This window comes from Pseudoliparis swirei, chromosome 24 (assembly GCF_029220125.1).
Source record: "Pseudoliparis swirei isolate HS2019 ecotype Mariana Trench chromosome 24, NWPU_hadal_v1, whole genome shotgun sequence".
NCBI classification, from domain to species: domain Eukaryota; kingdom Metazoa; phylum Chordata; class Actinopteri; order Perciformes; family Liparidae; genus Pseudoliparis; species Pseudoliparis swirei.
The window spans coordinates 10,559,553-10,672,906 of record NC_079411.1 but is presented as its reverse complement, the minus strand read 5'-3'; the positions used below and the strand labels follow the sequence as shown (position 1 = coordinate 10,672,906).

At 41.5% G+C, this 113,354-nt stretch overlaps 6 protein-coding genes across 7 annotated transcripts; 4 read left to right on the top strand and 2 right to left on the bottom strand.

Annotated features, from left to right (window-relative positions):
• Positions 1 to 7,283: 7,283 nt before the first annotated feature.
• On the top strand, positions 7,284 to 31,773 carry mxd4 (MAX dimerization protein 4). Of its 2 annotated transcripts, none has more exons than XM_056408478.1 (6): positions 7,284 to 7,451; positions 8,060 to 8,159; positions 11,077 to 11,106; positions 24,868 to 24,982; positions 26,335 to 26,497; positions 27,244 to 31,773. In XM_056408478.1, the coding sequence occupies exons 1-6, from the start codon at positions 7,388 to 7,390 to the stop codon at positions 27,423 to 27,425; spliced, it is 654 nt and encodes a 217-aa protein (XP_056264453.1). In that variant the 5' UTR covers positions 7,284 to 7,387; the 3' UTR covers positions 27,426 to 31,773. The 2 variants fall into 2 exon arrangements, with proteins under 2 accessions (XP_056264453.1, XP_056264454.1); XM_056408479.1 differs by lacking the exon at positions 7,284 to 7,451 and adding an exon at positions 7,458 to 7,583.
• A 276-nt stretch (positions 31,774 to 32,049) lies between these two features.
• On the bottom strand, positions 32,050 to 47,770 carry LOC130189604 (PRELI domain-containing protein 1, mitochondrial-like). The gene is made up of 6 exons (XM_056408480.1): positions 47,595 to 47,770; positions 46,051 to 46,246; positions 43,391 to 43,616; positions 41,987 to 42,100; positions 41,222 to 41,300; positions 32,050 to 33,422 (listed from the first exon to the last, which is right to left on the bottom strand). Exons 2-6 carry the CDS (start codon positions 46,140 to 46,142, stop codon positions 33,301 to 33,303), a joined length of 633 nt encoding a protein of 210 aa, XP_056264455.1. The 5' UTR covers positions 46,143 to 46,246; positions 47,595 to 47,770; the 3' UTR covers positions 32,050 to 33,300.
• Positions 47,771 to 48,910: 1,140 nt separating this feature from the next.
• Positions 48,911 to 50,621, top strand: ndufb6 (NADH:ubiquinone oxidoreductase subunit B). The gene is made up of 4 exons (XM_056408484.1): positions 48,911 to 49,176; positions 49,784 to 49,876; positions 50,219 to 50,263; positions 50,486 to 50,621. Exons 1-4 carry the CDS (start codon positions 48,997 to 48,999, stop codon positions 50,549 to 50,551), a joined length of 384 nt encoding a protein of 127 aa, XP_056264459.1. The 5' UTR covers positions 48,911 to 48,996; the 3' UTR covers positions 50,552 to 50,621.
• A 956-nt stretch (positions 50,622 to 51,577) lies between these two features.
• On the top strand, positions 51,578 to 55,956 carry toporsa (topoisomerase I binding, arginine/serine-rich a). The gene is made up of 2 exons (XM_056408471.1): positions 51,578 to 51,707; positions 52,932 to 55,956. The coding sequence occupies exon 2, from the start codon at positions 52,935 to 52,937 to the stop codon at positions 55,227 to 55,229; it is 2,295 nt and encodes a 764-aa protein (XP_056264446.1). The 5' UTR covers positions 51,578 to 51,707; positions 52,932 to 52,934; the 3' UTR covers positions 55,230 to 55,956.
• A 3,068-nt stretch (positions 55,957 to 59,024) lies between these two features.
• mtap (methylthioadenosine phosphorylase) lies at positions 59,025 to 72,449 on the top strand. Its single transcript, XM_056408477.1, has 8 exons — positions 59,025 to 59,146; positions 60,300 to 60,386; positions 60,535 to 60,593; positions 62,598 to 62,765; positions 67,039 to 67,141; positions 67,785 to 68,024; positions 70,726 to 70,848; positions 71,664 to 72,449. The coding sequence occupies exons 1-8, from the start codon at positions 59,123 to 59,125 to the stop codon at positions 71,700 to 71,702; spliced, it is 843 nt and encodes a 280-aa protein (XP_056264452.1). The 5' UTR covers positions 59,025 to 59,122; the 3' UTR covers positions 71,703 to 72,449.
• A 115-nt stretch (positions 72,450 to 72,564) lies between these two features.
• cdkn2a/b (cyclin-dependent kinase inhibitor 2A/B (p15, inhibits CDK4)) lies at positions 72,565 to 75,560 on the bottom strand. Its single transcript, XM_056408485.1, has 2 exons — positions 75,234 to 75,560; positions 72,565 to 74,134 (listed from the first exon to the last, which is right to left on the bottom strand). The coding sequence occupies exons 1-2, from the start codon at positions 75,354 to 75,356 to the stop codon at positions 73,883 to 73,885; spliced, it is 375 nt and encodes a 124-aa protein (XP_056264460.1). The 5' UTR covers positions 75,357 to 75,560; the 3' UTR covers positions 72,565 to 73,882.
• Positions 75,561 to 113,354: the final 37,794 nt, after the last annotated feature.

The window sequence follows — 113,354 nt, the reverse complement described above, 5'->3', positions numbered from 1 at the left end:
GGCCCGTCGTCTCTGACATGTGTCGCCGCCACGCCCTTTGAGCGCTTGTGAGTTAGCTGACGAAAGCTTAAGCAAGACATTTCAGCAATGCAGGTGTCCCTCACACATGCAACTAATTATTAGTGGGGCACGTGTGCGTGTATGTTTTTCCAAAGCTTATAAAAGTAAGTGATACTTCAACAAATATTTCTGTAAAATGTGTGCTACGTATGAATGTTTCAATAAGTGTTTTTTTTCCCAGTGTGATGACTGTTTTGGAAAGTTTGATATCTTTAATGTAACGCTCATGCAGCATATTTAGCCTTGTTTTGGCATTTAGGCGAAAGATTGAGAGTTTAAAAGTGAAATATGCTGCATAAATGGTTCAAGATGTTTCTGTGGATTAATAGCTGATTTTTTGGGGGGGCACTCTCATGTGGGACTGCTTTCGATTTTCTCATCAAACTTCTGGCAAGAAAGTCAATTACTACTCTGAAAATGTCAAACAATTTATTCATGTTGTTTTAACTATTTTTTTCAGTTTAAACCCACTGCGACTGTTTTCTATGAAGAACTATAAACCTTTAATGCAACATTTCAAGCCTGCAGGAGGTGATAACTCAAAAGTCACATTTAGGGTGGAGTATCGCTGAATGCACGGAAATGCACCGTAAACAAGTCACAAAGGTGAGAGGCAGTGGCACACTGGGAATTTGTAAATCCAGACATCCTGACAAGGATTCTCAGTGGGATATCAGACTCAAGTCTGAAACAGAGGACAGCTCCTTCGGTTCATTTTCATTTCAAGGCCACGTCCATTTTCTGATATTCATCCATTATCAGAAGAAAATCACATCCATTGGTGGGTGGTCTGCATGTCACCACCATTCTCCGCTGCCCACCCACAAGTGAAGAACGGCCTGGTTTGCATATTTATATGGAGGATGTTTGTTGTTAGAGACCCGCTGTTTGAGTGTATGAATTAGCTTAAGTTCGCCAATTGCCATGGTCACGGATATGGTTGTTTTATTTGAGCCCATTCAACCTCCCATACAAACATCCTTGCCACCCCTCCACAAACCCTTTCCTTGAGTTTGGCTGTATGGGTTTTGTATTAGTGTTGGTGTCTGTGTTTCAGCTCGGTAGGACTCATTAATTATTCAGCACTATCATTAAAATAAAAAAACTGATTGAAACAAGGCATGCTATAAACAGTGTTTTTGTCACTGATTTTCTTTCACCAATCCTCAACCATATATATGAAGACAGCAGCCTTATGTGTTCTCATGCTTTGACATTACATGAGTTCCTGTCCCATGGAGGACATATGCCACAACAACATGGTGTTGTCATGTGGAATCTAGCACAAGAGAGGGAGGACCAAGCGACTGCCGTTCCACTGCAGTACCCATGCCAGCAAGGCAGAGGAACCCAAGAACCTGGAGAGGGTCCAGATGACCAGTGCCAGACCCAGAAAAGAGTCCAGGTGCTTATAGGCTGGTGCCACAAAATAGATTTGTGGCCACAAGACTGAAACTGCATAGTAGAGACGAAAAGTTCAATGTGTGAACAGACGTGAACTCTGTGGGCACACCACGCAAATAGAGAGGGGACACAGATGGGAGAATGCCTGTGTGGAATGGGATGAAAAAATACTTTTAGATGTAATGCAGACACATATACAGAACCAGAACCCATTACTGCCAGGGTGACAACTACTAACAGCGTGCTTAATATACTGTATGCCAAATCAGCTATATGCAAATTGGAGAGCAATTTATATGGTGAAACACTTTTTTTTATTGTATCCAAAATTATATCAAAAAGAAAGTTGCTTATGATAGGATGAGTATTCATCCTTTAAATTCTGTATTGAGCACCTTTAATAGATGAAGTAACTTCTGAGACGACGTTTTCACATTTATTAACATTCTTTTTGATATGTGTGACCTCAGAATACCTACATCACATGCGCATCACAATGCTGAAATAGGGATGACTCATACATACGTGACAAAGAAACTGGTCTGTAAAACCATAAATTAAAAAGGCAGATGGTTCTTTTGAAGCCACCGCAGGTCCTCCCCAAACATGGGGACACAATGTTGCTGCAAAACATAAACATAAAGATCGAGAATGATGATTGTGGAAGGAAAATGTCTAGACTGGATGCACAAACGTGTGTGTGTGTGTTTGTGTGTGTGTGTGTGTGTAGGAGGACTGCCCAATACGTCTAAGATATTCTGGTTGAGAGAAAGAAACAACAAAAGACCACGAACTGAGGTTTGAAGCCTGGCAACATCAAAGCAGGGTTGAGAGTCTTACAGAAGTTTCGTTATGTGACGCAAGCTGCCAGCTGTACCATGAGAGTGCCCTGCCTTAAATCATAATAACATGATGCAAGTTCTGCAAATTTAGAGTCCTCTCTTTGTGCTTGCAAGTGCCGAAACTTTGTTTCTCTCTTAAAGAAAATTCTAGGTGATGAATTTTCTCTGTATGCTTTGTCCAAAAGTTTAAATTTGGTATTTAATTAATTGAACACTGGAAGGTTGATAAGTAACCAACACTCAATTTGTATAGACTAAATCCCTGATGTGTACACACCCCACCTCGCCCTTCAGTAATATTTCCAGACAGTTAACTCTTTGGTATTTTTCTGGAGGTACGTCACTATCTATGACACACACAGGATGCTCCTGTGAAGTCACGCAAGCAGGAGCACCTCTTCATCATGGGACCATTAGTCCGGTGAACATGACATGCTGCTCGAAGCCAATCAGAGCGTTCTCACGCTAATGCATCGTGACCTTTGTTATGATCTGAGTCTTGTAATAGGCTTTAACACTATTAGCTCAGGGTTTTAGCATCTATTTGCGCCTAGAGGGACTGTATGGCTTGATTTGTATTTTTTTCAAAAGCTTTTACCCCTTTAACAACAATCTGGTCCTGGGCCTGTTGACAGAACATTCTAAATGTTTCCATGGACTTTGGTCCTGGTTTCACTGGACCAGAGTGGAGCTAACAGGCCTGATCCTGACCACATGTGGAACAAAAATGATGAAAAGCATCCGACAGTTACTGACCTTTGGCCTAAAAGACGGCGTGGAAGGTGCGTGCATATGGGAGGACGGTAGTCAGCAAACAGAAGTGTTGACAAACAAACAACTTCTCAACTCCCCCAATCTATCTTGCCTCATCTCTATTAGCTTTCTTGATAAACAACAGAGCGGTGGGCTTTCACATGCATGGACACAAACAATATCTTAGTTCAATAAAATGGGTTGAGTTAATCTCACAATATTCACATGAAAGAGATCGTCCCGGTTAAGGAGGAGTCAAACATAAACTGGCTTGTCTTGTCGGTCCTGGCTCCAGAGCGACGGACTATTGTCTTCTACGATTAAAAGGCTCCATAGTCTCGAGATTATTTACTGTATTGACTGACAAAAGAATCTTGTGTAAAAAGGAGCCACCCTCAAGTCACACATTAAAAGCATTTCGGTTATTTCCTAAGAACATCCCTTTGATTGGGGTATTGTTATTACTTTGAGACCGTCCGCTGTCGCTCAAGAAGAAGAAAACACATGTTGCTGATATTGTTTTCCTCAGTTTTGTCTAAATTCAGAAACCGAAGCAGGCGAATTAAACGTTACACTTTAATTTCCTTTAATGGAGGGTGCCTGTTATGGCTGAATTGCACATTGGAGAATATACTTGTCTTTCTCTTTTATTCTTAAAAAAACCCAACAGTTATTAACAGTCTCACCTTCTGCTAAGACGCAGCAGAGGCCTTAGTGTGATGTCTAGTACTGTAAATGACCAAAACAATAAGATATAAAAAGAGCACAATGAAGAAGCCTGAAGTTTCAGTTGACTAAATAATTAATCAGTGAAGCTCACAGTTTACATTTATTTATTTATTATTATGCTCACAATGAAGCAGATATTAATTAAGCTTAAGTAAGTGAATACTGTATCGTTGTGTAATGCGCAAACTACAAGACCTAACGAAACAAACAATCCAAACCCTCAATATTAAAAGCATGAGCAAAAGATCTTCTCAGTCTCTCTCACACACTCTCACTCACACACACACACACACACACACACACACACACACACACACACACACACACACACACACACACACACACACACACACACACACACACACACAAAGAGAGAGTTATAATGCCCTTCTTCACAACTAAAATGTGGTTAGCTGGTTACCGGTGGGATGAACAGGATGGAGATGTTTGACTAAGATGTAGCGATGGATAGAGAAAAACAAAGAAAGGGTGGGGAGAGTAGTCTTTTGGCTGACAGGCCCGAGGCATGGAGCAATGCAAGGCCTGAGCCACTATGATCAGAGAGCATGCAGATGATAAGTCTATAAATAGAAACATGCAGCAGCAGAGACAAAGGCTATTTCCTTTCATACGGTGCAAAATTATGGTTGGATTTCTGTACTGTAACAAGCTTTTTAGAGCACAACTTGTTGTCACTGCGCGTGCATTTTGGCACGATGACTATTTTGACCATATTTAAATGAAATATCACACGGTTAGATTGCTCAACACATGGTACCAGGAAGGTTTATGAGATTACAATAGTTAACACATATACTTTGTCAGTTGTAGACATGGATCAATACAAAACAATGATTCTTAAAAAAGATACCAGGCAACTGATATTAAGTTCAGGAAATGATTGTCAGGTTTCTTTTTAACATGAAAATGCAAATGTGATACAGGCTGAAATCCAAAATGTTCAAGTAGGTTAACATGAATTTTAAAAAAACTGATGTTATTTTGGAAGTTTTTGGACATTCTGAATGAACAGAAGGCTTGGGTTTTTCCTAAATGTTGTCTTTATCACACTAATCTTAATTTTGACTTAAATTATCTCTTTGTAACTCAGCTGATTGAAACAATGTCACAGAATAATTTAAGGTAGCAACAAAAAGCCACATCTTTGTAACAAAGCTTCAGAGGAAACAAGACTTAAACCTCAGAAATAATAACATGCACAAGATGATGAATGCTTGCTTACATAAAGGGGTCAAGGTCAAGTTCCTCTCGACCATTTGCTTGATTGCATTGACCTCAAGTGAGGTCAAACAAATGCTGGCACAACAAAACCTGAAGAGACAAACACCCCATGCCACTTCATAAACCTGTGGCCTCCTGCAATCTAACACAAGCTACAGATGTACAAAGTTCAGTGGCAGAGTGAACCGACGTCACTGCATATGTGGGCATATGATAAGAAGTGTGCAAGTTGCGTAACGTGTCTTTAATTACCACATAAAAAGGCATCAGGTTTCGGCCAAAAACTGCATCAAGCTTAACAAGAAATAATACAGCTTTGTTACACTATAAGTGACTGGGATATATTGTATGGCTGTACATTGGCTGCACTGTTTCAAAAAAGGATGTAGTGAGGTTTATTTGGTCTCTTGTTCACTCTGTCTTCATATCACCATGAGGAACGTACACACAGGCACGACAGCAAACAACACTCTCCTGTGCAAATGCATCAAACCTCCTCATAAATAAATCATAGTAAGATGTTTAGTGACACAAAACAAGCAAAGAAAATAGCCTCCCTATTATATGGGGAATTGAAATTGCAGGGGAGGAGAGATCATTAATAAAGAAACAGGAAATACCATCTCTTTATGTACATGTAGTTTCATTTGCAGCTGAATGTGGTGTCTGCATGGCTTCAGCTGGGTGGACCAAATATAATCAACATTTCTGTAAATGTCAAATTGTCCTCAATCACCTGCATCCTGAAAGTCTTGTATAAATGTTTGTCATTAACATTTAGTTGCCAGTTTATTTGGTACACTGAGCTAATATGAAAGCAGTATAATACAACAACCTTGCAATAAATCCTACCTTTATGACATTTATAATGCTCTAGTTTAGAGAGGTGAGATGTGTGAGGTGCCCCCGTATAGCTCACTATGTAAAGTGATATCAGTAAGACTGGGTTTGGGCCCTGACATGTCAACCTCTCTCTCTTCTTAGATTTTAATTTTTATATATATATTTTGTGTATATATATATATATATATATATAAATGAAAGACAACGTGCAAAACATTAAGCTCAGAAATTAGACCGGTTTCACAATTGTAATTTACTATAATTTTCATTGTCAATTAATCTCTGTTTGTTTGATGAACCGTCAGAGAAGAGTGAAACAATCATAATTTCTGGACTCATTCAAATAATTTTGTAGGACCACTTAACTATATTTTTAGGCTGGAACCAGAGACTGTTTGGCATTTTATTATTAAACTTCACATAAACAATTAATTAATTACAAACATGTTGTGAGACTAACTTTCTGTCAGTCAACCAATTGCTACAGCTCTAACTGTGTCACAAGAATAGCATACATTTTTTTACTTGTAAGAATCAGTCATTACTTTTGCAGATATACTATTCTGTTATATCTATATTCTATATATATGGTAAGACCTAAAATGGCCTTACATTTGGTGAAGTTTAGAACTCAAAAAACAGTTAAGGGCTTAAAAATGTCAAAACCAAAACCACATGCGTGTCCCGGCTCTGGCTGCTAATAAACCTATTTCCATGCTGCTACCTCTATTCAAAAATGCTTTTCTAAAAGAGGCTACAAATATTTATACTATTCAAGGAAAATGTGTAATTAACTTAGCATGTTCTCTAAAAAACAACACTGCAGCTCAGTCACTTTATTTCTTCAGGAGTCATAAACCAAATCAGTTTGTGAAGCCTCATACAGAAATGAATTGGACAGGAAATGAAGACAACACACAAACGCTTTGAGCAATTTTTCCATGTCACACACACTTATGGGATATAGCTGATGTGTACAACAAAGCCTTATTGACTAAATGCCCGTTTAATGTAGTGTACATCATCGTCCAAATCCAAACACATACTTTGGAGAAGTTATTAAACTTGGCCACCAAATTAATAGCGCAAGTTCAACTATGACAGACGCCCAGAATTCATCCCAGCCAATCAGAGCCCGCCTGTCTTCGTGTCAAACCAATCAGCTGTGGAGGGGGAGGGAAACCCAGGCTGTTGCTAGGGTATGTCCCTGATGACTTTTGCCCTCAAGCCAATAAAATCTTACCTCCCCGTTTGCAGCCTGCTCATAGGCTAAGACATACCTTGAGAACCTACCCACAGGCTTTTCTCATTGGACGAACGTACGATCACTCAACTCTCTGAGTTTTAGTTAGGTGCTGTTGATACTGTAGTTTGGAGTCACCAGGACTCAGAACTGAATATAGCAGCGCTCGCACATCGTCCTTAAACAGTTTTAAAATTTCAATTCCATCTAATCAACATTCTACATCTGTGTAAAAAGGTTATTTCTATTTGTATAACAAGACAACAACAAGATGGAACTTAATTCTCTTTTAATTCTGCTGGAGGCTGCAGAGTACTTGGAAAGAAGAGACAGAGGTATTTCAAGCTAAACTGACAAACTGACAGGATTTCGAGGCTCGTGATTAATTTGTGAATGGAGCATTAGGACGGCAGCTAGCTTAATCTTCTATCTGATGTAAAGTTTTAACGCGCCGTGCCACAGTGCAGGTATGATGTCACTCTACAGACAATGGGACGGTGGGTGAAAACTAGACCTCGTAGCCTGTATGCTCGAACAGAGTAGCTCTATTTTATTATTTAAAGTAGCTCATTTTGTATTAACTGTGTCTGCAATTTGTCTCCTGCAGCTCACGTGTTGTATCTGCTCAGAATGCGGTGTGTTTTCTCTCTTCGGAAATGAGTAAACAAGAGTGACATTGACCAATTGAACCAGTATCATAATGACAGATACACACAAATGACCACGTAACGTAGATTTATTTACACTATACATCTTGTTGAAGGCTGTGCAGTATTATATCGATCTATTGGAAGCTATTACATTGATGATCGATTACGTTTGGTTCCCCTACCAGCCTATGGTTTCTCCCGAATCATCCGACTCATTGACAGTTTTTTCAGATTATTTATTCTTGCAGACACCACAATAAATTAACATTCGATGTGTTTTGTTTGCTCAATAGAGGCAGAACACGGGTATGCGTCTGTTTTACCGTACAGGGACGACTTTTCCAGTAAGAAAATGAAAGCCTCGCCAATTTCCGGAAAAACTCCGAACAATCGGTAAATATGAGTCTTGCTTTTTGTATTAGTTTGCGTATAGAAACACACGCTTACACACACACTCGCACGCACGGACGCACACAAATAGTTTGGCTGTTTTCGTGCACACTGCCTTCTCTCTGCTGCTGCTGCTGCCTGGGCTGGGCTGGGCTCTCTGTTTTGGTCTCTCCAATAAACACTGCCACGCGTACACTGTCAGTTCTGCTGCTCCCACTCTTTCTCTTTCTCTTTTACGCACACACAAACGCACGCACGCGCACACCCTCCCTCCCCGTGCTGAGAGAAAACACAACCGACATGCACATAACCTTTACTTTCTGCACGGCTATTGTGCTTTTTCACCTGCGCCTTTTTTCTCTCTTCATGTGGTTGGTGTGTGTTTTGTATGTGTGTGTCTGGTGTTAAGGGAAAGTATTTTACTCCTGGTCCCCCCCCCCCCCCCCCATGCAATCCCATTCACAATATAGAGGCCATACAATCACAGAGAATAACATTACACAAGTGAATAGACTTAAGTTTCATTTTCGGTTCTTTCTTGCTATGTGGCTCTTTTTAGACCCGTCAAAAAGCTGGTTAAAGGTAATTTCAACCTCATCAAGTTCAAATGTATGTCTATGAAATTAAAAGGCCTGTTCAACAGGAAGGCTGCTAACAGGGCTGCTATTCCAGACTGTTTTCATTAATACAAAATATTTCTTGATTAAGTAGTAATAGTTTTGCCTATAAAGTATCAGGAAAGAGTGAAAAATGCAAAACTTAATCCCTGTTTTTTTCCAACATCAATCGAAAAGCCAAAGATTTTGAGTTAACTATCATATACGATTTAATTGATTATCATAATAGTTGATGCTTCATTTTTTTGACAATTGATTAATCCTTTTAGCTGTAGTCGCTGATAACATTTCTGTTGATTCATGGGCCTGAATTGGGGACCTTTATATCGAAGGCATAAATACAACATGTTGCATGTTTCCTTGGCCAAGTGTGCAACAGTGGAAAGGTTAGGGTCATTTGGGGTAAATATGTTTGTGGTAAATCTCTCCAGAAACCTTTACACAGCATGCCCTTTTGTAAATTCAAAAGTAATATTTATATATTTGTGACGAAAAATAATTCACTCATCTGCATTCCGTTGACGCCTTCTCAGACATAGTAACACACTTGTTTATGTGTGTGTTGGTGTGGGTGTGTATGTGGTTGTGACAGGTGGGTGTGGCTGAAACAGACACCTATACACTGTGACAAACGCCAGCCCACCAAGCTTCAAGTACCAGACCTGCTTTTCCCTCCATTTTCTTGTGACTGCAGTGTGAGCCAACTCCCCCAATTCCCTTTTGTAAGCATCAACAGGATGCAGGGGGGAGTGAAGTAAAAACATGTTTGAACTTATTTTCAGTGAAACAGTAGCTGGCTGTTTGTCAAAAAGCACAAAGCTTTGCTTTGTCGAACCAAAAACTGAAGCTATGTTTCATATCATGACCAAATTGAAAATATTCACATGTTGAGCAATGATGCAATATTTAGAGTATGTGGGGGGGGGGGGGGGGGGGGGAGTCTAAATTTGCAAACAGATAGAAAGAACCCTGGTGGAGTTTGCTATTTTACTGGTAGACTGATTTTAAAACAACATTGTTTGTAAAAGAAATACCGGGATTTTGGTCACTTTGTTTTCTGTCACACTCAATAATTGATAAACCAAATATAAAGCGTGACTCCACAAGGTGCCCCTAGGATGAGCTTTGGCAAGTTTTACATCCAATAAAGAAACATAGTATAAAGCTAATAAGTAGGCCTTTGATTATGACGGTCAAGTTTATACCATGGGAGCACAGAGTCCTTTGCATGCCACACCATCCCTTTACATAACATGTAAAGGTGTATGCGTGTGTGTGTGCGTGCATGCTGTAATTACAGGTATGTGTGCATTCCCTTCCTCTGAAAGCTGCGGTATTATTTCCTGGTCATGCCCTGTGCTTTGTCTGGGACATTTCCCCAATTTGTGCAGGTTTGAATAGCACGACTTCCTCCATGATGTCGGCCTTTTGGATGAGATTATTAGCAGCAGTGAAACATCCTGTCCTCCTTTTGGTAGGATTTCGGGCAGGCGCCACATTATCGCACTTGCACGGTCAACTGAAACCCCTTTTCTGTGCCGAGAGCAGCGTCGCTGCCTCGGCCTCCCACAGCTGTGGGAACCACTGCTCCACGAGCACAAGTGCTCTCAAACAGGGGGAAATCTGAAAAGGCTTGTTGTCAGTCTGGCCCTTTTGTTGTCGCTGTTTTTGTTTTGTTTTTATGGCCGTGGTATCCATGACGGCCTCATGAACAGAGAGGCCTGTTTCAGATAGATTGCAGTGCCCTCGCTGCACATCGCGACAGGGGCCCCCTCCTCAGAATAACCCACACGCTGAGGAATTCTGCAGCGTCTCGGCCTCCAGACGCCTGAGTGTGTTTTCATACCGCGTCCACGCTGCTTTTCAGCACGAGTGCAGCAACAACACCAGTGCGTGCATGCTGTTTGTATGCGTGTGAGAGTGGGGCAGGGTGGGGTGTGTCTCTCTCTCTCTTTCTCTCGCTCTCTCTCTCTGAGCATTTCTGCTCTCTGCTGCACACTTTGACAGACGTCACACAGACATGGAAAAATAATTTTAAAACTACATTTTTGCACACTTATCATGGATGTCTATTCCCAGAATATGTGATCAAGCCTTTGCATCGCTTGCTTGAGGCCTGTTTTGGAATATTATTCCTAAAATAAATATAAGACTTCTATGTCTTTGGTAAAAACCTCATTTTAAAGCAATCAACCACTCAAAACCCCTAACGCCACATGTAGGCAGGAAAGCAAAAGTGGAAAGTTATCAACAACATCATTTCTCAGATCTGCATTTCTTCAATTCAGCTTTTGTCTTCACAGATCGTCGCACAACGAGCTGGAGAAACACAGGTAAGATCACTTCTGAGACTCTTTAACCTTCTGCATCTGTCACGTTTGTATGATTTGCGTGTGCATGTCCTTGTGGAGAACCCTTGAGTTCCTCACGTACTAAGTGAAGGGATGCTAGCTGCAGGTAAACATCAATATTTACCCCTCAGTTGAAAACACCAGATAATCAATTAATTCCTCATGTATGAAAATGGATAATGAACTAATTTCAAAGAGCAACTTTATGTTGATTAGATCTGTCTCCGTTTCACGGATGAAACTTGTTACCTTGTATGGAAAGGGAATCCTGTCAGTAATGTGATAATCCTGCCGAGGCTGATACTGTGAATGGAGGCGGTCTGAATCTGATCTCGCCTTTCATATCTCCAAATTTAGAGGTGCACACACACACACACACACACACACACACACATCCCGCTCGACTACCCCCAGCATGCATCTCACTCCACCTTTTCTTTTCCTCCCTTCGGGGTATAGCGTTCAGCTCGCGGTGATGTGATATCTGCGCTCCTTAAAGGCACAGACGTCTGTTTTTGCTCTGTTTTGACTTCACAGATCCAAAGGGGTTTCTTGTCAGAAAGCAAAACACGCCTTTTGATAAATAAAAAAAAGCCTGGCTGTTTTAGAGAAGATGGCCGGTGGAAGAAGCACAACTTTTTCGACGTGCTTTTTTTGCATCCAGGTCATCTCGACCTGATTCTTACAACAAAAATAAACTGCCTGTCAGAGATGATTTACAAAACAGCTGATGTGACTATCAGCATGAAAACTGAAGCTGCATGTGCGTGACACACTGTCACCCATGCTGAGGGATTGGGGTTTGCCAGTCACATGTCTGGGAGGGAGTAATGGATGTGTCTAGTGCAGACGAGAGAAACAAGTTCAGACATATTCCTCTCTGACCTGAGAGACCGAGTGAACATTCGGCTGATCACAAAGCAGGTGTTGCGACACAACAGTTACGTCATCACCGACGACGGGTGTGGTTGCTTAGCAATGAAGTGACAAACTGACAAACGCCAGTGACGGTAAAGTGTTCCATAATCAGTTTACTCACTTCCCTTGTCGTCACTACGACTACCAGTTTCTAAAAAAGACGGTCATGTGTAATGTCCTGACTGGAATGGTAAAACATGTGAGTTCTGATGTAAGGGGCTTAAATAAATGATGTTTAAATACTCCCTAATGACAAAAGATGCATTATCTTATATTTAAAAGTACTTTGCTGCAGTTATCTTTTTGATAAGCTCCGTCCACTTATTTGTAATCACGTGGCCAGCAGTGACGAGGTATCATTGTGATCCTTTGCAACGTGACTCCTCTTCAAATTACGTGGTCATTACTCCCAACATACAGGTGTTAAAGGTTGAAGTTGTGGCGTCAAGCATAAGCACAGTCATCTACAGTGAATGTGTATGCAGTGCAATAAACCAGCTGTAGTGTGGAGATTATCAGCGGGAACAGATAAATTAATCGACAACAATTCTTGCACTCGTGGCAAAAACGATGTATCAGGCAAAAACAACTGCTCAAACGTGAGGGTTTTGAATATCTTTTGGTTTGGGGCTATCGGCCCAACTAAACAGCACTTTGAAGGCATCACCTTGTCCCCTCAGAATGTACAATGTGCTTTTTCTTTGGCGTTTTCTTACAACCAAGCGATCAGTCAAAAGGATCGAGAGTGTGACTGAAAGCCAAAGTGTCATCGGTTCCAACCCTACTGGTATGCTACTCAAAGGAATGATTCAACAGTTTAGTGTCGTGGATCTCTTTCTGTGTCGGTTTCTGATTCCTAAGAAGCCGTTGTCCTGTTCAACTAGTTTACTGTGTGTGGGACCAGTTGGAGTCTCCACTGAGAGCTGCAGACCTGTTTAATCTCCAGCAATCCCAGTATTGCTTCCAAAAGCTCGACCTCCCTCACGCCCTCAGATGCCACTCCTGTTGCTTGAGCCCTGACTCAGTGTCTTTGTTTGGTCATGTGTCGGTGTGTTCCCTTCATGCTGGTGCAGCACAGAGCCATCCTTGTACTGTCTGCTCTCGTGGTCAGCGTAGTGGCCGATAAACGTCTCGTTTTGACACCTGGAGGCATCGACTCGGTTTGTGAATAATGCAAGTAATGTGCGGCACCTCATATCGAGTTAATTCTAGGTTCAATACTCTGCCTACTTTTGAAGTCAACTGTGTACTTTATGCCTGTATTTGACTGCATTTGTGTTACATCTCCTGCGGACATCAGGCCCTCTGGCTCAGCGACCTTATGCACGCTAGGTGTCTCTAGCTAAACCGACTGTTGCCGTGGCAGCCGTTCAAGGGGCACCCTGCATATATCTGTGTCCTGCTATCGGAGTGAGACGTCTGGGTGCGTGCCAGCTGCGTCCGGCAGGGCCGCCTGTCCTGACACAACCTGCTTATCTGCTGCAGCCGGAGTGCAGCCGTGACAGCTCACATGTGGAGACCGTCTCGAGGGTGCCTCTGCTGCTTTTTTGGGCTTGACATTTCAGTGAAATACTACCATGTGGTTGGTCTCCGTTGGCATTGCTTCCTTCCCATTTCTGACTTCAGCTGCTCTCGATCACGCCTTTGATAACTCGTCCGTGCCACAAGTTTCCTTTTCTAGAAACACCAGCAAATTGTGAAACTACAGACGTTTTGTTTTCCCACATATCAACCTGTTTACAGGAAATGCAGCCACGTAATGCTGCGATACTGAGGTTATGTCTGGTATGTTTGTGCTGCTTCCACCAATTAAAAAAAAAGATTGACATCTCTATTTTTACCTTTCCAGACAAAGACACCGTCCGTGGCTGTCAGGTGCTTTCATTTCTGAGATCCCTCCGAGTGACATGTTTGCAGATTGATTTCAACAGTATTCTCTTTCAGTATATCACACTGAGATAATGTACAGCAACTGTGTGGCACCTATTAAACTCTAAATTAACATGCAGTTCATGGAGACAGGAGCAGCCCCTCAGTTTGTCATGGTCTAATCTTCTCTCTAATTAAATTTACTCTCCCAGTGTCTTCTCCTCCCAGCTGTGATGAATGACTTATTTGGCTTTGAGAAACTCTTTCCCCTCGAGTGAAGCTCCTGTCTGTGTGTGTGTGTGAGTGTGTGCGCACGTAGGCCTGGTCAGCACCACACTGAGTCGTTTGAGTTATGTCGATGGGAGGGTCCTACAGCCCTGTTCCTTCACCACCTTGCCTTCTCCTCTTTGTCTCCTTCTCCACATCTGGTTTTTCTGTTATGTTTTTTTTCTCCTCCTTCTGGCTCGCCTTTTTCACTTCTAAAAGTGTTTGAGTCAGCAGAAACCTGAGACAGCAAGGACGAGAAAGGCTGAGCTCCCTTCTCACACAGGGCCTTTATCAGTCTTTACTGGACCTCCTGACAAAACTCATCTGTGCCCGTTTCTCTTCTTTTGAGGTCTAAATCTTCTTTTGTGGCCATGAGTTTATGTGGAAGATGGCAGGTTAGGCCTGTTAATCTGCATTTTAATGTGGATGGCAGCAGACACAGCCGTTGTGAATACGGTTGAAGTTAAGGTCATGATATGTTACCATCCTGCCTTTAAAAAATATATATATATCCTTGAAATGTAAAATGCTGCTACATCAACCAAGTGGAACACTTCCTTATTGTATGTGTAATTCACACACTCGCATGATTGCTTCTGGCTTTTGGACTTAACTTCCTCAAATGTCACTGCCAGTTATATTCCCCACGTGAGTTCGGCAACCTGGAGACATTAGGTCTGCGTGAGCCGCTCATAACCCAGAGTAATGACTGACGTACTGTACGTAGTCTGATTATTAAGGCGCACATAGACCACGTAGTAATTTGTAGCAACACACATATTCAACATGACTGTTGAGCGGATGTGTACTCTAAGTGTGCCATTTCTCTATCAAGTTATATTTAATAATAAATCAACTCTGGCCAGATCCTCCTTCAAATTGAATCAATATCAAGAACCATAGCACCGCTTTTGTCGTTTAGTTAGTTAATCTAATACCTATTCTATTTCACTGTATATACTTCGCATTTCTTGCATTTTCTTTATTATTTAATTTTATTTAATTGACCATGTTCTGCTCTGCTATTTCATTGTATTATTATATTGAGCATTTTTCATACTTAATATTTGTATGTGTGCTCTGTAACCAAATTTCCCCCTGGGGATGAATAAAGTATCTATCTATGTAATTTTATATTAAAATGTCAATTTTATGAAGGACTGAAACCAACAATGATTGTCACTATTGATCTCGTCTGCTGATTATTGAATGATTATTTGATTTGCCTGTAAAGTGTGAGAAATTGTCTATCAAAATATCTCAGGGCAAGGGAACTACTGGCATTTTATTTGATTGACTATTTTATTATCAAAATAGTTAAAGATTTAAGATTTTAAAAATGTAAGATTTTGTGTCATTTCAGCTTTTAATACGTACATTTTGTGATATAGATATATTTTCGTAGATAAAATAACCAGATGGGAATGTCTGTGTCTCGCTAATCCATTATATAAAAAATAACAACAATGTTACAAAATGTTATCAGTTTGAATTCCATCACAATACAAAGTATTCCTACTATGGAGAAATACAACCAGATATACTTAAGGGATATCCATAAACTTCCCGCGATCCTAAAAAAGGATAAGCGGCTTGGATAATGGATGGATTGATCAATAAACTTTAAGGCAAATCTCCGCCGGTTGACACATTTCTTTCCTCTCAGATGCATTTTGTCATGTTGCCCAACCTTACGACAGACTGGGTTTGTCCAAATTGTTCTACATTTACTGAAGTAAGAGCTGTATGACAGTCTTGGTTGCTTCTGTTGTGTGGCTGGCCTTTGACAAAGAATCAGAAACAAGCTACAGTTGTAGGTCAGCAGCAGAGGTCACAAGTGGAACTTCTCCACCCTGAGGTCATCGGGCATTGAGGCGCTTTCTGCACATACTGTTTACGGTTGTGTGATGACCTGCACAGGCTTTTTGTACACTGGCACAGAAATGTGTGTCTGTGAACGTTGTAGACCGACATTAAGGTGAGAACGTCCCCGCTCCCTCTCGGGTGTCGTTTCTGCCGGCAGCGCATCGTTTCTGTGTCACTAAACCTGCTTCACTGCCGCAAAAGCAGCTGATGCTCATAAAAGCAACAGTGAAGGGTGCACTTTAACAAGGTGCGGGCACAGCTTTGGGGTTTCAAGGGCAAAAAGAACAAAAACAATTCAAGAAAGACATGAAAAAGGAGGAGAGAGAGTTGAACCATTCATGTTTTGGTCCCAGGCCCTTGTCAGCCTGAGAAAGAGCGGCGACGAAGACGTTCTTCAGCGTTGCCGGAGAGAGAGGAACGGGAGGCAGCGTAGGAAGTGGCTGCTTAGTGTGTCGAGCAGGCGGCCCGGGAATTCAGGTCAGCAGAGTGTGCACACATGTGCTGGAATGTAGTTAAGTAAGAGTCGATTTAGGCGGCGGGGGGGGGGTCACAAAACTTGCAGGCCGAGTATTACTAGAATGCTCTGCAGCCGCATTGGGTGCTGCTTGTTTTTTTGGCAAGCAGGGAGTCACCAGTGAATATTTGTTTGATTGATGGATTGCGAGAGTGGATTAGAGCTGCAGGCGGTCTGTTATTCATCAATCTGTTTTCTGCTCTCCATTATTCTCTCTAGTGTGGCTCTGCTATGTTCAACAACGACAGTGTGTCAGCCTTTTTGTGACTCCCATAATGACTCCTTGCAATGTGACCTCCTCTTGTTTTATTTGAAAGGTTCCACTATACCTTTAATTTAAAATGGAAAACAAGTTTTAAAGAAGCCATATTTTGTCGTCTTTTTGGTTTATTATCTCACTTGTCTCGTGGCCTTTTTGTCGGGCCCTGACCCTCAAACGGGACCCCGCCCCACTGTTCTACAACCTCCTTACAGAAGTAAACAGACAAACTTTTACAGTAAACACGGCCGCTGGAATCGTTCCTCGTGCCGAGATTTCGGTGCGTTGATCATTGACGAGGGTTCATTCTCAAACCAGAACTCACTCCTTGTCAGGGGAATGTGTTTATTGAGCTTGCTGAACTTGTCTCTGCGAGTCCGTCCAACACTTGGAGACACACCTTACAACGCACGCAGCGGAAGGCAATTAATGTCCAGGTCTGTCATCTGACGTGTTGATTATGATTCAGAAAAGCACAGAGAAGCCGTTCTGTAACTCGACCCCTCTCCCTGTTTGCTCACACGCTCTCCTCTTCAAACTCAGTTTGACATCTGTTTTTCTGCTAACACCAGTGTGAGCTGGCTGTGCTGAGGAAGGGCTTTTGGAACGATCCATGCTCCCACAGGGGATTGTTTCATAACACGGCCAGTATATATTTCAGTTTTGTGGAAATACTACGACGGCGCGTGAACAACAATCTTCCTAATTCTAGAGTTTCCTGTTGTTTAATCACAAGCATGCTCTTTCTTCAGTGCGAGGCCACAAGTAGTGACGTAAACGGGCCCCTCCCTCCGTCTGCGCTGCTGTTGTGGTGCGTTCAAGTTTCTGTTCGCTGCTCGCGTGTGAGAGCAGTCACGTGCGAACGAGTTCCTGCCGTCAGGAGAATGTGTTTATAGGGGACTTGTATCCGTCTGTCTCTCCCTGCAGTTGTTAATGCACACAGTTGGTGGGTGTGGCATCCTCGACGACGGAAAACAAACAGAGCTCGTACCAGACGACTGACATCTCATATATCAGGGTGTTGAAAGCCTCTCGTGTCTCCCCGGGAGTCTCTGACCTCGCTGACGTGGGTCGTCGTTTTTTTCTACCATCGTGTTTTTCAGTGACACCCGATCTCTTTTCAATGTAATCGTGTTCAAGGCAGGGCTGGACGGGGGCAGGGAGACTGACGACGGGCCCCGAAAAGGTTTGTCGGCCGAGACCTTGAGTAGGGTCCCTCATCACCTCAAGAATCCCTGCATCTGGCCTCGTACTCCCCAAGAACCTGTCAGCCAGATGTGCAGCCACTTCACTGGCAACCCCAAATTCCACCACGGCAACAATAGTCGTCCATGCTCACGCAATACTGGCCCACTGTCACCCCCTAAGAGCTCCGCTGTAAACAAAGGGGCCCAATGCATCACGCTTAGAAAGTTCTGGGGTAGGATCTTAATGAATTATTAAAGCCTTTTAAAAACACAGTTTATATTCACTTTCTGTTGGGGATGTTGTATCCATTGCATTTTGAGATGCAATGATTGCATTGCCGTGCAGACTAGATAAGCAGACGACGCGGGGAATTCTCCATGCTGGTGTCTTGTGGGCTCAAGTCAAAACAACACCAGAGGCCCGGTATCGCATTTTCTTGACTTTAAACCCAACAGGGAACACACCGAGTCAGCTCTGGCAGGGAGAAGAAACATTGCAGTGGCGATTCTGGTGACCTTTGACCTTAGCTAAGCAGGGTTTGGCTCCTTGCCAGACAAGCTACTCGGTCCCGTGCGTATGGGTTGAGGAATGCGCTGGGCTTCAGCGAGCTCATTAACCAGCGCAGTGAGTGAGGGGTCAAGGCCCGTTGTTTGCACTGGTGTGCCTTCTCAGGCCCTGGAGCTCCTGATGGACCGATTGATCTCCAGTCGCAGAGCCATGGACGGTCCTGGCACACTGAGGTCACCAGGACTGCGTGTGGGTGCTTTGACATTTTGTTTCTTTGGTGCAGCATACAGAAATATCCTTCATAATGGATCCATCAGACATAAAAACAGGCTGACAAAGATACACTGCTCCCATCTGAATTCAGCAGAAAAGTCAAAAGGGAGCATGTGTAAACAGATCTGTGAGAAAAGCATGGACAATATTCGGTAAACTGTTGAAATAGCTTTTTCCCGTTTTTAGCAGCGTGCAGCTTTGAGCAAAAGCTCCTTTTTTAAATTCTCTGGCTTTCCTTTATTTTGGCACTGAGCCTCTGGATGGAAAGGAAAGAGGAGGGGAGGGAAGGCCAGAGATCAGACAGAACTCATCCCGTGGTTATCAGCACGTGAGAACGGTCAGGTGGTCATTTCCCTGCAGATGTGACTTACTATTAGATCTTCAGCTGCAAAGAAACTTCAGATCTTTTCCTTTCAAGTCACTTTTCAGAACTTAAAGGCTTCTGTTACACCGTAATAATGCACAGTATCATTTATTCCTTTACAATAATAACACCTCTAAATGAAAGAGTCCATTGGACATTGAAACCCTGACTTTCACAATGTTTGAACTTGTTGACAGACACACACGAGTACAATCCCTCTGATATGACACCACATCAACAGTCTCACATGGTGACACTATTCCTGACTGGATAGATCAAAGACCGCCTTGTTTTCCAGCCAGACAAATTGGAGCATTTTATGTGATTTAGTACCACGTGGAGCCAGGCTGTGCGAAATGTCTGCTCTGCTTCATGAACACAACACTCACGTTCATCTGGTGCCACACTTTGCATGGCTGTTTGAGGTAATCTGATAAACATAGCGTGACCGAGGCTTGGTTTAGGAATAACAAATGGGAGTAAGGGAGGGTCCTAAAGCCGCTCCAAATCGGCTGTGGGCTCTTGACGAAAAATAGCGAGTGTCTCTCTCAGCAGGGAACCTGTTCATCTTGGTCAGAGCTGTCAGTCACACACTGATCGGTATTATTGATATGCTTCAGAAACATAAAGCTTTTTTACAAAGTCACAATTAAGATCGAAATAGAAAACGTGTAGAAATGTGTGCACAGCTAAAGACTATTAAAGCTACAGTGTGGCTGTATGAAAGAAGTGGTATTTTTTTAACAATTGAAACTGGTGTCATGTGACAAAAACCACAAAACATAGGGCAAATAGTCAGACATGTATATACTGTCTAATTATGAGTCAGTGCATCTTCTAAAGACATAGTTTGACTCGAAAGTCAGCCCAGAAAAATCTCCAGACATTCAGGCGGTGCACATTTTATTACATCTGCATGCCAGGTAAAATCCGTCGTGAGTCGACAGGTGGGGCCTGTGATGAATGTTTTCAGTAAAAATAGGTTTTCCTTGGGTGGGGGGGGGGGGGGGGAGCCAGGCAAAGCATTCAGGGAACGCCTTGTTTTTGTTTTTCATCACAAGAGACGGAGAGAAGGGGGGGGAGTGGGGAGCAAGATGGTGGCCCGTTGGCTCAAGTTACCCTTTGGATGAAGGGTGTGGAGCCCTGGTGCAGCTGAGCACACTGCTCTCAAAGAGCCTTTTTTTTTTTTAACACAGGAGAAAGACAGCCACTAGCTCAGACCCCTTTCCCTTGCAAAAAAACCACTCCTCCCTCTCCACTGCAGACCCCCAGCTCCTTCCTGCCTGCTTCCCCTGGCCGCAGTCCAACTGCTTCATGTGGCTCAACTGGGGCAGGTTGAAGGTGGGCCCCCGCCCCTGTCCTAAGAAGACACTTGTTTTCCAGTGGGATGAGGGTGTGTTAGTGTTGGCAGGGTGGAGCAGAGGGGTGGAGGGGTTCAGGGCTGTCCCTGGGAGAGAAGGAAATAAAAGAACAAGAGCACTTTCACACGCTCTTTTGGGGGAAAACGCCTGTATGCACCTGTATAGAGGTAGAGGTGGTTTAAAGGGTACTTTGCTAATCCATTTTTAATATATTAAAATCAGGTGCTTATTTTTATTTTTTTAGAGCTACGATCCAATCCCTAAAAAATAAATGCAACTCGTTTATGACTTTGGATTATTTGGTTTAGTCCCCAAGACTCTCTTGTTGCCCACAGGCCGCCTCTGGCTGACCTCTACATGAAACAGACGAGGCTCGTAAGAGGGTCTCACATTATGTGAAAAACACAGGCGACGCCCTTCCTGAAAGAAAAAGAAAACAACGGGGAAAGACTGTGTGGATTTGTAGTGTGTGTTCTCCTGTGTGCTCACTTCTGCAGCCCTAGAGAACTTAATTTATCTGATTAGGTTTATTGTGGTTGAAGTATTGGCCGGTGGAGACCTTGCATTGTTGGAGTTTGTTTACCGTTCAGACAGTTCGCCAAAGGAACCAGAGCAAAGGGGGGAAGGCTAGATCAGAACAAAGACACGGTTCATGGACAAGGATGACTAATGGAGGATTGAAAGGTCTTTATGTGGAACATTTGGACAGACAGGGGAGGTTATCTGCTGATTAAAAGAAAAATATATTTATTGTGAATAAAAGTCATCCTTAAAAAAAATATACAATTTCCACACAAAGTCAGTCAATATCCGCACAGACATCGACTCTGCCTTGTCGTCATTAACACTGAATCAAACATCCAAATGCTGCATCCAGGGAGCTGTTTACTTGTAGATCCAGGGTGGTTGGCCTGCAGGGATTTGGCAGAGGATGCAGGGTTTACACGGTTTGTGTCTCGAGTTCAACCGACAGTGATCAGAACAGATGAGATACTTCTCATGGCCTTCTCTTTGGTCAATAAGGACGTCAGCTCTCTGACTGTGGGTCTAAGCTCTCTCCCACAGCTCTAGGGTTCAGCAGGCTGTCCATTTGGTGGAACCGTCAAATACACAGTTTGGGGAAAGCAAAATGAGCAGCAGAGACGGACAATGGTAATGCATCACGAGACAGTGTGCGCTTGTATTTAGGGATGGGTATCGTTTGGGTTTTTTCCGATACCGGTGCTAAACCGGTACTTTTAAAACGATACCGGTGCCTAAACGGTGCCTGAACCGATACTTTTTTTTTTAAACGCACAATGAGGACATTAAAAACCTCTTTGGCCATATTCCCTGTAGAAGCCGTTATCATGGAGCACTGACACACAACGGATATCAGACTGTTAACATACACAATATATGTTCTCCATTATATGATGTGATATGTATTGTCATGTGCAGACTTTATAGGGTTAATCCTGTCACTGTGTTGATGGGCAAAGAGAACAACCAATCAGAGGGACTGAAGATGACACGTGACAAATAAAGTTTTGCTTCTGATAGCGAGAGTTCCACTGAAACAAAGTGACGCCCCACGGTCTTTATTCCTCCGTCATTATATTCCCGGTAACACCGGGTATACAGCCGGGATCGCTGTACATCAACACATCTGCTAGCAGACTGTCACGCCAGAGTCAGAGCTAGCGCTAGCTACGAGCTAGCTTAAGCATGGTTATAATGGCTAATTTATTATTTATTGGGCTACTTTTATGAATGCAAGACTTGCAATCAACGTTACGGTACTAATCTGAGTTCAGGCTGCTCGTCATCATCGGTCTCCACGTGTTCAGGGGGACCGGTGACGGTCTCCCCGTCGCGCCCAGCCTGACGCTGGTGTGCTCCACACGGGCTCACGTAGTCACACACGGCCACGCCTCCGCTGTCAAAGTTAAATATGAGAGGCTCGTAACCTGCTGACAGGGCGGAGTCACCAGAGAAGTTCACAACAATAGTTTTTTTCAATTTCAATCGGCTCAGGCACCGGAAAGAAGCACCGAAATGTGCGTTGCGTTTCGGTCCGGGTAATACCGGTTGTATTGGAACCGGTACCACATTGGCACCGGGTTTCGGTACCCAACCCTACTTGTATTGAGGTCATTTTGTTGCACCTCGGCAACAACAGTGCAAAATCATGGCTCTCACGGAGTGCAATGCAAAGTTGTTTTTGTTAAGACACCACCAAACTGAAGCAACCACATTTAGTCACACAGGCAGGGAAACCCCAACAGGGATGGATAAGTATAATATACATTGAGCTAAGGCCCCGTTTCAGCTCTCTGAATGTGTGTCATGTGTGGGTGGACTGTAAAAACAGCTCTTGTTGACGAGGAAACTTGCATGAACTCTGCCTCTGCGATATGATATAAAAAAGTATTTTGTATTTTGTGACATTTCAATTCAATTCAATTCAGTTTCTTTGTATAGCCCAATTTCACAAATTACAAATTTGTCTCGGAGTGCTTTACAATCTGTACACATAGACATCCCTGCCCCAAAACCTCACATCGGATCAGGAAAAACTCCCAAATAACCCTTCAGGGGGAAAAAAAGGGAAGAAACCTTCAGGAGAGCAACAGAGGAGGATCCCTCTCCAGGATGGACAGATGCAATAGATGTAATGTGTACAGAAGGACAGATTTAGAGTTAAAATACATTCAATAAATATGACAGTGTATGAATAGTTCATAGTAGGCATATTCCACGATGGAGACCTCCACAATCCATCAGGCAGATGGCGGTGGGGAGGAGTGGGCGGAGTCTCAACAGTGGGCGGAGTCTCAACAGGACAGTGGCGTAGTCGGTAGCAGGAATTCCACGACCCAGACCTCGATGATCCATCAGGCAGATAGGATCTATGTCGTCTCATAGGGTCCGATGACCCCATGAGACGTGAAGTCAAAAGGACTCCGGGGAGAAAGCAGAGTTAGTAACGTGTGATTGAGAGATGAAAATTCATCCTTAAGGAGAGAAAAAAGAGGAGATAGGTACTCAGTGCATCCTAAACGTCCCCCGGCAGCTATAAGCCTATAGCAGCATATCAAGGGGCTGGACCAGGTGAACCTGATTCAGCCCTAACTATAAGCTCTGTCAAAGAGGAAAGTCTTAAGTCTACTCTTAAACGAGGTGACTGTGTCTGCCTCCCGGACTGAAATTGGAAGCTGGTTCCATAAAAGAGGAGCTTGATAACTAAAGGCTCTGGCTCCCATTCTACTTTTTAAGACTCTAGGAACTACAAGTAGTCCCGCATTTAGTGAGCGTAGCTCTCTAGTGGGGCAATATTGTACTACAAGCTCCTTAAGATATGATGGCGCATCACCAATCAAGGCTTTGTAGGTTAAGAGAAGAATTTTAAAAGTGATTCTTGATTTTACTGGGAGCCAGTGCAGAGCAGCTAGTGCAGGAGTGATGTGATCTCTTTTCTTAGTTTTAGTGAGAACACGAGCTGCAGCATTCTGGATCAACTGGAGGGACCTAAGAGACTTATTAGAGCAGCCTGATAATAAGGAGTTGCAGTAATCCAGTCTCGAAGTAACGAACGCGTGAACCAATTTTTCTGCATCTTTTTGAGACAAGATGTGCCTGATTTTTGAAATATTACGTAGATGAAAGAATGCAGTCCTTGAGATTTGCTTTACGTGGGAGTTAAAGGACAAGTCCCGATCAAAGATAACACCAAGATTCTTTACAGTGGTGTTGGATGCCAGGGCAATGCCGTCTACAGAATCCACATCACCAGATAATTGATCTCTGAGGTGCTCAGGGCCGAGTAAAATTACTTCGGTTTTGTCTGAGTTTAACATCAAAAAGTTGCAGGTCATCCATGTTTTCTGTCTTTAAGACATGCTTGAATTTTACTTAGTTGGTTGGTCTCCTCTGGTTTTATCGATAGATATAGTTGAGTATCATCTGCATAGCAATGAAAGTTTATGGAGTGTTTCCTGATAATATTGCCCAAAGGAAGCATGTATAAGGTAAATAATAATAATAATAATTTCCTCTCTCATGCTGGGAGGATGTGATTTAAATTGGCTTGTTTGAGCCTGTGCGAGCTTTGAACATGTCTAAGGAGCGAGACCGTGCACTCCTTCAACCCTTTGAAAGTGCAGCGTCCCGCGGTCAATCCCCAAAGTCGCAAGTGAAATGGATTCAGTCATTCGGTCGTTGCTTTAGTACGTTTCCCAGCACAAGAGAAGGACGTGACAGTCGCCGTGTGGGAGGAACAATATTTGTTTCTGCCCTCCAGGGACAGGTGGATAAACGCTCGTCAGTGTGTTTGTGAGGCTGCCTGCTGACTCGCCCTGTGCTTGTGTGTTTGCAGACGTGCCAAACTTCGGCTGTACTTGGAGCAGTTGAAGAAGCTGGTGCCTTTGGGTCCAGACAGCACAAGACACACCACACTGAGCTTGCTGAAAAGGGCCAAGATGCACATCAAGGTATTAAAAACAAACAAATTAAAACTAAAATAAAAATGCTCGGGACATGTCATATTGATACTTTTTAAAATGTTCTCATAAGTTCGACAGATAATGAGCAACAAGGCTGTTTGCTGGTTCCACCGTGTGTTTTTATCATTGTAAATTGAATATCTTTGGTTTCTGAACTCCTGAAAACCTCTTTTACTCTGGTGAATTATCAATGGCATTGTCTCTTATTTTCCGACATTTTTAGACTAAACAATTAATTAATAAAAACAATAGTGAGAGAAACCCAAGAGTGAGAGTTGCAGCACTTGAAGCGAGTTAAAACTTTCTTTGAAAACTCGTCTTCGAGACGTTTGGTTTTTCTCCCTGCATTCTTCAGGCGTTTTATTGTTCTATAATCTCTCAATCAGAGCAGTTCAGAGACTGTAAGTGAAATAAATGCTCCCAGGACTAAAAGGAAAAGTAGTTGGTCAACAAAGTGGAATATGTGGGACATTTGGTGGCTGATCTTTAGATATGTGAAAGGACATAATTGGATGTTAGGTTTGTTTAAGGACAACTCCCTCCTCCAGTTCATTAACCGTTGCATGCAAGATACTTAAAAAAAAAATCATCATGCAGCCGGAGCAGAGACCGAGAAGGTCTTGAAAATACATAAATGCTGGCAGAGTATCATTGGACTCTTACCGCTGCTATGCAGAAGGTAAAGTGTACATCTAAGTACAGTTCAGGACACGCTGCACCGCTCTTTCTGTTTACAAGCAGCAACACTGTGGTTGGCAAACAAATCCAGACGTGGCGAGTTTTAACCCTTCATTTCCTGTTTATCGTGCATGTCCTGTCCTCTCTGCGCTGATTCTCATCAGGGTTGTCTTCTCGAACCTCGAGGTGCCACATGCGTTCGGCTTTGCTTTAATTCACCACCGAAAAACATTCCCGTGCAAAAGAGTGCACAATCTAAACCCAGGTTGAGTCAAACGTTGACAAGTTTGTTTATTTGGACTTTCTAACCTACAGACCTCACGCAGTCATTCAGCCACTTGCTTATTGTCGTTGTCAAATTCTCCCCTTTGCAGGGATCCATATTCTTGCATAGATGCACTGTGTTTATATCACTTATAAATATTAAAATATGCTGATCACAATTAGAAGTTATCTTCTCCTGAAGCATTTGCTTGAGAATAAAAAAAATAGAAAAGTCCACCATGGCAGGTCTGACCAAAGTCATTGAGTCTATCAGCGAAAACATTAGCTATTTATATCTAGTTATACTGAATGCCCGACATCATAGTCATGCACGCACAAAAGTAAAGCTGGAGATGTTTGAATCATCATTGATTCTTGGCATGTACGTGTCTCTGCAGAAGCTGGAGGAACAGGACAAAAAAGCTTTGAACACGAAGGAACAGCTGCAGCGAGAGCACCGCTACCTCAAACGCCGCCTGGAGCAGCTTTCTGTGTCCGGATCCGTTGAGCGCATCCGTACCGACAGCTTGGGCTCCACCATCTCCACCGACTCGGAGCAAGGTACGGCGCTTTTAACCAGCAGCACTACACGCGGGATCAACTCACGACAAAGCCGTGTTTGTTCCAAATCTGGACAATACTTTGTTCTGGTCATTTGAATTCTCCCATCAGCGATGTAAAGGCGAGGGGCAGACAAGTATACTTCATTAGGAGCTGAATTAGGGGCGTCAGCGTTAAAACATTTGTTGGAACCGACTGCCTGGCAATCATGCCCATTTCTGAAGTGACTGTGCAGAGCTATTTGTCGTTGTATGTTTACAACGGTCGCAACCCTATGAATGAATGCCTTCCAGGAGAGACCTTTTGAAAAGTTGTGCTGTCATCGCCCATATTTAAACGATTTATCGAGTTGCCCCTCTCTTTAAGGGTCGTACAGAACAGCTAAAAACACGTTTTCCTTTTAAAGTCGTATGATCTAGTTCTTTTCAAGCATAACCCCAAGTTTAAAAGGTGTCAGACTCCCCTAAAATGCTTAGTTTGGACTGTTACAATGCATTAATCCTGGGAGAGGTAACAGACATGCAGTTGTTTATCAATGGACGGGGATTAGCTGTGGGAGCACAAAGATCTGCCTGTTTGCTCAGAGTTTAATGGCTGCCTAAATCTGGGTTTAATCCACAGGCGCTGCAGGCTCCCTAATAAATAAGCCCACAGTTGGGTGGAAATAAACAGTTTCCCCTCACTTCTTCTGTTTGTTAACAGCGGCAAAAATAACGAGGTGTATTTAATTTTTTTTTTGCGTGCAGAGGTGGACATCGAGGGCATGGAGTTAACCCCCGTCGAGGCGGACAGCGCGGGCAGCATCAGCGACGACGGCGAGGAGGAGGAGGAGGAGGAGGAGGAGGACCCCTACAGCCTCCAGAGCAGCTCCAGCGACACCAGCTACACAGCCACACATTCCCACAGACTGCAGCCGCACCACTGTTAGACAGCGCGCGGCCATCAATCGGCCAACCAGCTTCCTCGGCCGTGCTTCCCTCCCGTCACCTTTACCTTCCCGACCATTTGAAAACGCCGACGCCGCCCGCCCACATCAGACCGGTCCACGAGGGTGGTACACCCTGAACATGTTCCTCCTTTCCCGGCCCCCAGCTCTCCAGGAAGTGCATGGGGCTGAAATGCCACTCAAGCCTTCCTGACCCCCCCCCCCCCCCTGACCACTGACCCTACCTCACCCTACTGCACCCTGCCCTCCCAACCCCCTACTTAGTGTTGCCTCAGGCTCATAGAGAGCAGAGCAGAGTTTAATGGGGATTTCTGTAGTGTGGTGGACAGCTTTGACTTGTTAATAAGGACGTGTGTGTGTGTGTGTGTGTGTGTGTGATTGAATGTGTGTGTGTGTGCAAGAGATAAAGAACAAGCCCGGGAGTGTAAGAGAGGTCAAAAACAAAAGCTTCATGTCTTCTCTATGAGACAATAATACGCAGACGAGGCTTTGCACCAGGTTTTTCGCGAAGTAAAAGGTAAAGCACTTCTGTTTGTTCTGCAATATTTGCAACATTGAAAGTTATTTACATCACAGTATCTTCCCTTTACACAATAAGATTTACCGGATTAGCTATTGCAGAAGTCCTGCACTTTGCCTGAAACATTTGACTGCTGAAAAATGATGATTTAAGACTTTTTTTTTTTTTATATCTGAGGAAATCTATTTATTTGCTTTCGTGCCGAGCCGTTTCACGCCATGATAGTTTCACATTTAGCAGTTTAAATGTCGGGGCGGTGATTTCGGTCTTGGCAAAGAAGCAAAGAAGCTTTTTTTTCTCAGAATGTTAAACCGATTTCTTAAATTGTTCCACTTTTTAGGATGTGCTTCTGAAGCGGCGTTGACCTAAAACAGAACTTCTTCAGCAGCTACTTCTGGACACAAAGTCACACCTTTATGACCAAAAGACAAACTGAAAAAGTTACAGAGCTGTAGCAGAAAAGAAAGAATGTATATAGATGTACAGTTACTGTCCAACCCCCAGATCTCCCTCCGGTTGGGTTGCCTAACCACTACTCCACACTACTGACCACTACACTATACCACCCTATGGTGTGGATGGACTACTATGCCAATTAAAAAAAAAAAAAAAGGAGTTGCCTCATAACTAAAAACTCTATTACTTGAAGATTGATTCAATTATTGTGATTCTTTCTATGTAGCGAATTGATGTAGCAATAAATACGAGAGGCGGGTGCTTCCTCTGAGTGTTTAAATTATTCTGGTGGACCATGAGGTTTGGAGGGAGACGTTTTACCTTTACCTTTTACCCTGTAAATGGCCAGTGGGTGCTTTCGGAGGGCGGACCTTCAGAAAAAGGGGCAGTTCTCCTTTTTCTTTATCACTAATGGAGTCTTCTCTTTGCTCACCAGGCTATTCAACCAGAATTTGCATTTCTATACAGCTTTGTTACTTTTTCAAGCAGTTTTCACACGTGTCTGGAATTTAGGTTTCTTTTGTTCTGATTAGCAAGTCAAAGTTGTAAATGTGGAGAAAAAAGTAAAAAAAAAAAAAGGGCCAGCTCTCATGATTTTACTCTGTAGAGGCCTTCAAACTAATCACATTCAGTTAAACTTTATTTCTATAACAAAATAATATTATTTTCTATCTGCTACTTATTTCTAGAGCTTCTGGGTACTGCAGAAGACCAATGTAGATGACATTTCTTCTCTAACTTGTCTTTAACTTATGCGCAATAATTACTATTGACGGAGGAGCCACTTCTGACTATTTAATAATCATTATAGGCCTCAGTCTCCGGCGGTCTTTAGAGCTTGGCATCTAAACACTTCAAAAAAAATAGGGCCAGTCCTACATGGCAGGTCTGACCCAAAACATTGTAAACTACAAAAGACTCATGAACACAAACAACTTGCATACAAAAGAAGCTACTCGTCACTAAAAGTGATAGTAGCCAGTCTAGTCTATATTTCTTGTATTACATTTTGTATTATATTTTCCTAAATGTTCTCTTGTAATGAAAAGACAAAAAAAGCGAGTATATCTATCAACATATAAATATAAATATATATAAATATATGAGAGACAGACAGACATGAGGTCAGGCTTGTTGAAGGGAGAGTGGGGGCAGGGGAGCTGATACACTGGCCCCTCTCCCTTGGGTGACTCCTGCTGTCATTCTGTGCCTTGATGAGCCTCTAACCTCCCTCCTTCTCTTCCTCCCACCTCCTCGCCCTCAGCCCCTACTCAGGTCACACTCCCCTCCTCTCTACCTGATTGCATACTCCCTCTTCTTCTTCGTCTCTGGCGGGCTGAAAGCTTTGATTTCAACCCTGACCATGCCAAAACACTTCCATGAGCAAGGGGAACTTGAAGAGAATATCTCATTTTAAAATATATTGTTTAAAAAAAGAAGAAGCCCCTTTGGTCTCTACTGAGCAGCCACTGTTGTTGTTGTGCACCCTGTCCAGGCACTCCTCACCCTCTTGACGCCCAATCCTCTGCCAGTGTCGCCTCTGTCACAGAAAAGCAAAAGAAACCACACACTGGTAAACTCCCATGGCAGCTTCCAGTCGCCCCGAATGGTCACCAGTGGGGTTCAAAACTTCTGGGCTTGAAGCGTGTTGATCTTTTCTAATTTTTTTGCTTGTCATTTTACTATTATTGTATGTTGACTATGTGTTTGTTCAATGGAGTCACTGGGATAGGAGCGATAAAAGAAGAATCCAATCAATGGCAGCTTAAAGGTGTAATCCTCCACGTTCCCAGTGGTCCGTCCCAAAAATAGTGTTACCCATTGACCAGAGGACCTCGAGACACAGCAATATTACCATCGTGTGCTTTTCTGAGAGAGGGTGGGCGGACAGGGTTTAAAGACCAGCAGGTGGTTTAGCTTTTTACTCAGTGGTGAATTATTTTGGTGACCTCCTATCTGCACTCTCTCCATGTACACTGCAGGAGGACAACAACCGCTGTTTTCAATTTGTCATCAAGAGTTTACATTAATGTCAAAGGACTTGTACATGGCTGTATCAGAAATGTCCTTTTTCAGTTTGTTGGTCAAATGAACAACCTAGCAAACCATACTAATGGCATAAAGTTATTCTCTTGCACAGAACCTCCCAGCAGAAAGGTGACAGACCGAATGGATTCAGGACCAGACATGAGATTACAATTATTCATTGGCGTCAATAAAAAATGTGCATAGCACTAACTTATAATGGCTTTGAGCAGCTGACGACGGGCTAACATGTTTGAATGCTGGATGGAGAGTGTTTATGGAATATCTTTTAATGATGTGCCTTGGAAAACTTTATCTTCTCAACAAAAAAGCAGAGATTTTAGAAATTAATGTTAAATCAGTCACGGTTGCTCAATATTTTAAGCCCTTGAAGAGAGAATTTGTTGCAGCCTTCTTCATCAATGCAAAAAGGTAAACATTCATGTCAATTACCCAATAGGGTTCTTCGTGGAAGTCCTATTGAGATGAAAGTGTAATTTAAGAGACCATCAGAGCAAGCACAGACCGGATTCATAGTTTGCTTTCATGTTTCTTCTGCACAGAGATTTACTTTGGTTTGTTGGGTTTTCAAAGAGCACAAAAGCACAGTGTGATATTTGGGGAGGTCAGCAGGAAAAAGAAACGGTCTTATGAAATCAGGGTGAAGCACAGACCAAGGACAGCCTGCATAGAGAACGGCGTTGAAGCAGAGAAGTCGCTCCCGCGCACTCGGATGAAATCAGAAACGCAGGCGACGCCTGCTGAGTAACGGTGCATCTGTAAAAACCAACACAATGACTTCCATGAAATGTTATTCCTGCCAAATAGTCACTTTTAAACCTTCCATGCTGAATGACATGTGATTCTAGACAAGTAGCTTTAACTGCACGTACGCTTTAGGTCAGCATCACGCTTTCCGGACCCCCAGGCTTTGTCTTTTCTCCTTGTTTTGCATCTTTATGTGCCGGGTGACGGTCCAGAGGCAAATGGGTGTCACACCAACATAGTGGTTCATATTTTATTCCCACAGGAGCCTCAAGGCTGGAGAGGAGGCCGAGCTGGCTGGGTTTTATATGGTGGGGAGTTTGTTTGGGCTGACGTACTGTGCAGAGTAGGGAGAGTTCTGTGCCAGAGACCTGTGAATATGTTCCTTTTTAGCGGATGTGTAATATGTATTCAGAAGATGTTATATAAGTTCCTTTTTTTTGTTTTCTGTGTGTGAGACTGTATGTACATGACTACCTGGTGCTCGCTACATTTTAGCATACACTTGAAGGTATTGTGTAGTCTCTCATTGTAATATAATTAAAATGTTTTATACAGAAAATGGCTGCAGCCTCAACATTGCCTGGTAAATGATTTCTAATACTCTGTATGGTTCTCTATATATATGCATGACACGTATTGTGGGTGGAAAACTTCAACTGAAAATGAGCAGCAGAAATATGCAGATGTTAACAGACTTGTTTGGTTTGTGCAGCTGTGAAACTTGTCTGTAGAACAGAATATTAACTTTATTGTAAAGGTCAGAGTTCACTTGGTGTCTCTGTTAGAGCAGAAAAAAGATTAACTGGTGAAATCAACAAAGAGGCCAAATTAACTCAATAGCTTTTCACATTTTATTGAAGCTTAGTTTGACAATGTGCAAACACAAAACAACAAACACTGGACTTTAACTTTCATGGGTTGGTTAAAAATGTTTTTGAACAAAAAATTAAATTCCAAAGTCCGATGCATCCTGTTCTTACATATCTTACTACCTGGTAAAGATATGTCTACATACATTAACCATATCACAAAAGCTTTATACTAAATAATTTTTCAAGAATATTTTAATAAATCTGTCAATTTTCAAACTATAACTCAAGTCTTCTTAAAACAGACACTTCCAGACAATTCCATCTAAAAAGGAATGCAATCACAGAAATCTTTACAATAATATAGCATCTCTATCGCTACTTAAACTTTAAATCGGCAGGCTGAAATAATCTATTTTTAAATTAAAAATAATAATAAAATCTATCGTTATTCAATATTTTCACTAACACACCTCAGTTAGTCAATCTAAAGTAAATCTGTGTGAAAATTTCACTCACAGACTTTTTTCCCAGAAGTCACTTGGTTATCAAAGCTTCAGTGTACTTGCAGTGACTAACCTGTACCATTTGTACAAAACTTTTTATTAATATGCGCAATATTACAGAATGATTTATGGGCCGACCCACCATATAATTATGTACTTGAAGGTGGGAAAAATGTCAAACAATGAAGAAAACATGAGGATATACAAAAGTATAATTATACTGTTTATATATCCACTCCGTACAACCCTCAATTCATAATCCGTGTCTTTCCTTCTTCGAGATCAATTCATACTTCACAGTATTAAGATTTGGTCTAATGAGGAATTTAGGCTGGACCAATGATAATAATAAACCACAGTTCAAGAGCTTTGTCATTGTGCATGAACATATGCTTCGATAGATATGCTAAATAAAAAAATAAAAAAATTACATATTTGGCAAAATATGAAAATGTGCTTGTATATCCGACGTAGTTACGGCATTACAAAGTGCTGCTTGTCACAATCTGAACTTCTCCACAAAGGCCATATGTTTCAGACAAAGGCTCAGGACCTGAGATTCAACGAGGACAGAAAGCTGAGAATAGAAAAAGTAGAAGACATCTGTCCATCTGGAGAGAGGAGAAGCTGCTTCATACGAAAGAAAAACCACGGAGAGCAAACAACGATCGGTGGGATCCCAGAAAACTTCCATCCAGTCAAGATGATCGCGGAGATCAAAAGGCATTGTGTTGCGTTCATGTCACCTGAACAGCGCTCCGCGCGCTGACCTGTCAGACGTACTGTTGGGGTTTCTGTGGGATGGCAGCAGCTGAAGTCAGGCTCTTCGCCGTCTCCTTGGCCTTCTCCGACGCGCCCTTCACCGAGTCTCTGAGCAGCCGCTGGGGCGTCTCTCCTGAGAGAGTGTCCAGAGAGAGAGAGAGAGACAAGACAGAATGAGGACATGTTTTCTGTAGCCCTTTTAAGACAAGCCGTTAAAAAGGGACACTTCTTGTTGTTCAGGCATACGGTGTGTGACTTTAAAGGGTACCTGTAGTGCAAAACAATATGTAGCCAGATCAAAAGATAATGTGTTTCTAAAGGTTATTCATGCACTGACGGTCCAGTATTCAATAACAATACGTAGTTTAGGCTGTTCAAAGTCCTCAACTCCGACATGCGACATTGCACTGGAGCTTGAATATGTCGCGGGTGGTGTGACGTCAGATCGTTGAGAGATCGACAGCCAGCCACAGCTAGGGATGGGCATCGAGAACCGGTTCTGTTTTAGAACCGGTTCCCAGTGAACCGATTGTTTGGGATCGTTAGCCAAATTCTTTAACGGTTCTGCTAACGGTCCTCTGTGGCGTTGCGCATGCGCGAACTTTTTTAGTTTCTTCAGACTGCAGCAAACATGGCAACGAGGCAGAAGCGCTCTAAAGTTTGGCTCTATTTCACACGACAAAATGACAACTACGCCACTTGTAACGTGTGTCAAAAATCTATTTCGTCGAAGGGAGGAAATACAACTAATATGAATAAGCATTTGAACACAGCGTGGAATTAAATGACAGGAATGTCATGTGTTCGATGCAGCAGCTCAGCTAACGCCGGCGCTTCATCTCTTTCTGTCCAAGGTAAACTCCTCCAAAGTGATCACAACCACTCACTGTGTGAAGCCATTTGCCTTTATTGTGTGGAGTCGATCAAGTTATCTTCTGTCCCTTCGTTTGAAGCACACATTTGAGCTCCGGCATTGGTCTCCCATTATCGATCACTTCACGTTTGGATTGAAAGTCCAGTTTTGAGAAATGTTTGATCGTAACGGTATTAATTATTGAGGGCGTGTGTTATCAGCAAACGTTCGCGTTATCGTGTTAACCCATTATTAAACTGAGCATATCGATTTTTAATCCATTATTAAATTTAGCATATAGCTACGCTAGCTTAGCTACAGAATCTTCCATTGTCACCCTACATTGAGGCAGAGGTCGTGTTTGCCTCCCCTCTTAATGTGGCTTTATGTCAGCTCAGCAAATTCAGCGATTTTGTTAGTGCCATTTGTTTCATTGTGTAAACCAGCTTTCACTATATAAATAATCTCCATTGCCATCCAATTTAGCTGATGAGGTTCAGAGTCAGACCGGTTCAGAGGCTGGTCGTCTCTGTCTGGGTCGCAGGCTACAGCACGTCTTGTACACCTCCTCATATCTTTGTGTTCATCCTCCAGCCCATCTGAGAGAGAGTTCTCCACGGCTGGAGACACAATAAGTCCTGAGAGATCGCGTATCCTCCCGGAGAAAGCAGACATGCTTATTTTTCTGCACAAGAATTGTTGATGATCCATACAATTGATGGTGCACACTTGGTATTTGCCACTGCTAGTTTCATTTTTGGCAGCTCAGTTCATATACCCTTTAAAAAAAAGGAAGGAGCACTGTAATTTCTAGGAACATGTTTAAATTAAACAGATTATATTTTATTTAAGTTATGTAAGTTTTATTTTAAGTTCAAGAGTAATATCGTATAAATGTTTTTGCTTATTTAAAAAAAGTAAATGTGTATGTATACATACTGTGTGTGTGCAGCATTATATAAAAGAAAATTAATGTGAATAAACCCGTTTGTGCTCTTTTTTTCACCCCTTGCCCAAAAGAATCGATAAGAGAATCGATAAGGAATCGAATCGATAAGCAGGAATCGATAAGGTATCGGAATCGTTAAAATCTTATCAATTCTCATCCCTAGCCACAGCGGATGTGTTCAGATACCAATGTAAACAACGTCGAGCGCTCGCAAACAAATGCTGAGAGATTGATAATATGGACGATGAAAGATTGTCTGATTCAGCAACTGGATACTTGTTTGAACCTTTAAAAGCAGACTATCCCCATTTAGTGAATTGTGACAGCGATGATAGCGATGATTCTGATGAAGTTGATGCCGAAGGACCGCCGGTCCAGATGCTTCACCGTGCGGACCGTGCACGCAAGTCGGCGGACGTTTGGTGCAGTTGTGGGAAATGTGTGCCACAAAAAACAGACAGAGAGTGCATTTGTTGTAAAGAGCACAAACTTATGTCCGATGATATAGCAGGGCTCTCAAGTTTTGTAGACAGGCAAGCGTGAGATTTCCATCAGCACCCGATACAGCTGACTGTTGCGCGCGCCGGCATCGAGCCGAAAAGAGTTGTCGACGGGGGGGGTGCTAGTGACTATTTCTACTCAACAATCGATCGGCGTATTGAGCACCCCTGCATTCAAGCATTAAATAGCCGAGAGGTTTTTTCAGCGTGAGGAATTAGATGTGTGGCGGGAGTGCGTGAGATAAGACCGAAATGCGTGAGTCTCACGCTCAATGCGTGAGACTTGAGAGCCCTGATAGTGTCATTAGACCTCATCTGCTTCACACAAAAGAGTGAGCTTGAGAGCTACATCGCGCATAAGCCAGCGCTGGAGATGTCTTTCATTGATGCAATGTTCAGCCGACATGTTCGGGGGTGCTAGTGACTTTTTCTTTGCTCCGTCTGTCCCGATGCGCGCAAACCGGTGTCGGGAGCTCCGCGGCGCACGAGACGGCGGGCAGAGGACTGTCAACGCAATACGTAGAGACAGAAATGACATGCTGCTGCTGTAATGTGACGCTATAGAGAATGTGACAGGGGGGCGGGCCAATTTTTGTTTATGTCATGCGATCTACCAATACTATGCCGCGATCGACGTATTGAGCACCCCTGATATAGATTGTGTAATTCTTGAGGCCACCGATCTATCCCAAGAAGCAACACGTGTAGAAGTGGCTCCGGATTGGCTGAATTCCTTTCAACGACTCTACGTCATAGTTAGCTTTGAGCTGGAGTAAATAACTAGCAAAATGGCTGCGTCCACGGACTCGGAATGTTGACAAAGAAATGTAAATCCTCGGGCTATGCGTGACTTGTTGACAATAGCGGCGGGGTAAATATGATTTATTTGATGCGCCGAATGGATGTAGCACGTTGTTGTTTTGCACTACAGGTACCCTTTAAAATAAAAGTTACAACTGCTGGAAAACTGTTTACAAGTATAATGATGAGGATTTCTCAAAGGCAGCATTGGTGATGGGATTTGAAACATAGTTGGTCGTTGAAGGCTTATTGACCATTGTGAACGCAAAATACGCTAGACTCCGCCTATTTCGTAGTGTCTAGCAGACAAAAACACTTTCGTGTTCTGCTGGATATTCACTTATTCATTGCTGCAGTTGGTATGAAGAAAAAAGTTGAAAATATAAGAATGCCATTTTTAACTACAACAACTATTCATTTAATTGGCTGAAAGGGCACGCTACGAGCAGCAGATTGCACTTGAGACCGTCAAACTGGTTTCAACATGTTCTCTTTTCCCCACTAAAGTCAGGGCTCCAGACTAACTTTTTTAACTAGGAGCACAGTGGCCCCTAACTTAAAATGTTAGGGGCGCAAGCAGAAAATTTAGGGGCGCACACAGGGTTTTCCTGGGTCCAAATTTTTGGTTTCATGCAGTCGAGATATTGAGTGAGTGATCAGCAGCTGGCCGCTCTGCCATGATGCGCGCACACATCCGCGCACACGGGTAAGCACACTACTCACTAGCACCCCCTCCCCCCGTTAACAACTCTTCTCGCCCAAATTTTCTCTATGCAGGAAAAACCCTGCGCACAGTATAAATCGACTTGCAAAGTTTTCCCATCATTTCTACTGTATTACTGATACATAATTTCGACAATATACAATCTTATGCCTTTTTGCCTTCATGAACTGCAAAACATTCACAACAGAGAACTCTTCAGAAGTTACTGTATTGAGTTTAAACATATTTTAAGAAAAAACATACCTTGAGCATGTGCATGTTGCACTTCGATGTGGCCAATCAAAACATTTGTTGGTTTCTAGAGATGCACCGATCAGGTTTTTGGTGCCGATCACCGATCACTGAAATCAGTATCTGCCGATCACAGATAATACCGATCACGGTGTCGATTGAAGCATTCTATTTTTTGTGTAGCATTATTGCTATGAGGACTATGAGGAAATACATATATAAAGCAACTCAAACATTAAAGAAATTACAGATTTCTTTAAACATTTAGGACTTTTACTTTGAAAAATGTCCTAATTGATACATTACAATTGTTTGATTGCTATTGTAGATTTCAGATATGTATGGAACACATCTGCATCATTCATTTCCTGGAACTCTTGGGGAAATCTATATACAGGACTTTTCTTAACATACACAAGCCTGACTAATTTTTATAAACTCTTCCTTGGTCCAGTAAAAATGTTCTAATCTTAGCATATGTTAAGCTAAATCTCAGAAACGATCTCTAAAGATACAAAATCAGTTCATTGTTTACTTTTATATGTTCGTGTATGATTTGTCGACATCTTATTTTCAAAAACGGATGTTGTTTCACGTGGTTCTTTACGCTAACTTTGCAAAACCGGATGTTGTCACTTAAATCCTTCCGCTAACTTTCTCAAAACCCTCGCGCGCTCCTGATGGAATGTGTTTACCGTGAGCATCAGTCTCTAGGGGCAGACATGTGAGAGTCGGCTGAGTCGACCCAGAGATTCAACTCGGGGGACGGGGACGCCGCTCGGTGGTGAGGATCCCCTCTGACCTCTCACTCTGCGGCCAACGCCGGTCGCATTGTCTCCGTTGCGGTGCGCCTCTTTTCACACGTTAGCCCCCCCCCCCCACACACAGACACACACAGGCCAGCCTTCTTCTTCGGTTTTCGTCTCCTTTCTTCTTCTTCTGGAGTTAATGTCGGTTAGCAAACCAGTCATTCAGGCATTACCGCTAACTATAGTGGGCTGAAGTGTAGAACAAGTTTGTCAGCAACAAAAATATTTAATAACAAAAACAAAAAAAATCTGCTAATTTACTGGTCGCGCATGCGCGAGTTGATGAAATATTTACTCGCAGTGTCTAATTTTAGGCGCAAAATGCGACCATTTGGTCGCAGTCTGGAGCCCTGAAAGTAGAGTTAATTTCTTGTGTATGATTTGATTCCGGCACTGAGCCACACAGTCTGGTGCCGAGGCCCCACTAACTGCTGGAAGCGAAAGACAACTAAATTCACTGCTTGAATGAAAGCACTTTTAAAAAGAGTTAAAATCCACCCTCCAGCATTCCTATAGACTTTTAGGAGTATATTTTTCTCTGACGGAAATCTCCGTCTTACAAGATAAGCAGTACTGTGGTATCTCGGCAGATGTCACAGAAGACTTCATTACAGTGTATAAAACGGTCTGTGAAATGTTTATAAAGTGGGTACTAGGATTTAAAATGTAACCGATTGTTGAAGTACATCCAGCGATAGAAATGTTAAATTGATGATATTAGTTTCTTTTGCACAGGGCTTTGTAAAGTAGGAATAGCAGGATTGCTTTGGATTGAACTCTGGAGCTCAGTGCAGCTGTTGAAAGGAATAAAGGGAGCTGTTTCGTTGTTGTTGCTTTTAAAGTACTGTGATTTTCACAAAAGGTCCTGTAAGTGAGCAGATACATATATCAGGTTTAGCTTACAAGTTATTTGTCATTTGTTTAGAAATTTAGTCTATGAAATTGCTAATGCTGAAAACTCAATTATGTGTGTTGTCAGGAGGTCATACATTGAAATGGAAGATAAATGTGAGCTGGCATTTGGTAAATTTAAGACATTTGTTAAACTTTTAGGGACTGAATTAAGGAAATGTATTCACAGCAAGAGATCAGGAGAAGGAGCTAAATGTGAAAAATACTGGACAATTGAGATGAGCATTGCATTCATCGAAACACGATCTTATCCATAAAGGCAGACAATAAAATGCACAAACTTCCGTTCAATATCCAGATCAGATAACAGAAGACAGTCCCGGTTGCAACAATACATAGATCCCGCCCACTCATGACACTGCTCTCTCCAACCATTTCTGTCCAATCAGAGAGGCTTGTAATAAGTTGGATGGTTAAAAAAACCTCTACAAAACAAAATACATAAAGACCGTAGGCTTTTGAAACAACAACAGTGGAGGTCCTCTCTTATCTACAGTGCATAGTATTGACTATATTTCTATACAACAGCAAAATGCAGTAATGCCCACTACTTTCAAGGTTTGCTTCTATTGGATAACGATATGGCATGATTTGTTTAAAGTAAATGTAATTTGTGCAAAACCCAAGGACACATGCACAATGTTATGTTGCATACTGGTAGCTGCATGAGAAAAAAGAAAATCTATATAAAAATGTTGATCAACACATTTTTATTTAAAGGTTTTCAGCCGAGTTGTAATAAAAATTAAATAAAACAAAAGACATGATTTAAGACGATTTAAAATGACAAACACCACAATATAGATAATAAAGGTCAGTTTATGACATTATGTTAACTAAACTAAACACCATCTACTTCAACACCTCCGCTAGATCTACTTTTCTGTTTACTGAGTTTGTGAGCATCTGCAAACCCGAGGGGAGCCGGTCACTACCTCAGCTACACAAGTCTACTGTGTGAGGCTCATATGGAGCATCACGTGACAACTCTGGACATGGCCTGGCTTGGCAGGTGGATGCCTCCTGTTAACATACTTACCACAACGCTCAGCCTGATCCCAATCCTTGCAGTGCCATCAACAAAGGGGCAGTGGGACAGAACAATGGGAGAATGTCCTTTCAGACAACAGTACGCTGGATCAGCACAACACAGAGATTGTAGCCGAACAAGCCACTACGTTCTCATCCAAGAGCCTCATCTAGTTCTCCAGACTTTTGGTCTTTCCATGTTTATGTTATCAGGTTATTAAGGCCTTTCCCTTACGGGCTTATATATGTGCCTCTCATGTGGCATAGTCCGCAGTATTTTTTTAGGCAACACTGTCTAAATTGTTTCAGTCTGAGTCTAAATTCAAGTCCAAGCTGTTTGTCACTGTAGTTGCCATGGTTTCACATCCCTCTGCAGTCACATGGTATTCGTCAGCAAAAACAGTGACCTTTCAACTGCCCAAATGAACCCATTTATACACCTAGGAGCAGGCACGTGCACAGACATGTTGCGGGGCAGGTGCTCAAACCAAAAAAATGTCACAAAATGATAGGAGCAAAAAATGCCATATAATAAACACGCGAGGAGGAGGAGGGAGGGGCGTGGCGGGGGCTTGTGAGCGCCGCGGAGCATGTCGGGGCAAAATTCTCAAAAGAACTCTAATAGATGCCGAGTCAGATATGAAAACACATTTGGGGGGAATTGATGACAGAGTAATTTTTATTCTTAAGTACTTATTAATGAAGAAAAAATTGGGCTCCAGCAGAAGGGGCACTTTTCTCATCCAGGGCAAAGGGCAAAGGGCAAAAGGGCAGGGGTCTATCTGTGCACGTGGCTGCCTAGGAGTACATTTCCAGGCAATGCTGATAACTTTCCACTGCCAGAGCTGTTTCCAACTTAGGTCAGTTAACCTACAATGTTAATAACATTTGAATGCCGCTTCAGTTTTTACACTCGCCATAAAAACAGAGAAGCATTTATAAATGAAACCATTAATAAGTTAAATGAATTGCATAAAAAGTGTGCCAGTCTAACATTGAGGAAAGAAAGCCCTATCAGAGTTTCTTCTCTCCAAAAATAGCAACAGTTAAAAATAACCTGTTTTGGTTCCCTCTTCTCTTTCCCTTGCACTTTTCTCCCGTTTCTGCTGGAGAAGTGTACGTACCATGTAAATTGGACAGCGCGTATTCCAGCCCTTTCATGGCCTTCACCTGATTGCTCTTGAATCGAGCCAATCCGAACTCCTGGGAAAAGACAGAACAGGAAATTACTTTACATCAAGGAGACATTTGAAAGAAAAAGAAAAAACACATAGCCCGCAGTCCTCGCTCTCCTTTTCTCTGGGAATATCAACGTCTGGCATCTTCAACATCTAACAATAACAATTATTGGCTGACAGATTTTTGGCACAGTTTTCACTTCTCCCCTTCAATCTCCCACTTCTATATTTTGGCATTTTTACATAGGATCCCACACCTCTAATGCCAACCAATATTTAGATAATTGGATTCTGTACCTTACTCTCTAGGATAAAAACAAATGTATTTATTTAACTGAAGCGTAAATATATATTTATACACTGGCGGATGGATAAAAGTTGTTGATGATTGTCGAAGTGTCCTATGCAACTATCTTGCTACTACTAAACTCTCTAGGCTGACATATTCATATCTTATTTATGTACATTACATAGTGGCTTTTCTAAAGAGGAAAATAAGAATATGATGAAAATATTAGGGCTGTCAATCGATTAAAAAAAATTTAACTAATTAATCGCACATTTTGAAATTGCGATTAATTAATCGAGATTAATCGAGCGTAAAAGTTTTTGTAATTGTTTTAAAAACGGAAACAGTGTCAAACACTCAGAATGGTTTCACACTTAATTTAAGCGTGGCTGATTAGAAGCTGCACAGAGAGGTATAAGTACCTGAATAGGTCTGGAGAAGCCGTAAACATTTGAGGATATCCACGCCTCCCGTTTCAGCTGGGTAGTGGCTGGCTGCTCCGCTGAGTCTCGGAAAATACAACGCTCTTCAACTGACTGACATCGGGGAAGAGAAAAGCGACAGCAAAGGAGGTAAAGAACAAAGCTGTGGAACTATTTAAAATGTATCACGAAGGACGGACGCTGTCCGGATCAAAAGTAGAAGAGCTGAATAAATGTTTGTAATGCAGAGTTTTGACAATAACTTTAGAATAAAAACACATGCTGGAAACAGATTAATTTACTTTTCCTGCATGATCTTCTTCACTTTATGTTGTATGGACAACACAAGTTGCAATCTTCTTTGTTGGGTTTATTAAGAGTAGATTTTAATTAATAATTGATCAAACATGACTGCACCAATTTACAGGAGGGGATTATTTGAGGAATTTTGAAAATTTGATTTTGATGCTTTGATCAGTCATTTTCTTTGATTACGTTATTTAGCTTAACGTCACGTAATGGTAGATTAACAACCAGAGTAGCTTAACTCCATCCTGCAGTAGTGAGTAGTGCACAGCGGGGAGAGTGTGAAAATAGCACATCCTAAAGCTGCATAATGCATAAATCATGTCAAGGTCCTTCTTCCCTGTGAGATTAATACATCTGAACTGCGTTCAAACGCTCGCCCCCTTTGAAGATCAGGCTGGTTGAATTATTATATTTCCTCATCCTTTCTGTGGAAAGCAGCAACACCTGACTGCACTGCTTACAGCACATAGTTCAGTCTTTTCTACTATGCCAACATCGATTATAGTGTCACACGAGGAGAAACAGAACACCATAAGCTCTTTTTGAATAGGAATAAATACTAATCTCGATTCTTGTACATATCATAATTTAACACACTGCATAACTGTTGTGCGAGTGTGGTAAGAGGTATGCAATACTGCATCTGTGATGACGTCTAACAGGGATGTCAGTACTTTCCTATATTACGGAAGCAACGTGATAACTTTAACCACTGGAGATCGGTGAAGCCATTTCTTTTGGCCCCTTGGGGGCAGTTGAGAACACAACACTGGTATATCACCACCTTTTAAGTTGAAATAACAAACTTGTGAGCAAACAGTCGCTTATCTTCACATCCAGAAATTCAAAGCAATACTATAATTAATTTGGAGTCGTGTTTATGGGCAGCTTTAATTATCTTTTAGCTTAGTCTCAAAGATTAAAGCTTCTGAGGTACAAATCCTATAAGCAGCTAATTGCACCCCTCTGTTAACCAGCTTGAAATATATAATCATGATTATATTTCTCTAAGTTTTATGAGAAACTTGCAAAAAAGTTTGAGGAACCAATAAAATGTTCCATTAAAAAGCAACACACCACAGTCAGACAACTCACCATGAGAGTTGTGTGGTTGAGGTTCCAGGTGTAAGTGACCAGACTCCTGTTGACAGGGTCCACGATGGAGTCCTCGATGATGTACACGGAGCGAGACATGCCGCCGGGGAAGAGATACTCCCCCCAGCGAGGTAGCCGATTGGTTTTCATTAGGAGGCGTCTGGAGAGAAGCCGGTGGTCCGCAGTCACCTCCCGGTAAACAACATCTTCTGTGAGAACATGGGTGCTAATGGATATAAAAACAGAGTAAAAAGACGAAAGATACTCCATTGATTTTACTCACCTACAGTTCAAGTTTGGAATATATTCTTGCTATGGATTTTGTCACCCATCTTTTCCAAAGGAAGCATAACAATATTCCTGCACAACAACCCTCTGCACACCATTTCAAGGGTCCTCAATAAACTAACATTAGTTTTAAATAACATTTAAATTATATTGATGCGATTTATCATCTGAATCAAAAAGTGGACATTTCATTTATAATCCATCAAAACTTATCTGAGAATGTAAACACTTCTCATTTAAGATCATGCTGTTTGCACACTTCTGTAGCTGGTGAAATATCACATTAAAAAGGAGTTACCAATAACAAATAAGGTATGACAATATAGTCTTGTTTCCCCAGGCATGAAAACGGGTCAGGGGTGAAAAAGGTGAGAAGGATAGGCGCGCGCGCAGGGGGGGGGGTGCTGGTGACTTCCACGAACATCGATGTTGGACGTTGTATGATAATCTATAGTTCCTCCATTCTGACACCAAGTCAGTGGGCCCTATAATAATAGTAATATTGTATATAATATAGTCATTCATGAACCAACTTCCTTTTTTTTTTGGCGTGAACAAGTCTTCAAGTCTTGTGCTCTGCTGAGCCTCGAGTCTGTTCCTTGAGTCTGTTCTGCCTCTACCTGGTTGTCACGATCTTCTAATCCAGGGGTGTCAAACTCATTTTCACCGAGGGCCACATCCGCCTCATGGCTGCCCTCAAAGGGCTGGTTGTCACTAACACGGTATAATTCTAACTACTCCAGAACATATTGTTAAATAACTGTCTTTGCATTTGTTTGTTTATTTAGGTGTACTTATATAAATGTATAACTATATATGCAAATGTATTTAATATTATACAATACATCTATTTTATTTAATTATATTTATTTTAACCCACATTACTTTATCAAAGATCAAACAAACATTATTACATTAACTTTGTTAAAAGCTTTTTCACAGTTGAGACAGGTGGTTCTCCACTGGTCTGGGTAGTGGTTCTCTACTGGTCTGGGTAGTGGTTCTCCACTGGTCTGGGCAGTGGTTCTCCACTGGTCTGGGCAGTGGTTCTTCACTGGTCAGGGGCAGTAGTTCTCCACTGGTTTGGGCAGTGGTTCTCCACTGGTCTGGCTTTGGGACGCACTATCACCCCTGAATGACAAGCTGAGACCTAAATTGAGGGATATTTTTAACTTCTCAAATGTATTTAATGAAAAGATGTTGCAGTTTGAACCTGAGTGTTCAAAATATCACAGTATGCACAACACAACTATTTAGTAATATTCCCTTTTACAGTCAATTATGAACCAACAAGTGAATCTTAAGGACACAAGAATGCCGTCACATAAAATGACGTGGCGGGCCACATTTGGCCCGCGGGCCATGAGTTTGACACGTATGTTCTAATCTATGCCATACCTGCCATAAATATCATGATACTGATACAATACCATAAAACAGTACCATAAATACGATCCTGGTATATTTATCTATAATAGTAATAAATAAAATATCTGTATGGTTCACTTTTACCAACTTTTTCAACACTTAACAAATGGCAGTATTATTAGTATTAGCCTACAAGATATTAATGAAACTACATGGAGCCATCATAGCATTGATTATCACTATGAGACTGTTAGTCTGTATCTGACCAGATGATACAGAGTTCATCAGGATGAGCAGCTGGAGAGTTACAGAAACAGAACTTTACAGACTGAACTTAAACATTTCACTTCTGGCATCTTTTTTAATTTTTATTTTTAAAGCCGAAAATTCCGCCACTTAACGGCACTCGCTGCGTAGCGTGCGCAGACAGCTCGACACGGAGCAGCGCGTGCGCTCTGATCGCTCTTTTAATGAAGTATCGATACTAAAAATATGCTAAATCACATCGCTCTTAACGTACGGGTACTTTGTTAGTATCGCTCCACCGTGCAGCGTGACAGCAGCAGATAGCGGGCTAACATTCAAGCTAACCTAAACCACCAAACGCTGAAGACATCTTGACGCTGATTGGCCGAGACGCGACACGTGCCCATCAAAGATGTTCTATTGCGAAAAGCACCACTCCACATTTTCTCCGTGTCCCACTCCAATCTCATAAACGCCGGCCGGCCAATTGACCCCCCCCCCCTCCCCCAAAACAAAAACTCTTCGGATCTACACGATTCACGTCAGTCACCTATTTTGGTTTCAAAACGGCGAATTTCGCCGAAAGGTGAGGGATTCTCATGCCTGTTCCCCATCTTCTGGTATATCATTTTAATTAAACATTTTTAATTTCAAGCACTGAAACACTAAAACTAAATACAATCTATCGGTACTTTTCACAGATACCACATTCTTTAAAATGAGCTTCTCTAATAAAATACTGACAATTAAATTATTACCTGAATGGATTCGGATACCTCTGCCAAAAAGCAGAGACAACATGGTCCCAAGTACTCCTGATGTCTATGTTATTACTGAAATATTTGACCATTCTTTACTCGCTGATGTACAGGACGGCTTGAATCTCGAGCGCCTCGGCACTATACAAGGAAAAGAAAACTTGGGTGCTGACTCCATCCAAAATATGGCCCAGTCCTGTAAAGTAGAAGATAAAAAGCTTTAGCAAATCTATCAACCACCAGTAATCCATAAAATAAATGTAGTTATAGATTACATATATGTACATACAAATTAGAAATGGGGTTACATTTTCACATTGTGCGATAACATGTTTGTAATATCCCTTTCTTATTCAACAAATGTACTTGACAGTAAAGGGATATTGTTTTAATGGCAATCACAAAATTGGACACAGTGCCGTGGTAGCTATCTTATCAGTATTTCTTTATATTTCAGGCCACTGTAGTCAAAGTTACATGTCTATAAGGAGAACGGCTTTGAGGCAGTTTTGTATTCTCTTTATATGAATTTTGCTTCAATGCGATTATGTACATTAATTTGGTATATACACATTTCTGGCTTACTCTGCAAATTAGCTATATTCTACAAATGTTTCTCAACACATCTATCGATATCATAATATAAAATGATGTATATGGTGTCAGATGAGTCTATTCATATCACCCACTCCTGCTGCATATCTTTAATCAGATGTAAAAAAAAAACTCTTTATAGATTAATTTATTACAACACTAATGTAATAATTATTCATACATTTGTCTAACACCCAAACAATTTTGTAATAACTGTATATACAGTAACAACCACACCACAACCCTGGCGTGTAAACTGTTTAATACTTCCACTTCATTACCTAAAGTAATTACACATCCACAATAACTTGGTCTTTTCATATTCTAACAGCAGAATGTAATTGCTTCCTAAGTACCATATTAGTCTTGCTAATCAATTGTGGGGAGAATCTGTTTGATGCATGGTTAATACACGTTTTTGCCAAACCACAGCATAACATAACACGTCCTTGGCGCCATGCCTTATGTTTGTTATTCTTCACAACATCCTATTATGAAAGCTGCACGTATTCCAACAGCAAACACTCAACAGAAACAATTGGTATCTGAGTAAAGTCACTGTTATTTACGCAATCTATCCACGTGTCACCTTGATTTATGGCTTTACAATTTATGGCTGAGGTAACGCGAATGACTAACTGTTAATTCTTATCTCAATGGCACATGTCTCTGCTAACAACACGATATGGTCCCACCAGCGTATAGCTAGGTTAGCTCCCTGGACAGCTAGCAGCAAGCTAGCTTCTTAAATGGATTCACTGCGACAGTCGGCATATTATAAATTGGGTGTACAGTTTAATCGTGACTGTGTGGAGAATTTGACAGCCGGCCTTAACAAACTCAACAGCTCCACCAAGGTTAATTAGCTTAAGTTCAACTGTGGGAACTAACGTTAACTAACCGAGTCACTTGAGTTGCAACCACTGCTGAGGAAACAATTTCAAACTTACTTGACGCTACTGACAATTAAATATCAGGCTGCTAAACATCTGCAGAGGGCCTGGTTGCTGTGCCTTTTCCTCACAGATTACAACGTGAGCCGGTCACGTTCATTATCCTCCATGTGACAGCCAGAACCAACAGGCAGCGAGTGAGTGGCGGCGGTGGATCGGACTCGGACTCCGGAACAGAGACGCTTCGGACCGCACACCTCACTTCCTTTGATAAGCGGGCAACACACAAGCGGCATGTGGGTTGTGCCCCCTACTGTGTCGGAGTGGTATGGAACAAAATTGTACAATTTCATAAATTGTCGCGTAACGGCTAAATACAGTTAAACGCTAGGGGGGCCACGGCACTGTTCCAATGGTTACATATACTGAAACTTTAGAAATAGGAGCCATGACCTCCCAAATGTTATTTCTGACTACTTCAAATCATCACTAAACATATAGATCTTGTTTTAAATTGGGACTGAACCCATATAAATATATTCCCTGAATAAAAAAATTATAATAACAGAATTAGCCGTTTTTAATTAATAAAAGTGTCTCAAACGAATGGATACTTCCAAGAGACCTGCAAAGGTCCACTGCTCTCCGCAGGCCCAATTGCACTACCGGTGCAAGTAATACGAGAGAGGAGTTCAGCCAGAGCATAGTTTTCCCACATTTATTTTAGATTAACATAGTGATACCCTTACTTTTAGGCCCTATGGGTCAAGAATATCACCATGACATCTTCAGTAGATCATAATCTCAGACTTGACAAAGCTCCTTAAGAACCACAGAATAAATGCCCAAACTGTTTTTTAACAGGCAGTGAAGAACTAACTAGGCGATTAACTGACTTAGACATCTAAAAATAATGGTGCCCCTTTAAATGCCCTTTTGCTCATAACATCATCGTGGTTTTCACCATCTAGTGGATACAACTGGCCATGAACACCAATTATATGACATTGTTTATAAAAGGTCATTAATGCAACTCTTCATCATGCTGATCAGTGATTTGTGACTCATATCTGTGAAAAACAATGTATGTTATGAATATGGCATAAACACCTATGAACTGAACATATGGACCACTAAAGTCAGAAAAGCTGTGAGGAAACCTGACTTCCTGAGACTTCACTGTTTCTGTCTTCACTAACACTCTACGTGTTTCCGTCGCTCTTAAAATGAGTTTGAATTGCATTACAAATACGGGAATACAAATAAAAAAGATGTAGGCCTACCATGTCGCAAGTTGTCTTCCAGGCCAGTAGGTGTCGCACTAGAAAGTGTCGTACGGTCCAACTTGTGTCTCATTTCCGTTTGTTGTTCTTCTTCATTTGCCCGCAGAAGGAAGTGCCCTCCATGGTGTCATTGTAGGTCTTCGGAGGTTGAATATCTAGAAGAAAAAAACCAAACAATGTCTGGATACACACCAGACGAGAAGCTCCGCGTCGAGCAGATTACGACGCTCCGGAGAAGGTGGCTGAAGGACCAGGAGCTCAGCCCGAGGGAGCCCGTCTTACAAGCGAAACCTCTCGGCGCCGTCGCCAAGTTCTGGGCTGGATTTCTGGAGCCCAAGAGCCTGTGGAGACTTTACGTGAGTCCCGGGACACAGATAAAGCGAGCTAGCTGGCAGAACTACCACCGATGCCGACTGAACACGCGTAAACTATCAGGGAACACGATTTACATAGTGTGACGACTGTCAGCTTTACGTATACAACGTTAGTTACAATGCAGTGCAATGCTCACTACGGTTCAGTGTGGTGCAAGTCAACCTCCTCTCTCTCAACACGACAGGCTTTTATCATCTGACAATATAGTATGGAGGGATTTATTAGTATAATATTCTCCAGAGATTATATATGGTTAAATAAGGTAACATATACTCAGGCAGTAGCTGTAGTCTTGTTGTAGAGACAAGTGACGTTGTTATGAAATAGAGTACAAACCAGCGACGGAAGGTTTGAAAGGTGATGTGTTCACTGAAATATTACCAATATCCTTTTTCATATCGTAATTTTTAGTATGAGCCCAAACCGTCCCATCCTACTCGATTCTACATTTGACACTTGTCTGAGCAAGCACCAGCTTGTGTTAAAGTATGCGTCCTCTTTTGGTAACAGTCTAAATTAAGTCTGATAAATGATGTAATTTACTGATCTATACTTGATAACCTGTCTCTCATGTGTATCTACTTGCAGACCTACAAAGCATACAAAGGTGGAGTTTTCACAATAACACGGCTGTTGATACCGGCTTGGATTGTCCACTACTGTGTGAAATACCATGTTGCTGTAAGTCAACAAATGTTTTACATTATTTGTGATACTAGTAAACAAATTAGAGTAAACTGAAATGAGGTGTTACATTTAATGAATGTGCTTCATATCTGGTGAAAAGAACTGTATGAATTGATAAATAGGAAAGATTGACTGATGTTATTTGTATTGTGTATTTCCTCAATGAGTTTTTCTTTAAGGAACATGTGTATGTTACTGCATAATAACAAATATGTTCATTATCTTTTCTTTATGTAGCATTTTAAAAACTGTTGTACAATACAACATTACCCAAGTCACATACTCCATGCAAGCAGATGTCAGCATACTAAATGACAATATCATTTCCCCTTACAGCGAAGACCTTATAGCATTGTGGACTTGAAACCCAGGCTGTTCCCTGTAAGTATGATTTATATTTTTATTAAATGCATTCTTTACACAGAGCTGCATATTGGCTTGGTTTACAAGTCATAATAAGATCTGATTGTCCCACAGTTTGAATAGATGCAAACAGTCCACAGTCCTGAGATGCTCTGAAGGTGCCCTCAGGGAGCTGTTCTATGAGATGTCTTTATGGAGAAAGAGTATTTCTGACTTGTTTGTCCATGTTTTTGTGTTCAGGGTGACACCATTCTGGAAACAGGAGAAAGCGTTCCAGATCTCCCTGAAACCTATGGCCATCACTGAAGTTGAAGTAGTTCAATGGTTTTCTGTTGTAAAAACTGTGTATATGCCAATAAAATATTATCAAGTCATATATGAGTGTGTGATTACAGATTCAAGTACATATTACATATTACAGTGGACATAAGTTTAAATGTTAATGTAAATATTTGCTTTCATGAGTCTGTAGTACTTTTTACAAAAATGTTATGGATAACTAAATTATATCATAACTTTTAACTTCACTTGTTTGATACATTTCCTTTTGAAGAAGGATGATGGGATATTATGAAATGGAAAAAAATTAACATGCCATAATCTGATAATAGATGAATATCAACAAGGTGTACTTTAGCTCAGTGGGGTAAGAGGGCCGTCCTGCAACCGCAGGGTTGCGGGTTCGATCCCCGCTCTCCCCATTAGTTGCAAGTCGAAGTGTCCTTGAGCAAGGCACTGAACCCCCAGTTGCTTCCCGGGCGCTTCACCGCAGCCCACTGCTCCTTAATAACTAAGGATGGGTTAAATGCAGAGAACTAATTTCCCCTTGGGGATTAATAAAAGTGTATATTCTATTCTATTCTATCAGCAGTATTTTATGGCGAATTGGGTCAATGGGAAACAAATTAGAAATGTTATGTTTGTCAAAATTGGAGACTTATTTTAAACATGGTGTTGGCACTGGTTTTCCAAATTAGAATTGTAGCCGAAAGTTTCCTAAAATTAATTACTGTTTAAAAGGAGCTGAAAAGGAGGCAAGTTTGTTGATTGAGAACCCTCGCCGTATACGTGCAATGTTGTTATATATCACGTAACATAAATACTAGGCTTTAATGGCTCTTATTCTGTTGACTATTGGTTGGAAGTGTGCTTCATGCGGGTTACAGTGCGAAAACTGCAGAATAGCTATTGTTCTGAACCGTCATTTTAGTCATTTGTACCGTGAAAAGTTCTTCAATGCAAAAACTGCGCTTTTATTCTGAAGGGCGGAAGTGGTTTGTAGTTAGAAAAAAAATTATAATTTGAAACTCAGACTGTCGGTAGCATTTGGAAGGAGTGTTATGAAGCCAGTCTGTTGGTTTAGAGTCGCTCCTGAATGAAATTACGTATAATTGAATGAGTTTCTACGATACGGAGGAGGCTGATCGGCTTCCAACAGCATCCGGGCCTGAGGAAGCCAAAAGTAAATAATACACAACTTTCTTAACGGTCTTAGCTAGCTGTTAGCCGTAGAGGTCCTAGCTTCTTTTTGCTAATGCTATATAGCTATCATGTCCTAGCATGCTAACCTTAGCGAACCAAGTCCGCCAGTTCGTGAGCTGGAGGTTGAAGCTTCAGCCAGTGGTGCCGAACATTATAGCTTTGTTGGAATCGCTGGTGTGAATATCAGGATTATTGACGAAACACCATCACGTTTATTTGCGTATTCGAAGTTGTTTAACGTTACCGAAACTAACTCGTAGCACAAACTGACCTGCTAGGCTAACCGACGTTAAGCGACACAACAACACAATCAAAGGAATACACGAGTTGTAATTGTTGTGTTATTCTGACGTGTTCTTTTCCGTGGTGGCAAGTCTGTCTAAATTAGCGGCTGATGAGTAAGGTACTGAATGTGCACAGCGCATGATGTAACGTGAGAATCGTGACAGTTGTTAGCTACCTATCATAGACTGTCATATTGTAAGCATAATATGATCCATGGTCTCTTTGACTTAAGCATCCATTTCTGCAATTTAGTCTGCTCCATTTCTCATTTTAAGACATGTTAGTTGGTATACCATTGTTTCTTCTTGTTTCTACAAGATACTTAAACCCACTTATGTATGGTCAAGAGGGATCGTGTGATGTTCTTGCACGTGTGTTAGGTTATTTATGTATCGGTAGACACGCGTTCAGATAGCGACAGTCATGTTAACTGATTCGTCATAATAATGAAAGTAGACATATACTAACCATTAGTTATTATTATTTTCCTTATGATGAGAACTTGTTCACTATAACATGATTATTCATGAATTATAACATGATAAAGAACACTCAAGGACATCTGTCAACATTAGCCGGTCATGGTCCACTGCAATGAGTCACAGTGGAATCTGGTGTCTAATTAATATGTATCATGACACGGCATGTGCAACTTAATTTTGCACAATACATACTGTTTTCTGTGCAAGTAACAGTGGGAAAACCTACACTTTGCCTTATGAGTCTGAGACTGAGTCTTTACTTGAAATGCATATTAGTCCAGTAAAGTGGAAAATATTTAATATTTTCAAATTTGAGACTTAACTGCAGCACCGTGGCAGAACATTACAGGTTGCTGTATGGCTGCCTCACTAGTCCTGGTTCTTATGCGCAATAATTCTCATAATAATTTAAACCCTTTCTTTTCTCATCGTGCCAGATTATGTCAGCAATCAAGATTGCCCTGGAGCAGAGCCAGAAGAAGAGCAGAAGGAAAACCTCTGAAGCAATGTTTGCAGATGTGTCGCCGAACTCCAAATGTCCCATCTGTTTGGACACATTTCACAACATTTCTTACCTGGACGTCTGCCTGCACAAGTTCTGTTTCCGCTGTATTCATGAGTGGTCCAAGAACAAAGCCGAGTGCCCTCTATGCAAACAGTCCTTTAATTCAATCTATCACACTATAAAATCAGAACAAGACTTTAAGAAGTATGACCTGCAGCCGGTGGAGAATGCCTCTTTTGGGACGTTTGGTGGAGTACGGTTTAGATACCGCACAACTCTTACCGGAGTCCATCGACAGATGCGGGGAAGGACCTCTCCACCTTTAGACAACGGAGTAATGTTTGAGGCCTCAGCAAGCGCTCCCCAACAATCACAGGACCGCTACATCCGGCAGATGATGATGAGGCTGGCCGCTCAGAGAAGAGCTGCGAGTGAAGGCAGGGCAGTGAACAGTCTCAGAGAGCAGGAAATGGTGAACTTCAGGAGGGAACTGTATCGACGGGGGGTGAAGATTCGGAGTGTCCGTGATGGTGGCCGCTCCCGAGAAACCTCGGCAGAGTTCTTCCGAAGAAATCCTGCTTGCCTGCATAGACTGATCCCCTGGGTAAAAAGAGAACTGATTGTGCTTTACGGAGCCCATGGCTCTTTGGTCAACATAGTTCAACACATCATCATGTCGCGCATTACACGTTTTGATATGGAGGATGGAGCTATTCAAGAAGAGCTGAGGCCGTTCCTCCAGGGGCGTACAGAGCACTTTCTGCATGAGTTTATTAGCTTTGCAAAGTCTCCCTTCAATATGGAAGCCTATGACCAGCATGCTGCCTATGACTGCCCACCCACTTTTTCAAATGAAGACAGCAGCTCCAGTTCGTCTGTAATAGCTATCTCAGAGGCTGACGAACACTCAGTGGATTTGAACCCCCCAGGAGACTCCGCGTCTTCGCTAAGCCACTCTATGTGGGATGATGAGACGCCTGGGCCATCCTATTCTACGACGGCAGAGCAGGGCAGGGTAGAGTGTCTCTCGGTCCTCGACTCAGACTCGGACAGCAGTTTAGAGGAGGAGACAGACAAGACTCAGGCTGAAGTTAACAATGAAGAGTGTCTGTCCTATGACAGCGATGACTGTGTCATTATACATTTTTTTAAGCCAACATCAGAGAGGACTCCGGAGCTGGTTCAGCTGTCCTCTGACTCTGACGAGTCTGCCAGTGAAGATATTAAAGCAGTGCCTCTTCTACCTCAACACATCCGCTTCTCTAGCCTCAGTCCTCAGGCATCACAGAGTAGTGATCCGAGTGGTGCTGGACAGTCGGAACATATAGAAACTGACCAGTCTCATCAGTTGGATTCAAAAGAAAGATGTAGCTCTTCAGCATCTAGCAGACACAAGACATCCAGTAAGTCAGACAAAAAAGACAGATCAAGGGAGAGGCACTTGTCAACAGACAGGGACCATCGGCGAAAGAGGAGGTCCAGAAGTGCAGAGCTCAGGCAATCCAGCAGGAGCCCGGAGATTTCCCACATCAGTGTCGGCACATTATCCAGAGAAGGAGGTTATTCATACTCGAGTGGAAGAGACTACTCAAAATGTGATGACAATTACAGGAAGAGAGACCGTGATCACAGCTATCAGTCATATCAGCATTACAGCCAAGAGAGAAATGATAGTGGGATGCATTATACAGAGAGGCGGTCCGACTATTACAGCAGCCGCAAGTACACGGATCGTCACTCTAGCTCCAGGAGCCGCAGCAGGGACAGGCGTAGACGGGACAGACATTCTCGTTCTAGGACTTATTCCAGCAGTCGCTCCCCTTCGATGAAAAAGAGATCTCACAACAACAAGCCTGGTGGAAAGAGGAAGTACAAAACCAGGCATTTGGAGGAAACATCCCAAAACGCTCTTTCAAACTCCAACGCTGAAGGTGACGCCCCCATTTTATCCACAAAACACAAGAAAAAGAGCAAAGAGAAGCGTCGTAAAAAATCCAAAGACAGGTCAAGGAAGACGAGCAGGAGCCTTAGTGTAGAGCTCGTTAACGAGGAAATCTCTCACGAGCGAAGCAAGCGTCACCATAAGAAGAAGAAGAAACAAAAGAAGAAAAGCAAAAGGCACAAGAGTGATGAACGCACGGAAAAGCAGTCGCCCACGGTCATCACCATTGACAGTGACAGCGAATCGTTTGCAAGCGACACTGAACCATGCCAGCAGCACTTACAATGACCACCCCATCAACAGGACCACAGGTGGCACATTTGACGACGCCCCTCTGGACTCTGTGGAGTAGTTTTATGAAAGTTCAGATTCCCGATAGTGAGGTGGAAACCCATGGATCCACCCATCTGCGGCTAATGGCTTCATTATGTTGAAGATCACCAGACCTTGAAGGATCTGTTGAATAAACGTGTCTTTAAATGCCACCTCAAGTGATTTCTATGGGCACAGTTCATTGCATGATGGAACACATCACTGCGCCAACACCTAAACACCTAAAACAATTATATTTTATCTGCAAAGTGCCACTAGGAACAAGGCAGACATCTTTTTGAGTGTCAATTCTTATTCATAATTTAGTTTAATAGATGTTTTTTATTTATTTTTATGGTACTCTCAGGGATGGTATTGATTACAGTGATCCTTTTTTGTGTTCATTACAAGTTAGCAATCTTTTTTAGACAACTATTTCTTCCTGCTGCACACACACAGTAGTAGTTATCCGCCGATGGTGTTTGGATTTTTGAATGGACTCTTTTATGTCGTGAAATTTATTTCAAATAAATTGTAATGAGTATGCTCTTCGTTTTCTGAAAACAAAGTAAATTACTGTACATTTCTTTGTATAGATCACAAATATGAGGAATGATCATAATTAAGCATAAACATTCTGTAATCTCAAACCTTGTATGTGGTATATGCCCCTCTCAAAATAAAGCTGTTGCTATATAATTCACTTCCTATTTCATGAGAGACTCCTTTTGCACTCCATCTTTCATGTACCTCCCACAATGCAGAAATACAAAGTGCTGTGCCGATTGCGCTATTCAGTGATGAAGGGTTCAGATGCAAAATGTTTAATTTCTTAATTAAAAAGCTGGGAAAAGCATTAACCTTACAATCACTTTTTCTTCTTTAATGGGGGTAACATTTAATATGTTACTTAAAAAGACTTACCACAGTTTGTGCATATTTGAGTGTGCCTATTACAAAAAATACACACTATTCTTCACTATTTTTTTGACCATTTCAAAAGAAAGTTCTTTCCCAGATCCATTAATTGTTTTATATTATAGTGAGATTTAGTTTCATTGTCATCTTGGTAGAGACAGACCAGTTATTAGATTATATTAGATAGATTAGGTATTCCTTTATTGTAGGATCACCGCAGCAGAAACACGAAACACAAAACGAAAGTCATGAAAGTCATTGTGTTGTGGTAAACAATGCTGGAAGATGTGCATATTAAGTTGAAAGGTTATTCACTTCACCTGACTGCAGAAATACAAACAACTGAAGTCCCCAGATATTACGTCACATATACACAGTGGCGGGCTGTGCATTTTCTACCTAGGCCTTCAATGCCGTCTTACTACAGCTGAACAACCTAATGTAAGATTAGTTCACCATGTATTTATGTATGTACATGTGTATATATCAGGGAACCCCCCACCCATCACCCCCACCCCCCGGTGCTAGAGCCTGCTCTATCCCCCCCCAGTCTACGAGTATCCAGGGTAGACATCCTGGTTACCATATTCTGGTCCCCAGGGGCCGGTATTTCAAAATGATCCACCAGGATTAATCCTCCTGGATTGGATTAAATCCTGATCAGATCCCAAAAACGGGTATTTCAAAGCAAATCTGATCCTGAAGATTCAGATTCGGATTTGGTAATCCAATCCTGCCTTTTATCCGGATTAAACACTGCTGTTGAGTATTTCAAAACTTTGGTGGGAAATCTGGATCCGTTTGATCCTAAAAATCAGGATTATCCTGATCCCACCTCAGAGGTGGATTTGAGAGAGATTACATGAAAATGTTGGACCAGCCAAAGTGTAACTGCTCCCAAAGTTCATTGTTTGATACAGATATAGCTAGACTGCTGTTTGATCAATGTTTATTTTCTTTGCACGTTCCTTTCTTTTTCAGAAAACACAGTGAAACATTGAAGTAAAAAAAATACAACGTATTCGTTGAAAATCAGTCAAATGTATTTATTAACATGCATTCAGCACACACACTTAATGTTCATAGCCAAAGCTTAAACGGTTATGAGATAAGAGATAAGATAAGATAAGATATATACTTTATTAATCCCCAAGGGGAAATTAGTTCTCTGCATTTAACCCATCCTTAGTTATTAAACAGCAGTGGGCTGCAGTGATGCGCCCGGAAGCAACTGGGGGTTCAGTGCCTTGCTCAAGGACACTTCGACTTGCAACTAATGGGGAGAGCCGGGATCGAACCGACAACCTTGGGGTTGCAGGACGACCCCCTTACCCCACTGGCATTTGGAGCAGCTCTGTGTTAACTGGCTGTCTTCTCTTTCCACAAACATCTATAAAGAAAACGCATCTTAAGGTTTTATCTCTTTTGTTGACAAGTGTTTCCTAAAAATGCAACTTAATAGAGTTTATTTTGTATAGCCCATTATCACAAATTACACATTTGCCTCAGAGGGCTTTACAAACTGCACACATAGACATCCCTGTCCGAGGACCTCACATCGGAGATATGTACAACACATTTTAAAATCTACACCCAATGTATTGCGAGTAAATGCATTAAAATGTGGAGCGCGACGTACAGACGCTAGCCTCTTTACTAGCGTGTTAGCTCCTTAACACAGAAGTCAATGGAGCAGCGTTAGCTCGTGTTAGCGCGAACTCGGCTTTATTTGACTTCGCCGAGCTATTCTTTCAACATTGTGCGGATTTATGCAATTTGTTAACTCAATATAGTGATTGCCTTTCATCTCGTTTTAGGACGCATCAACACTGACCAATATTATACTTAGATTTAGAGACAACAGTAGTGCCAACTTCTCCTTTTTCCCGTAAAATATTCGCTCCGTTTCCGGTTTCCTGTCTGATCCAGGGGGCGGGGCCGGATTTGGAAATCCCAATCTGCCGGTATCAGGATCACTCTGATCCAATCCCGCAAAGTTTTGAAATACCGGGATGGATCAGGTTGATCCGTGGCTGGGGAAAGGGGGATTTGGTTATCCGGATCATTCTGATCTGGATTACAAGTTTTGAAATACCGGCCCCAGGACTCTCCCAGATCCTCAAGTAGACCTCGGAACAGTGCTTGAGTCTGCTCTAAATATACACAAGCGACGTCACAGCACAGAACCAGAACGCTGTGTTGCGAGAGCCAATCAGCGCTGAGCTGCTCCGATGTTGGATCTAATTGGCTACTGCTGCTCTCGTGGCGCTGGATGCGGAAGTCATTCACACCGGGGCGCTAGATGTTACGACGTGTGTGGCATTTCCACAAGAAGTATAACGTAGAAAAAGTGGTAAATTATTCCGTGGCGGATGGCGGAAAATATTTTTCCACGGAGCAAAGTAACGGAGATAAGCCACGCCCCCTCAACGACGCGTATGACGGGGTTAAACCACAAACAGTCGAGCTAGTAAACTCACGCGAGTAAGCGCTGTCAATTCTGTTTGTGACAGGGTTCACAGTTCACACACATGCTGACCAATGGCTCTCCAGGACCTTTACAGGACTTTAAACCAAATTTCCATGATTAAACATTTTGTGTATACATGAAAAAGTGAGAAGATGTAATATGTAATATATATATATATACACATCAAGTTAACTTAGGTTTCATAGTCAAATGAATGGAAACAAATTGCTTGTTGCAAAGTAGAAGGACAATATTGACTTTGAAAAATTGGTACGAAAGACTAAATGAGTAGCCGAATACCACTTCGCTATTTATTATCTCATCTAACGTGTTGGTTCAGCGCCATGCCATTATTTTGAAGGGTAACCAAACCGGAAAAAACGTGTCTGATGTCCGTTGTGCTCACGGGTGTTAACAGTTGTGGCGACGAAGGGTCTTTCCTCTCAACTTCTTTAGTTTGAAAAACATTCCTATTCTCGTTATGGCTTCCGTGGTGCCCATTAAGGTAATAACCCGAAATGTGTTGTCACACTGAAAGTCCTCCAAACTGAACATGTTCCGTCATAACGCAGTGACACGGGGACATCAACGAACATGCTGTACCTAATTAATGTTATTTCATGCCAGGTGGGCTGCTGTGACAAACATGGATGGGCGGGAAACGCTCCTAAATATCGCTCGCTGTTCGTGTTGCACTGTTCTATGAAAGCCGTGCTTGTAATCTTTAGTAAACCAGCAAGCAGCCACAGCTAAGAACATAATACAAGCTACGGTGTGCATGCTAACTACAATGTTGCAATATGAGTTACAGTTGAAACAGCTAGCTAGGGTCAACGATCATCTCAGGTTGAGTTGATTTGGACGTGACAGTTAAAAGCTGTCAGCAGGTAAGCAAGGTAAACAATGGTACGATATAACTAATTACAATTATAATAGTACTCGAGTATTTGCTTTTCATTCTACTTTGTACTTCTACTCCCCCACATTTCAGCAGGAACCATTGTCTGTTTTAGTTATTTCACAGATTATAAGTGATGCATACCTAACCTAATAAACTTAGAACATGTGATTTATTTATTATTAATATAGAACAGATTATACAACTATATGTGAAACAGTGAAATTAAAATAATCATTGGTTGCAATCATATAATATATCAGGTGGAACCATCTGAACAATGTAACATATTGGCAGTAGGTTTATCTCTGGCTTTGTATTATATTTTAAGTAATATATCCGTATTGAAAGTCCTAGAAATGTATACATCTTTCAAATGTTATGGTGTGAAGTAAATATTTGCCTCTATTATTACACTACTTAACATTCTTACCCTGGAGCAATGCTGTTAACTGACTTCAAACAAACATATGGACAAACAGATGACATTCTACCTCGTGGGGAAATGACAGCATCTTGTCGTCCTCTCTTTGGGTTTTTCAGTTGATAATGAGTCAGTGACTGATTTGATTGTGTGCTCACTGAGTTTTAAACACCAAAATACATTTATATCTTGTGTTTTGCGCATGATCTAATTCCTTATACTTTACATAAAACACATTATGAAAAGTAAAATAAAAAAATGTTTCTAAAAATGAAGTGTTTTGGCCAGATATGAACTCTGATGTAATTGTTTTTTGATGACTTGTTTTTTTTATAGATTGGAATAATTGGTGGTTCAGGCCTTAATGATCCCGATATCTTGGAGGGGAGAACTGAGCGTTATGTGGACACACCGTATGGAAAGGTTTGTTTTGTTTTGTGGTCCAAAGATGTTTCTTGTTCAAGAGAGTAGTGTAAACAATATGTTCTACTACCATTCTGGCCTGTTTTACTTGTAAATTAATCCATAGTAGTCTGTTGTATAATTTGATTATTCTGCTCCTCTTGAACAGCCATCCGACGCTCTGATACTGGGGAAGATAAAAAATGTGGAATGTGTGCTCCTTGCCAGGTAAGTGAGGGTGTTTTTCTTTTATCTTAAAATATCAATTTCTTCTATTACCACCATCTAGTGGATCTTCACTGACAGCACCTTGTCAATATTTCACTCCATATAAACAATGAGGTGCCAAGAGTCTCATACTAATACTTCTAATATAGCTAATAACATTTCTTATAATAATAATAGAAAAATCCCACTTTATTTTTATATTACCTTTCTAAACAATTGTACACATTGATTTGCAATTAAAACAGAATACATGTAAATACACAAAGAGAATGAAATGAACTAAAAGCAGAAAACATTGAGTTAAACAAACTAAAATGTTATGAAACGCAAATCAAATTGCACAAAAGCAATACAAAAAAATGAATTTTCAAAAGTGATTTGTTTGTAATCAATAATGCAGACTGGAGGCCCTAACATGTTACCACTGTAAGTCTTAAAGCCACTTGTGGGCGAATGGGGGAACATGTTAGGACGTCTGCCATAAATAAATTCACTGTCCAATGTGCTTTGTCTCTTGCTCCGTGACACCATAGCATAACAGAAGCAATGTCCAATACTATTGCAATACATTACATGTTGCTTACAACATAACACAGGATCATGTTGACTCAGCGACAGTCAGAAACTGTTTGCTTCCCATTGTCAAACGTGCTCGCGATTCAATCACCGGGAGATGGAAAGAAAAGCGACGCCGTTTAGTATTCGGTGTGGGGGAGAGGAGAGGAGGGGTAAAGTGGGGGTTAGTTCAAACCTTTACCTATCGAGGGGAAAAAGCGTGCCTTAAGGACAGAAGTGCGCGCGACACCCCGGGTGGTATCGGAACAATCTCCGCGGAGAGAAACACTGGTTCTTAATTACGCGTCAGGACTAGCTCACCCCAACCCACTCAAGTGTACAAAGCTCGGATAGTGGTCGGTATGAGACACTCAGACTTTAATACTAATTTATGACAAACTTCGCAGCGGGGACTCGACCGTTACGAGTCTCGGTCTCTAAACCAACCACGGTTCGACCGAGAGCCGGAGGTCTCCCAGTTACTCTATATCTCTCCCAGTACAAATGTCAGTGTGTGTGAAGAATCAGTATGTGCCCAAAGGTCAGTAGGTGTAGATGTGCGGACGTAGCCCAGACTCACCTCGGCGGCTGCACGAGCTGGTCTTGGATCTCTCAGGTGGATCTCCGGTGGAGGAGAAGCGTCGAAGAAGAAAAAGATTCACAGCCGAGTATAAAGTTTAAAACTGCAAGGCAGCGAGTATTTTATTCAAACAAAGAAGTAAAATGTAAGAAAAAAAGGTTCAACAAGATAAGACAGTCAACCGGCCGTATCCCGGAGCAAAACCCTAACAACTTGCTTTATGTTTTATATGCTCGTAATTTCAAGCTTTGTTCCTCATTATCTCCACATTTGACAAGGGTCCAAGCTGGCCTTTCGACCTATGAGAAATTCACATTTATTTGCCATACTTCCAACACCATCCACACCTGTTCTCATTAGCAGGCACTTATCTATATGCCTATTAATGTTACTGTGCCACCCTGTGTTCAAAAGTAGGAACTGCATGTCCCAATTCACCCGGTGTTTCCCTTAAAGATAGCAGAAAGCAACAAAACTACCTTTTGGCTCCAACAAATAATATCTTTTAAATCAATTAAAAAAGCAACAGGTGGTCCGTGTAAGGAAATCAGGATTGGTGAAGTGTCGTCATGTTTCCTATTCTGAGTTGAAATTCAGGCAGCAGAATTATTGATGAGTTAGAGGTGGGTGAGGGATGTTTTGTTGACGCCACAGTTACAGTAGACTAATAAAGGCGATTTCTTGATTTTTGTGAGAGAGAGATGGTCTAATCTTTTAAATATTTAAAGAGGATGAAAGCAGGATTCATCCATTGATGCTTACATGTTAGTGTAAGGTTACGATTTGGTAGTCGAGTAGATTTAAAGGTTTCAGACATTAATGAACATTAATAAACAATGTGTATCTTGAATGTTTTTTCTTGATCTTAGGCATGGGAGACAACACACAATAATGCCGTCCAACGTGAACTACCAGGCCAACATCTGGGCACTGAGAGAAGAGGGCTGCACGCATCTGTTGGTTACCACAGCCTGTGGCTCACTCCGGGAGGAGATTCAGCCAGGAGACATTGTCATCATAGATCAGTTCATTGACAGGTGAGTGGTATGTAAACACAAGAGCAGGTTAGGGTTCAGACATTTGTTTCTTCTTCCCGAGTTCTTTCAGGAAGTAGAGGAAACAGAAATGTCAGAGCATTTAAATAAAGTGGCTACATTTTCTTTGTTTTATGAATGAAACTCCTTTGAGTAAGATTTTATTAACTGTCTTGAATGTGTTCCTTTAATCAGTTTGCCATTGGTTGTCGTCCTGCAACAACTTTACAGGATGTGCATTGCACAATATTTCAAACATCTTCTCCCACATCTCACTAATTAATAATAATGCATTTAATTTATATAGCTCTTTTCAAGGTACTCAAAGACACTTTACATAACATATTTTAAACATCCTAAAAGCTATACAATAAAAACTAGAACGGGCACTCGGTAGAGCGCATACCTTCGCCGCAGCCATTTTTTTGGTACCTTTTCATGACCTTGACCTTTGACCCGATCGATCCCAAAATCTAATCAAATGGTCCCCGGATAATAACCAATCATCCCACCAAATTTCATGCGATTCGGTTTAATACTTTTTGAGTTATGCGAATAACACACATACAAACAAATAAATAAATACACAGCGATCAAAACATAACCTTCCGCATTCTCAGAATGCGAAGGTAATAACTAAAAATTGACAATAAAAACAATAACAGCATCGAGCACATTAAAAGGGCGACTGTGGTTAGCAGGTGCGACTTTCAATCGGGAGGTTGGCGGTTCAATCCTCGCCCTAGTCGATGTTTCCTTGAGCGAGACACTTAACCCTGAATTGCATTTGACAATTCCAACATTTGTTAACTATCATGAAGAATGGAAAATCTCTGCCTGATGTTTGGTTCAACTCTCAAGTGTCATAGTTTGCTCACAGCGTCAGTGAGAATATAAATATGCTTTCACTGTGTCGAACCTCTTCTAGAAATAGTTGACACGAATATGATAATTAACAGATTATTGTCAACAGTCAGGGCTCCATCCAGTCTCTTGTTTCATTTTGCTGTATCACTTTTCTCTTCCCTTCAGTTCTCATACAATTCACTGAGCTAATAATAATACCCTGTTTTTGTGTCCATCATAGAGAGGTCTTGTCCACATGAAGATGTGCTTATATTTAAGTAACTGTAGTACAGGTTTATATTGAGATCAGTTGATCTCAATATAAACTGGCTTTTGATACTTATTTTGGTGCGAGTTGAACACAAATCCAACGGGTTTAATTCACGCTCGCGCACTTTATTCTGAGAATATCTTTCTGTTCCACTAATGTGTGAACGCATACTCTGTGAGTAGTGTCTGACCTGCAGGCCCATACTTGGTACTGGCGTACCGTGCTCTAGACGGATCGGGCCCCGTCTACATCCGGGATATGGTCACACCGTACACCCCGGCACGTTCGCTCCGCTCGGCAACAGCCAACCGACTTGTGACTCCTGCACCTCGAGCTAATCACTCGAAATCCAGACTGTTTGCTGTCCTGGCTCCTCAGTGGTGGAACGAGCTCCCCACTGACATCAGGACAGCAGAAAGTCTCTACATCTTCCGTCGGAGACTGAAAACACACCTTTTCCGACTATATCTGGATTAAAACACAGATTAGCACTTCAGTGGCACTTAGATAGCACTTACTTATGGTACTTTTGTAGTTCGACTATGTTGAGGAAATGTTACTTCCTGTATTCTTGTTGATCTTAGTTTGTACTCTAGGTTGAAATGCACTTATTGTAAGTCGCTTTGGATAAAAGCGTCTGCTAAATGACATGTAATGTGTGTAGCATGACCCCGTTTTAGTGTTCCACTCGCTCAGTAAGTTGATTGCACAAATTCCATGAAATAACCTAATAGATGCAGTTTCTCTAGGAGGGCTTATTTGTTGCCAGTGAGTTTGCTTACAGGTGGCTGTATTGAGATACTTCCTTCCCACAGTCATGTCAGTGTGTTCCTCTGCACATTGTGTATTGCTGCATCACGTTGCCTGTGGCCGGGCTTGGCCGTGTTGTTGAATAACTTCACTACTGCATTAAGCACGGACGAGATCTATTTATCAGAAATGAGGAAGTTGCTTGTTCAGACTTGTTCAGACTTGTCCTGCAGCATGTGACACTATGTTTTGGAAAGCTTCACATTATTGAATCCACAATTGTTATGTCAACTCTGTTTTCTTTTTTTAAACGCCTCCTAGTTTGACCCTTGATTTAGGTGACATTTTGTTGATCTGTTTTTCACGTCCCGTAAAACCTAAACACAGCTCAATCACACATGGGTGCACTAATAATATACAATGCATCTATTTGCAAACTGAAACTGAATGGGGTTTATATCAATACTATCTGAATAATGTTAGGATTTCAAAGCTTTAGGTCTTTCCTGTGTCAGACCGAGATACATAGATAGATAAATACTTTATTCATCCACAGGGGGACATTTATTTGTCGCAGCAGCAATCAAGGTTACAATATATACAATACAATAGCAGAGCAGGACATATTAAATTTAAGAAAATTAAATAATAATGGAAACAAAGTTAAGTGTGTATAAAGTATATACAGTGAAAGCGCTGCAAGATTTATTGATGTTTATTAAATGTGAACAGAGGTGATTTATTATGAAGTCTAATAGCAGTGGACAGGAATGTTCTCCAGTATCTGTCCTTGTGACAGCAGAATTGAAGCAGTCTGTTGGAGAACGTGCTCCGCTGTCCCTGCAGCAGGTGGTGGAGAGGGTGGTCCGGGTTATCTAATATGGACAATAATTTTTTCCGTGTCCTCCTCTCCACCACCTGTTCCGGATAGTCCTGTTTGCAGCCAATGATGGAGCCGGCCTTCCTCACCAGCTTAGTGAGTCTGTTGGTGTCTCCGGCTCCAACGCCGCTCCCCCCAGCAGACTACGGAGAAGTACAGAGCGCTGGCCACAACAGTAGAACATCTCAAAGATCTTGCTCCACACATCAAAGGATCGAAGTTTCCTTAAGAAAAAGAGTCGACTCATCCCCTTCGGATGTTGAAGAATTGGTAGAATATGTTTAATGCTTAGTAGTCCATACCACAGCCTTCTTGCATTTTAGGAAAACATAACATATTTGATCATTATAGGCTGTAGGAGCCATTTTCTACTACAATTATTCAGAAATGCCATTGCCATGGAAATGTTAAGACAAGATAATTTGATTTCTATAGCGTAAATGGTCATTGTACTGGGTGGTCATAGTTTATCCCACACACTGCTGCTCTTTATTTTAGGCAGGGTGGAACTTCAGCTGGCAAACTCTATTTAGGCAATGACTTTGGACTTCCAATGCCACAGTTGTGAGTCAGAGATAGGGTTGGGCAGGAACTTCAAAATATTATCTGACTGTTGGCAAATATTTTGGATGTCTGAGATAATTGTGGTTTGACTAAGCAGTCCCTGGGAAAATGAAAGTAAATCTAACACCACTTACAAATATACCTTTTTCGTCTTCCCACAATAATGATGATCCTTGTAGGAGATACAGGGAGACTTAAAATCCCCAATGTTCTCAGGTCGCTAGGCTCAGTGAACTTCTTGTATACTCATGGTCCGGCTCCATGAAGAGCTGAAGCTGGCATGTTGCCTGGTGGAACCCCACTGACTCAGCACAGCTGGGAAATTGGACAACTGTTGTTGGCGTGGGTAAAAGACCAGGTTGCTGCTGTTCTCTTTTAATGCTTTTATAGTTCTGATCAGCTGTAAAAGTACTGTTGATACAATGTTGAATAAAATCCAATGCTCGAAAGAATTCAACCACTCTGAAAAACCCTTTTTTTTCCCCTGAAGGGTTATTTGGGAGTTTTTCCTGGTCCGATGTGAGGTTTTGGGGCAGGGATGTCTGTGTACAGATTGTAAAGCACTCCGAGACAAATTTGTAATTTGTGAAATTGGGCTATACAAATAAACTGAATTGAATTGAATTGATGTTTTTCACTAAAACTGTGTCCACTTTGGAAGATTTCAAACGGGCAACATTATTATTTAGATTATGTACACAATTAACTTTTAATTTGCCACTCTACTGTTGATATCATAGTGTGTATGTTGACTGACAATGTTTCTTTGGATTGTTTTGTCCTCTGTCATTGCTGAACATATAGTATTAGTTATCTTTAGTGTTTTGGGAACAAATCAAACAAACTCATTATTTTATTTAAATTGTATTTATTAGTAACAGTTGAACCTGCAATGTCATCTTTTATTAGCTTTGCTTGCCTTGATAACTAACGTTCAGTTCTTCCTTTGTGCTTCTTTTGGCCAGGACTACAAAGAGGGCTCAGACGCTGTATGACGGGCAGCCCACCAGTCCTCCAGGAGTGAGTCATATTCCTATGGCTGAGCCGTTCTGTAACAGAACCAGAGAGGTGGGTCCTCAAGTGCCTGTACATAAATCCCATTTCATACATGCCACTTCCTGTGCGCCTTAAGCTTGGCTTGTGTTTTAAAATATATATATATTAGCTGGCCCGACCAAAGTAGACCAGAAATATGAGGATAGTAGAGAGGTGAAAAAAGATGCACATCTAAGAGTCAATTTGATGACAGCTAAGATACATCTCATATTCAGGATTCAAGATTTAGGTTACCAACCGCCTAGGATTTATTTAACATTTTTAAAATGTGAAACTCTTAGCTTCTGACTATGCAAGTTATTTTTATAGAAATAGAATTACTTTAATTGCTGCCATTGTGTTCATTATAATTCAGAAATCAATGTTATGAAATTAAATAAGAAAATGTTCAAAGTCCATTGAGAACAGTGAGATTGCTGTTTTCATGTAGTTTTTTTAAATCTCCAGTTTGTCCCTATTGAAAACATTAAGTCACAAAACTTGGAGGTCCACAAAAAGTCTTTTAAAAAGAATATCTGCAGATCTGCACAAATACGGATGAACGGATGCCACACAGCATAGCAAGTAGTGTTTTAATACAGTTTAGAGAATGAGATGAACATCTAATAAAACCATGGTTTATGGACACAGTTTCTAACTCCAATTCCTGGTGCAGGTTCTGGTTGAGGTGGCTCGGAGCCTGGGGGTCAAGTGTCATGTCCGAGGGACAATGCTGAGTATTGAGGGGCCGCGCTTTTCCACGCGTGCAGAAAGCCTGATGTTCCGCCAGTGGGGCGCTGATGTCATCAATATGACCACTGTGCCAGAGGTGGTCCTTGCCAAGGAGGCTGGCTTGTGCTATGCCAGCATTGCCATGGCAACAGACTACGACTGTTGGAAGGAGCACGAGGAGGCGGTGAGTGGCAGGCTGGAAGTCCTAAGAGACGTTTTTATTAGTTTGATATCCCTTCTGTCCTCGTGTGAGTCAGTATCAGCAAAATGGGACGCACGCTTTGTGCACAATGGGTGACATGACCTCTTTCCTTTTGTTAGCCAGCAAGTAAAGTGTATTTATATTGCACTCATCACAGACAAAGTGTCACAAAGAGCAAAGTACAATACACAGTAAAAGATGGTGTAATAAAATAAATGTTGTGCAGCCTGCAGTGACACATTTCTTATTTGTTATTTGCTTTTAGTTTTCTTGATTCCCTCTTCTTTTTTTTTATTGAGCTGACCATGTCATCTGATTTTATACTATCTACCTTTACTGAGCTGTGATGATTAACCCAGATCCATCTTCACTTATTACTGGCTTACGAGCCATTTTAGGACTAGTTAAACTCGCTCATTGGACAGCATGCCGTCATGTGTCTGTGTCTAAAACTAACAACTTCTTGAAAGGAGAAACTTGGTGAAAGGGAAAGCTTATTCTTGTTATCTCCACAGTCGTCTCCTTTGCAGTATAACCACATCTCGGTCTCCTGAAGCTACTGTGGATCATTTTAAACCGCTTAATTTAATCTGATGGTTCATGACACGATGACATGAGCACACTCAAGGGCATCTTAATCAAATTTAATCTTAACTTGAGTTTTCATGTCTAGGTCATAGTATCCTAAAATTAAAAGCATCTCTTTTCATTCTAGTCGTAACTTTATATCGCTATTTACTCTCTTTCCCCAGATGATGTCACCCTGTTCCTCTACTGTTCAGAGATTCTCTCTTCCCTTTCCTTATTAACCCGGTTGCCTCTAATCAGACAGCTGGTCCTTTAAACTGTTTGATTACCTAAGGAGGCTCCAGGAACCCCTGAGGGTTGATTACACATAACCTTTAGTTCTGCAAACTAATGTAAAAGGATGTACCAGACAAACATGTTTCATTTCACTTGCAGAGAAAGACTTTGGTGCAGAATTTATTGTTTTCTCCTCACTTTTCGAAGCTTTTCTGAGTCGTGCTTGAAACGAGGAGGAGCTCTATGGAGCAGGAACCACAATGTTTGGGTGCACAACTATTGGATCAATTTAAATGGCTTGATTAATTAAATAGCCCCATATTGTTTGAGTACACATTCAGTGTCTCACAAAATGTCTTTTGATTTTACTTTTCCAGAAAGTAAATCTAATAAGTATGAACTGCAAACGGGGAAAGCAAAAATTACCTTTTTTTTCTAAAATGGCCAATCGGTCACTTCCAAGGCTTTCCTGTCCAAAGTTTAATTTTCCTTTCTTATGCTGTGAATTTCAGAAGAGCGTTACATTTTAGGTGGGAACAAAAATATGATTTGCTTATATAAAGAGTTTCCAATTGCTTCAAATACCACTAAAATGTTAAGAAAAAACTGTTTCTGCATCATTGTTGTCTTTCATTTTATTGGTTTGATGGGGTTTTGACAAACATTTTCTCCATCTGTTCACTGCAAGTAGACAAAAGAATTTGTAGCTTCTTTTGGCTTCCGATTGACCTTCTCCCTCAGACACTCTGGATGATGCGGCTGATTTACTGTGTGTGGGCGAGTTTGGGCTCATTTGTCACAGACCCAACCAAACTCACAACTCCACTTCCGAGTTCCTGCAGCTGACCTCTTCCCCCTCCGGTTGCAGAACGCTCACCACATCCTTCCGACTCTCCCCCCCCCCCCCCCACACACACACACACCCTCATACTACCTCCTGTCCCCCCCCTTCAGTCAGCTTGCCTGCCAGCCTCCGGTCGAGGCCCTGCCAAAAGAGGTTGAGTCACTGAGTCATCAGCTTCGCTGTCTTCATCCTGGCAAACACCACAAAAACGTGAACCTAATGTGACATGAAAACAAAGCTTCTGAAGGGAGGGGTTAGTTAAGGCCACAGGAGAAAACACGAGCACAGAAAGGAAACAATGTTGTCACTTACTGTCCTAAACACTGTACGTCAGGCTGAATAATGTCTATTAACACCTAATTTCATGCAGGCATACTTAAATATTTTACCCTAACCGTGTGAGTGAGTGAGTCCTTCGTTTCTTTACGTGATTACAGCAGATAAATAAGCATAAAATCTGCTCCATTGCTCAAAATGTCATCCTTTTCTAGCAATCTTCATTTGACGTCCATTGAAGGTTATTTCGAGAAAAACTGTCTCTTGAATCTGAAAGATTTTTAATAACCTGACCACAGAAGCTCTACGCGTGATAGTGAGGATAGCATCTTCCCTCAATTCAATTCAATTCAATTCAGTTTATTTGTATAGCCCATTTTCACAAATTACAAATTTGTCTCGGAGTGCTTTACAATCTGTACACATAGACATCCCTGCCCCAAAACCTCACATCGGACCAGGAAAAACTCCCAAATAACCCTTCAGGGGGAAAAAAAGGGAAGAAACCTGGAGGAGAACAACAGAGGAGGATCCCTCTCCAGGATGGACAGATGCAATAGATGTATCAATGTATCAATCATGTATCGCTGCCACAAATGTCCATGGAGATTTTTTTCTTTGTTATTCACATCGCAAACATGTCATCGTACATTTTTAGGGAAATACAAAATGATTGTAACACTGAAAAGTCGTGAAATGTGCATTTCTGTAAATGATTCATATCACACGCCAGCTGTTTTTCTTCCCTTTGTTCTCTAGGTCTGCGTTGACAACGTACTGAAGACGATGAAGGAGAACGCCAACAAAGCCAGCAGTATCCTGCTGACGGCGATCCCTCAGATTAGTCAGATGGACTGGGCTCAGACAATGAAGACCTTGAAAGTAAGTTCTCAACTTCATGATGACTCTTTTCCATTTACGAAGACATTAGGGAGGTTTTGAAAGAGGGTCTGTTTACCTTTTTAGCTGGCTATCTTTGACTGACATCCTTCCGTGTCACTGAGCCGTAAACTGTTTTAACTGAGTAATCGAACCATCTGGAGCTTTATCACTCAAAACACCAGCCGCTCATGAGGGTGATTATTCCCACAAGGCTGACTCGGATACTATCAGTGTGCCGTGTTGCACCTTTTTTATGTTGTTATACAAAATAAACTCAACGGAAATCTGTATTTGCAAACATTAAACGTGAAAACACACCATGACTGCATAATAGTCTTAACTCAATATATGTGTTGATAAATAAAGAGTGCACATGTTTGATAAACACATTATATTAATTGCACCTTAGTGAATGTAGTAGTGGGCATTTATTTGCAACAATACTTTTAAACATGCTTGAAGTACTTTGAGGTTGCAGAAAGGTAAGTAGTTACACTTCTATTCAAAACTTTGTTCTCACTTTGTTTATTGGAGATGTTTACACTTTATAAAAAGTTCCAGTTCCAAGAAAGCTCTCTACTAATTACTTTATTTAAATTGTGGTATTGGTAACAGGCACATATGTTTCAATAAAAACATTTTTTTAATGTTTATGTATAATCTTTTTTTTCCAACTTTCGAGGAACATTAGCATTTGGCCACAGGTTACTCTGAAACGAATGCTTCTGTCACATGATCAAAACATAGTTATTGTTGCTCTACATCTTTGAGACGTACAAGAGGGGAAACGATCTGTTTTGTTCTTTCTGTTGCAGTCGACGGCTCAGTCTTCGGTCATGTTACCTAAACACTAAGCATTTTGAACCACCCGCACCGACACGGACAACAGACTCGACGCCGCCTGTGGATTTGTCATCAGTGAATCACAAAAAAGTGCCTCTCATAAATAATGCATGTGCTCTGGCTGCAGCTGGAGTCTCAAAGTACACAACTTGCCACAGTCCACTCATTTTTCTCTGAAACACTCAGTGTCCCACCATATGTTCAGGTACAAAACATTTAAAACATCAAAAATCTTTTAAACGTTATACTCGATATCATTTTTTGTGGATTCATATTTTTGTTGTGGTTAACTTTCAAATGTATATATTTGCCTGTAAACCATTGGTGTCTGTATTGCTATTAATGCAGGATACAATACAAATGCTTTGGGAGTTTAGCACATGAATACGTTGTTATTCGTCTTTAAGTCAAATCTGATGTTTTAAAAGCATCGGATGCCCTCAAGTAAAATGTTACATGCCTGGATACACGTCAGAAAAATGTTGTCTGATCAATTTTTTTTTTTTCCAGCTATCATTAAATCAGCTAATTGACATTATTTTGGAATGCTTTAAAGAAACTGACTGACAGATGACTGGCATTTTTTTCACACTTAAAATGTTTAATATACTGTACTGTTCATCAAAATAATGAAATTGGCCACATCTGTTGCAGTGCTGGGCCTCCTGTCACCGCTCATGTTTGTCATTTCTGTTTTCTTATCTGCTTCACCTGAATATCATCACACTCCATCGTATCTTAAAATATTTGTCACCTTGTGTCTCCTCTCTGTCGGCTTGTGTGTATATGCATGCATTACGCAGCGAACATTGGCTCAATAAAAACTACAGTGATTTAGGTTTTGAAGTCTGAAAAACATTCAAATGCTTTAAGCAACTTCAACTGATTCAAATGAATCTTTTCCTTTTCATTTTCAGTTTATTTAAAAAAAAATCATAGATTCATAAAAAATGCTAAAACAAGTGTGCAAAAGAATAATAATTAGAAAAGAAAGACAGGATAATAAAGACGGTTCATAAATGTCCCCTGAACAGAGTTCAGATTTGAGATTTTGGTCATGATGCAATTTGGCCAATGATTTGAATAATCAACCATAAAACAGCGTGTTGACGTTCGGTGAACAGGATTCATTGTCGATATATAAAAGATAAGTACTCCATGGCAAAGTTAAAATACCGGGCCTCAGGCAGACTAGACCTGCATGAGCATTTATCTGTAGACAACAGCGTTAGTTATGCCCATCATGGTTTTGGGGACTTTACAGAGTTATTGCCAAACCTCCCTTTGGGTTCATGAAGCCATAACAACTATAGGTTCAACTAAACCGAGCTCATGTTTAACTCGCAGAAACAGAGAAGCATTGAATAGTTTAATGAGTCGTGTTTGTGTTTAAATAATATTGTGTCTCCCCCTTCGTGTTCTCCTTTGCAATGAAAGTGTGGCTATTGACTCATAATTGCAACCCAACCTATATCCATATAGAAAAGCAATTTCTAAATATCTAGTTAACACAAATATTTACTTTGGTACATTAAGTCAACCAACTTCTATATAATGTAGCCTAAAGTCAAATAATGATGTCCTTTAGAAAAAAATGCAAAATATCTTAGTCCTGCTTCTTAAAATACTAAATCTTACATTTTATTAAAGTGCATAATAAACGAGTTCTGAATATCATTTGTACAGGCAGGAAGTGAGACTTTCTGCAGAATAAATATATTTTTACAGAACAGTATCATTTCGAATGGCTTTGGTTAAATATTTGACATGGAAATATATTCTAAATACTATTACGACTCCTATTTGTGTAATATAAATGATTGAACAACATGGTAAAACTGCATTATAAAAAGTTGGATTCCTTATAGGCCTGCCCTATTTGAATGACACAGGGGAAAGTAAATCAACATGCATCATAGTTTGTTAATCTCGCTATACGCAATACACCACATCGCTGCCTTTAAAATATTGTGGACTATAAAGTTATTTATCATAACAGCGACCCTGAGACTATCAATTTGACTAGATTTCGTTACGAAATTAAATAAAGACGCTTATAAGCAAATAACCTGACAAATAAATAAGTTGTGTTACAGCAGAACCGTCGGTGCGTCATTGAGGCAGCAGGCCTCTTCAGGCCCCGTTTCAGAGTCCCGATCAGAACATAAATACCGCGGAGTGGCGGCCCACTTCACAGACACTGAAGAAAGTCCACCACGTCCACGTGGCCCTTCTCTCTGGCCACATCGATGGGCTGATGGTTTGTATTGTCTCTGGCCTGCGGGTCAGCACGGAATGTCACCAGCAGCCGCACGGTGTCCACAAAGCCCGCCCTGGCCGCGTCATGCAGCGGCGTGGTGCCGGTGCTCCGGTCCCTCACGTTGGGAACCGCTCCGTGGTTCAGTAACACTCGAGCCACCGGCGTGCTGCCCATCATCATCACCTTCATCAGACAAATAACTGCGAGTTAGAATCTCATTTGATTTGGCGTAAGTACATAATATATGTGTTTTTACTAAAAGAGCATAAGGGCCAGAGTTTGACCTGGAATTTAATCAAATCACACCCGACACAAATAACCACTCAATTTTTACCCTGATATGTGATCAACCGGATTAGGAAATGGGCCTAGAAGACAAATCAGGCCCGTGCCATTCGGAGCTTTGTGAACTGAAGCTCGAGATAATACGCTAACCCATGTGCTACCATTTAATTTACTGTACTCAATTTATTGAGTGGAAATATGAGGAAGATGAGCAACTGGAAGCACATTGAACGGACCAAACAATGCACGGATTTCCATTCCTTCCGATTTTTTTTAGACTCTTATTTCGTATCGTTTTCTTGATTGAATAACAATTACATGACATGAAACTAACTCGAGAGAACAGGATTGTTGTTTTATTCCTCAGTTTATGATGCAAGCCCTCTTCACAGATGAGTCTGCATATTGAGACACGTGATAATTTTTCATAAAATAATTTTAGATTTTCAAGATACATGGTGGGCAATGCTGTTTGTGAGTGCAGGTGTTATGGTGTTTATTCTGCTAATATCGGTGCTGTAATAGACTGTTTTAGATTATTATTTTTTTAAGTCAGACTTAATCCAATTTTTTGTGGCAATTGGGGAGCAAGTTATGAGGACTTTGAAGCGCTTTGATAACACTTCTTTTAACGGAGCCTTAATGCCCCATAAACATGCGTCAACCGCACGCTTAAGTGTTTGGCCTGATAACATTTATGTCTGTTGTAAATCGTGCGGCCGTCAAATGCTCCATACGGAGTTATAGTTTCGTTTCATTTAGCTTAATGATGCATTATATTACATTGATAGGAAAGCTGGATAGTGCTATTTCCTCAATAAAAGCAAGCCGAAGTTTGATCTATAAAGCGAAATAAAGAAACAATATAGCCTGGTTGAAAAGTTTTCCCGAGTGTGCAATATTTGTTGTCATATAAGGAGGTTATTGACGTTAACTCCGTTCATAAAACACCGAAAGAAATGCGACTGTTGTCAGACGAAGCGCATCTGACTCTGACCTGGAGAGCGGTTCGTCCGAAACAGTTCTCCCCGTTAACTTGAGCTCCTGCCCGCAGCAGATCCTCCACATCTGCCGTGCTCCCCGTCGCTGCGGCTGTTGTCAGTTTATCCTGCAGAGTCATGTCCAGAAATCTGCAGCGAGAGCGTCCGTGAATCTGTCACTTTGTCGTTGTGACAGGTATGACCAAATATTTGAGGAAGCCACCGAGTGCGATTGGAATAGTCAGGTATACATAATATTTGACGTGTGGCCGTGTGGCGGTGTGTCCTCCCCCCCCCCCGTCCACTCGGTCTGCCCGGTCCACAGGTCTTCTGGGTCGGACAAGTAAGCGGTTGCCTGTCCAGCGATCGGGTCCGTGTGCCTGGTTCTTTGAATGGGTGACGTCAGTGTCTGTTGCTGCAGTGGCGCGATTGTGCGCATGCGCGCTGCTACAACTGGTCCGACCCTGACTTGTGATGATAAAAAACAACTCCTCCCGACAAATGTAACAAGTTCCCAACAAATTCAAACGCCGGTTCGGGGGCGGTTCGCTCCGTGAACGCAGCTGCGCATGTGCTATGTATCTTACCAGAGGCTGCAAATCATTTGCAAATCATTTGGAGTGTATGCTGGTCACTGAAAAAAGGAAGTTGAAAAGACAATCTCAGCTAATCTTCGTACAATAAAAGCTCTGGAGTGTTCGATCATGTCGTATGCCGTTGTCATGGAACTATTAGATATGAGATGTTTTTTTCTTTTTTTCCTCTCACTAAACTTGAATAACAAGAACATGCTCATAAAATATCGGGTGATGAAGATCATGTCATATGAGCAGCAGCAGCAGACCAGCTACTAATTGGAATTTGGAGGGGATTGTTTCGTCAACTGATATGTTTGTAAATTTGATGGTGATTGGCAGCTTACTGTAAGGGGGTCAGGAGCTCTTATGAATGATTCATTATGATAGCAAAATGACCGGGTGCAAAAGGCGAGCCCCTTCAGTGTTTGCCATGGCTGAATTCATTTGCTGGGGACCGAAGACAAAGTTGATCTGCTGGGCCAAGTTAGAGAAGGCTAATACATCCATGAGTTTGAAAGACTTTTCAGGAACAAACAAAGCTCATATCTGGACTATGCCTAGCCTTATTGACATATACGTATTTTATCGATTGTAAATATTGTTTTCTGGAGACTCCGTGAACATGTCTTGTGTGTGTGGGCGTGGTTGTCGGTTGAGGGGTTTGCGTGCGCGTCGCTGTCGTTACAGCCTTTGGTCCGCTTGGAGGAGTCCAGGTTTGGATATTTACAGACTTTTGCGGGGTTCATAAAGAAACTGACAGCGAACATACTAGTGTATACAATTAACATGTCAAAGCAAATAAAAAGATATATAAATATAAAAAAATAAGGTTGGGTGACCAAGAAGGACTCGAAACAAACAAGTGAGGTTTTGTCTAGCTAGCTAGCGTTAGCTTCCATGAAGCTACACCAGCGAGGGAATGAACCGCAACCAGCATTCGGGCAACAACGCAGGCTAACTCGGCTTTGCCGCCAGCACGTCAGAGCCAGAAGCCGACTTCTTTGTGTAAAATGGGGAAATATGCACCTGTTTTTCCATCGTGGATGTACTTCAGAGTTGAATTCACTGCTAAGCTCGTGGCCAATGCTACATTGTGGCATGGAGAGACGGGCCTTTGAAGTGCCGCCTGCACCCTGCAATGTAAACTGCCCCCTACGAATCACCCAAGGTAAGATCAATCGCTACTTGTTATGCTGACTTTGACCGTTGAATAGCTCTTTAGATTGTTGCATGTGTGTTTGCCAAATGTGTGTTGGGAATTGCATTCAGCTTAGAACAGTTGGAATAATCTGATTGCACGATGATGTGAGATTTCAAGCTGCTTGGTGTTTTCTGTTTCAGGTCTTGTTGGTTTTCCTTTGCCTTCTGAGCTCTACTCTGTTCATGTCTGCTTTCAGCTGTCTGCCTATTCCACGTCAGCGCGTATTGTCAAGCCCGTGCACATGACCAAGTAGTAATATAGATCAACTAAAGAAAAATGTAAGTTTTGTTTAGTTTTGCTGTCACTTTAGTAGATTTCAGGATGGTTCGCTTGGTTATTAGTAAATCAGACTGAGTCTGCTCTTGGCTCGCTGTTTCTCCCGAAATACTTGAAATATACAAAACAGAAAAAAGAAAAGGAAAATAATGACGCACAGCAACTGTTGTTGGTTGTCTTTGAAAAGCTCAAGGGTCACGTTTTTGGTGAGCTGACTGAAATAGTTTGTTTTTTGACCGGGTACTGTTTTTGCAACTCTATACAACATTTTTTTTATTTGTGTAAACAAGTAGAACCTAATGCATCGTCTGAGAGAAGGCCTTTCACAAATATCTCCACGATAGAAGAGACAGCAGCTACTGTGTGTAAAGCAGCAGTTGCTATATTTGTTAATATACATTTATTAATTTAGTAATTGTGTGCATTAATAACTAAAACAGTTGATAAGTCATAGTGAAACTACAATGTCATGCTTCTCCATTGTTTAACCTGCTCAACCACTGCTCTAGATTAAGAATTTTCTTTTGAATGTGAGGACACAACTGTGTGTGCTTCGCCTCTGTCAGGAATGTGACTGATAATTGATCGGTAAATGAAACCTATGTCGGGTGAGATGAGGATGGAAATACCTGATTGTTTGTCAGATGGAATAATGGTTGCTCGCTACTCCTCTGTATAATAGTAATACACATCACGTTTGTTATCAGATTGAATGAGGGGTGACACTGAGAGTGTTTAGTCTTGAAATGTGTGGATTAAATGATGGTTTTGGATTATTTTAAGACTATTATGTCCTTAGTTTATTCAAATTTACACCAGCTTGCATATATCTAGCCTGTGTGCAATCCGCGTGGGCAGTGCTCGTGTGGTCTCTGTAAGGCATATGTTAGTCTTATAATGGACCAGTGTGACTATTACATGGGTTTTAAGATGTTGATTGGACAGCATGTTTGTGGGCCTCTGAGGAGTTCCTGATGTTATTCTGATACGTAATCACAAAAATCAAATCAGTAAATTTAAAGTTCGATTTTAATCGTTTATTCAGCAGGTATTAAGCCTCTATTACGGAAAGTAATTAGGTCAATACAATATGTAGGTGTGGAAGTAGCAATCTATTGTTGACAACAGATATTGAACTGCCCATTTTATTTTACCGGTGGTGAAAGCAGTCATAATAAGTAAAAGTAGTCATACCACAATGTTGTCTACAAATACTACAGGTATGCATTCAAAATTGTACTAAAAGTAATATCTAAATTTAAAAACAAATAATCATGCAGCAGAAGGAAAGTACCCCCTGTAAGGGAGGGTGTGTGTGTGTGAGAGCATTGAAATGATGCAAATGATTATTGATTGTCAAATTGGCTCATCAGTAGTGTGTGGACTTGATGTATCTCATGTTTCAGCTTGAGGAGTGTTTGGTCATACAGTATATAGAAGTTGGCAATAATGGAACGTGGTGGTGTGTCATCAGCCTTAATTCTCAGTTTATCTGTGTAAATGTGAGCAGACATGTGTGGAATGTGTGTTTGTCTCGGGGTTCACAGCCTGTAGCGATGGAGGTTAAGTGTGGGAGGAGGTGTGTTAGTCTGGAAGTCCCCTTGTGTGTGAAGTAATAGGGCGCTGTGAATGATTACAGACGTTATGGCTCATGCCTTTTATTTTCTGTTTAAAATATGGAAGAATAAACAGATCACTGGTTTTATGTAGTAAAAAAAAAGGGACTTTGTAGGGGACAATCAAAGCTTGCTTTTAATGACTACCAAGTCCATCATCAAACACTTCTGACTCAGCGTTTTTCTTTGTAGGGCTTCATGAGATCAGTGCATTTGGAACGTTCTTTTGGTCAGAAAAAATGCTGCAGGAAGAAAGTACTCCTTTTAATCGCTAAATTTAGCCTCATGGTTTGGAGAGTGGTAAATAGTGATGTGGGCATCATTGTGATCTTTCAGAGCTTCATGGTGTTTCTCACAGAACTTCTTACATACCTCAGTTTAGCAGTCGGGAGCTTGGGATTTTGATGTTGCAGCATGTGGCCTTGGAGGAGGAATAAATGAAACTCTTTTTTTTCTAGTTCAGTTTCTTTTTTAGAATTAATTTATTATAATTCACACTTCATTCTACTGTACCATGACTGCTGTGCAATCCAAATCACCACCACTGTCCTCGACAGCCGAGAAGGGGAATACCTATGGATTCCCAGCGAATGAAATCCCCTCCTGCTGACTGTTCTTTTGAAATCCCCCTTTTTATTGCATCTTTTAAATAATGTTATTCTCTGCCCTGCTGCTAAATACTGACTGTGTTAATACATTTAACATTTGGCACTTAACATATTTACGCATTATTATTCTAATAACAAGCATTGACATTAGATATATACATGTTTAAATGCCCTATTTGCAGCAACAGGGCACATCCAACTCTCTGTCATTTCCACATCAAAGAGTGAGTTTGTTTTGTACAGACATTTTTGTAAAGCACATTTAGTAGTTAAGGTAATGTCAAGATTATAAAGTAAGTCAAAATGTTATATTTCTGCCTTTTTAGATCAGACTTATGGAAGCAAATATAACAAATATTTGCCAGGAACGGTCATACTTAAACCTTGATTTTAGCCCTCAACAGATATCTTTCTATAAGCCACACTTCTGTTGATAGCCTCGTATTGCTGGTTAGCAATTCTACACAATATGTGGTATTTCACAATGCTGTGAGGACGATGAGTTGAGGCTCTGTCTACTTACACACTGGCCTTTCACATTGTTAATTAAAATAAAATTGCATCTGCTTGATATTTTTTGTCTTAACCAATTGACACTTCCCAAAGAATTAAAACTATTACTACAAACTGTTTTAAGACCAAACGTGTGTCACTGGTCTTCAAGCAGAGGTTGAATTACAAAACATTTCTTTCAATGACAATCTCTGTTCCGGTTCAGTTTCATTTGCGGCCTGATAAGATCTTCATACTGGTCCAGCCCATCCTCCGCTGTTTGCAGATTGCACATTACATCAAAAGGCCCATAACAAAATGAGACTGAGGTTAACCACACACAATTAAAACTGTGTTGTTGATAATAACCTTTCTTATGTTAGTGTTTTTGCTTTGAAGCTCTCCTGTCAGAACACTTTCTCAGGGAGTAGAGGCATAATAGCCAGACAGGGGAAGATTTTGTTTTATACTTGACCTTACTTTGTAACACCCACTTAATTGATCCAACTAATATAATCTCTGCTTTCATTATTCTGCTTTAATCTGTGTCGCTGACTCCGTCTGTGCTACTCACGGGTCGTCCTCAACACAACGTCTTCAGCATTTAAGCTTAACACAAACTTATTTTGTTACAGACTTAAACAACCATTCCCATTGCCGTGCGCTCTCTCACGCTGCCGCCTCCTCGGAGCAGGCCGTGTGCATGAATCAGTCCGACTCTCGTGGGCTGGTGTCCTCTTTGCGCCTCAACGGCCGCCAGAGCTCCAGCCTGCTACTGCTTCAAAGGATAAGGGCTAATTAGCAACAGGTTACAGCTGTGCCAATTAACCCTGGCACTGTTCCCCTAAACCACTCCCACAGATCTCTTTTTTGAAGCTGAGCACAGACCAGGCCCACTGCCACAATGTGTTTTATGTACCTTCTTTAATCCTTAATGTATCTGGACTATCCTGGACCTCCTGTAGGTACATGCTGCACAACATCAGGAGAATACGTCCTCTTCTTACTCAGAAGGCGGCACAGGTTCTGGTCCAGGCTCTGGCCATTTCACGCCTAGACTACTGCAACTCCCTCCTGGCTGGTCGACCTGCTAAGGCCATCCGACCTCTGCAGCTCGTCCAGAATGCAGCAGCTCGACTGGTCTTCAGCCTCCCGAAATTCACCCACACCACTCCGCTTCTCCGCTCTCTTCACTGGTTACCGGTGGCTGCCCGCATCCGCTTCAAAACACTGGTTCTGACGTACCGTGCTCTGAACAGATCGGGCCCCGTCTACATCCGGGATATGGTCACACCGTACACCCCGGCACATTCGCTCCCCTCGGCAACAGCCAACCGACTTGTGACTCCTGCACTTCGAGCTAATCACTCGAAATCCAGACTGTTTGCTGTCCTGGCTCCTCAGTGGTGGAATGAGCTCCCCACTGACATCAGGACAGCAGAAAGTCTCTACAGCTTCCGCCGGAAACTAAAAACACATCTTTTCCGACTATATCTGGATTAAAACACAGATTAGCACTTCAGTGGCACTTAAATAGCTCTTATTATGGTACTTCTGTAGTTCGACTATGTTGAGGAAATGTTACGTTCTGTATTCTTGTTGTTCTTAGTTTGTACTCTAGGTTGAAATGCACTTATTGTAAGTCGCTTTGGATAAATGACATGTAATGTATGCCAGACTGAGAACACCGATGTACCGTCCTTATTTGCTTCCTTTATTTTACTTCCACTGGTAACCTTGTGTTTCACATTGCAATGTATTTCCCCTTGGGAAATATCTGCAAAAATGCAGACTTATTAAAGTGTTCATAAAGGGCTGAAAATGTCAGCGAGAAAGCACTCTCAAACACGAAGATTTGACAGTGGGACAGTTCTAATACCACACAGGAGCGCGGCTCAAAGTCTGTGAGTCCGTCAGTGTGGACAATGGGATTATGCCTATCTTTGTCTCTCACGTTTTGGAGGACAGTATGATCTTGTCATTCTCAAACAGTGTCTGTTTGATTCCCTATTGTTTGGCAAATGTGAGATATTTCTACCAGTTACTGGATCAGAGAGGGAAATTGACATACCAAAGCAATCTACTTATATTTACCAGTCACACCACAGCATTTATGAGACTGGAAGGGCTCCTGGCAAATCAACCTCTAACCAGACTGGACTCATTCTCTAAAAAATATTTGTAAATAAATAAAGTTTGCTATTCTGATTTAAAATCTAAATAAGAGATTTATATGGCCCTTTAGATTTTTCTTTATGACAGTGAATAAATATGACAGTGACACATTTCATATTTTGTGCAAGTATTTTTATATAACATATAAATGTTCCTGTTTCAGATGGAGGGAGGGAGGGAGCGGAGGGCACTCTGCCTTGTCTTCGGCTGCCGTTTTCTTGTTGGACCAGTCACATGCACACTCATCAGCCACCTCCCATGTAAGTATGACTGTCTCAAGCCACTGGGCCACCTTGATGTTTAAATAGACACATAGAAAGAAGGAGACGGAAAAAGAGGAAAGACGTAAATGTTAAGACACTAACATAAAATTCTTTCTACAGTTGACTTAGTTTGCTGGAACAAGAAGTCTATTGTACTACCCGGTCTGCCTGGGGTCAATGATTTGGCACATGCTAATATTGAGCAGTTTTAGTTCCTTTATTCTGTATTGTCAGTTTACAGCTATTTATCGTTTCAGGCTGTAGACAGGATTGAAACACACTCTTGCAGCCTGGAAAAAAAGCAGAATTTCAGTAGTTCTAAGGTTGGATAATGATTAATAAAGGAGGTGAGATAAAGACAGCACCTTAAGATATGCTTACACAAACAAAACCAGTAGCTTTATGACCTGATGAGAAAACTATGTTTCTTTTTAATAATTTGCGTCAACCAACTTGTGTTTTTGAAAAAGGGAAAACTGCTCTTCTTTTGTACTTGTGAGGATACAACCTGCTTGACTGACTCTCTGAGTGTCTAGTTGTGACAAAGTTGCCATGCTTTTGGTCAGTTGTACAGCATAACGACCTTTTATGCAAGCAAGCTATAAAGCAGAACAGAACCAGCAAGAGGGTTGTAAAAAAGAAAAAAGAAAAAAAGATTGGTGACCCAACACGTCACCATTAGTTTCACTTCCACTACCATAAGAGCTTGATCACAGTTTTATGAGTTGTAATTTTGTGTTGGTTTAAATTTTATTTTATTTTACACAGAAACAAGCGTTGATGTAATTTGCAATAGTAGTAATCAACATTTACTTCCACAGTCTCGTGGATGTAAAACAATCTGGAGGTTTTTAAGCATACCATACAGATCAGCTCTTTCCCTGAATGATTTCCGGCCAGTGCTTGTCGTTTCCGAGGTGTGTAGATAGCCAAAATGCCTTCATGTTCAGCCTGATTTGAAATGTCTGACTTTAAAATCCCCGGAAGACTCGTCAGGAAATTCACAGGGAGCAGCAAATACACGAATGGCAGGAATGTGCTATTCTTTAGTACTTGTGTTTTCCGACAGCATTCCCATTCACACCTCCTTATTTGAGATGTAAAAGAACACCCAATGTGTTTTAGTATTTACTGAACAGTGTAGAGAGATAATATGCAGCTCTGATATAAGGTGAGCTTCAGCAGAAGTATTTGCACTGTGGGTGGGATCAGTCATCTCTGCCCCTCAGAATTGGCCCACTGATGGGTCATCAGGGTGTCACGTTTCTGAGGGCAGTGGCAGAGACTCAGGAGTCACGGTGAGGTGAAAAAACTCTTGACTTGCAAAACTCACACGAGGACGAGGAACTCAGGCTGCAAGGCGAGGTAACACATGGGAAGTACAAAGTAAATCTGGCACAGAACAAGGGGAACAAGACACAGGTGGAAACTATGAGGACAATGCTTGCAATCATACAGAAAACAGAGTAGTGGCTGAGGGCAGGTGAGGGGAACAAATAATCAGGTGACATACACAAGAAGCACACAGTGAAGGTGGAGGTAATTAGACACAGGAGGAAACAACCAGGGACAGGACAGACAATCGCAGGGACAGGAAGTGCAGGGAAACAAAGGACACAGTACATGGAATACATGAACGTGCAAGAGAATGGAATTTTATCTGAGTAATTTCCATGCTTGGAAAAGTATAAAAACATAAAGACTACAGCATTTGGAGCTGGCGGCCAGTGCAGCAAAAATGTTGCCACTGTCTAAGAAAACACAGACTTGATGCCGTCGAAAATGAGGCAATTAGTATGGCGTACAACGCACACTCCTACACAGAGCTGTCTCTATACGTCTGTATGTTACAGCCTGCATAAATGCAAGTTTCCCAGGAACTGGGTCGATAATTGCAAATATTAAAATTGGTTCGCTCGGGATTTTAAGTAAAAAAGAAAAGTAGATGCAAATTTGATTGATACAATTGTTGACAGGTGACGGTAATTGCAAGTCTAAGCAAGTAAGAGCACTGTCGTTTTGTCGCAGATCTTCTGCACTAAAAGCAGAAACTTTATTCTGCAAAAGTATGGGAGTTTGAAATGGCAAATGTGTAGGAGCACTGGATTGTGAAGTTGCCGAAGTAAAGTCAAGGTTATCGGTTCTCTTCATTCTGTGTCTTGCGTCCGCATAAAATAGTCAGCCTCTGAGAACACTCTTTGCACACTGGTGCATGCAGACTTCCTGTGGTTGAGGGGGCGTTCATTGAATGGATTTAAGATGATTACTCAGACGAGATACAGTGTATGGTCTGATCCTGACAGACCTATTGCCTATTGCACAGGAAGTAGGACACTGGATTTATAAAGGGCTTGGCAACTACCTTAAGTTAAATCCACCCAAACATTACTTGGAACATTTGAATGAATCTTAAGCAAGCAGGAAGAAAGAATAATACACATTCTAATAATAACAATAACAACAAAAGTAATGGTAGCATAATATGAATGTCTTCCTGTGCCTTTGTTGGCCTGCAAGAAAAGAGAGCAGAAAACGAAACCTGCCAATCTAATCAGAATACCATCACATGATAAGCCAATGTTGAGTCCAGTGATTTCCTATAAAGTTTCATGATTTTAATGACAGACCTTTGCCTTTTGATAAGACCTCAGTCATTACATTTTAAATGGCAACTGTCTTTATGATTATTATTTTACCATCCCCTTCATTTAGCCATGGCTTACTTATTGTAAAACGCAGTTGAATTTGTGGATTATCTATTATGTCACCACCAGGGGGCAGGATTGATTCTAATATATAACCAAGACCATCTGATTGATTTGTGGTGAAATGCTTGTTTTTTCTACCTGTGTGGATAAACTCACAGCTCTATTAATGATACAGGTATAATTATGGATTAATTATCATACATCAAATGGGAAGAGAGGGTATTTCTTTCTAATAGACTACTGCTTAATACATTTTTGAAACAAGGAAAATAGCACTTGGAGATTTGCCACATCGAATCTCCAAAGGCTTTTAAATTAATTCATTAATTTAACACGACTATTTCACTTTTAGCTCTGGAGATGCTTCTCACATTTGCATCTCTCAGCACTGCTTCTTCACTAATTTCTTCTCATTGAAAAAAGCAGTCATTGCCTATCAAAATGAACAACTGCCATAGCCCAGTGAACAAAAGAAATGTAAGATTATGGGGACCAAATGTTAGATGTTGAAGTCAGCAGAGAGGAGATGGAGGCTGCGGCCGGGCGGTTTGAGCTGCTCTCAGACAGATAATGTGTGTAGTCACCCGCCCTCCGCCCTCCCCCCTCCCTCTGCCTCCCACATCAACACCATCCCTCCGGGCAATATGAGACGTCTGGGAGAGCAGAGGGGTGAAACTGGAGAGATAGTGCAGTCACTGGCCCATGTAATAGAACGATAGAGGAGCGTGCCGACACGCACACACTCACGCACACACTCACGCACACATTCACGCACACACTCACGCACACATTCACGCACACACTCACGCACACACTCACGCACACATTCACGCACACACTCACGCACACATTCACGCACACACTCACGCACACATTCACGCACACATTCACGCACACAACTTTGTAAGTTACATGTGAATATGCTGAGCGGATTGATTTAGGAGTGTTTCCAGGATTCATTTTGTCATTTTTTTTGGTTCTTACCATTTCATTCTTACAAATTGGGGGGTTAGTTTAGTTTCAATAAAAAGTATAAACTGCTTAACATTAAAATAAGATCAAAGTTAAATTATAAAAGCAACGCAGACTCAGAAGTGGAATTGCAATCTATCACTTTTTTTGGGCACCTGATATTTTGTTTGCTACCAATTTAGTCGAGAAAATATATATTTTTTAAAAGTAAAGCATCCATCACTAATTTCCAATCTAATTGTGTTGTCTACCAACAGTCCAAACCCCAAAGATATTCAATGCATCATTATATAAAATTACCAGTACACACACATTGTATATCATAGGGGGTCTTTTATAACATCTTTCTATATACAATAGATAATTTACTAAAATCTTGTATGCTTGAAGTGCATCTGGAAATTATATGTCTATGCTGTCTAGAAATTAAATTTCTGTATGGTATCGATGCGAGTACTACAGTATGTACGTACTCAAAATATTTATTAACTCACCATTATCCTTTGGGAATTGTAACTTTTTTGAACACACACCTGTAGTTTTGTAGACAAGCTGCCTAAAGCTGCACATATTACATAAATACAGAATGTGGATATTTCCCATTCCCCAGGATGGTAATTTGTCTGTGTTTACAAGTTGCTCAGCAGCTTTAGCAGCTTCCTGTCATGTGATCTGACTGTCTCCAAGAGGTCTGGACCAAATACCTGTCGTCAGGAAACAGGGTGGCGAGGCCTGGATCTCTCATTAGGGGTAGGAACTGCAGCATTATACTTGCAACCATGTAAACACAAGCATGGACGCATGCAGATGGTCATAGAGTGCAAAGACACTGTCTACGTTTCTGGCCACTGTTTTTATGTGTCTCCATGTGCCTCATAAACTCTCGTAAGGTTTTTACCAATTTCAATCAGCTCATCCGAACAATCTACCAGGGTATAGTTTGTTACCATTAAAAGTCATCAAAATGTTCATTTTTGTATGTTTTAAATCAGCTGGCCAACAGTGCAACATTCACATGACGATAATAAACAAATGCCACATTGTCTGGCAGCGCACCCGACAGCAACCCTGCACACAGTTTGAGAAGCAACGCATCTCATAAATCATTGTTAACTTGATGCCTATTCATTCCACAACTGTCCACCTGATGATGAGGCTTCATAAATACGTCTCTATACCGCTAGATGGCACTGTGTTGACAGCGATTTCCCCCTCTCCGAGCACACTGACCTTATTCCCTATCTATCTAATTACACATTAGACCTGTAATATGCCATTCCACATCCATGGGTCTCAGATGAATGGTTTCCCCCTCCCCTCCTTTTCTCATCTCTCTCCCTCCTCCTATCCTTCCTTCTTTTTTTTCTTCCTCCCCCATCTTCACACTGTTACGGCCAGCTTCCCTCAATTACTGTCATGGGCAGGCCACAACATCGGGGGGGGGGGGGCTCAGTGTGTAGATTTTAGGGGTGGGGTGGGAGAGCAGTGAAGGAGGAGGAGATTTGTATAAGGATGTGATGAGAGGAGGAGACAGTTTGTGCACGGTATATGTTTACAGGTGTGTTTGTATGTTTGTGGGCATGCGTGCCTGTGAGTTTGTGTGATATGCCCATGGGGCAGTTGCTTGCCACACACCATGGCTGTTGGAGCAACGGCACTGTGACAACAACTGTTTGACATTTGTGATCAACACATTCCACTTAGAATGAAGCTCCTTCCCTTCACTAGTTGTGTTGAAAATGTAAAAAGCTGAAGAATATAATGACACCAGCTGCAATGATTGTTGGCATTCGACTCTATGTTCAGCCCTTTGCTGCATTCTGTGTTGAAATCAGGTGGCCAGCTACATGTCTTCGATGTTTTTATACTGTATAATATGCAGTACTCAGATTGATACTTAAAGTTCAATATGGTTCTGACATAACATGTAGTATAAAGTTTTGACAACATACTTTTATATTTGAGCATAGCTCATTATGATGTATTTTTTATTTATTACAATTTCTTTACAATTTCCATCTCCATTGGTCTTCCTAAAACCATTTCCAAGGCTCTGTTTCAATTCAGCTGCCAAATTTAAAAGTAAGTTGACATCACATTGTATCATACATTGTGAACCTTTTCCATTTTGTGACTGCCTTTATAAGATTGGTCTTTCTAAATACCTTTCTAAATAGACAAATCTCAACTTAACGGCAGTTTCGTGAGATAAAGCTTAGATTTTAGTTTTTAGACAGCCGACAATAAATATTTGTTCTTTACCAAATCTAATCTTTTAATCTCAAAGGCGGTAAAAGTTCCTGAAAATACTCAGCCGTAAATAATATTTTGATAGAAGACATTAGAGAGGAAGACAGGAAATGTGTGGGCAGAGGGGAATGACGTAACAAAAGTCCCCTGTTGGATACTAACCGTGGCATGCATCCCCGGACAACTTTTAAACAATGATGCCCCCATCCATCCATCCATCCATCCATCCATCTATCCAGCTAGGGCTGGGACATATGGAGAAAATCTAATATCACAATATTTTTAGGCAAGTACCTCTACTGATATTATGGTAAGGTTGTCTACTAGTGCTTTCACAAATATTTAAGAAATAAATTTTTTCATAGATAGTCATTATATCTACATTATTGATGATTGAGTGGGTAAAGGCAAATAATAAACCAGATATAACAGTCTTGTTACATAATTATTATGTAATTCCTCCAAAATCAGGAAAAAATATTACAAAATCCAAGATGATATCTAATCCATCACAATGTCGAGATATATTATCAATAATATTGGCTAGTCCTATATTGATCTTTTTTATATACACACAGTATGTGTATTTGTTTATGTATTTGATGGCATTATGATCTGAGTTACAATGTGTATTGTGTCTAAATGTTTTCATTCTCTCAGTAGGAACACAAACCCCCTGATAACCAGCATTCACCCATTTTAATCAATTAAATTTAGTTACTCTCAATAGTTGAGACAGTAACTGCTGTATTAATAGTTCAATATTGTATTTCGGCATCTACGGTGTGTTAATATACATTTTAATTATTGAAGGTACGAATGTGTTCAAGTTCCTGCAAGTTCAGAATAACATCACATAGCAGATGGAATATGTGGTTGATAAGAAATATTATGTCTGCTTCTCCAAGTTCAGCTACTGGCCTCCTCACCAATTGTCAACAGACCCACTTGTTATCGTATTGTTACAATGAAAGAGGGGGACGGAGGTCGTTGCACGGCCCCGTCCTGTGAGAAGGGGTGGGAAGATGGAGCAGACGAGTGCCAAGCCGAGGTCAGGATGACTTGACGATATGTGGGTGCTTAGAGGGCCGTACTTGGCTTGAGAGGGAGAGTTTTTTTGGTGTTCAACCTGGGTATTGAGAAATAACTCCCGGTGTGATTGCAATCGCAGCAAACTTGTATTTTACTTCTGATCAGTGAATAAATTCTCCTGTTGAAAGGAGAGAACGAGAGAAGGTCATTGGCTGAATTATTCCGTTAGCTCTCCCAGGCATCCAGTTTTGATGGACGCTTTCAGGTGTCCACTTATCTCACATTTCTCTCTTTATTTTTGTTTTATTGATCAACTTGGGTTTCTCAAATTTACTGTTTTGTCACTATACAGAACAGTTGAAGAACATGTAAGACGGAAAATTAAGATGCACTTAAGATGATTGAACGATTAAACAGAGGGAGGATAAGGGTTTAAAGACTTAAATAGTTTTAGTTGTCGCAACAAATATTTTCCAATAGACAAAAAACTAAGAAATAATATTAGCTCTGTTCTTTTCTGAATACCAACACCTGAGACATTTGTGTGTGTGTGTGTGTGTGTGCGCGTGTGTGTGCGCATGTGTGTGCGCGCGCGTGCGAGAGAGAGGGAGAGAGAGAGTCTCTTAAAGGTCTACATATCAGGCAATAATTCTCCCATTTCTCAGATATCTTTATAATAAACTGAGGCAGGCTTGCTTCATTAAGAAGCCTGTTCACGCCTCCTACCCCCTCAAAATACTTCATACATAAAAGCCCTAATTTCCTGTCTGGGTGAGTGTAAGTAATTGAATCATTTGACACAGAAGAATAGATAAGTATCATTCACTGGAGGTGTCTTCACAGCCTCTGCAGGACTGTGGCCACAGATTTGAGTGCGTACCCATCGTAGGGTGTAAGATTCTGGCTAGTGTTTATGTTTAGATGTACCCAAAAAGAAATTCAACAGGCCGATATGCTGTCCATCATTTGTATTGGTACATATCAGGTGGAGGGGTTTGTGTTAAATTTTAGAAGACGTGATCCAGTCTTTATTGCAATCTCTTTCACACTTTGTCTGAAAGTTATTACACTGACTGTATCTGTGACACACTTTTTAAAATACTGTTTGTTGTAAGTCTTCTGCTGCTAATTCAAACTAATGCTGCACCTTTTGAATATCAGTTTGTCCTGGAAAAGGAGTCCCTCCTCTGTTTCTCCTAAATCATTCTGCCTTTTATTTTAGCTGCGCCTGCGGCATGGCTCTAGGGAGGCCAGTGTTGGTCTGTTGGTCCACCACTTTGATCCGGGCTGAAATAGCTCAACAACTATTTGGTGGATTGTCATTCATTTGTATAGACATTTGTGTTCTCCAGAGGATTATGCTGGCCGACTTTTGTGATCTTCGGACTTTTCTATTAGCGCCATGAGGTTCACATTGGTGGATTGCCATGAATCTATCTGGTAGCTACTCAGACATTCACGTTCTGCTAAAGATTATTGGTATTACATATATAATATATATATATATACTGTATATATACACACACATTACACATACACAGAATGGCTTTCTCTAATAGCTGAAATTGAGAGCTATTTTCTCTGTATGAAGATATGCGTAGACATCATATTTGCATATCAGTCTGTATGGATATGTGTTTGCATATTTCATTATTCACCTACCGATTGCTTCTGCTTTTTATTTAATTGGAAAGCACTTTTGTAAAAAACTGATTATCATTATTGTCAGTGATTTGCTAGCTTTCCCTCTCGCAACATCATCAGACCAACATTTCAGTTTGTCCAATAATAATAATGACTTTACAATAAACACTATATTTAGTTGAGGATTTTTGTTTACGTGATTGTTCCATTCCTGACTCTTCTAAACGCAAAACACTTCCAGTCAATTTCCAACCCATACTTAACCGATTAATGAATCAGAGACCTGACAACTTAAACATGCGACATGGTTTGAGACCTTTCCAGCTGTGTGTCACGCCTCGTTTACACGTCTTGGGTGCAGAGAAGACTTCCGCAGAGGATAAACTGTTGCATCCTCGCTCATCGCTCTTTCGGCGAGCCCCCTCGCTCCTGGAGATGCATTTGAATGAATTTTCACATTCTTCAAGATGGAGCGCCAAGACCGATTTACGGTCCACCTTTATCTGTAAATTACCGAAATGCCAATGATTCCTAAAGTATCTGTTGTCCGCAGTTGAGGCAAACTGTATGAAAAGCTTCTTCTTTAGCTCATTACATCCCTGCAGACATCTGAAGACTTGACATATGTTGGCACATCTGGAGCCTTTGCTTTGAGAAGTGCCTCGCCAGAGAGCAGTGCATTACACACGACCGTCCACTGTGTTTCACGTGATTTAATTATCAAGTCACCTGCAAATGACCGCAGGCTGCTACAGAAAAAGGACACCACACACCCCGGCATACATATTTTACTCTTGAAATGAATTGCAGTGGGAACGCTGTTAAATTTTACGATGTGATGTGACCTGCTGCTGTGGCTGATTGCCGCCGGCCGATAGCTGTGAGTATTACTGCAGCTTTGGGATGACGTCGCTTTGGCCGTTCCTGCACGGCGCTGTGATTGTGGCTGCAAACATGGTGGTGCTTTTCTACGATTACGGCTGTGACACAATCATTAATAATAAGTTAAACACTAACCACATGTTGTATGTGTGCAGTGAGTAGACACTGTGGGTTCAAATCCCGTGGAGCACAACAATATGCTCTCGTCTAAGGGTAATAAGAGCGGTTGAGATAAGTCACGGCACAGCTCCGTAGCCATATCCATAGCCTCATAGATTCAACCACAAATGCAGGCGGTCCAATCCATAACCATATCCAGAATCCACAGCCTCAACTATCACAGCCAGTCAGAGCATCTGCAGCTGGGCTCACAGCCAGTGGCTGTATACTGTCAGAGCTCGGCCGTTTGAAGGGAGTAATGAGCAATGAATGCATAATGTGAAACGTCACGTCATTTCTCCGTTCTGCAGGGTCTAAGAACGTTTTCCTTCACCGGCAGCGTATTAAATCTAGACTCGACCAACACAATCAACTGATCCTATGGATCAGGAGGAATGCAAATGATGTTGTGAAGTAGCGCAACATGTAATGCAAGTGAATGCAAAATCCCACTGTGAGCCTGATCTTTGGGGTCTCCGTACTTGGAGACGGCCATATTGTGAGTGTACCCGAGATCTACTGCTTGAGGTTGTGATTGCGCAGTTAAGTGAGAGGAATTTCTATTTAAATATTCAAATGTTCAGATTGTAAACTTGCTTGAAAAAATTGGGATTTTTTTGTTGTTCTCACAAATAGATTTGCATTTACTTGTCTTAGATATCTAGAGAGAAAGGGAGAAATCAAATTCATAGTTTGAGGAATCATTTGACGTCGTGCTTCTTAATATACATTTAGTCTGGAGTTGTTGGGAAAATGAGAACGAGAAACTGTTCTCGTTCTCATTTGTGACATTGTGGTCCACCGGCCACTGAACTGCTCCATCGGAACAGCTGGAGGTTAAGTGTCTCACTGGAAGCCCGAGGGCTGGGGTCGTATTTGCAGATACTTTCTCGTTCTCATCGCCCTGCCCAGATTTTCACAACAAGTCCAGGCACTTAAACTGGGGACATATTGGAAACAAGCCCATTTGTCTTTGTGCACGACCAGTGTGTCGTAGCTTCAGTTGCCCTGATGCAAATACAGTATGACTGCATACATGAGACCTCTTCATTATGTCATAATTATGCAGTGTGAGGAATGCAAAAAAGTCTTTATCCTCTCACAGTTCAGGTAGAGAAAGATATTTAGTGATGATTTTGCTGTAACGGTGTAACTCTTCTGCCGCCAGTGATAATCATGAATAATACAGTTTTCATGACAATTATTTTGTTTATATTTTCTCAGCAGATTTTTGCTAAACTAGCTCTGGTTTGTTCCCTTGAATTTACTAAAAATCATTCCTGTAGTACTCTCGACACAAATGTCCTTTTTTTTTTTAAACATCAGCCCCTCGAAACTGGGCTTCTGTTGCAGAAAAAGGTTGCAAAGGGCTTTTTTTTAGGGCTAGAGGAGACGGGGTGAAAGGGTGAAGAGTGGGGTGAATCTGTAGTGCATTGTGGCTGCACATTAATTGAATGGGCTTGGGTCCTCAATCCCTAATTAGGGACAATGGCTGACATGGGCAGCGCAGAAGCAGGGAGCTCTTCTGAGAGGTAAGTGGGGAGTTGAAGGACAGCCACGGGAAAGCACCTCAGACTCCTCTCATACGGCGTCCTCCAAAAGCCTTAAGAGACTATTGTGTGGGTGTACGGGCGCACACACACACACACACACACACACACACACTCACACACACACACACACACACACACACACACACACACACACACACACACACACACACACACACACACACACACACACACACACACACACACACACACACAAATGAAAAGGAGGTGGGGTGGAGTAGGGGGTAGAAGCGAGATGGCGCTCCAGCAGCATCTTTTCGTCTCTTCCTCCTTCCAGCTCATTGACTGATGTCACAGGGAGAGAATGAGAGGGGGGAGCTGCAGCACTGGGGGGGGGGGGGGGACTGAGTGACGTGGTGAGCCAACCAACGTCAAGGGAAGACAAATAAACACCTTCTTAAGCCCATCAGGCTGTGGCGGTGTGTTTATGAGTGTATGTTCGCAGTTGTATGTATACACAACATGACATTGGTCTGTTTCAGGCAAGTGTCATATTTTGTTGTTGTCAAATAGGTGTCTTTGCACCATGTTGCAATTTAACAAGTTAATTTGGTAATGCGTCTCTGTGACGAACTATTAAAACACTGACTGGCACAATTACACAAATTGCTTTCAAACACCCATTTTAAACATAAAAAAAAACACATTTTGAGTCAGATGTCTGTGTACGAGAAATGTGATTCCTACCGAATTGAAGCAACATGTGTTGAAATGAAAAATAAACAACAACGTTTCAAGATGCACACGCATGCACAGATATTTTTTAATTTTTTAATAACATCCTGATAGTAAGTTCGTTAAAATCCTCTTACTCAAGTTAATTGCATGTGTCAGGTGTGTTTAAGATGAACCTTTATAAAACCTTTTGTTCCATTTGTATAAATCAAATGTGAGCATGTATGGTCAGTCATAAAAGGGAAACTTCAGTTGATGTCCCGTGAGTCAGCGGTGGTTGGGGCTGAAGACAACAAGTTGGAAAAATGTCGTTGTGGAGATGGAAACGAGTAAGCTTACCAGATCTGTCGCCCGTCCCTCATCTCTGTTTGAGGCTGAATCTCCGACCACACTGTTGCCAGTCAAGTTGCATTGTGGGTAATGTAGGCATACATTTAGACAAGGAAGGAAGAATTTGCTTAATACGGAAGGCGATTTTTCGCAGGTATCCATTTTGATCATTTTTATGCTTCTGTCTATCCGTCTGTTTCGTTCTCCTGAATACAATACCTCAGGAACTCCTTGAGGCAATTTTCTCACATCTGGCATTAACTTCCAACTAGAATGGTTAGATTTTGGGGATTCAAGGTCACTATGAGCTCACAAAACAAGTTTTCACGAATGGATATGTCAATGATCACAATTTCCCACAAATGTCTAATAGGATACAAATGATCAAGTGAGGACATTTTAGACAGACAGCAACATGAAGAGTTGGAGTAGGCAATCAACGGCGAGGCGGTAATTCATGCTTCTTCTTTTTTTGTCCTTTGTGAGTCGGACAATGTTATGGATGCTCTTAAGAACACTATTATAAATTATCCCTATGAAGTACACATCACTCTTTCAAGAGCTTGCCCAAATCTAAGATGGTTTAATTAGATGTTTCTTGATTCTGTGGCTGCCTGCACCAAAAAGATGAGGAAATAAGCAAGGTGCCAAGTTTGGCGTTTGTAAAGTGTCGTCACGAGTTGGCTTAACTTAAAGGTGAAATGGCTTTGATGTTCCAACGAACACCATGAGTAAAATAGGGTGCATCAAACGGCTTTTTTATTTGAAAAAAGTTGAAAAACCTGGAACACAAACAAGTCGCTCCATTCCACTTATGGTTTCTTTATGTTACTATTGAGATGTGCCAGATATTCTTCCAGACATTTATAACACAAGTAACCGAATCAACTTTCTTTGAACAATGTGAACACTTTAGTTCTCGAGTATTCACAATAAAACCCTTTATTTGTGTGCACGAGAAGAGACGTGAGGATTCGAGAATGGAGTGTGTAGAAGACAACATCCGCTGTGGGTTGTAATGACTGTGAGACATGACAGGATTTACAAACCGCTGGGGAAGATCAAGCGTCGGCCACAACCAATTCATGATTCCCAGCAGCTAGTTTATGTGTGTTTAGCCTGGTCAATCAATACGGTCTCCAATACTGTCTGCAGCCCTTCAGGTGTGGTGTGACGAGAGGATGTAGAACAAGCAACGAGGATCTAGGTGTGTGTGTGTGTGTGTGTGTGTGTGCATATTTGTGTCCCACAGAGAGACACAGCTGGATCCTCGAGGCCAAGGGTGCCAGCCAGCCAGCCAGCCCGCTCACCCTTCCCTCCTTCACTGTTCTCCCTCCCTCTCCCCTCCCTCCTACGGGCATCATTATGAGAGGGAGAAAGCTCACGGGAAACCCTCTCCTCCCCCAACTCCCACTGCACCATGGTCGTGGAGAGAGACGGAGAGAGGTGGAGAAATAGAAAAAAAAGAGTCAGGTGCTAAATGTGAACGTGGATTAGTTTCTATGCCAACGGTGGGAGGACGCACTCACGCAGCCAGCCAGCAAGCCAGGGACCCTGCAAGACACTTGTTTTAGTCCCTCTTGCTTTCTCTCCTCGCCTGCCCTCCCCTCCCCTTTCCTCTCCTCCGTGCTCTCTCTATCAGTAGGGGAGATAAGGCTAGGCCCTGTGCCTGGTATTAAACCTTATCTCTCCAGCTGGGGCTCAGGCCTGCTGGATTTGGCTACACAGGCGCTCCAGTTCAACTCAAACATGCCTTTTTTTAATGGCCACCCATTTGCCTCGCTTGCCACCAGGCGGCTCGGCGTGGTTTAATATGGGTTTTTTGAGTTTTTTGTTTCTATCCTGCACGTGCTGTGGCTAATTATTAAGTCCTAAAATGTGTTATCTCTCTGAACTTTTATCCTCCTGCAGATGCATGTTTTAATTGATTGATTCACTTTCCCATTCTGTTCACACTGTCTTCAGCTGGTGCTACAGCCACCGTTTCCTTTGTGTGATATTTCCTCCTGATGCTGCTGTCCCTCTCTCTCTGTTAGGGTTGAGAGCGAAGGAGAGCGACTGGGTGAGTGGATGGGTGGGAGGGTGGATAGGGAGCGATAGACAGGAGAGAAAAGACAGACAGAAAAGAGGGAGACGAGGGCAAAGAAAGCCGGGGGAAAAGAAGGAGACAGAGGCGAGGAGACGGGAGGGGAGGAAGGTGCACACACATCCACTCAGGCAGGCAGGCAGGGAAGCAAGCAGGAAAGGGTTAAGGTGAAAACAATAACAAGGGGAGCAGGGAGCGGGGAGCGTGCGTCTGTGTGCGGCTCCCTGGAAGTGTCAGGCTCTCTGTTCATTGACAGTGTCGTGCACCCGCCGCCCCGAGAGCGCCGGCAGCCTCTCAAAGACAGACAGCTCGAATTAATCCCACGGGGGGAGTGCGTGACAGTTTGGCAGAGCGGAGAATTGAAAGGGAGGAGGATCCCGAGAATGGGGAAGGCGCGAGCATTTGTCAAATCATAATTAAATGATGAATCACTATTCCGTTATTAACGATATGCCCACCCGAACCTTCCTTGTTACAAAAAAACAAACAAAAAAACAAAAAGAGAGATGGAAATGGAGAAATGAACGACCACCGGCATCGTAGACACTGAAAAATAGAGGTTTTATTGACCGCTCTCTTTATTTTACAGGGTTGTGGTCGCACACAAAGCACGAGTCTGTTGTTTATTTCCAGTCTACTTAAAAAATATATTATTAGAAAGATATCATTAAATGTATTCATAAATAACAAATACAGTGGGTAGGTGTTAGTTACATAAAATATCTAAATGAGTAAGAACATATTTCAATCCATAACGTTACACCATTATTTTGTCAAACTTAAATATTTTGCCATGTAACTGTCTAATATCACTTATTTGAGTGGAATTATGCCTCCACACACATCATGGAGTTTCAGAATCAGAATCAGAATCAGAATCGGAATCAGTTTTATTGGCCAAGTAAGTTTGCACAAACAAGGAATTTGACTGGGTAAAGTGTCTCAGTGCTTACACAAAATATACATTTCAACACAGTACAATACAGAACAAACAACATTTGTTTGTTTGTTTCAGGTGATGTCAGCACCTACATTGTTTGTGTGCTTTTTTAAAACTAAATATGAGACAATAAAATACAACTGAGGAAGTTTAGTTTTACTTACTCATCAATGAGTATGAAATGGAATATTACAACTCGCAAAATGCAAATTAATCCAGCAACAATCATTTGATCCCTATCTTGTTAATTATGTGGTAAAGAGTAATATTATGACGTTGACAAAGTAACCTGCCTGGAAGGTGTGCTCGCACATTATTAAATACACCTGTAAAATAAAAATGTTTTTGGGCACTGATACTCATCAGTGTAAACCATCACACATTCTAAAGGGTTTACTTTTACTTTCGGTGCTAGTCATTTATTTATGTATTGTGTTTTTTCTTCATAAAAACACAATTCAAATGCTGAGTTAATAAAACAAAGCTTGTCATGAGTAGCTTTAATTATGTATTATAAGCTTCTTGGAGGAAATGTAAACAGTTCATAATTAATCACCAACACAACATTTTAAAAGTTTACATGTGATCACATTATAACGTTATAATTCACCTTTGCCCAATCCTCATTTTAACTAAACCGACCCTGAACTCATCATAATGTAGTGACGCTGTTATCGTCAACTTGCTCTTCTGTCAATTTAAGCACAGAGTGGTTGTTTATAGTGGAATATTATTAGAGGTCGGCGACTAGAGCAGCACAAATCTCGATGTATGAATATTGTCAGATGACGATCGTCAGTAAAATTTTATTTCACACTGTGATGGTTAACGTTAAACTGTGTAATTAATCTGCGGTTCACACGCTTGCCGAACCGTGAGGGGGGATCCGTACGGATCAATAGTGGTCCATTAGACCGCTATCGCACATGTTGTCTCTTGATCCGTGTTTAAACCACACATCACCTCTTTAAATCTATTCGGCTGTAAGTCTCAGTTAGGCTTATTGTTAGTTACACCCTGAAGGCCAACAGGAATGCTGGGAATAATATAAACTGTAATGGGATTTTTCATGTTCATCAACAAGGAATCACATTGGAAACCCAACAGCCAAAAATACCTAAAACTAGTAGAGTAAGGGCCACAGTTATTTTGCCATTGGTGTGACTCTTCCATCGAAGACCACAGCTGACTTGTTTCCTCACTAATGGAGCTGTTCAGCCGTCATGGACCTCTGGATTTGATCTTTTTGTATTTACAGATATTTATGCATGCATAGCTGGACACATACAATTTTAGATGACAATGCTCTCGTTCCTTTGACAGATTTTCCATTTGTTTCTTGTTAAATGAGTGTAACAGTGAAATGGAGAAGGGAAAGCACTCCGTTTCAGGAAAAGTTAACAACACTAAATTGTCAGGATGAATGCACCAGAAGTCCTTATTTTTAATTTAGGATGTGGAACATTATTAATTCGTTCTGTCCAGATTATGATGGAGACCCTCACATGTCTGATTGCTCACTGAGCTTGTTTGCAGACGTTGTTTGTACACCTGTTACCACAAGCCTCTATGAAAATGATTTCCAATATTCCTCTACGTGGCAATCGATACCAAAAGGTGGAGGGTGAATCATGCTTCTATACGTGCTTCAAAAGCTGAATATTAGCATGTTGTTTCCCTGATACATGATATTTCTTATAATTTCATTTTTGGTAATTTTTTTTTGCCTTTCTCTATTGTTGTTTGCGTCATGCATGTAAACTGTGGCCTATAGTGCACTTTTAATACCAGTAAAATCTTTGGGAAGGCTGGTTCCATTGTTGCATTTACTTCTTCGGTGGTGGTAGCCGCAGTTCAGGCCAGTGTACTGATGATAGATGACCGCCATGCCCTGCAATGCGTCTCGGTGCTCTCTGCTTTATGACAGCAATGCACCTCCAGATAAGATAAACTTTTCGGGGAAAAACACAACAAAGGGCCTGCTGCATATTTCCCCGGAAATATGGCCACAGATACTGGCTAGAGGATGGGCTTTCCCAAAATCAATTTAGTGTGCATCTGTGTTTGTGTGTGTGTGTGTGTGGGGGGGGGGGGGGGGGGACATGTTTTGTTTTTGAGCAATGCTTAATGGAAATATGAGTTTGCAAACATTCTTTTGACAAAAACATACATACAGTGGGTACGGAAAGTATTCAGACCCCTTTAAAATTTTCACTCTTTGTTTCATTGCAGCCATTTGCTAAAATCAAAAAAGTTCATTGTATTTCTCATTACTCAATACTAATGATCATGTAATATTTCAGTTTTTATTTTTTAATAAGTTTGTGAAAATTTCTACGTTTCTGTTTTTTTCTGTCAAGATGGGGTGCTGAGTGTACATTAACGAGAAATAAAATGAACTTTTTTGATTTTAGCAAATGGCTGCAATGAAACAAAGAGTGAATATTTTAAAGGGGTCTGAATACTTTCCGTACCCACTGTATATGCTTTTCCTGTGAATATAGTGTATAGGTGTAGTGATACAAAGGTTGTGCAATATGAGTAGGGCTGCAACTAACGATTATTTTGATAATCGATTAATCGGTTGATTATTTTATCGATTAATCGGATAAAAAAATATATATATATTTTTCAACCCTTTATTCAAAACAGTGTCCGTACGGTCATGGAAAACCTGGAAAAGTCATGGAATTTTTAAATGGCTATTAGCAGGCCTAGAAAAGTAATTGAAAAAAATAAAATCCCAAAATATTTGGAAAAGTAATGCAAATTTGTTTTATTCAAATTTTAATTTACACGGTATATATACGGTATGCTTTGGAATTATCATTGTTAGTTTAAATACTACATCTTCTCACTTTGTCACGTATAGACAGAGTTTTCACAAAATGTTTAATCATGGAAATGTGGTTTAAAGTCATGGAAAGGTCCTGGAGATCCACTGGTCAGCATGTGATGAACCTGTTCACTGGTCACCATGGTGATGAACCGTCACAAACAGACTGACAGCTTTCCTCTCCTGAGCAGTGGTCCCCATGTGGACCGGCCCCCTGAACAATACCAGAGACGCGTTCTGATTTATTATTTTTTTCACCTGGCCCGCTGCCATTGAGATTGCAGTGAGACGCTGAAAAAATGTGGAGTGGTGCTCTTCACAATAAAACATCTTTGATGGGACGTGTCGCGTCTCGGCCAATCAGCGTTCAGATGTCCACAGCGTTTGGGAAGTCAGGTTAGCTTGAATGTTAGTCCGCTACATCTGCTGCTGTCACGCTGCACGGTGTAGCGATACGAACAAAGTACCCGTACGTTAAACACGATGTGATTTAGCATATTTTTAGGATCGATACTTCATTAAAAGAGCGATCAGAGCGCACACGCTGCAGCGAGTGGCGTCGTGGCTTATTTCCGTGGAAAAATATGTTCCGCTATCCGCCACGGAATAAATAACCACGTTTTCTACGTTATACTCTTGTGGAAATGCCACACACGTCGTGACATGTAGCGCCCTGGCGCACTTAGCTCGGTGAATGTCTCCGACTATGTGAATGACTTCCGCATCCAGCGCCACGTGAGCAGCAGCAGCCAATTAGATTCCTCAACAGAGGAGCAGCTCAGCGCTGATTGGCTCTCACAACGCAGCGTTCCGTCTCTCCGCTACGCTCTTCTTTCTCCAGCGCCGCTCTGCGCTCAACTCAACTTTGTTTATACTCCGTGACTTATTGAGCGCCGTAATAATCGCGCGACACAACGAATCGATAATGAAATTCGTTGCCAACTATTTTAATAATCGATTTTTATCGATTTTATCGATTCGTTGTTGCAGCCCTAAATATGACCCTTCTGGTGTCTGTCTTTTATTTGCTCTTTTAGAAATCTCCACCAGGATGACCACCAGCATCATGAAGAATGGTTTGAAAAAATTGGAACCTTTTCCAGCGCAGGCTCATTCAATCTAGCAGGATTATCTGGCCACGCCCCCGAAAGGAAATGGAGCTCACTTCCTCATTGAGGAAAAGCAGCGATATTAGTTAGATTAGAGTTTTATAGGGAGTGAGTTCTTATCACGTCATGATGACTTCCTCTATGAGCACGATTCATTCTCACCACAAGGAATACTTTATTTACAGACCTTCTGGAGCACATTGAACACCACAGAGCCTCACACTTTTCTGCTTGTCGCACATTGTTGTCCAGTGTAGTACATTGATGTACAGTGTAGTACATTGATGTACAGTGTAGTACATCGATGTACAGTGTAGTACATTGATGTACAGTGTCGGCGATGCAGAACATCGGGAAAGCCGCTGTATGCCGAGCTGTTCATAAAGTTTTTTAGCGTTTAAGAAACTTCTGGATTTGTTTATTACGTTCCCTGGACCACGCACAGACTCACACACATATTCAAACTCCTATTATATATGGTTGTCTCCACATAAATGTACACGCATATATATTATCTTCTTGAGCCATTAAACCGACTGCCAGCAGACACATTTAAAGAAATATAATCGGATTGATTGGGGTGATGAGCAGTGTTGGGCAAGTTACTGAAAATTAGTAATTAGTTACAGTTACTAGTTACTTCTTTTAAAAGTAATTTAATTACTTTACCAGTTACTGTATATCAAAAGTAATTAGTTACTAGGGAAAGTAACTTTTAAGTTACTTTTATGTCTGCTTTTTTAATGTAATGAACAGTACTGAACAGTCACACTGTAGGCACACACACACACACACACACACACACACACACTTACTGTAAATATTGTGTTGTTTTTTATTTGTAAATAGTGTGTACTTGTTGCCCTTGCACATTCCTGCTGAGCATTGCCACTTTCATTTCACTGCACACCCTGTGTGTGTATGTGACAAATAAAACATCTTGAATCTTGAATCTTGAAACACAATAAACATATTTTTTAGACCTATTTATTGCAATCAACAGGGCAACAGGCCTCATCTCAAGTCTCATCTCTCACCTCTAACCAGTAGCCACAACATTGCTAGCTCTCAAACCAGTTATTGTACCTCAAGAGGAGAAGCTTCTCAAACTTTTGATCTGAGAGCCTATTCCTCTTTGGCACCGTGCATGCTGGTCGAGGGGGCGTGCCTGTGATTGGCGGAGTAGAGGGGAGGCGGGGTTAACCTGTCGGAAAACGGGAGTTAAGGTTGGTTGACGGGAACCGTTGTTGTTGACGTTCGAGCTGCTGAGCTGAGAGGAGCACGCTGTCTGTGTTGGTGGATGCCCAATAAAGGGAGGATTAATAACGTCGTCCCGTCTCCGTGTCATCAGTGCCATAACGTCCGAAACGTTACAATATTATTGCGCCACCAAGGTCCTGCGATGTCGGATCAGAAGCAGCTAAAGTAGCCTATCTTGTCTTCTTGTCTGCAAGTGTTCATTTTTCACAAAAGAGAGTAACGCGAGTAACAAACTCATTTAAATTTCAGTAATTGTAACTGCGTTAGTTGATTAAAAAAAATACTTCGTTACATGCTCGTTACCGCTAAAAGTAGTGGAAATACAGTACCAACACTGGTGATGAGACACTTAAAATTAGTCGATAGGTTTTCCCAAAGCTTGTGAAAAAAGAGGCTTTTCCTTTGAGTTTATTTGACTTTGTGCTGTTATAAAATCATGGTTTCAGTGATCGACGCTTCCGCCCTTTGATGTCGGACGTGCACGCGCAATCATCCTGAGGACTGACGTCTGGTTCAAATTAGCGAGATAGTTTGAGGGCGGATCAGCCTTTGAGAAAACCGAGATAGCCTGATGTCAATCATCTTGTTAATTTAAGCGGGATAATAGGACATTTGATCGACTTTGTTGAGCCACGTACGAGAAATAAGGCCCTGGCCAAGAGAAGCAATATAGTATAGCATATTTTCCCCCTCCATGCCGTATAAACTGCCTGTTTCCCGCAGTGTAAGGAGACGGAGTAGAAATCATGGAAGCTCGGAAAGGAAGCAGGACAAATTAAAGAGCCATTAACACTACCTATCAGAAAAAGCTATTAATCAAGAAGCAGCAATGCCGCACATTGTAAACCAAGGAGAATGAACGACAGATGATAAGATGAAAGATATCGCCGTTTGTGTGCTTAGTGTCTCTCTGCGAAGCACTTTAAAGATTTTATATTTACACACGGAAAGAAATCCTTTGGTACTGTCTCAGATTTCGTCAACTGTAATCAAGCCTACTTTTCCAAAGCATTTTTTGGGATATCGGGACTGCGAAAACCAAAAAGATGAAGATAAGAATGTGAGGTTCTCTCAACTGAAGTTGGTCTGAAGTCAGAGTGAGAACTTCAGAGTTTTAGATTTACAATATTTGAATTCATAGCAAGTGATGGGTGTTGTCAGGATTTTAATGATATTAATTGATACTGCTTATCGGTTTGGTTGCTTAGCGATACTTTTATCAACTCTTTTAGATTGTGTGAAAAATAAGTCAATAATTAAGAAAATAATTGTCATTGCTTCATTATTCTTGTATGTACAGCGATGGTCTTTCTTCAGCAGCAACACAAGAAGTTCCAAAATCTTAAAAATACATTTGCTGTTAAACAATTAGCTCTGTGATTATCTTTAATGTATTAGCCTATTTGTATTAGCGTGTGACATGCAGTGGACGATGATCGACGATTGCTTGCCAAACAGTCCAAGAATGTGCATTTCTGCAGATGTCTGTTTTGATTGTTTGCCAAATGTTTTCTTTTGATATATTTCTGCTATTGCATCCCTCACTTATGAGGGTTTTATTGAATTTGTGTTAGCGAGACTTATCAGCATCTACTCAAGTAAAATGTAACCACACTTTGATTGTTTTGCTCTCTCTGCCATGGTGTGTCTCACGCTGTACTGTCTGTGTGTGCAAGTGTTTGTGCGTGCGTATGTGTGTGTGTGTGTGTGTGTGTGGCAGAGCACAACTCGTCCCTCGTGAAAAGACACAGTAGGTTATGCGACACTGTTATTTTCAGAGGAGATCTCAACCCGTAACTTCTAAAGTACAGATATCAGAACCGTTAGTTCCAAACTTTACCAACACTCTGGGTTTTTACTCATTCGTTTTCGTTTAGAACTTGGTTTTAGGTTGCATCCCTACTCATTACCTATTTAATTGCTTATTTTTTGTCAGCAAATCTAATGAAACGACTGAAATCTCTACACTTTATGACTTCACTTAACTCAATCCCACTGTGGCACATGTTTAAAAAAGAAAAATCACCAAATTTAATTTATTTTCATCTACTTTAATAAGTCTATAATAAGTTGTTTAGCCCAAAATAAAAAAAGACACTCAGTTCCTTTTAAAGGTAAAGAATGTCCCCATTAAAACCCATTCAGACAGCAATTTTTGATCGCACGACAATCACAGTATAAAATGATATATTCTATTATTTCACGCTTTCAATCTAGAGCCCTGGCTTTAAATATTTAAGTTTTTACTTATTTCCACCATTTTGAGCTATATTTTCCCATGTTGCCCTAAATCGGGCAAATATGTGCTATATCCGTTTTTTGGGAATTGCACCGGTATTATGGGGCTCTGTGGTAAATGTAACTTAAATGATGTATGTGTGTTCATGTGGATGTCAGAGAGAGAGGAAAAATATAGTGTGTGTGTGTGTGTCTGTGTTAATATATGAGAATGTAGAGGTATGGAACTTATAGCAAGTCACAATTCCTCCCCCTCCCGGTCTCTCTCACTCTCTCTGCCTCCCACATACACAAACACACACATTCACCCACCCACCCACCCCTCACACTTACAGCCCTTTCTTCAAAATTGTAGTTTTGTACCAGTTGTAACCATTTTCTCATGTTGCTCTATTGGGTAAATAATTGCTTGTTTCCTGTTTTTCCACAAGGGGCATTGCTGCGGTGTTATGGAAATCTGCTGGCCAGTTGTATTTAAAAGCATGCCACAAAATCATTGTTGTTCTCGGGCCCAGCGCCTGACCCGTGTTGCTGCTTGCAGCATTCTCCAGATCCACTTCACTTCTTCGACATTTCTTGGGACATTTACTATAGATGCACCGATACCATACAGTTCGAACAATGACTTTGAAGTCATGCTTTATTTTCATCTGATGTTCCACAACCTCTGACGATCACACATTAAATATTCCACATGATGCTTTTGCTGGCATTAAAAAATTGAACTTTGTGTTTTCCTGAGGAAGGGGTTCCTTAAAACACTGACCGAATATTCCAGGCGGACACATAGCTGACAACCCTGCAGCTCAACTAATTGATGTGGTGGAGAGATTTTGTGGGCGGGATAAGATGCCTGTTCTGCTAGAAATCCTCTTTGGTCACAAACCTACTTAGTTAGTTTTAGTAAAAGAAGTGCACAGTGTTCTGCCCACTGTGCATGACTGCAGAGCCCTGAAGCTCCGCCCATGCGGCTGCACAGAGCGCCATTTGCTTGTTTTTTTCAAAGATTATTAATATAGAAGATATCTTGTCTTCAAATTGTGCAAGTATCGAGAAAGCAATCCTCGGGGTCCTCCCAATAATTTACCCCCCTGTGAAGCAGATCGGATGATGCAACAAACCCACAGACAGACAGTCCACGATTCCTTGCATCATAGTTAGATTTAGGGCACCAGTTATGTGAGAATGACTCAAAATAAACTACAGTGCCCATATTCATTGGAATGGCAAAACTTGTCAGTGAGTCAGGGTCCAAAATGAACATTTCTGTTTCGCAAAATGTGAGTAATTTAGACATTGGCTACCCGCCACTCCGGCCGCTAGAAAAAATATGTTGAGCTGCATTTGTCTTACGTAGTATGTAAGTACGGGTACTTAAACCCAGTATTAAACAGGCCAGGGCTAAATCCGTCTCTTTTATCGGTACTAACATTTCGCTGCAGCAACTCCTGTGTGTGTAGGCGGAGCTCCTCCAAAGTAAGAGCAATAAAGCCTACCCGAGTAAAAAGCCAATACATTATCAATACACCTGTTCAACAAGCATAAACATGATGTAAAAATGTAGAAAAGTAATATCTCCATCTCCTCTATCAGCAGTCTGTCATCCTTCACGGCCGTAGGTTTACCCAAGCACAGCCCGCTAGCTCGGCTGATAGCGAACTGTTACAAACACGCTAAAACAAAAGCTGTCTGTTGGTAGTTGAACTGTGTTGTTCCTCTTTTCGAAACCTCGCTCAGTATTCAGTTATAGCCATTTAAAGGCGAATAACAATGAATTATATATATATATGTATATGTATATATATATGTGTATATATATATGTGTATATATATATATATATATATATATATATGTGTATATATATGTATATATAAATATATGTATATATATATGTATATGTTTTCTATGGGGGTCTATAGCACATAGTAATAAGTAAACAAGCATGAGCTACACAGACAATACTTGTTGAAGGATTTATTCATTGTTGTTTTTTGTCTTTTAAGGGATTAGTCGTCAAGAAGAAAAATGTAGAATATCACCATACCATAGCTATAACTGCTGAAATGGTGAAGTGCATGCACATTTAAAGGGGATATAGAATATAAATATGGATATTATTGATTGCATTACTCAGTCATATTGTATAAATACTGTCAAAAATATGGCAGCTGCACATTAATTAGGAGTATTGATAAAACATCAGGGACTCTGCTGGTTCAGCAGGCCACACATTATTAGGGAAAGGTTAAGTGCCTGGCCGACATTTAATTTCCTCCCTCCCTCTCAATGTCCCTCTTCTTTTTTCTTCTTCTTCTCTTCCACCTCTTTGGTCCTCCCAGTCTACATTTTTCCTCCCTTCTCGTTCCTTTCTACATAAACACTTAAATCATTCTCACTCAAATGAGATTTTAGAGAGGTTTAGGTTGAGCTGCAAAGAAACATTGTTTTCCCATTGGTTCCCCACAGTCATTTTGTGCACACACACACACACACACACACACACACACACACACACACACACACACACACACACACACAAACAGACACCCTCCCCCCCCCACCCCCACCACATCTCACTGTCATTTAGCAGCATCCTCTTCAGCAACACGCTTGCAAGATGGATGCCCTCTCACACGCATTTATCCGCCAGCACCGTGGTGCTTTATTATCTAATTTTGACAGCCCGGTCCCGCCCATGGTGCCGCTTACTGCTGCCGACGTTTCCCCCAGGGACAGTCTGGGCGAGGCCTCTGCTGAACCCAATCGCAAAGTGCTAAACGTGCAGCGCAGCTCGAATGCTAATTTACTGTAACCAACCCGCTGAAAGACCTCCTGTCATTGCAGCTACCCCTTCAGCCCCATCTCGGCTGTCCACATTACTGCTGCCACCAAAAGAAATACACGCAAAATGCGCACGCATAAACAAACAGGCCAGACTCGCCCTGCTGGATGGATTTTTATTTTTATTTTTCTCTCGTCCATAAAAAAAATCTGCATCTTCACTGCTGCCCAGGGTCCAAGGTTTACTGAGGCTGATAAAAATGATGATTTTGTGGGAGAGTGTCTGCGCCTGAGGGGGAGATGACAAGACGAGATTGAAATGTGTGTGGAGCTCTCCCAGCCGGCTGTGATGAGGGATGGCTGTCCGCTCTCTCTGAGGTCTGAGTGGATTAAACATTAAGCCACCTTAGGATAACTGATGGTGGGTTGATGAATGGATGTAGTTAGCATCATTGCCATTCATCACGCTCGGAGAATGATTGTCATGAATCAAATCCACTGGTTTGCATCAGGATTAAATTCTGCTTGTTTTTCACGTCATCCAAAGAGTGAGGCTCGTCATCAAGGTGTGACGGTCAACCTGATCACACTGCCATACTTCACCTTGACAAGTATTTTAAAAAAAAGGTTTCGGAAGAGAAAATTGAGAAAGAATGTAAAGACTTTAAACCTGAGGCAGAAGTCGCCAAATATCTCTAAACGTCTTCCTCCAATAATCAGGAGGAAAGAATATACTTAGATGGTTTTGCACGTATCAGATATGATTCAAGTATTTTTCCTTGAGTGAGATAGAAAACTCTGAAATGGACTGTCAGCCCAAAGCCTACCATTCAGCCCATGATGGAGTGGGAAATCAGGTTTTTTCCTTGGAGCAAGCAGTGCTCACTGAATACCGTCAGTGTTTCAAATGGCACAAGGGAGGAGTTTTCCTCGAGGCATTTATGACCCATGGTTTAGTATTGTACGCATTTTTGCATGAATTGGATCCAATGTTTTTTTTAACACTAAAGTCTGCCTTTATCTGAGAATCCAAGACCCTCGCCTGTTATTTCCATCATTTTGAATTAGTTAAGGAAACGTCATCAGCCGAGAAGACGGAAAGACAGACATATTTATTTCCCTCTGCCTACTCATTTCTCGATGACATTTCAACAACAATGAAGACACTGTGATTTTAATATGAATAAGATGCAAAAACGAACGTTTATTCTCACAAATCTTGATGTTTTTCACCAAAACAAAGAGTGTTTTTGGCAGGAAAATATATTTTGGTCTCGACGATTGTCGAAGCAAACTTGGGGGCGTTGGCTCCGGTGGACCTGAGGCTCTTTGTGGCACCTTTCTTCCCCTCCTAAAATCGGATAATCCTCGTTTTATGTCCACGGTTTGCCACTGCCGTGCGGTGTTTCAGCCATTGAATTGGTAATTTCATTCCAATCCCCCCCAAGGCTCACCCTGCAGTTTTACCGCCCCCTCCTCCTTCCCAATCCTTACATGCAGGCCCTGCATTTGGTCAAATTGCCTAAACCCTGAGCGATTGTAATTTCTGAAGAGGCTGCCGAGTGTTGCTTTGAAGGAGGGGAGGAAGGAGGAGGGCAGAGCAGGGCTGGAAAAAAAAGAAGAAGAGCCAGTGATTGCAATGGCAATGGGCATGCAGGAGCTAGAAGCTAGGTCAGAGCAGGGAGAGCTGTGGAGGAAGGATGGATGGGGAGGCAGTGTTAAGTGCTCTCGCGGCGGAGTCGAGCCCTCCCTTTCGCTTGTTGCAGCTTCGCTCTCGGCGGTCTGATCCCCTTTGAAGCAATTACCCTTTTACCTGGACAAGCTCATCACAGAATCACTCCGGTCACTCCCACCACCACCACCACCACCACCTCCTCTCAAACAATGCTGGCCTCCAACCACGACTGCAAAAGGAGGGAAGAGGAGATACCAGACAAAGTTGGGCACAAAGAGGTTTTGCACACACTATCTAAAATAGTGGAGCACATCCATTTACCATCGGCATCAAAAAATACACATGGAAGAATACTATATTTTATTCCAACTTTTAATTTAATTTAATTTAATTTAATTACAGACCACAGGAAATAGATTGGCTTCCTACTTCAACTTTAACCATACATGGCATAGTTGTGCACACTTGTGCTTATCGTTTGCAAAGAAATTAATGCACACAACTTACTGGGAAAAAATATACCCAATTCGGCTAAAAGTAGCACTGATACAATACATAAGGTGTTCCTGTTGTTGGGTTAATTGTACTGAACTCAAATAAAGTCATTTTCAGGTTTTTCCCAGGTTCACATTTTGGCAGAGGTGGACCATCTCGATCACTTGCACACATGTGCAGGTGTACTGTCCTGACCTTGTCTGGTCAAATTTGCTAAATTGTGCTGTGACCGGTGGTGTAATTTCCTCACTCAGTCAGTGACGGACATTTGCATTTATAGGGCTGGCTCCTGCTTCTCAGTTGTCCAGCCTGAAACAGACATCTCTTTTCTTCCTCTTTGGCTATTTTGGCAGCCCATTTCTCGGGTCACTTTGCTGATTACAAGACGGTGGCACCACCTTGACATAATGCGAAATTCAACAGGTAACTCTTTTGTCAAGAGCTGGAGGCGGGACTTAGTTTGAAGGAGGCAGTCACCATGTAATTATTTATGCAGAGCAAACTCTACACGTTTTATTTAGCTCCGATTTGACTTCTAAATAGCCAATCTGGCAGAACTGTGGGCTCATGTTGACCTGAACCACTGTCTAACAGCACATGCTGCTATTTGGGACCTGATTTCAGCAATAACCAGGTGTTAACAATGACATGTATGTTGTTTAAGTAGAACCAACGTTATAATAAACCATAGTTTCCCTTTAAAAGTCTCACTTTGCTGTTTTTGTGTCCATCCCCTGTCGCTATATGCTCTGTCCCTCACTAACCACCGGCATGCATTTCAGCAGACACACTGGTAAACAACCACCACTGGAAGTCCTTGTTGTTGATAGGAAGCATAAGATCATTCCAAACGCAGTGCTGAATATTGGTTGAATGCATTAACTGGGGATTCTTTTTCACAAATAGGCAAACGGTTGCATTACAAGAATAAAGCAAAATAGATCATCTGTGGAGGGTTGACTCTAAGCATGGGTTTTCTTGTTGTCATTTCTTTTTCATACAGGAAGGGTAACAACTTTTTAAAAAAGCAGAGCAGCTCCAGTTCCAACACCATGAAGATGCAGCAACGCTTTCTACTTGGAATTTGTAAGTATATACACGATATATATATAAATGTATATATGTGTGTGTGTGCGTGTGCATGCGTGCATGCATAAGTGCGTGCGTGCCCGTCTACAATTTGGGCTCACACATCGTCCTGTCGGGTCTGTGCAGCTAATCTTTATGCACTCTGTGACCTCCTCACTGCAAACCCTGCTAAATATATTATTCCCCTGGGCCTTTCATTGCTGCTTGGTGTCAGAAATCAATATGTATGAGGCGCGTAGATGGGAATTTCTAATAGATCTCTGCGGCCCTGCGCTGCTCTTCAATATCTGCCTTGGACTATTAGTGCCGGCTCAGTGGCGGTGAAATAACCGAGATAATCTTTTAAGGTACCTTTTTTAAGGTGGAACGGTAACTCCCGCTCTGCATTTCCTCCTCTACACCTGCATGCTTCAGATGGATTTTTTGTTTTGGGGGTTTATCAAAAGTGGTATGCATGCGCTCTGTGATTTGAACTGCCTTATTTAAAGGATGTATACAGTTGCAGTTCTCTGATGTGTGTGCTGTAGTTTGATATCAATAAAAACTGAAAATCCAGTGACAATTTTTACCATTTCATGTAAAAATTTAAAATGCCATCTCAAAACAACATAAGAAAATACAAATGATGAAGTGACTACACCATTTTCTCACATAAATATAGACATATAAATGTTTTCTTTACAGCTGAAGCTGATGTGAGAGTCCTATTTTTGTTAGTGTGCATGTGAATGTGTGTGGGGGCGAGTAGGTGCAAGTGTGTCTAGAGGGATATGCCATAGTGCTAATTGCCCATATTCCTAATGCGGGGATGATTTGCTGCAGCACTTAGCTGCAGCAGCACAGGAACCTGACTCTAGTTTCTGTCTCTCTCCCCCACCCTCCATCCCCCCCCCCCACCCACCCCCCGCCACCATCTCCCCGCCGCTCTCCCCAATACGTTGAGGAGGAGAAGAAGAGACATCCGGCATCAGCAGGCAGTTAGGGGAATGGCGGGAGAGGTGGAGGGAAGAAGAAGGGGTGGGGGGAAGGAAGAGGAGGCGAGGTGGCGGTGGAGGGGTGGTGTTGGTGGTTGGCTCAGACAGCGTGCGGTCTCGAGGGAGGGAGAGAGGCTGAAATTATTCTACGGTCACAAGCTTTTTCCCCCCCCCTCTCCATCTCCCGGCGAGGACCTCGGTGTATAATCCTTGGCGCTCGCCTGGCTCGTATATCTGCCGTCCCTGAGACAAAGGTTATATCTCTCTCCTTAGGACCACTGGCTGCTGACCGAAGACCACAAACCTGCTCTATTATCACCAAATCATCAGCCCCTGTGGAGCAAAATAAATTACACCAATGACCTTAATTTTTTTTCACCGATTTATCATGTATATTTATTCAATCTGGAGACAAATGATAACGCAGCGATAGGTCGTATTAAGACAAGCTCACCTGGAGTGTCATGATGTGCTCATTAACGTTATTGGTGCTTTGCTGTGTTCCTCGGGTATCTCAGTGTTTGCTTCCTCTGTTGACGTGTTGGCCCGGAACTGTGTGTAATTACACTCATTCACAAACACGTCTCAGCTCGTCCCTCTTTGCTCACAAAGCATCACAAACCCGCTGCCCTGACTGAGCACCCATAAGATGAGAATAATTACTAGTCTCTTATTCCCTCTCTGCCATCACAGTCTCTCTTTAGCTCAGGCGTTACCTAATCCTGGTGCAGCCATTTGATACAAATCATCTGGGTGGAATTGTCAAGATAAATTCAGACGAAATGCATTACTGTTGCCTGTGCCATTTGTATTGTATTACCATCGTAGAGGTTTGGGATTCATTAGGGTGGGTTGGAGAGCTGAGTCTTGAAAACCTCAATGTCCTTTGGACGCAGGTGTCAAACAGCTTAAAAATAAAGTATTGAAAGACATTAGGAACGAGAGACCAAACGGATGGAGAGGGGGATGCAGAGCAGGTAACTGAAATGAAGGGAAAGACGAAGAAAAGAAACAAAACTGTTAAGATTTTCAGAAAGAGGTTGAAATGGCAAGAAATATAGACGTACATCTCCTCCTGTGGGACATGTTAAGTTTGGGTACCCAGGTACACGACACGGCCATGATGCCTCCATTACAAATATGCCACACACACGCACACACACGCACACACACACACACACACACACACACACACACACACACACGCGCACACACAAGGCCC

Bases quoted from the DNA above. Each gene is read 5' to 3' on its own strand.
- mxd4 (XM_056408478.1), top strand. From the start codon at position 7,388: ATGGAACTTAATTCTCTTTTAATTCTGCTGGAGGCTGCAGAGTACTTG. The intron at 7,452-8,059 runs GTATTTCAAGCT...TTTGCTCAATAG, and splicing joins CTTGGAAAGAAGAGACAGAG to AGGCAGAACACGGGTATGCG. The intron at 24,983-26,334 runs GTATTAAAAACA...GTGTCTCTGCAG, and splicing joins GGGCCAAGATGCACATCAAG to AAGCTGGAGGAACAGGACAA.
- LOC130189604 (XM_056408480.1), bottom strand. From the start codon at position 46,142: ATGGTCAAATATTTCAGTAATAACATAGACATCAGGAGTACTTGGGAC. The intron at 43,617-46,050 runs GTAATAATTTAA...TATATCCATTAG, and splicing joins AGGTATCCGAATCCATTCAG to CACCCATGTTCTCACAGAAG. The intron at 42,101-43,390 runs GTGAGTTGTCTG...CCCCGATGTCAG, and splicing joins TCAACCACACAACTCTCATG to TCAGTTGAAGAGCGTTGTAT.
- ndufb6 (XM_056408484.1), top strand. From the start codon at position 48,997: ATGTCTGGATACACACCAGACGAGAAGCTCCGCGTCGAGCAGATTACG. The intron at 49,177-49,783 runs GTGAGTCCCGGG...ATCTACTTGCAG, and splicing joins AGAGCCTGTGGAGACTTTAC to ACCTACAAAGCATACAAAGG. The intron at 50,264-50,485 runs GTAAGTATGATT...TTTTGTGTTCAG, and splicing joins TGAAACCCAGGCTGTTCCCT to GGTGACACCATTCTGGAAAC.
- toporsa (XM_056408471.1), top strand. From the start codon at position 52,935: ATGTCAGCAATCAAGATTGCCCTGGAGCAGAGCCAGAAGAAGAGCAGA.
- mtap (XM_056408477.1), top strand. From the start codon at position 59,123: ATGGCTTCCGTGGTGCCCATTAAG. The intron at 60,594-62,597 runs GTAAGTGAGGGT...TCTTGATCTTAG, and splicing joins GAATGTGTGCTCCTTGCCAG to GCATGGGAGACAACACACAA. The intron at 70,849-71,663 runs GTAAGTTCTCAA...TTTCTGTTGCAG, and splicing joins AGACAATGAAGACCTTGAAA to TCGACGGCTCAGTCTTCGGT.
- cdkn2a/b (XM_056408485.1), bottom strand. From the start codon at position 75,356: ATGACTCTGCAGGATAAACTGACAACAGCCGCAGCGACGGGGAGCACG. The intron at 74,135-75,233 runs GTCAGAGTCAGA...TGTCTGATGAAG, and splicing joins TCGGACGAACCGCTCTCCAG to GTGATGATGATGGGCAGCAC.